The sequence below is a fragment of the Dipteris shenzhenensis genome, chromosome 18, assembly GCF_047967505.1.
Source record: "Dipteris shenzhenensis isolate YYH24624 ecotype China chromosome 18, Dip_SZ_1.0, whole genome shotgun sequence".
NCBI lineage: Eukaryota > Viridiplantae > Streptophyta > Polypodiopsida > Gleicheniales > Dipteridaceae > Dipteris > Dipteris shenzhenensis.
This window is the reverse complement of record NC_141613.1, coordinates 1,622,410-1,766,588: the sequence shown is the minus strand read 5'-3', so window position 1 is coordinate 1,766,588 and position 144,179 is coordinate 1,622,410. Positions and strand designations below refer to the sequence as shown.

Genomic DNA, 144,179 nt, shown 5'->3' with positions numbered 1-144,179 from the left:
GCCTCCTTGCATATGGCAATGGCGCAGGATTCTTCCAGAAGCCTCCTTGTAGATGGCAGTGGTGGCCCTTCCTCTTGAAGCTTCTGACATATATAAGGAGGAAGGGGGGTGATAGAGAAGGAGGGCTGTGAAAGCCTCCCAAGGACAACGAGGAAGAGAAGGGGAGAGATGGAAGGTAGGGGGAAGGAAGAGGAGTGGGAGTAGTGAGACAAGGGAGGGAGAGGAGGGAGAGGGGTAAGGGGAGGAGCCGAGCGAGAGGGAGAGGGGAGGGTGGAGAGGAAGAGTCAAGTGATAGGAAGAGATGAGTGAGAGGGAGAGGGAGGCTGGAGAGGAAGAGCCGAGCGAGAGAAAGAGGGGATGGTAGAGGGAGCAGAGGGAGAGAGCAGGGAGATGCAGCGATGATGAAAGGGGAGTGAGTGACGTAAATTAACGTAGAACATATAACGGTTAATTGCGAAAGGGAGGGGGGGCGAGTCCAATGAATTAATTAATTGAAAACATAGGAGATTCGAATAGGAATAGCTAATATGTGGATTGTGGACTATTGTGAGTAGATGGGAAGCACTTTATACGAGCTATGAAAGTGTAGCATTTTAAATTTACATAATAACATAACGACATGGTTAAATTAAAGTAGAAAATCAATCGATTGTAATCGTCATTTGCATGACTTTGTTGTAATGTTACATGATGTTCCACATATAGGGGACTTTAGCTCACTAGTTACCTGGGGTCACTTGGTCGTTTGATGACATAGGGCATTTGCACTTCATTGTCAATGCATCTAGCCTCGTCCTCATTGCACCCTTTTGGATCTCACTCTATGTCTCCTTCTATATCTTTCGTTTCCCCCATCCTCCCCCCCTTCTCTCTCTCTCTCTCTCTCTCTCTCTCTCTCTCTCTCTCTCTCTCTCTCTCTCTCTCTCTCTCTCTCCCCCTCTCCATGTCCACAACACATTTCTTGTATTATGTATTTCTGCCAAGTTGTAATTCTTGCTTATTATGGAGCTTCTTTTGCAAAATTTATCTATTGGATTTATTATGTTCTACCTAGTTTGTGGCGCATGAGTGGTTCATTTGATTTGTTTAACTTGTGAAGCCATTTAGGCATCAATTTATAGAAGTAAATTTCCCTATTTTCAAATATTGAATACAAGTTGGTAAATATGCAAATACTTTGCTTCTCTAAAGATTTATTAAAATTAAAATTTGATATGATGTTTTATCTATTGAATAAGATTGATATATTCATATATACCCCTAGAGGCGCCTTTGCAAATGAACTATGCTCTTAGCACCCCATGCCCCCTTGTTTTTCATGATTTAAAGATTGTTTAAAATAGAGATGTTATGAAATAAGATATTAAAGACATGATATTTTTTCCCTATAACATAAGACTATGCCTTTAAGATTAGTCTATGCATTTTTTTTGCAAAGATCAAAATAGCAAAAGGTTGAAATATAAAGGATTGAGAACTTGAAAGACTACAATATTGCTTTAAATTGCAAGAGTAATAGTTTTAAAAGGAATTTAATATTACTTCAACATTTTAAAAACCAAAATTTTTTCTAATTCTGAACCTCGTTATGGCATGTACCAAAATAAGACTCTTTCAAAGGCTAGATGACTACTCTCACTCACATTCCTCGAGCAAACACATAGTAAACAATGCAATAGTGAAGGTATAACACCACATTAGATAAAGTGGGGAGAATCTCACATTTTGGAAATTTTGAAATCGGTTGGATTTCATTAAATTTGTGAAAAAATTTGTTGATTATTGGAAATTCTATTAATAATGGGAATCATGCTACTATTGAAAATTTTATTGATTTTGGAAAATTCTAATGATTATGGGAAACTGGAGTGTAGCAAAGTTGAAAATCATGTAGTTGGTGGCGTTAATAAACATCATTTTGGGATGATATGGATAGTTTAGTAGCAGTGTAAATAACACCAGTTGGTGGTATTAATATACACCATGCAAAGTGAACCATGATAAAAAAATTGGTGAAAGAATTCAAAATATATAAATTGTAATATTAATATGCAACCATGCATCATTAAGATCACAACAAAATTGATGAGAAGCATCACATGAGAGAACATATTACATTCAACACCATATTAGGGAATTTGGGAATTTTCACATAGTTTGGGAATTCCCAATATGGTTAAGATTTGGCCACATGGTCAAATCTTAACCCATTACTTGAAAATGGAATCCATCCCATCTAGATTTGCATTTCTAATTGTGCCATCTACAATTTCACATGAGCCACCCATAGTGGAAATCTGCATACCTTTACAATTGTAATGAAAGTCCAATGCCTTTCTTGAGCATAAAGCATTCAGAAGTCGAACATTGCTTCTTGGAATCCCATCAATAGCAAGGTCTCCACGGGCATGTGTATCCATCCTCTCTGGGTTGTGCAAACAAATTGAAAGGGATCTAATTGTCAGCTTGGGATTAGATGGCCACAAACCATTGGGGGTAAAAATGCCTATAATGACCATGTCCATGCCCATGAGTAATCATCCCAATAAGTGAAACTTGTAAGTGCCATGCAGAATCGATATCCTTTGACCTCACCCAAAGTCTTGGAATCATTGCCCAAAGCCTTGGAATCACTGTCTTCTTCTGCTCCATCTTGTGCATGCATATTTTTGTTAATCCATCTCAGAGTACCTACGCCATGCATAGTATAAGTTCCTACAACTTTGTTGTTGTATCATATGCTTCTTTCTCTCCTCCATTAGCAAATTGCACTCCTCTTGATGTTTTATGGTTGCCAATTGAGCCTTGATCCCACTGCATAAGCTACATTTAGAGAATTTACTAGTCTTGGCAAGGGCTACATTTTTGAAGTTTGTATTCCAAATACTAACAAATGTAGATGTGGATAGGCTCTCATAACCACATTATTTCAGTGAAGTGTTGACCTTCCACAAGATGTCTATTTGCTTGTATATCGCACTAATCACCAACTATGTCTCTCTACAACCATCATACATGGTTCTACTCTTGTGAGGCATATGCTCAAAGTTATTATCCACAAAGTGCTAAATCAAAGCCCTACCCTTACCTATGTGATCCTTGCTCCTCCTCACAATCATAGAATGCACATATGGTTGCACACCATTGTCAAATTGCTCCCTGTATCGATAAAATGATGTCCTTGGTATTTCATGAATCTTGTACCATACTTTGCAACACACTTCAAGACAAATCACCCTAAACTTGTAGCATATCTTCCCACCCAAGTCACAATGCCAAGCCATTGACAATACATCATATACAAAGTTTGTACGAACTCCAAGGAGGTGTACCAAAAATTCTTCTATAATCCACCTCAAGGACCAATCAATGATGGTTCCATGCCAACCCCTCAAGCACCCGCACCTGCACCACAAACAGTACTCACTGATGAGGCAATGAGGATCCTATTGCAAGCACTAGGAAGGGGGGTCGCACCGCAAGTGGTCATGGGAAGAGACACTATTGCTTCACGAAGTTGCTGAGTCACAATCTCTAAGCTTATAACCAAGTTCTTTGGGGAAGGAGATCCTGTCTCCCATGTTGAAAGGTTCGAGTAGATCTACGAGACCATTGGAGATATTGGTGATCTAGATAAAGTGAATGCATTATGGCTGAGCCTTGATGGTAAGGCATGCCAATGGTACAGGGCCTCAAGTGCTGAGGAAAAGATCAACTGGGAAACGTTAAGGAAGGCATTTATTGTGGGATTTGCTCCCACTGGGCTGAAATAGAGTCTGATCAACTAGTTGTATGAGTTTAAGCAAAAGGAGCACAAAACATGATGAGAATACATCACTAGGATTAAACATCTAAATTCTCGCTGTGAGCTGCACGAGAGGATGAGCGACGAATGGCTTCTGCCTTGAATCCTCATTAGATTAAGACAACCTATACAAGGATGACCTAGGACAATTGCAACCAATTCAAACACCACCTTATGCTCCATTTCTGGGGTGGACCATCTTTACAAGGATTAACTTGCTAAGTATTGAGAGAGGCTAAGTGTCCTCAGTATCATTGATTGTGATCACAAGGGCCCAAGCTAAGGCCATGAGTAAGGAGCTCTATAATAGGCTAAGAGGGAAAGAGCAACCACCTCTTAGTCTAAGGGTAAAGGCTACGCAAGTACAGTTAAGGTAGTGTGACAACAAAAAATGATATTTTGTTTTGAAACCTGTGGGAAGATTTGTGGGGCTTGCAAGGTGACAAAAGCTAGCCACGAAGACAAAGAACCAAGAAGTGTGATGGAGAAGTTGGTGGTGGGAGACGGCTCTTTGCAACTACTCTCATTGCAGCTTGTCAATCTTTTGATATCGACTACTTTATTTCATGTAATCATTAATGCGGATTGACACTAATTAGAACAATTAGTGAAAATGATTGCAAATGTGATCATGAGTGGAGTGCATCATTGTAAATACCACGGGTATGAATTATAAATACCTTGGTATAGGGATAGAATGGTTTGGGAGATATATTATTTGCTTTGTAATTGGGAAATAGAAATGAGTCATATATTTAGAGTGGGCAGAGAGTATGGTAGGGAGGTATTTATAAGAGTTTCTAAAGTGTTCACTATATGTTTATATATAGATGATGTTCTCTAAAATGAGGGTTATAATGAAAAATAAGTAAGTATATGGTTCCATAAATGAGAAATTAAGAAAGAATTGTATATTCCTTTGAGAAATATACAAGCATGGTTGGTGTCAAAAATTATCACTTGGACTTTTCTGCTCGTAGGTTTTTGCTCGGAAACTGTGCACATCCGGTTTACACATAGCACACTTTGGGAGACTCTGTGTTTCAACATGCACTTATGACTGTCGTATATAGTCCATACTTGATGCAGATTAGTGGTTGGATCCACGATTTTAGATCAGTCCCTATATCAATATTTAACACCTTATATGCCTCAGGGACATCTCATGATTTCACGGTTGTATTTTAGGCTTCTAGGCCTTTATACTATCAGCTCCTTCTTGATGTGCCTATGACAGACACCACATCCCATGCCGATGGATGTTTAGCCATGCACAAATCAGATGAACATCAGCTCATGATAGTTAAACATACAGGTTTGACAGGATGCCATACCTTGTCATTTGTGTGGGCCTCTTCATCAACAGAGCTGCATATCATACCTGCACCTTCGGCCCCAGAATTTTTAGCCCCTGGATCACTCTCTCCACATCAATTGTAGCCCCTGGATCACTCTTCTTTGACTCTGCATTATTTAACAGAGATTATAGCTCTATTGTAGCATACTTCACACATTGCTATCAATTCTTTTGGGTTGGTGACACTCTCGTATGTCACAACCTACCGAATTCTTTCTCTATCCCTACATCAACTAGCCTCACATCCAGATGCCTCAAAGTAGCAGCATAGTCCACGGTGACTCATGACATGTTCAGCTTTGACATGTTCAACATGCAACCATATACACAGTCATCTTTTGATCGACAAGTCTTTGATCCAAGTGGGCTGCATATTTTCTTCCTCTTCCTTTTAGCCTATCTTCTAGGTTTTATTCCCAAAGGTGAAGGATGACCCACAACTTAAGAGGGGGAAATCCACATTATGTACAGGATCGTAAGTTGTACTCATTGTACATGCTTTCGCTTCGTAGTCACTATGCTCACACATGCACATACTACTCTGATTTCTTTTCAATTTTGGATGCTATCATATGCACCAAACAAAATCCACAAATAGGTCTTGTACATGCACCCTCCACTTACCCAGTGCAATTTAAGAGGGGGTGTTAAAGATAGTGTAAATTACACCATCTACATAGGGCATAGGGGCAAACCCTAACACTAACCCTAAGGGATTTACATGTATATCTTCCTGTTCATTGTCAATACACTTAGTGTATAGGTAGCTATATCGTGTGCACTCCTCTCTTACATAGGGCATAGGGGCAAACCCTAACACTAACCCTAAGGGATTTACATGTATATCTTCCTGTTCATTGTCAATACACTTAGTGTATTGACAATGAACAGAAAGCTATACATGTACTCCTCTCTCTCTCTCTCCCTCTCTCACTTGCATTATCAGATTCAACCATCCCCTTCAAACCCCTAGATATATATCAATTCATGTCATATTGAGCAGCAAGATCTTCTTTCAACAATGTATCACTCTTCTCTTTGGCACAGACCGGCTTGGTGAGATTATGGCCTTTGCTGATCCTTTCCTTCCCCCTATGCTAGACTACAAATTACTTGGGATGTTACCATTTTCATTCTCATCTAAGGTTGGTGTGGTGTCTTAGCATGAAACTTTCTATTTTATTTTCCCTTTCCCAGTGATAAAGATCTCTGTCACTAAGTTTGGAAGCAGTAGGAAGCTAAAGCTGCGTGAAGTTTTATAACCCCCAACTTCATGTCACATCTTTTGGTGGAGACGTTGGGTATGTTTGGTATTGGATTCATCCTACCTTACTAAATGGTCTTGGGTGTAGTGGATTGCATGGAAGAGATTGTAGCCCGTTTAAGAGAACTATAATATTTTAAAGGTAATGTGCAAGCAATTTGCATGGTCATCATGATCATACCCTTTTGTTTGCACTCTTGAATAAGTTGGCGAATAGTCAACACCATCAAGCTTAAGGATAGATTGGGTTTTGATTCGTTTGGTGTGAAGAAGAGTTGAGTCTTTGGGTGGTTTTTAACTATAACAGTGGAGTGGTGATTCTTAATGCTTTCAACTTCTTTTGCTATGCAAATGATGAAGAGTACAATATCTTGAAGCTATTATATGCACTCCCAATTGTAAGAAGGGTGATTCTTGAATGTGTGTATACACAATATTTTCACGGTGCTGGTTGGTCTCTTATTTTTGAAGATTTGGTTGAGGATCATGCTATGGGCTTTTGAACAAGTGGTTATGCCCCAGTTATGCATAGTAAGTTGGTCTTATTATACTAAGCCTTGTTTAGATCTTGCTTGGGATATTGTTTGGATCTTGGTCCTTCCTTTTTGTGTTTCATCATGGTGAAGATTTTAGTGTTTTGAGGGACCCAAGGGGAAGATCCAAAGTCTTATCTTCACGACTTTGTTTGAGAATGCCCGATTTCTAGATGGTCCATGAAGGATCGGGCTGAGATTTTGCCTGATTTTCTTGAAGGTGTAGCCTTGAGTTGGCATGAGGCCTTGCCGACTCTACTAAGGAGAACTAGGACCAAGTTGTGGATGCAATGAAGCTTTGATGTTGTAGTTGAACTGGTTCTATCAAGGAGAGGGTGAGATGGTCTCTGCGTTGGCAATCCACTATGAAGCTTTGTATGGACAAAGTATGAAAGGGAAGCTTTGTGAGCTATAGCATCTACATGATCGGCCCCTCAAAGTCTCTCAGGGATGGGAGCACTTCAAGATGAGTAAATTTGTGATGGATTTAGAGCCTCGTCTTTGCTCAAAAGTAATGAGTAAAGATCCAATAACATACGTGGAGGCACTCTGCATTATGATCAAGAAAGAAGCTTCTCTATAGATCGCGAATCCTCTTTTGTGTCTTCATAGCTTAAACTTCTAAGGTGGAGGTAATGGGAACTCCTCAAGTACCAAAGTCCTCTAAGTTAGATCATAATATCTCCCAATTGATGGCAGAGTTTGCTGATTTGAAATTGGATTTGGTTAATGCATGACAACCTAGAGGACTCAAGAGTGAGGATAGGCCTCAAGATAAGAGTGGTGTCACTTGCTAAGAATGTAATGAAAAAGGTCACTATCACCCTAAGTGTCCTAGATTGAGAAAGAAAGAAGAAAAAGAAGTATCCTTGATAGAAGCTTCTTTAGGGGATGAGGAAAGAGAGGTAATGATGGCTAAACAAAGGCATGGTAAAGCAAAACAAGAAGAAGAAAGTAAGGAAGAAGTAGATGAGGGACATCCGGATGAGAAACACCATAGTAAGAAAAAGAAGGCATCTATAAAGAGAATTAGCCAGTCAAGCTTTCCTTTAAGACAAGGAATTGGAAGCTATGACTTGCTGTCCGACCTTAAAGAAAAGGAAGCTCATATCACCTTTGGTCAGTTACTTGCTTTGTCTCCAAAACTATGGAAAGAATGGGGAAAGCTAGCAAGCACAATGATGTCAAAGAAGAAAAAGAAGAACGGTGCCATTCCTATTGTTCAAAAGGTAGATATAGATGTTGGTGATAATGTACCTGTTGAGATATCGAGCTCCACTCGCGATATGCCAGGGTGACCATTGTGCATTTATGTCACCGACTTGTTAGCTACAAATGCGGTTGGTACACCGCCCACGAATAATAGCTGGATGATAGCTATCCTTATCTACACTAGTTCATGGCTCAGTTAGTATGCCACCTTAGTTAGTTGAGTTTGGTTTGAGACCCACATATAGGGTTCTTCTATTTCTTTGTACTAGAGTTCTTCTAGCTTTCACAACTAAGAAGAGGAAAACTATTTTCAGCCTCCACCTTTGTGTGTATTTCCCCATTGTGTATGTGAGAAAGCTGCAAGTGAGACTCCTTCCATCTCTCCCACTATCTTCACATGGTATCAGAGCCTTGTTCATGGTAAGGAGCTCAAGAAAGCAAACCAAGTTCGCGGTGTCGTGGTAAGAGGACCAGTGTTGCTTTCCTTTTTTGAGTTTAGGAGCAAATCTCTGCAGGTAGCACAGCCAGAAGTGCAAGAGTGCACTATCTCAGATTGAGACGCCCTTCGCGGTGTGGCGAGAGGGCAATATATGCTGCGGGACATGGCGAAGCCCTAGGTGACTTTATTTTTCTGATTCGAGGCCATTTTGGGGCCCATTTTGAAGGCGCAAGTTCTTCGCAGGCACTCAAAAAAAGGTCATATTTTTGCTGTGCGACCACTGCTCTACTGGTCGATGAAAAGTTGCCATAGAAATTGATTCGTATGCCTGTGCGCAGAGATATTGAGAGTTACAGAATCATCCTTGTTGCTTGTTGATGCAAAATCGTCACTATGAAGTGACTGTGTAGTCAAATACCACTTTCGTTAGTTTTGCAGATCACCCGTGTGAGGCAAAAGCTGTGTTTTTTTGCAGTGACAGAATATTTTGTAGTGTTCTGTAATGGCGTCTGATTCTCTTTCACAGATTGTCACTGAAAAGCTTGACAAGAACAACTTCTAAGCATGGAAGTTTAGAATGATGAATTTCCTTATGGGAAAAGGCTATTGGGAGTTCATTACAAGGAAATGAAGAAGAACCAGTTCTTCCTAATGTTCCCAATCAACAGGAAATGCAGGCATTTAAAGGATGGCATGAGAGAGCCAGAAAAGTTATGTACTGGCTTTCTATCAGTATTTCGGATTCTATGATTGTGCATATTCAGGATGCAAGTACGCCAAAGGAGGCATGGGATACTTTGGCAAAAATGTACAGCACAAATACGCAAGCCAGGAAAATGCAGCTCAAGCAGGAGTTGCATAATGTGCAGAGAGAAAATATGAGCATCAATGACTACCACATGAAGGTGAAGAAAATTGCTGATGCACTTGCTTCCATTGGGTCACTAGTGGAAGATGATGATCTAGTTTCTGTGACCTTGAATGGTCTAGGAAAGGATTATGCACAGTTCCAGACATCCATTGCAGTCCGTGAAAAATTTCTTGATTTTGAGGAGTTGTTTGCTCTTCTGATTTCTGAAGAGCAGAGAAATGGGGGTGCATCTTCTTCAGGAGGAACTTCAAAAGAAACTATCTTCTACTCAAATGCTGGAAGAGGTAGAGGTAGAGGTAGAGGAGGCCGATCTGGAGGCTGTGGTAGAAATCAGAATATGCAACAAACTCAAGAAAACCAGTCCTATGGAGGAGGACATGGTAGCTCTAGAGGCAGGGGGAGCCAAAGAGGCTGTGGTGGATGGCAGAGAGGCCAAAATGTAAACAGCAATGTTGAATGCTACTACTGTGGTAAAATGGGTCATATGGCTAAAGACTGCTACAAAAAGCAGAATGACATTATGAATGGAAAATTGCAGCAAGGCAATTATGCATCTTCTAGTAGACAGGGTGATGACAGAAATGAGCATCTATTTATGGTGCAGCACATGACCAATTCTGTGACAAGTGTAGAAGAATGAAATGATGTGTGGTATGTCGACTCAGGTGCATCAAACCACATGACAGGTCATGCAGAATGGATGCAGGATGCAAGGAAAATGGAAAAACCAAGATTTGTGGAGACTGGTGATGATACTGCACATCCTATTGTGCAGATTGGTAAAATTCCTTTGTCTATGCAGGATGGGAAAAACAAATACCTGGCTGATGTATTTCATGTCCCGAACATCACCAAGAACCTAGTTTCTGTTGGTCAAATGGTTGAGCAGGGTTTGCAGGTTAGATTTAATCCTCATGGATGCTTTGTTGAGGATATGAAAAATAACGGTCGCTGATTAGCAAAAGGAAAGAAGAAGGGCAAGATGTTTACATTGGATGTGGACATGCCTGAATTGAGTGCAGCAATGTTTGCACATGGGACCGGTGTAGTTGCAGATATTGATATCTGGCATAAACACATTGGTCATGTTAATGTTCAGCGACTTAAATTGATGCAGGCCCAAAATATTGTTGCAGGATTGCCTAAATTCAATGTTGCAGAAATGCATAAGGTATGTGAAGCTTGTCAATTTGGAAAACAGGCAAGGAAACCATTTCCTAGGCATGTTCAAGAGAGCAAGAAACCATTGGAATTAATCCACTCTGATGTGTGGACTACTAAAGCTGCATCTATTGGAGGCTATCATTATTTTGTCACTTTTATTGATGCAGTTTGGGTGCATTTTATGAAAAAGAAAAGTGAAGTGTTTGGGCATTTCAAAGCTTTTAAAGCTATGGCTAAAAAAGAAATGGGCCTGCAAATAAAATGCCTAAGGTCAGATGGAGGGGGAGAGTACCTCTCAAATGAGTTTGCAAGGTTCCTGCAGGAGCATGGCATAAAGCAGCAATATTCATGCAGTCATACCCCACAGCAAAATGGACTTGCACAAAGGAAAAACAGGCATATTGGAGAGGTATCTCGAGCCATGCTAAATGAAAAAGATCTACCAGATTATTATTGTTATTATTGGACTGAAGCAGTTGCTACAGCAGTTTACATAATGAACAGGACTCCCACTGCAGCAATACATGGCATGATGCTAGAGGAGATGTATACTAGTAGGAAACCAGATATTTCTCATTTGAAAATTTTTGGTTGCGTTGCCTATGTTCATGTGCCAGATGAGTTGAGGTCCAAGTTGGATCCAAAAGCTGAGAAGTGTGTCTTTATTGGTTATTCTTTGCAGCAGAAAGGGTATAGATGCTATAACCCTTCTACTCGTAAGTTTACAGTGAGCAGAGATGTTGTTTTTTATGAGATGAGCAGCTGGTATAAACCAGTAAATGTGATGATTGATATAGATGCATAAAATGGTAATGCTGCACAGAATTCACAGCAGCAATCACAAAATATCAGTGGACTTGCAGTGTCCTCTAGTAGTGGTTCACATACTTCACCATGGACAGGCAGATTGAGATCAGGAGAATCTCCTCAAAGCAATGCAGATAGTGGTATGCAGGTATCACGAAAAGGAAAAGAGAACGTAGATCAGCCCATGTTTGATGTGAATGTAGGTCACTCTTATGTGGATGGTGAATCCAGTGGCTCGGAACAGAGCATTGATGATGAGTTGGGTATTCCTTCTATTGTTACACCTGGAGTAAGGAAGACCAGGGATTTTTTGAGAGCACCTAAAAGTGAGCCTATTTTGCGCAGGTCTACCAGAGCTAGGTATCCTGTGGATAGGCTGAAATATGATGGATTTATAACCATTCACTATGCCTATATGGTCAAAGTGATATAGGAACCAGAACCCACTTCTTTTGAGCAAGCCATGGGAAATGAAAAATGGGAGAAAGCCATGGATGAAGAAATGAATGCCTTAGAAGCAAATGCTACATGGGAATTGGTGCCTTTGCCTAAAGACAAGAATGCAATTGGCTGTAAGTGGGTTTATAAGATCAAGCACAATGCAGATGGTTCTGTGAACAGATACAAGGCAAGATTAGTTGTCAAGGGGTATGCACAGACATACGGCATTGATTATGAAGAAACATTCAGTCCGATTGCAAGGATGGCAACTGTAAGAGCAGTCATTGCTATGGCTGCATCAAAGGAATGGTCTTTACATCAGATGGATGTAAAGAATGCCTTCTTGCATGGTGATTTGCAAGAAGAAGTCTTTATGGAGCAGCCACCAGGTTATGTTCATGCTGTTCATCTTGAGTTTGTTTGCAGGTTGAAGAAAGCCTTGTATGGCTTGAAGCAAGCACCTAGAGCATGGTCTGGCAAGATAGGACAGTATCTTGTCACTATTGGCTTTCAGATCTCCAAGGTAGATTTCTCACTCTATGTGAGAAAAACAGAGAAAGGTATTATGGTGCTTGTCATTTATGTTGATGATTTGATCATCACAGGTGATAGTGATGAAGATATCCTTCATGTGAAAATGCTATTGAAGCAGAATTTTGAGATGAAGGATTTGGGAGAGCTACATTATTTCTTGGGCATTGAGGTGATTAGATCACCAAGTGGGATACAGCTCTTGCAGAGACAGTATGGATTGGACATGCTATCCAAATATGGGATGATAGGCTGTAAGCCTATTTCAGTTCCTTTGGAGTAGAATGTGAAGCTAAGCACAGATGTAGGTGAGCTTCTGGAAGACCCTACTATGTACAGACACATAGTAGAAAGTTTGATTTATATGACTATTACCAGGCTAGCTTTAAGCTATGATGTTGGATTGGTAAGTCAGTTTATGCAGGCTCCAAGGAAACTGCATTTGGATGTGGCTAGACGCATACTCAGGTATGTGAAGTCCACATTGCAGTATGGACTATTTTATGAGGCTGTGGTTCAGATACAGTTGCATGGATACACTGATGCTAATTGGGCTGGTAGTATTTCTAATAGACGATCTACCAGTGGATATGTGTTCTCTTTTGGGAGTGCTGCAGTCACTTGGAGCAGCAAGAAACAGCCTACAGTTGCCTTGTCGAGCATAGAGGCTGAGTATAGGGGTGCAGCAATGGCTGCATGTGAGGTAGCTTGGTTGCATAAGCTACTCTATGATATGCATCAGTCTACAGATGGGCCAATTGTCATTTATTGTGACAACATGAGCAGTACAAATAACCCAGTCTATCATGCTAGAACAAAGCACATTGAGGTGCATTATCACTATGTGCGGGAGAAGGTTTTACTAGGTCTTATTGATCTAGTTTATGTCAGCATAGAGGATCAGGTAGCTGACATATTCACGAAGGCATTGGGCACAGAGAAGCTACGCAAGTTCAGAGACCTGCTTGGTGTGCAGGAATTGGGATTGAGCTCAAGGGGAAGTGTTGAGATATCGAGCTCCACTCGTGATATGCTAGGGTGACCATTGTGCATTTATGTCACCAACTTGTTAGCTACAGATGCGGTTGGTACACCGCCCATGAATAATAGCTGGATGACAGCTATCCTTATCTACACTAGTTCGTGGCTCAATTAGTATGCCACCTTAGTTAGTTGAGTTTGGTTTGAGACCCACTTATAGGGTTCTTCTATTTCTTTGTACTAGAGTTCTTCTGGCTTTCACAACTAAGAAGAGGAAAACTATTTTCAGCCTCCACCTTTGTGTGTATTCCCCCATTGTGTATGTGAGAAAGCCGCAAGTGAGACTCCTTCCCTCTCTCCCACTATCTTCACAGTACCTGTGGTTGATGTGATCATTGATGGTCAAGCGATTTATAATGTTTACACTGATAGAGGTGCACCGGTTAATGTACAAGAGCTTCCAGTTATCACAACTAATGATGCAGTTGAATAGAATGCTTTGATTCTTGGTTGGAGGAATGTCTTCAGTTAAAGAATTGGAAGTAAGAGGAGATTCTCAGCTTATTATAAAACAAATGCAAGGGCATTACAAGACAAGAAATCCTCATTTGAAGGAGCTTAATTAGAAGGCTATGGCACTATGTTGTCGGTTTGAATTTTGCAAGTTTGTTCATATAAATAGAAAACCAAATCAAAGGGCAGATGAGTTAGCTACTCAAGCCATTGCGGTACGATGGCCAAGGGGGGTGGTTTCTTTGGTAGACACTGGATGACCAAAATTGCAAGATGTTCAAAAATATGTGGAAGAAGGCATGTTTCATCAAGGGTTAACTCCCCAACAAAAGCAGAGATCGGTAATGATACTCTCTATAAATTGGGAAAAGATAAGGTGCTCTGTTGGGTGGTCCATCCCATGGAAACTAGGAGAATCCTAGAAATGTGTCATGATTTCTTCGGTCATTTTGCTTCAGCAAGCACACCTAGGATAATTCTTAATGTAGGATACTTTTGGCCACACCTCCATAAGGATATACATGAGTGGTGTTGAAGTTGTGTAGTGTGCCAAATTTTTGGAAGGCGATAGTTGATCCTTGGGCTCTTTAACCTATTCCAGCATATGGACCTTTTGAAAGGTGGGAGTTGGACTTTGTGGGACCACTCCCTTGCTCATCTAAAGGCAAGCATTATATATTAGTGGCCATAGATGTATGCGACTCGGTGTGTAGAGGCTAAGGTCACAGTCCACAACAAGGCAAGCACAGTTGCAAAATTTCTCTTTGACTAGATTTGTTCACGATTTGGTTGTCCCTTGGAATTTCTCACTGATGGAGGAACCTCTTTTAGAATTTTACTGATTGAAGACGTGTGCATAAGGTAAAGATCAATCATAGTATGTCCATACTATCTCCAATGTAATGGCTTGGCTAAGAAAACAAATGGATTGTTGTGCAATTCAATGGGAAAGCTTGTAGACACCAAGAAAAGGCATTGGGATAGGCACTTGATCAAAGTTGTATGGGATTATAGAACCACATACAAGCTAGCAATCGGGTTTGCACCATTCCAACTAGTGTATGGGATAGAAGCCATTTTGCCCATTGAATTGGAAATACATAGTCTTCGCACTACTGTTGCAAGAATAGAAGGATAGGAAGATGCCTATGCTCAATGCTTGGTACACTTAGAAGCCTTGGATGTAGATTACATGCTTTACAAAAGTTGGAAGCTTCTCAAAAAAGGTGCACGGCCATCTTGACACCAAATTATGCAAGAAGAAAGATATTGCAAAAGGAGATTTGATAGTCATTTGGACAAGCGGCTAGACAAAAAGTTTATCGGCCGATGGGAGGGACCATATCAAGTCAAGAGGAAGTTCATCGATGGAACCTATAAGCTTGAGGATGTTGACAACATGGTGATACCTAGACACACCAATGAGTATCCCCTTGACTTCTTCTGTGCTCGACCACCTTGATGGCTATAAGACACTCTTTAATACTAAAAGGATCTGTTGGGGAGGGAAATATGTGATGCCAAAAATTGATATCGTTTATTTGGCATTGGTATTGTTTTTCTCTATATTGGATAAGAGTGTGAGTATCAACTAATAGCCTAGTGGCTCTCACTTATTTCCATTTTCTAAGATATTGTATGGGATTAAGAGGATGAGTGGAATGGATCATTAGACTATGAATGATAAATACATTTGTATGGGGCGAGAGTTATTTGTGTTTGGGATATTATGGGGTTTTTAGAAAATAGGAAGAGTGAGTCACATAAGGAGGTGGGTCTCATGTCCATGTGTGCTTAATAATGTAAGAGAGATCACATGCCAAGAGTGTGGGAGAAGTGTGGAAGAGTGTGGAGTTAAGGGAATCCTTCTAGAATTCCTATTTGGAATAAGGAGGATGTGGACATATGGAAAAGAGAGGGTCCCTATGGGCTCCATGTGGTAAGACCCTTGACTCTCTCAATATTTTAAGGATCATGAGCATATTTTGATGGGACACCTGTCAAGAGTAGACAAAAAGGACATGGATAGTGACATACGGGCTTATGTGATTGATGGGGAAAGGAATCTATAGGTAGCAATTATAAATGGGTGAAGGAGGGTGACAAAATCTCTATAAAAGGAGCCCTCCTCTCCCTTGTTCAACATCTCTTCCACCATTGAGCCTCATGCTACTATAGCTCTAGTCTAATCAAGCCTCTTCCATGATCCCTCTCTCTCCCTCTTGTAGATATCCTCTTATGTAGACTCTTGAGTCCATGTCTCTCTAGTTCTTCTCTTTCTATGAGTAGTCTTGGAGCTCCTGCTCCCTCTTGTATGTATAAAACCTCTTCCTCTCCCTTGTGTTTGTAGTATTTTGAGTTGGATTTGAGTAGAGTCTCTCTCTATTGGTAATGAAGGTCACTTTAGGTTCTCTCTCTTGAGTGTCTCTCCCCTTTTTCTATTACTGTGTTATTTCTCTCTCTTCCAAAGTTTTCAAAAGTGCTTTCTATTCAAACGTTCATTGTGCATACATGGTTTATTCGTTTCCTAAGCCATGAAGGAATATCTTTCTTCTCTATTAGGTGACCTGTATGGGACTTGGATCGTTGATAAAGTCTAAGCATGGAGGGAGTGTTCTCCCAAGTCGGCATTAATAGGAGTTGTTTTTCATGACTTTTTGACCCCTTGTCAGTATTTTGCTCAAAACTTTCTACTCAATGTTCGATTTTGATGAAACTTATATCAAAGAAGGCTCTTTTTAAGGCACATAATCCTATATATTTAGTTTCTCAAATCAAAAAATTATGAGTCTTTGTGTGTGACTATTTATTTATTAGACAGTTTTAACCCCCTTCCAGTAAAATGTCCATAACTTTTCAATCGCTTTTCTGTTTCTTATGAAACCTATATCAGCACGAAGCCCATTGCAAGGAGCATCTATACATGTAGATGAATCTTTGATTTCATGTGTTTGCTAGAAGTTATAGGTGTTTGTGTCTAATGACAATTTGTAGATTGTTTTGAACTACTTGTAGAGGTATCGATGAACGAGGTGCAATGTTTCACCGGAACCTACCCATCCAACCCAACCATCCCCTTCAAATATATATTAGTTCATGTCATATTGAGCCTTACAATCTTCTTTCAACAATGTATCACTCTTCTCTTTGGCACACACTGGCTTGGTGAGATTATGGCTTCCACTGATCCTTTCCTTCTCCCTATGCTAGACTATAATATCACTCAAGATGTTACTGTGAAGAGAGTGGGAGAGAGGTAAGGAGTCTCACTTGCAGCTTTCTCACATACACAATGGGGGAATACACACAAAGGTGGAGGCTAAAAACTGTTTTCCTCTTCTTAGTTGTGTAAGCCAAAAGAACTCTCTCTCTTAGTACAAAAGGAATAGATGAACCCTATATGTGGGTCTCAAACCAAACTCAGCTAACCTAGGTGGCATACTAACTGAGCCACTAACTAGAGTACGTAAGGATAGCTGTCATCCAGCTATTATTCATGGGCGATGTACCAACCGCATCTGCACCTAACAAGTCGGCGACATAAATGCACCACGGTCACCTTGGCATATCATGAGTGGAGCTCGATATCTCAACACTCCCCGTCGAGCTCAATCCCAATTCCTACACACCAAGCAGGTCTCTGAACTTGCACAGCTTCTCTACACCCAATGCCTTCGTGAATATGTCAACTACCTGATCCTCTGTGTTGACATAAACTAGATCAATAAAATCTACTAGAACCTTCTCCTGCACATAGTGATAATGCACCTCAATGTGCTTTGTTCTAGCATGATAGACTGGGTTATTTGCCAAGTGTATATTGCTCATGTTGTCACAATAAATGACAACAGGCCCTGTAGATTGATGCATATCATAAAGTAGCTTATGCAACCAAGCTACCTCACATGCAGCCATTGCTGCACCCCTGTATTCAGCCTCTATGCTCGACAAGGCAACTATAGGCTGTTTCTTGCTGCTCCAAGTGATGGCAGCACTCCCAAAAGAGAACAATATCCACTGGTAGATCGTCTATCAGAAATACTACTAGCCCAATCATCATCAGTGTATCCATGCAATTGTATTTGAACCCCAGTCTCATAAATATAGTCCATACTACAATGTGGACTTCACATACCTCAATATGCATCCAAATGCAGTTTCCTTGGAGCCTGCATAAACTTACTTACCAACCCAACAGCATAGCTCAAATTTGGCCTGGTAATAGTCATATAAATCAAACTTCCTACTATGGGTCTGTACATAGTAGGGTCTTCCAGAAGCTCACATGCATCTGCACTCAACTTCACATTCTGCTCCAAAGGAACTGAAATAGGCTTACAACCTATCATCACATATTTGGACAGCATATCCAATCCATACTGCCTATGCAAGAGCCATATCCCACTTGTGGATCTAATCACCTCAATGCCCAAGAAATAACGCAGCTCTCCCAAATCCTTTATCTCAAACTTCTACTTCAATAGCATTTTCACATGAAGAATATCTTCATCACTATCACCTGTGATGATCAAATCATCAACATAAATGACAAGCAGCATAATACCTCTCTCTGTTTTTCTCACATAAAGTGATAAATCTGCCTTGGAAATCTAAAAGCCAATAGTGATAAGATACTATCCTATCTTGTTAGACCATGCTCTAGGTGCTTGCTTCAAGCCATATAAGGCTTTCTTCAACCTGCAAACAAACTCAGGATGAACAACATGCACATAACCTGGTGCTTGCTCCATATAGACCTCTTCTTGCAAATCACCATGCAAGAAGGCATTCTTTACATCCATCTGATGTAAAGACCATCCCTTTGATGCAGCCATAGCGATGACTTCTCTTACCGTTGACATCCTTGCAACCGGACTGAATGTTTCTTCATAATCAATGCCATATGTCTATGCATACCCCTTGATAATTAATCTTGCCTTGTATCTGCTCACAGAACCATCTGCATTGTGCTTCACCTTATAAACCCACTTGCAGCCAATTGCATTCTTGTCTTTAGGCAAAGGCACCAATTCCCATGTAGCATTTGCTTCCAAGGCATCCATTTCTTCATCCATGGCTTTCTCCCATTTTTCTTTTCCCATGGCTAGCTCAAAAGAAGTGGGTTCTGGTTCTTGTATCACTTTGACCATATAGGCATAGTGAATGGTTGTAAATCCATCATATTTCAGACTATCCATAGGATACTTAACTCTAGTAGACCTGTGCAAAATAGGCTCACTACTAGATGCTCTCAAAACATCCCTTGTCTTCCTTACTCTAGGTGTAACAACAGAAGGAATACCCAACTCATCATTAATGCTCTGTTCTGAGCCACTGGATTCACCATCCACATAAGAGTGACCTGCATTCACATCACCCATGGGCTGATCTACTTTCTCTTTTCCCTTTCGTGATACTTGCATACCACTATCTACATTGCTTTGAGGAGATTCTCTTGATCTCAATCTGTCTGTCCATGGCGAAGTATGTCAACCACTGTTAGAGGACAGTACAGGTCCACTAATATTTTGTGATTACTGCTGTGAATTCTGTTCAGCATTACCATTTTGTGCATCTACATTATCAATCACATTTACTGGTTTATACCAGCTACTCATCTCATCAAAAACAACATCTCTGCTCACTATAAACTTATGAGTAGATGGATTATAGCATCTATACCCTTTCTGCTGCAGAGAATAACTAATAAAGATGCACTTCCCAGCTTTTGGATCCAACTTGGATCTCAACTCATCTGGCACATGAACATAGGCAATGCAACCAAAAACTTTCAAATGAGAAATATTTGGTTTCCTACCAATATACCTCTCCTTTGGCATCATGCCAGGTATTTCTATAGTGGGAGTCATGTTCATTATGTAGACTACTGTAGCAACTGCTTCAGCCCAATAATAATCTGGCAGCTCTTTTTCATTGAGCATGGCATGAGCTACCTCTCCAATATGCCTGTTTTTCCTTTTTGCAAGTCCATTTTGGTGTGGGGTATGACTGCATGAATATTGCTGCTTTATGCCATGCTCCTGCAGAAACCTTGCAAACTCATTTGAGAGGTACTCTCCCCCTCCATCTGACCTTAGGCATTTTATTTGCAGGCTTGTTTCTTTTTCAGCCATAGCTTTAAAAGCTTTGAAATTCCCAAACACTTCACTTTTCTGTTTCATAAAATACACCCAAACTTTTTTGCATCAATAAAAGTGACAAAAGAATGACAGCCTCCAATAGATGTAGCTTTATTAGTCCACACATCAGAGTGGATTAATTCCAATAGCCTCTTACTCTCTTGAACATGTCTAGGAAATGGTTTCCTTGCCTGTTTTCCAAATTGATAGGCTTCACATACCTTATGCATTTCTATAACCTTGAACTTAGGCAAGCTTGCAACAATAGTTTGGGCCTGCATCAATTTAAGTCACTGTACATCAACATGACCAATGCGTTTATGCTAGATATCAATATCTACAACTACACTAGTCCCATGTGCAAACATTTCTGCACTCAATTCAGGCATGTCCATATCCAACGTAAACATTCTACCCTTCTTCTTCCCTTTTGCTATCAAGCGACCTTTATTTTTCATATCCTCAACAAAGCATCCATGAGGATTAAATCTGACCTGCAATCCATGCTCAACCATTTGACCAACAAAAACCAGGTTCTTGGTGATATTCGGGACATGAAATACATCAGAAAGGTATTTCTTTTTCCCATCCTACATAGACAAAGGAACTTTACCAATCTGCACAATAGGATGTGCAATATCATCACCAGTCTCCACAAATCCTGGTCTTTCCATTTTCCTTGAATCTTGCATCCATTCTGCATGACCTATCATGTGGTTTGACGCACCTGAGTCAACATACCACACATCATTGCTTTCTTCTGCACTTGTCACAGAATTAGTCATGTGCTGCACCATAAACAAATGCTCATTTCTGTCATCACCCTGTCTACTAGAGGATACATAATTGCCTTGCTGCAATTTTCCATTCATGATGTCATTCTACTTTTTATAGTAGTCTTTAGCCATATGACACCCATTTTACCACAGTAGTAGCATTCAACATTGTTGTTTGCATTTTGGCCTCTCTGCCATCCACCATGACCTCTTTGGCTCCCCCCTGCCTCTAAAGTTACCACGTCCTCCTCCATAGGACTGGTTTTCTTGAATTTGCTGCATATTTTGATTTCTGCCATGGCCTCCAGATCAGCCTACTCTACCTCTACGTCTACCTCTTCCAGCATTTGAGTAGAATACAACTTCTTTTGAAGTTCCTCCTGAAGAAGATGCACCACCATTTCTCTGCTCTTCAGAAATTAGAAGAGCAATCAACTCCTCAAAATCAAGAAATTTTTCACGGATGGCAATGGATGTTCGAAAATGTGCATAATCCTTTCCTAGACCCTTCAAGGTCACAGAAACTAAATCATCATCTTCCACTGGCAACCCAATGGAAGCAAGTGCATCTGCAAACTTCTTCACCTTCATGTGGTAGTCATTGATGCTCATATTTTCTCTCTGCTGCAACTCTTGCTTGAGCTGCATTTTCCTGGCTTGCGTATTTGTGCTATACATTTTTGTCAAAGTATCCCACGCCTCCTTCGACATGCTTGCATCTTGAATATGCACAATTATAAAATCTAAAATACTGATAGACAGCCAGTACATAACTTTTATGGCTCTCTCATGCCATCCTTTAAATGCTTGCAGCTCCTATTGATTGGGAACATTAGGAATAACTGGTTCTTGTTCATCTCCAGTAATGAATTCCCAATAGCCTATTCCCTTAAGGAAATTCATCATTCTAAGCTTCCATGCTGGGAAGTTGTTCTTGTATGGATTTTCAGTGACAATTTGTGAAAGAGCATCAGACGCCATTACAGAACACTGTAAAAATATTCTGTCACTGCAAAAAACACAACTTCTGCCTCACAAGGGCAAATCTGCAAAATTGACGAAAGTGGTATTTGACCATGCAGTCACTTCCTAGTGATGATTTTGCATCAACAAGCAATAAGAATAATCTGTATTGCTGAAGGGAACTAAGCCCAAGGTATGCTCTGTGTTAGAGGTGAAAGCATCAGTGATGGATACTGAAAAATCACTTGAAGAGCCATTAGGGAAAAAGGAAATTCATTTTGGGGCCTTTTAGCCTAGAAGGAAAATAGCCCTCCACCAATGAAAGGAGGGCCAATGTAACGTTGAAAAAATACAAAAAAATAAGAAAAAATAAATATTGTCAAGTTTGCATTCAATGAGGATACTTGAGCGATATTATTATATTTGACACACGGTGTGGAATTTGATATTTGTGGCATCACCAGCACATCTAGAGTGGGCCAAAACCCCCAGAATAACATTTGAAACATTGAAAACGAGCACCCAAAGGCCCAGAAAAGGCCAAAAAGGTGCAATTTGGTAGGCCAACCTGTCAAATCGCCTTCTTTAGTACCATTTTTTGGTGGGGCCTTTTCAGCCTTTTCGGCCTTTTTCGAGCCTCCTAGTGCGCATTTTCTGTGTTTCAAATGTCATTCTGGGGGTTTTGGTCTGCTCCAGATGTGCTAGTGATGTCAAAAGTACTGAACTCTACATCATGTGTTAGTGGAGTTTTGTCGTATTTTAGTGTTTGAGGAAAGAAAAATAAAGAAATTGTGAATTTCTCTCAGGGCCCCAAAATGAGCTCCTTGTTTTCCTAATGTGAATGTGCTATGGCATAAATCTTTGCATGCGGCTGGGGATGTGAGTGCCTTATTCTGAGGGCATACCTACTGCTGAATAATTGCATGGTCATAAGTGAACTCCTACTGAGTATTTGCATCATGGCAAGAGATGGAGTCGGATCCATGCGTGAAGGTGATGGTTGTACATCATTGAAATCAAACAGAGCTGATGTAGATGGGACTGTCTCGTACTGAGGACTTGTCATCAAGTATGCCTCATGCTAAGGGCTTACTGTTGAATGTGCCTCGTGCTGAGGGCTTACCAGATGAGGAATGTGCATGATCAAAAACTGCGGGTTGATCCATGCTAACATCCGAAGCATCTGCATATGATCTGTCAAGGCCAATGAGGCTCGAGTCGGCATCATACACTGGTACATACCCTATGGCAATAAATGGTCGAAGAAGGTTCTCTTTCCACTCACGGATCTCATCCGAAGTCGTGACCGGTGTATCATCAATGGTGCGATCCATGCTAGAGGCGGTCTGGTGCTCTCTGCAAGAGGCTTACGTGTGTACCGAGCGAGAGTGTCTACCCATGAGAACACTGTGTGAGAGATGCCACTGGAGGGCCTATGCTAAACAGTCAAAACCAAGTCATGTGAGAACTGTTGTGTGCCAAGGATCAAGCCTGTAGTAAAATGATGACAACTAATGTCGGGAGTAGCCAAGAAGCTGTACAAGGCTGATGTGTATGTGTATGGAACCAATGCCAAAAATAGTCAATGAAAATGATTGTACATGGGTGGCATATCTGCGTGCAATATGTATGCACAATCCTGAATCCAAGGAGGAAGATCACTCTACCAAGTGTCATAGTGAGTGATGAATTGCCAAATGCCAAGAGAATTGAACCGGTGTCAGTGTGTGAATGTGTATACCGATGATAGATCCAATGGGACTGATGCAGGTCGGAACTAATCAGGTAATGTGGCAATGGCCAACTTGGCTTGGTGGAGTTGGATCTCCTCTAGGGGGCAGTGCTAGTCTACAGCTAGACTAAATGTCGAATCACAAAATGCAACAAAATGAGTTTTAGTTCGTTCATTTTATGTGCTAGATGTGCTGTAATGGATCATGAGGTGGTTCCGATGATGAGGATTTGATGATTCTGACCTATGGAAATCTTGGATGGGAGATCTAAGGTGCTCAACAGGTAGAGCACAAGTTGGTGATCAATTTTTCTTTTTGGATCACCTCGAAATTCCACCTGGATCAAAAGTTATGGCTCTCAGAAGGATGGGCAGTTATTGATCCTAAAGAGGGTGTCCAAATTGAGTGTCATAGTGGTGATGTGGTACTGTGGGTCACATGCTAATGAAGGACTATGCATGTGGAGAGGTAAGGATGCCTAGCTAGCATTGATGAGGTGTTAGGCTGATGTGGCATACTGACTAGGCAATTGATGTTGACATGGCAAAGGTGACATGGCATTGCCATATGGATGCTGAGGTGGCATTTTGCTTAGGTGGCACATGATGATGTGGCATGGGGTTAGTCCTACTGATGTGGCACATGACTCGACCATGCTGATGTGGCCAAGGATGGTGGGATAAGGTGCCACATGTCCTATTATTGTGCTACCATGTGTCCCTTTGTAGTGGTGCCACATGTGCACTAAGTTAACCCTACCCTATCCGGTTAACCTTACCTGATTTATATTAATCTAGACCCCCTTATCTTTTTTAGAGCCGGGTTGTGGCATGGAGTTGTCATTTAGAGAGCTGGGTGTTTCAGTAGTTGATGGCCCTAGAGAGTCTGTTTGTGGATAGGCTTGAAGCTTGGAGACTGAGGTAGGAGTCCGTCATTTTCACAATTGTGAAGAGGAACATGAGCTCCTTGCAGGTGCTAACTTCGTGGCACCCCTTGTAGGTGCTGACTTCGTGGCACTAAGCAGCACTACAGTGGAGTCATTGATGGTGTGTGCAAAGTCGACTAGAGATAGAGAGTTGCTGGTTGTAGGAGTCATGAGCCATCCGTGAGCCTCAGATAAAGGGTCATTAGCGAAGGACGCTCTTTTGGAGGTTGCTAGATGTTTGTAGAGGTGTCACTTCTTTGCCTCCATACAGCGCTGTGGAGGTTGTTTGGAGTAGAGGAGCTCAAAAGCTATTGGAGAAGCCAAAGTCGATGGAGTGCTCTAGAGGCACTAGAGAAGAGCCCTTGTGTACTCATTGAGTTATTGCTGGCTATTGGAGTAGCTTGAGTTGGTTGGTTTCACTTTGGAGCCTTGCATGGGCGAGGTGACTAGTTGTTGAGTCGCCTTTGCTTCTATTGCTGCTTGAAGGAGTTGTCGTTTCCATTGTTGAGGGCCGTGAGTTGGTTGTATAGTTGCTAGGCACTTGTAGAAGCTATCGCATTGTCATAAGAAGTCGTGACTACTACAAGGGTCACATGAGCATGTAGAAGCCACCTGAGTTCTAGGTCTTCGTCACCGTGACTAGTCGCTATAGGCCTGGTTGTGAACTTTGCAAAATCCGATGATAGATGAAGGTTGAAGCTCACTAAGATAGGAGCTCATTTGCAAGAGCCCAAATAGTTGAAAGTCTAGGTTGCGGCCTGGCTAGGTGGAAGCTTAGAGTGCTTGGGGCTTAGGAGCCGATGTAGAATCTTGAAGATGCTTGTCGGTTCAACTGGTTGGAGTATTATCGAGCTACTTGTGAGCTTGCCAAGTGCTATAGAGAACCTATGAACCTGAAAGCTTAAACCTTTCTCTTGCAAGAAACCTTTGAGACTATCTTTCAAACCTCCTCACAAGGAACATAATCACTCAACAACCTATATGTTAAGCTCCATAGCTCCAAATGATGAGCTTTCTGATGCAAACCGAAGAGGGAAATGAGCTCTACAAGATGAGCTTGAGAAGATGATGAAGGGGCCTCACGGAGAGGGCTTGTGCCTTGATGGAGCAAGGGCTTACACCTGATGAAGCAAGGGGTTTCACTCTCTCTGACAAAAGACTCTCTCAATGGAAGATGCCTCACAGAAGGAGGGCTTGACACTCATGAAGGGAGTGGAGCACCATCGGCTCTAATACCATGATAGTAGCGGAAGTGAGAGAGGGAGCGAGAGAGGAGTGCACATGATATAGTTACCTATACACTAAGCGTATTGACAATGAACATGAAGATATACATGTGAATCCCTTAGGGTTAGGGTTTGCCCCTATGCCCTATGTAGATGGTGCAATTTACACTATCTTTCATAGGGTCGGATGGGTAGGTTCCGAGGAAACATTGCATCTCCTTCATAGATACCTCTACAAGTAGCTCAAAACACTATGCAAATTGTTATTAAATAGAAAGGCCTATAAAATCTCACAAAGACTTGATATCAAATATTCACATACATTTGAAGATTCTCTTGCAATGATCTTCGCGCTGATATAAGTTTTGTAAGAAATAGAGAAGCGGTTGAAAAGTTATGGACATTTTACTGGAAGGGGGTTAAAACTGTCTAAAACATAAACAGTCACATACAGAGACTCATAACTTTTTTATTTAACATCTAGCATATAAATTGAATATATAGGACCTTCTCCTATAAACTTGGTGATTAGCTTGGAGATTGTGATAGGCTTGCTCCTTGCGGGGTTGGTATCCCTTCCTGGAAAAGCTAGAGGTGGCATTGCGGCCCCCCTTCCTAGAGTTGGCACTAGGATTCTCATAGCTTTGTACGTAAGGACCGTTTGTGGTATAGGAGGAGGTTGTGGAATAGTGGGCCTTGTCCCATACATTGGTGGTCCTATGGTCCTAATGAAGGGTTCCATGGATTTGATGGCACAAGGTTGGGAGGGGAGGATCCAAGCCCACTAGGCATTTGCATTGTGACTTGGGTTTGGTTAGGCCTAACAGGACGGACTGGAAGTCCTCTAGGGAGTGGTATGTTCCTTACAGGCATAGGCCTATAAGGGACAATTGTTGGATAGGGAATATCTCCCATGTTTTGTTTCCAAGGAGGAATCATAGGGGATTCCGAAGTGGAGGGTCTTAATTGTGGGCCTTTGATGTCGCTCCTCTACCCCCTTTGTTTTAGCATTTGGGACCCTTGTGGGATTCTGGGTCCAAATCCATCCCCATGGGACTGTCTATCATCAAAGAATTTGTATGATGGGGGTTGATTGCCACCAGTAGGTACCCATGGGATTGTCTATCATCAAAGAATTCGTACGATGGGGATTGATTGTCAATAGGTATTGTGGGACTTGCTTCCCTGAGTATTGCTTGTGATATCGGTAGTTGGGATGGCATTTGAGGCTCTATCGTTGCCCTACTCTGCCCAGAAAATGTGTTTAGCAATTCTGCTAGGTATGTCAATCCAAACCTTCCCATGATATTGGAAAAGGTTTCCCTTAATCTAAATATTGTTGTGAGTTTAGAGCCATTGAGGCTCTAACATTAGAGGGTTCACCCATGTCTCTATCTTGACTCATGGACTCTTTCGAGTTGGTGGCAGTGGTCCTTGCAAGGAGTGCAAACTGACTTTTGAGCTTACTGAACTTGAGGATGCCAAGCTAGGTATGGAGGTTGACAAGATATCAGGCTCAGGGTGAGCTTGTAGGACTCTTCCTGATCTCAAATACATGTGTTAATCTATGCAATTGATGCCCCAATTGTAGGTTGAGTCCACCTTGATGCAGGTTCAAGGGGCGGCAGCCCATTGTGGCTTCCCAGCTTTTTTTTTGCAAAATGGGATTTATTTCAATGAAATTTTCATGCAAATTTTATGGATGATGCTCAGGGTCCCAGCTTTCAAGTGCTAGATTACATATATATCCCTGCTTTTTCTTGATTTTTGTGTTCCCAGAGCTATCCCTCCGAATGGTGGGATAGAGCTAAAACTCCAACTTGGCGGGATAGAGCTAAGGCATTGACTCGGCGGGATAGAGCTAAGGCACCAACTCAGCGGGATAGATCTAAGGCACCGACTGGGTGGGATAGATCTAAGGCACCGACTGGGCAGGATAGCAGGTTGGTAGGATGATCAATATGGCACAGGTGGAGGGATACAACTATAGCACTGAACGGAGGGATGGCAAGTTATAGCACCGGGTCAACCCTCTTATCAGACCTGCTAGGTGGGTTAGGTTGCTGACATGTGCAGTCGCCAAAATAGGTCTAAGGTGATAGGTCGGTTAGATACCAAGCTATGGCAACGACGGGTCGACAGGATAGGAACTCATAGTTTTGCTGATTGGTTTTTGATGATTTTGAAGTTTTTGTTCAAGTTTTTTGTGATAGGGGGATGCTAAACTACCTAGTCTACCTTCTCAATGCAAAAAACAACAAAAAAGAACAACATTTGAATGGCAAATGGGGTGTTTTGCAAAATGTGATAGTTTCTCCTTCCAAAACCACTTCAAAAATCACTTCAAGCATCACTTTTGGGTGTTTTTGTTGGAGTTTTCTATCACACATACCTTTCCTATCAATTCAAAACACTAAAAAACATCAACAACTAGCTCTAAATGATCCAAGATGCTTTCCAATAAAAAATGCCAACTTCTTCTTTTCCCTTCCAAAACTCACACTTCTCTACTCGTTCCTCTCCTACAACTCCACTATCAATGCTCCTTGTTAAGCTTGAAGCAATGTGCAATGGGTAGATGACGAGAGAAAGCAAGTGTAATGCAAAAGGATGCCTTGAACTCCCCAACAGTGGTGACAAAGATGTGTTGTCTCGATGGTGACTCACGTGTCTTGGGGATCTTGAAGGAATGTCGATGGAGCCTCCACTCCAAGCTACTCCTTGTGAGAGAAATGCAAAGCACGAGCCATCCTTAAGTGTCACTCAAGCGGCTCCCCGATTGTTGTACTATGTTTCCATGAGAGAAAGGGGGAAAGGGGAGATGGGAGAAGAGAGGGAGAAGGGGAGGAGAAGAGGAGAATGAACGGGGATGGAGTGGCAAACACAAAGGCACTACAAAGAAAACAAGAGAACACCCAAAAACACTCTTAGTAGAGAAGAGGGACCTTGTATTCCAAACTTGTTCATCCAACAATGAAGACCAAAGTCAGCCACTTGGCCTTTTATACATGTCACATTTTGAAGGGAGGGCCAACCCTATTCCCTTTATACCACTCTCTTTCCTCATTCTTTTACAACCATCTAGGGCCTATTTGGATCCGATGCACAATCCTAGCTCTTGGACTTGCCACTATCCATCAAATGACATCACTAACCAGTGGTGGCATATTGTTAGCCAATCAGTTAATAGTTCGTAAGTTTGTAGAGCTTCAAGGACACAAAGGTTGGCAAGTTTGTAAAACTTCAAGGACACAGAGCTGTGGGATAGGCAAGCTTTTGAAGAGATCACGGAACCATAGATCACATCCTCACACTTAGAGGTGTCATTGAGCAGGCTAGGGCATGAAGATAGAGGGTTTAGTATTGCTTTTGGATTTTTGCAAGGCTTTTGGCACAATGCCGAGAGCTCGCCTCATCTGATGCTTGTAGGAATTGGGATATGACCAAGAGATCATTTGGGCTATTTTATGAGAGAGTATTTGGTAGAGTTCAAATAGGTGCAAGGTGGACACAGGAGATTATGAGCGCTATTGGGGTCAAACAAGGTTGTATATTAGTTCCAACCTTGTTTGGCGTCTATACATACTAGCTTGAGACCTTCATCAGACCCTAAGGGGTGTTGGTTGCTATCTAGTGGAATCTTTGCTCTAGATTCTCCTATCTACAGATGATGTGGTCCTACTCTCATCGTCAATAGAGGTTCTCGAGTGACGTGTGGATGCACTTCATAATTTCTATGAGACACATGACTTGAAGGTCAAACCTTGATAAAATCAAGGTCATGATCTTCAATGCATCTCGGGAAGCCGTGCACAAAGAGCACTTCACACTAGATTGGCTGCCAGTGGAGGCTAACAGCCTCTTATGTATACTTGGGGGTTCTTTTCTCTAGATCGATTTTGAGGATGCAACCAGCATTGCAGGCTCGACTAAGCAAGGGGTACACCATGCTTTCTATCGAGCGGCAATGATTCACTCTCGCTTACATGATCCTAGGACCAAGTCTCTTCACTTTGACAATTTGGTCTACCCAGCAGGTATATATGGTAGCCCTTGTTGGGGGCTAGACCAGACAAATCAAGCTCAATTGCAGAGACTTCAAGTTCTTTTGCTTTAACAGATGATATGCAGTAAGCCTTCAATCCCATATTAGATAGTCTTGATTGAGTTTGGAGCATTCCCACTGTAGCTTTATGTAGCATCCCATGTTATTACGTACCTCTACCATGTCAAGGAGTATGGCACTTGCACTAGAGGGTGATGCAGGCTATCATGAGTGGCCCTATATTCATCCATGTCTTTGGCAGTTGAGGGTGACTAGAGGTGTTGGTATGAACGTACATGTAGATGGGAGGTAGATGGTTTGAGAGTTTGGGGCTCCACGTAGATATATTATCCCCCTCTATCCCACTCCATATTAGATGAACTAGGTTATCTGGGAGTGTCTCTTATAGCTACACACATTTAGGACTTGGTTGGCACCTCGTTGACTTGTGAAGCTCAACTTCTATAAAGACCATTGCTTGTGGATCTTAGTAGAGGGATTCATTAACCCATCAAGATACACATGAATCCATTTGCCCCACTCCTTGAGGATATCGATCATGCCATTCCAGACTTTGCATTGAGAATGGATGGGTTGAGGGCATACCTAGAGAAGGTTGTATTTGCACTTTATGTGAATAGCACGGATTGAGTTAAAGGAGCACTTTGCTTTCAGATGGTTTATATACTATGATATCTGAGGTCGTTATCATTGTCTCTTTGGGGATGGTTTTGGACCCTATCTAGTTTCTTATCCTACCCAGGTCATAGATGCCTGCCAACTTTCATCCATGAGGCTTGGCAAATAGCATTGACTAATAGGTCTTAGGGAGAGGGCGAATCCGTGGACTAGAGGAAGAGACATGGCAGACTCCTAGTGCGTTGAGGCATAGATCAGACTAGGGGACTTTCCCTCCAAGCTCACCAAATCGGAAGCACAATTGACGGGAGTGATAGTGGCACTTGTTCAACACGAGGGCTATAGCTAGGAGACCATAGTGGACCACACATATTGATAGATGTTAATGTTGGCTTAATGCAACCATAGCATCATACATTGTCGACCCCCTCTCAGGCTTGACCTCTCTGCCAGCTTCCTGATGATCATTATAGTGCTACCAACTTCCATTTTCTCCATAATCACAAGCATTTCTCTTTGTGCGTTGGTGTCTCTATGCTATGGCTATTTATATTCATCATGTGTGTTGATACCCACTTAGAGGCTCCACCCTTTCAACTCATTGCATCAGGTTATTTTAGTCTCATAGACTCTTCGATCTTTCAAAGACTTTTGATAAAATTTCCTTTCTTTTACATAACTCTTTATGGTAAAACAATCCAACTACTAGTCAAGGCAAGATGCTTACTGAGAAGCCAAGCACCTCTACTAATAAAATGAAGATGTGCACGTATACTCATATAACTCAAAATTTGTGTATGCATTGAACTTCACTGTGTTCGCCTACTCAACATAAAAGCTAAAATCAATTACCATTAGTGGATGTAAAAGGTGAGGAGTGACAAACACTACAAGGGTATAAATAGAAATATTGTGTGTTAAAGGGATAGAGTGGTAGAGTGCTCTTAAATAAGGCTTAATGGATTACATTGAGCCTCTAGATCTTTCCCACACTTCTCCACCTTGTCTCGATTAATTCTCCACTGCCCTATCACAATCCACGCAACATCTCCACCCCATGTAGTCTTAATGAAGGGAAAGAGAATGGGTTGAGGAGCTTTACTCCAAATGTAGTACAAGCATTACTAGGCTCAACCTAGAATACATGTAGATTGGTGTGAGGAAATAACATGCTCTGGCATTGATAGCATGATTCACGTGTGCAAATGACATGCTTGCGAATGTAGTTTAAGAAAAAGGATGACCACAAAACTAAAGAGCACCAGTTGCAAATGTGCAAGCAAGGCATTGCTAATGCATTGACTAATATGCAAGCAAGATCCTAAGAGCAACAACTTTAACTACAACCATTGTGGGGACTAGGGTTGGAATAGCTAAAAGCAAATGGCTATCAGCTTTTATGCAAACACACCATCGCTACGGATGATGCGAGTAGTTGTATTGTATTAATTTAATATTTGCATCCACTATAGATTTGGATTTGAGGATACTTCCAACTATTTGAAAACTTAAAAAAAATAGCTTTCATCTCTGGCCTTTGTCTAGTTGAAAGGGAAGCACAATGTTTCACCTCTACTTGCAAATGGTACATCGTATTGTTGCTAAAGCCCATATATTAGGTCAATTAGACCGCAAGGAATTTTATTGGTTACACCAAAATTAGCCTATTGGGGGAATGGTCATGTACATGTATGCATATTAAGCAAAAGAATTGCATGACTGATCCTAGCTTAGTGTATGAAGGAATTTTGAAAGGAACACAAATTCCTTTGTACAAACTAGAATGGATCTCTATATTAGTGGTGTCTTGAAACTCCCTAAGTATGAAAGCCCTAAGAGTAAGTAGCTTCTCCTTCAAGTAAGTATTTGACAACAGGGGAGGTGCAATTGGATTAAATCAATTTTCATGTAGGAAATTGTCAGCGGATTGTGTAAGCCATATCACCTGAGGTCCCAACCTAGTCTTTATAGAGCCACAAATCGAGAACACACTTTCCTCTATCTTCCTTAAACCTCCACATTGGGAAATAATACCCCATAGTGCTTTATAGCCTAAGGGTTATGGAAGGTGAGTTTCCTCCAAGGAAATGAGGCTAGTTACACATTGGTGCCTGCCCTATGCCCAAGAAGGGGTGTTAGCTTGCGTGGTTACTACTTGTAATAACGCAATCTGTCCTGCAAATAGGGGCCTACCCATGAGCATGGGCAACCACTCCCCCCTACCCAACCCTGACAACAACCGGTTTGCCTCCCAATAGAAGAACTTGCTCACCCCGTGATTTTGTTAGTTCACAAGTTTTTCTCTTTGTAAGTCCACTTGGTGTGTAAACACACACACGGCCCAACCTTTTTCTCTTCATCAGACCAACTGGTGTGTAAACACACATCGCCGATCGTTTTTCCCATGGGCGGGCGGGCGGCCGGAAGTGGGTAACGGCCGTGACCATATCCGGAATGAATGTGTAGGTTCCAAATATTTGCACGTGATAAGCTAGAGTTCCCAATGAAAAGTGGAGGTTCCAAATATATATTTGCACGTGATAATCTAGAGATGTCTACTCTCTACTAAGGAGAGAGAAGGATAATGGAGTGACTTCGAGGCATCAACTTTCAAAATTTAGGAGCAGCTATGGCTTGCTCTTGCTCTTGCTCTTGCTCTTACTCTGACTCGCCATGCACTCATACTCATACTCGTACAAATGTAGTCGCTCATGGGAGGCTCACTCGAACTCTCAACCTCTGCAGCGCCTCATTGTTCCAGTCCCTCAGTGCTCACATGCCCCTTGTTTCCAATCTCCGTCGACTTCCCCTTGTCTCCCTCCAGCACGCTTGGAAACTTCACGCATTCCCTCACAACGAAACTTCATTGGGCGCAAGATGGGTGGTGAGAGCTCAGGACGATGACTTTGAAATCGAAGAAGTCATGGAACTGGATGGCGAAAAAGAGGAGGAGGAAGAGGAGGAACTGCAAGACTACGACACTGATTACGACATTGGAAAATCCAGTGACCGTGATCATTCCGAGAGCGACACATTCATATCCACACGAGGAGAGCCGGCAGAATCGATTGTTGAATACAAAATCAACGAAGAAGAGTTCCATAAGCTGTCCTTGCAGCATTGCGATTTTTTTATTAGACAGATTCCGGATCCAGATGGAGACGTTTATGATTTTCGCGAGGTACGCTGTGCGCCTTGCATCGCATTAAAGCGAGATGATTTCATTGTGTACCAAGGTCTCGACAATGCATGTAAAGGAGTGCATATCATCTCCAAATGTTTTGAGGGGACTTGTATAGAAGCTGAGGTCGAACCTTGTTATAGAGAGAGCTTTACCCACATAGAGTCAATGACAAAGATTTGATGGTTTGTCACTCATCTAGTCTGATGTTTGTCAGAACTCAAGTGAAGACTCATGCGTTATGGATTCGTGTCCATGGTCACTAACAAAGGAATTCTATGGTAGAGGTACCTGAAAGCTGTAAGCACGAAACCAAAGAGAGTTGGAAAGAGAGCACGAGTCGGAAATAGAATAACTCGATTGCATGTTTATGCAAAGCATGCCTCTCAATCCACAGGTATCAAAAGAGAAAACATGCAAGCAAAATATCTCCACATGCTAGGAACTCCTTGCGAGAGAAAAGATAACCAATGGAGGTCGGAAAGACAAGGATCTCGTAGTGCCTCTTTCCTAGCCAGAAAAATATAATTCTAGGGTAACCAAGGGGGTCTCGTATAGTGCTGAAGTCCCATTTCTATGTTCATTGTTGGTTGATTGTTCCCCACTAGTCTTCGGTGGTTCTAAAGTGTTCAACCCTGCAAGGAGGAGACCTCAAAACAGTGTGATCTCAGCACTATCTCCTCCAATAAAGGATAACAAAAACTAGTCGTAGCAAGTGTGGTGGCTATAAGTGGCATCTTTAGAGAGCATATCCATCTCTAGATAGAAGGTGAGATAGAACCAGCAAACAAAGGGGTGACGGAGAGCATGAACTGAATAGCAGCTAGGGAAGGTGGTTTCAACCAGCGTAGGGGAAGGCAAGCTGCCTAGCGGCAGTACATAGATGGAGTCGAGAACATCGCATGACCTCCTAGTCAGCATACAAGCTGTTTGAAGGGAGGGGAGGGGGGCGGGGGCATGCAACCTTATGCAATGGTTGCATGCACTCCAAATCAGTTTGTATTTCACTCCAAAAACCAGTTCCAGCTTTTGAGCAATGTCAGGATTGCAGCTGAGCCAGGACACCTCATGGTACCTCAATTATTTGACTCTCAAAATGTTGAATTTCTCTTAGCTCAATGTGACTACAAGCACATAATCAAAGTGGAAGAATAGAGTGGCTTTGATGCCAAATGAAACACCTCCCAAAGGGTTAGCCTTAGCTCTCAACTAAGCGTCTCTCTATCTTGGAGCTACTTGCAAGATCACCAAAGGTCAATACACAAACACAGGGACATAGCTGGTGTAGGCTAGTACATTTGTTGGAAAGGTCACCTCCCCATTTGTAAGCCCCCATATGAGGAGAGGATGGGGGGGTGGACCTGGGAACTGATGGAAGGCCACATGGGCAGCATTATGGCTGCCATGAGGGCAGAGATCAGAGAGGAAAAGGAAAGTACCTGGACGCATCAAAGTGGCTGCAACACATGGTGTCAAGACCATGGCAGATGGCGATGCATACATGGCATGGATCTGGCCTGGAAGAGGCAGATCTGGAGCAGCACAAGATGGTGGGCTATCCTGGGGTACAGGTGCTTATATGGCGAGCCATGTGGCAGTGGGTGTGGGCAGGAAAACAACCTGGAGCAGGCCCTGTATGTGGCGTAACCTGGCTAGGGTTACCAGCCGCCTGGTCGGCCAGAAAGGAGGGATGGTTGGGCTGGTAAGAGCCAGCCAACCAGGCCCTGGTTGGGGCAGATCTAGGGGCTGGGCCCTTGCATGGAAATGAGGGCTCATGCCCTAGTTTTGTGGGCCAAGAGGGCCCTTGTTTTGAACCCTAGAAAGGGCACATTATATAGGCCAGAGGGGGCAGGATGAGCAACCAGCAGGTTGGCCATTTTGGGCCTGCTGGGTTGGTTGATCGGCCAGCCCTCTGGGCCTATAAAAGGGAGGACCTTGTGCCCTCATAAATCATCACCTGGAGCAGCCAGAAGTCAGCAGATTGGAGCAGCAGGGAGACCTACCTTGGGACTATCTTCTGGAGGTGAAGGAGGTACATCATAGACTGCAGACAAAGCTGAGAAAGGGCTGCCCACCTAGGCTGGCTTCCGGACAGCAAGGTGGAAGGGATCTGGACGGAGAGTCTACATACGCTCGAGGTGGAGCACGCGGGGTCAAGTCTAGATATATCCGGCAGCTAGTAGAAGTACGTGGTAAGATCAAAGGACCATGCTCTGGTGGGACTTTGAATCTCTCTCTCTTTTGTATTGTGTCCATAGCTTTGGAAGGAAATATATATTCTTTTGGTAGCTTCTATATCTGGCTGGTTCATTGTCTATTGATGAGTTAGCACATCTATGTGATGTACATAAGTTTAAGACGTTTGTGATTCCACTCCCACACACACACTGTGTGAGATCCTGGACTATTCTATCAGTCTTCCACTGTGCGTACCCTGTGTTGGTCCATTTTTAACATGGTATCAGAGCCCAAGTTGTTAGAAATTACCCAACAGAGGGTACACACAGTGGAAGACTGATAGAATTGCCCAGGAGCTCACACAATGTGGTGTGGGGTGTGGAATCACAAACTTCTTAACTTAATGTGCATAGATGTGCAAGCCAGTAAATAGACAATGCTCAGAGACAAATATAGAAGCAACTCTTCATATTTCCGTCTGTCCAAAAAGTAGGACAGGATACAATACCAAAAGGTTCTCCTTCTAGATCTCTGAGCCGCCTCGAGCGTATGTAGACTATCTGTCGAGAGTGGTTCTCTCTACCTTACTGCCTGTAGATCAGCCTAGGTAGGCAGCACCTACTTGCTCAATCTGCAGCTCTTTGTAGGTCTCCTTCACCTCCTGGGAGTAGGCCCAAGAAAGCCCTAACTGCTGCTCCTGTCTGCTGTAGGTTTGCTACTCCAGAGGATATGAAATGAGGCCAAGGGGCCTCTCCTTTTATAGGGCACAAGGCCCTTTCAAATGGACCAACCAGCCAGCCCTAACTGGGCCGACTTGGTTGACTGGCCCAACCGACCTGGTTGGCTCAGCCCAACGAGTCCTATTAGGGCCCTTTGCTGGCCCCTTCTCGTGCGGGGTCAAGCCCATAGGTCCCGCCCTCTTCCAGGCCTTTGCAGGTCGCAATCCTGCCCACAAGGCGCGCCTTTGCTCCTGCTATGCTGTGCCATGTGCCAGCTCTGCTTGCAGGTCGTGTCCCTGCCTGTAGACACCCGCCATGCTGCTGTAGAGAGGCTGTACCTGACCATACAGGTCCTTGCCTGTCCCACCATCTTTTGTGCCTCTGCCAGGCTCTTGTGCTGCCCCGCCGCCTGCTATACACTGTCCTGCAGCAGCCCGTACTGATCTGTATAGTGGCGCCATGTCTAGGTATGTCTTGAGCAGTGCTGCCCAGACAGCCTTGCTGCTGTCCATGTGGCAGCCACCTCCTCTTTTGGCTGTGAGGTGCTGCCCATGTGGCAGCCCCCTCCCTCTCTTCTGTGGGCATCTTCTGCCCTAGGTCTCCCTCCCCCACGCTCTCCTCATATGGGGGCTTATAGATGGGGAGGTGACCTTTCCAACACTCCCTCTCACCGACACATCCAAGCCCAATGCCAACACGTCGATGATGGTGCTCAAGTAACTCCGTGGTCGTAGTCCTTTGGAACATTTCAGTGTCGAAATATTTTCTTGGCTTTTCATCTAGTGGCTCCTGCTCCTCCGGGTCTGGTTCCGCTTGTGCACATCATCCGGGTACACAAGTCCATCTTTGGTAGCACCACCTGGCACCACCTCCTTCAGTCACGTTCCTGCCTTCGAACTCGAGCAATCCAGCCGTCATGATCTTCTAGTTGTCCCTCTCATAATGAGTGAACAACCTAGAGTCTTCCAGGCACCATGCTCTGAGGGTCTGTTTCACCCCATCCTTCCTTTGGCAAGGTGTGCAACAAATGAATATTTCCAGATAACCTGGACCATGGACTCTCGCTGAGCTCTCAAGCAGGTACTCTTCTGGCTTCAGTACACTTTGTCCATCACCTTCCAGCAATCTGCGTCCGAGATTTGAAGAAGCACCCACACTTCCCCTTCCGCCTTCGAAGAAGGCCAATGTGAAAATCCACACTTTTCGAGAAATGCAAATGTGTGCAATGCATGCAGAATTCGAATGCCGATTGGCCCTCCAATGGGGAAGAGTGCCCTCGTGAGAGTACTTGTTTCTATTTCGACCTACATGCAAGGTGGGAGAGAGATGACGGATGAATGCAATGTGGTAGAGAGAATGCTATGTGAGATTTACAATGAAAGGGTGATAACCTTTCATTAATGTCCCTTGAGATCACTCAAGTTCCATCTTTCCATTTACACCTACCCTTAGCCTATGACCCATGCATCTACCATTCAATGCACCTTAATGCACCCTTCCCTTCCTATTGCCCCTAGGACCTAGACACGTGTGTGCACATTTTTATTAATAGAATAAGTATCACATGTCCAAATTCGATGCCGTATGAAGCAGTGGCTCCAGCTCAACTAGTCCTATCTACTCAGATGATCCATCGCCATAACAAATCGGTCGGTGTCCATCATAAATACAAATACATATTACACCATTGGCATATAACATAATAATAATGTTTTAATGTCTACTAATCACAAATTAGTGATTTCTCTTGTCATGACAGCCAATTCCTTCCAATCTCGCATTACCTGAGACAAATGAAGAGCAGAGTCTCTCCACAGCATGCTATAAAGGCTCAAATGAAGAACATCAAGTACATACCAGATTGTCGTACTGCTTGTGTGCTTGCTTTGAAAGCAAACCATGCACCTCATCGAGGCACACACTAATAGCTTGTGTAATCCTGTACTGTCCCCTTCTGAAGTACATCACCCATCTGAACATGAGACCCGAGGGCACTATGGAATCCACTCTCGTGTTTGTGTCAACAGCCACGCACTTGGAAGATACAAGCACTTCATGCTGTCCGTCACCTTCACAAAGGCATCTGACTCCTCGTCGACCCACATCTCAATGTCAGACATCCTCACTGTGGTTTCTAGGTCAACATATTTGATCTTAGTAACACAGGGAGATGTCACTAGTAACAACTCTTCGATTACCACATTTGCTTTGGCCTTTGTATGACCCTCTGAATGTGAGTCCCGGACTCCTTCCTTTTTTTTTCAGATCCGCCTTCTTCTTTTTGCAGTCCTTTGCAAAATGTCTTGGCGTGTCATAGTAGAAGCACTTCTTCTTTTGCTTTCTCTTGGAAGTGTCCTTCTCATATCAGAGTCGTCTTTCTTGGACTTGCCAGTGTGCAGGAGAGATGGTAGGGGCATGAAGCCCTGGATCAGACCTGGCAAGATGGAATTGCAGAGCAGGCGTACGGACTGCAGCAGGGCCCTATGAAGGGCACGATGACATCAGCGGGGTGTACGGAACTGTACGGCGCTGCAGAAGGGCCTGGTGCAGAGGCGCAACATGGCGGGGGTTACCCGGACCCTGCATATATAAGAGGGCATCAGCCCTTGAAGTGAGGGCCAAAAGCCCTAGTTTTGTGGGCCAGGGGCCCTGGTTATGAGAGCCCTTTTAGGGTGGTTTTGCAGCAGCCTGGTCGGCCTGTTTGGGTCGGCCAGATTGAGGCTGCCGGTCGGTTTCTACAAGGGGCCCTTAAGGGCCTATAAAAGCAGAGGCCTCAGGCCTCATTTGACATCCAGCCAAGCAGCTTTGGGAGGAGCAGAAAGGAGCAGCACATCCACCATCCTTGGGCCTCTACACAGGAAGTGAAGGAGAGGTGTTGCTGCAGACTTAGCTCCCGGGAGAGGCTGAACTTAGACTGTCTTCTAGGGCAGAAGGTTTCTGAGATCATTATCACTTGGAGAAGCAGTTGGGGAGCAGACAGCAGCAGCAGCAAGCCCATCCTTGGACCTACACACAGGAGGAGGAGGAGGCTGACATGGGGCTGCAGACTGAGCTCAAGGTGCTGCCCACCTAGGCTGGCTTCGGGACAGCAAGGTGGAAGGGATCTAGACAGAGAGTCTACATTTGCTCGAGGTGGAGCACGCGGGCTCAGAGATCTAGGAGTGCTTGACATTTAGTAGGAGAACCTTTTGGTATTGTATCCTGTCCTACTTTGTGGACGGACAGAAATATACAGAGTTGCTTCTATATTTGTTTCTGAGCATTGTCTATTTACTGGCTTGCACATCTATGCACATTAAGTAAAGAAGTTTTTCCACACCCCACACGCACACTGTGTGAGCTCCTGGGCATTACTATCAGTCTTCCGCTGTGCGTACCCTCCGTTGGGTCGTTTCTAACAATTCTCTCTACCTTACTGCCTGTAGATCAGCCTAGGTAGGCAGCACTTACTAGCTCAGTCTGCAGCTCTCTGTAGGTCTCCTTCACCTCTTGGGAGTAGACCCAAGAAAGCCCTAACTGCTGCTCCTGTCTGCTGTAGGTTTGCTGCTCCAGAGGATGTGTCAGAGGATGTGAAATGCGGCCAAGGGGCCTCTCCTTTTATAGGGCACAAGGCCCTTTCAAATGGATCTTCCAGCCAGCCTAACTGGGCCGACCTGGTTGGCTCAGCCCGACCAGCCCCATTAGGGCCCTTTGCTGGCCCCTTCTAGTGCGGGGTCCAGCCCATAGGTCCCGCCCTCTTCCAGGCCTTCTGCAGGTTGCAATCCTGCCCACAAGGCACGCTTCTGCTCCTGCTATGCTGCACCATGTGCCAGCTCTGCTTGCAGGTCGTGTCCCTGCCTGTAGACACCTGCCATGCTGCTGTAGAGAGGCCGTACCTGTCTGTACAGGTCCTTGCCTGTCCCGCCATCTTTTGTGCCTTTGCCAAGCTCTTGTGCTGCCCTGCCACCTGCTGTACACTGCCCTGCAGCAGCCTGTACTGATCCGTACAGTGGTGCCATGTCCAAGTATGTCTTGAGCAGTGCTGCCCATGTGACAGCCTTGCTGCTGTCCATGTGGCAGCCATCTCTTCTCTTTTGGCTGTGAGGTGCTGCCCATGTGGCATCCCCCTCCCTCTCTTTTTGTGGGCATCTTCTGCCTTAGGTCTCCCTCCCCCACGCTCTCCTTATATGGGGGCTTATAGATGGGGAGGTGACCTTTCCAACACAAGTAGGAGACTTACAAGTGTGGGAGCTTGAAGGTAGGGACCTTGCTGAAGGACGACCCTGATTCGAGAGCCCTTGGAAATCGACTTCCATGTTTGGAGGACAGTGCCCTTGCGAGAAGGAGGGTGACTCACGTTCAATTAGGTGGGTAAGGAGTTCTGGTCTACAGAAGGTTGAGTTTGTTCGATTTTGCTGTGTGGTTTAGTAGCAGAGATGTTGATGTCAGAAGCCTCTATAGCCCCTTCTCTCCCTTCCTCCTCCCCCAGATTTCTTTCTTTCACCATCCCTAACTTTGGAGAGTCTGGGAAACTGGATGGGACAAATTACCCTATTTGGAAGGTGAAGATCCGGAGTCATTTAGTGGCTTGGAAACTGACAACGGGAGCAGAGGCAAAGCCGGAGGATATGGTGGAAAACAAGGGGGAGATACTCATATCAGTAGCCGGAGAGGAGCTCGAAGCTTGGGAAGATAGAGATGCCGACGCCTTGGCATTGATCATAGGGACTACGGCGGACTCTGTGCTTCGTCACATCCAAATGACCAACACGTTAGTTTAGGATCTGTACGAGATAGATAACACATCCCGGATCTCGCTTCTTCAACATCAGCTCTACAACTTGGATATGGATGAGGGAGATTGGGTACATGACCACTTGACGAAGGTTAAGGTGGTAAGGGATCAACTAGCATCGATTGGTCAAAAGGTGGACTCGTGCCAGTTGGCCTTGATGATACTCAGGAGGTTACCTCGCAGTTTCAAAAGCTTCGTTACGACTTCTTCAGCTGGGCAGAGGGCCAAACCTTTGACTTTTGAGGAGTTGGGTCCATTATTGCTCCAGGAAGAAGCTAGAGAAGCTTACAACAAACAATGACAACAATGACAAGGCGTTGTTGGCAAAGGATTATACTGGCAAAGGGAAGGGCAAGCCTAACGGTGGCAAGTCCAAGAAGGATGACTCTGATGATGAGGACACTTCCAAGAAGCAGCAGAAGAAGACGTGCTTCTATTGTGACACCCCATGCCATTTTGCAAAGGATTGCAGAATGAAGAAGACGGATTAGAAAAACAAGGAGGAGTCCAACTCAGATTCAGAGGGTGACACAAAAGCCAACGGTAATTAAAGAAATGTTCTTGATGACATCTCCAGGTGTCATTGAGGTCAGATATGCCAACCTAGAAGCCACAATGAAGATGTCTGACATTGAGATGTGGGCCTATGGGGATGTTAGAAATGACCCAATAGAGGGTACGCACAACGGAAGATTGATAGTGTTGCCCAGGAGCTCACAATGTGTGCATGTGGGGTGTGGAATCACAAACTTCTTAACTTAATGTGCAAGATGTGCAGGCCAATAAATACACAATGCTCAAAGACAAACATAGAAGCAACTCTTTATATTTCCGCCCATTCACAGAGTAGGACATGATACAATACCAAAAGGTTCTCCTACTAGATGTCAAGCACTTCTAGATCTCTGAGCCCGCGTGCTCCGCCTCGAGCATATGTAGACTCTGTCCGGAGTGGTTCTCTCTACCTTCCTGCTTGTAGATCAGCCTAGGTAGGCAGCACCTTGAGCTAGGTCTGCAGCTTCCCCAGCCTTCTTGGTCCTCCAGGATAGGCTCCAAGTGCTGGTCTTTTGCTGCTCCTGCTGCTCTTGCTTGCTGCTCCAGAGAATATTGATGATCACAACACCTTGCTGCCTTAGAAGACAGCCAAGGTCCAGGCTCTACGGAACTCAGTCTGAAGCACACTTTCCACTCTCCTTCACCCCCAGTGTGAGGCCCAAGGGAGTGGCTTCTGGCTGCTCCTGTCTACTGCCTTTGGATGAATTATGAGGCCGAGGACCTCTCCTTTTATAGGCCCAAGGCCTGGTCAAATAAGCCGGCTGGTCAGCCCTATATTGGCTGAGTTAGTCTGGCTGAAAACCGACCTGGTTGGCTGCCCCTACCAGCCCAACCAGGGCCCTATATAAGGCCCTTTACAGCCTTTGTTCCGGGCTTTGACCAGCCTAACCAAGGCCTGGTTGGCTGCTCAACCAGCCCCAACCAGCCCTACTGTTGGCCGACCTGTTTGCTGATCTGTCCCGCCGTATTCCTGCACCATCTTTAGGGTATGTTGCAGGCCATGTGCCTACCCACACTCCTCGCCAAATAGCTCGCCATGTAGGCACCTATACCCCGGGATACCCCGCCATCTTGTGCTGCTTCAGATCTGTCTCTTCCAGGCCAGATCTATGCCATGTACGCATTGCCATCTGCCATGGTCTTGACGCCATGTGTTGCAGCCACTTTGATGCATCTAGGTACTTTCCTTTTTCTCTATGATATCTGCCCCCATGGCAGCCATCTTGCTGCCCATGTGCCATCCCTTAGGACCGAGGTCCCCCCCCCATGCTCTTCTTATATGGGGGCTTACAGATGGGGAGGTGACCTTTCCAACACGGGGAGTCAGGAACCTTTGTGAAGGTGAAGGACAGCATGGAGTGCTTGGAATCTTCCAGGTGCGTGGCTGTTGATACTGACACGAGGGTGGACTCCATGGAGAGCCCTAGGGTTTGATGTTCAGATGGATGCTGTAATTCAGAAGGGGGCAGTACATGATTGCATAGGTTATTGGTATGTGCCTCGATGCGGTGCATGGTTTGCTTTCAGAGCAAGCTTACAGGCAGTACAACGATCTGGTATGTACTTGATATTCTTAATTTGAGCCTTTATAGCATGCTGTGGAGAGAATCTGCTCTTCATATGTCTCAGGTGCGAGATTGGAAGGAATGGGTCTTCTTCGAAGGCAGAAGGGGAATTGTCCAAGATTGTTGGAAGGATTGGGCCTTCTTCTAGCAATCTCGAACACAGATTGCTGGAAGGTGATGGACAAGGTGTACTAAAGCAAGAAGACTACCTGCTTGAGAGCTGAGTGAGAGTTCGTGTGGTCCAGGTTATCTGGAGATATTCTTGGGATTTCATTTCTCGATATGGTTCTTTTGTTGCGGCCCTAGCCAAAGGAAGAACGGGTTGAGATAGACCCTCAAAGCATGGTGCCTGGAAGACTCTAGGTTGTTCACTCATTATGAGGGGACAACTAGAAGATTGTGGCGTTTGGATTGCTCGAGTTCGAAGGTGGGAATGTGATTGAAGGTGGTGGTGCTAGGAGGTGCTACTAGAGATGGACCTGTGTACCGGGATGGTGTGTGGAAGCGGAAGCGGATCTGGTGGAGTAGGAGCGAATGGATGAAAAGCCAGGAAAAGTTCGACATCGAAATGTTCCAGAGGACTACGACCAGGGAGTTACTAGAGCATCATCATCGACATGTTGGCATTGGGCCGAGATGTATCGGTGAGAGGGGGTGTTGGAAAAGTCACCTCCCCATCTGTAAGCCCCCATATGAGGAGAGCATGGGGGGGGTTGACCTGGGAACTGATGGAAGGCCACATGGGCAGCACTATGGCTGCCATGAGGGCAGAGATTAGAGAGGGAAAGGAAAGTACGTGGACGCATCAAAGTGGCTGCAACACATTTCGTCAAGACCATGGCAGATGGCGATGCATACATGGCATGGATCTGGCCTGGAAGATGGCAGATCTGGAGTAGCAAAAGATGGCAGGGTATCCCAGGGTATAGGTGCTTATATGGTGAGCCACGTGGTAGTGGGTGTGGGCAAGAAAATGACCTGGAGTAGGCCCTGTATGTGGCACAACCTGGCTAGGATTACCAGCAGCCTGGTTGGCCAGAAAGGAGGGCTGGTAAGAGCTAGCCAACCAGGCCCTGGTTGGGGCAGATCTAGAGGCTGGGCCCCTGCATGGAAATGAGGGCTCATGCCATAGATTTGTGGGCCAAGAGAGCCCTTGTTCTGAGTCCCAAAAGGGGCACATTATATAGGCCAGGAAGAAATAAAGAAAGAAAGTCTGTTAATGTCCATTGGAGACCAAAAGGTCTATGGGACAGCAAGAAACCCTCTAGTACATCTGCTTTAGGGAGGGCGCATGGCAGCTCCCAAGGAGTGCAAAAGCAACCCCAATTTATTTAGAGTACCTACATAATAGTCTGAAAGAGTAATCAGCCATACATCAGTTTAAGACTGAGAGTCTTTGGGTTTTGATTTAAACTCACTGATTAGGGCTACACCTTCACAGTAAACTGCCCATTTTCCATCCTTCTGGCAGCTCTGACTTTAGCTAATTCAGTTGCCTTATTCTTGAGTTGAGCTCCTCAGCTATCCATACTTTGGTACCCTTCAGCTTGTAAGATTGTCGAAGAAGCTTGATCTGCATATCTTTTGACTTCACAATAAGGATTGCATGACCTTTATAGTGTGTATTAGAAGCTGGCCTGGAGTCAACATGAAACCAGCCTCAACAACGTAAAGGGTGGTAGGATCCACTTAATTACAACATACAAAGTAAATTGACAAGTAAATATGCACCACAGAACAAATCATAGGGGAGCTAGAGCGCTCCTACTCAGAAACAAGGACACCGATTGCCCCAAACGTTGGCGCCCCTTGCGGTATTTATTTAACATTCATTTGAAGCCAAGCGGCTGATTACAAAGGTCTCTGGGAAGCTGCATGGTAGGCAAACCAACGCCCGTAGACTCCCCGTCCAGCCCACCCTGTAATTCTCTGCTCAACTTCAAACCGTGAACGGCATCCAATCACTAGACAATCCTGTATCCTCAGCCAACCAAAGCATGCAACAGAGACCCCAATAGCATCCATTGTCTGAGCCACACTTGCAATCGCACAACCAAGTGCCCAACTAGCCAAACACGGCTGAACAACTGCAAGACAAAGCCCTCAACAGCTAAACTCTGGTGCAATCTCCCTTTTGATTTTGGACTACCTTTTGATTAGCCTTCTCCTTTAGTGCTAGCCTTCATCATGGCTGAGTCTGCCCTTCACCTCCGGAGTGCCGACAGAAACTCAGTACGAAGACTTTGTATAAATGGATGCTCAAGTATGTGTGGGTGTATGGATTTGTATGTGTGAGAGCATATTTTTATACTATGGTCTACACCCACTGTTGGGCGCTGATGACGTCAGTGGGGATGTCATAGTAGCTAGTCCTTGCTATGCATGATGGAGTTTATGGTTTTCAACCTTGTGAGTGACTATCATGAGATTGAAACTGCACTATGTTGTGTTTTTAGAGGATGAGTTTGGGAATGTTCCTGGATTCATCTAGGTATAAACTCTGGTGCAATCAATTGACAAAGCACTTCCCAAGCGGTTTGCCTCAATCTATAGCCGCCCTGGCCACCGCCCAACAACATAAATCAAACTTTCTTTGCGAGGAAAGAAACCCAAAAGCAATAACTAGCTAGTAACCAATAAGGGAATGGCAAAAGCAGGCAAAAGCAAGCCTTCTTCTACCCAGTATCCATCGAAGAGAGGTCACTGGGGCTGGAAAACCCTAGATCTTGTAGAGAAAAGCTGATTTTGCTTTGGCACAGCCCCAAAAGCAGCTTAGAAGCGAACACCCACGCTTGGAGAGTTACCAAAATCAGCAGCAACATGCGGAAGTCTCTAGAAAACAGATCGCAGTCTTCCCTGCACAGCCTGGACAGCCTGGTAGTAAATCACAATTTTCTTGGGACAGCTTGGACAGCGTGGAAACACTTGGAAATAGATCGCAGTTTCCTGTAGCAGCTTGGAAACAGTCTTGGAATAGGACGCAGTCACCTGGCACAACCCGGAGAACTTGGAGGTAAAATCGCAATCTGCAAAGGACACCTTGGCTGAAATTGCAATCTGCAAAGGACACCTTAGCTGAAATCACAATCTGCAACAGGCTCTTGGATCAGGTGCGATTTCCTTTGGTAGGCCCTGGATGCATTGGAACTGGCCCTGGCTGATGATGATTTTCCCTGGTAGGCTTTGGAAGCTTCTAGTAGATGATGATTTGGCTCTAGCAGCACCTGGCAGGCTCTGGTAGCTCACAATTGATGATCTGGCTCCTTTTGAAACTGATTTGGTCTTCTGAATCCAAAAGAAGGGCTCTAGGCTCTTTTTAGAACCCTGGGCTAAAAATAGCAATTTTTAATTGCACCACTCTTTTGGCCCCCTGTTGCACACTTTGGCCCTAGGAATTAATTGCCTAGTAATTGGGCGCACATTCACTATTTCCAAGAGTCCACTAGGGAAATTTAATTCCCCAAGTCCCGTCCCATGGTCGGACCCTCGCGCCCCAAAGGCTCAAGGCAGTCATGTGCAAATTACGGGAGTCGCAAATCAAAAGTCCCATAATTTCACGTCCTCGTGACATGTCATCATCTTGCTCATCATCATCTGTCCATTGAATGTTGGGCAAGCCTGCTTTGATCTTTGTCAATATTTCACTATAAGTGCCCTCCTCTTTGCCCCAATCTTCTGGGAGTCCCCCTATTCTAATCTTCAGCGCATTATCACATCTAGCCTCGTGTGCTTTAATCTCTGCTTGAATATCAGACTTACTTGCTTTGGTGTCCACTTCCACAATCACTTCCTTCTTAGCAGTTTGTACTTCAATGTGAACAAGATCTTTGACTGTAGAGGCTAGCTGCGGGGTAGCAGGGGAATCCTTACAAGATTTTACAGCCTCATCAATTGCTGCTTGCTTACGAGGCCCTTCCAAAATGTGAAGTCGAGCCTTTACTTCGGCCAGTTCCAATCGTAGCTCTCTCATTGCTTGCTGTAGTAGATAAAAAATCTGATCCTGTTGCCCAAGGATGGATTGTTTTGAGCCTTCTTGTTGGTAATTGCGTGCATACGGAGAGGGTGTCATGGCTGCAACTGTAGAGTATCGAGTCTTGATGGAGGTTGAAGAAGTTGAGGGGACTTGGAGGAGAGGATAGGCCAGTCCAGAATTGGCTGTCTGTAGAACCCCCTAGATGAATCCACCCCCCGGGTTGGGTTGGGGGCTTGGCTCAACTTGAGGTTAGGGTTAGGTTAGTTTGTTGTTTGAAGAAAACTAGGGGGGGTTTTGTTATTGATGACGTGATTGGGGGGGCTGGCGGCTGGTGGTTGTTGGGGGCTGTTGGCTGTTGACGGCAGCCCTGCTAGCTAGTTAGCTAGGTGCAGCTAAAGCTGCTGAAGGGCAGGCAACAGGAGCGACAGGGGGCTGAGGCGATGGAGGGGATGGCGACGGGCTGAGCGACGGGACGGGCGATGGGCTGGGGGACGACGGGCTGAGGCTGAGCGATGATAGGCCTGTGAGGCCTCCTGAGAGGGTGCAGGATGTCCGACCAGCAGGTTGGCCATTTTGGGCCTGCTGGGTTGGTTGATTGGCCAGCCTTGTGGGCCTATAAAAGGGAGGGCCTTGTGCCCTCATAAATCATCACCTAGAGCAGCCAGAAGTCAGCAGATTGGAGCAACAGGAAGACCTACCTTGGGCCTATCTTCTGTAGGTGAAGGAGGTACATCATAGACTGCAGATAAAGCTGAGAAAGGGCTGCCCACCTAGGCTGGCTTCCGGACAGCAAGGTGGAAGGGATCTGGATGAAGAGTCTACATACGCTCGAGGTGGAGCACGCGGGCTCAAGTCTAGAGATATCCGGTAGATAGTAGAAGTACGTGGTAAGATCAAAGGACCACGCTTTGGTGGGACTTTGGATCTATCTGTCTTTTGTATTGTGTCCATAGCTTTGGAAGGAAATATATATTCTTTTGGTAGCTTCTATATTTGGTTGGTTCATTGTCTATTGATGAGTATGCACATCTATGTGATGCACATAAGTTTAAGAAGTTTGTGATTTCACTCCCACACACACACTGTGTGAGCTCCTAGGCTATTCTATCAGTCTTCCGCTGTGCGTACCCTCTATTGGTCCATTTCTAATAACATTGCCACCCAATCTTAGATTCTTGCAAGGATCACACCCGAGCTTAAGGCTAGGCAACTTTTGACCATGTAGCTCCGTGAGATCATGCATCTGATCTGGATAGGCTCCATCCTAGCTAGGTATGTCTTTAGACACCCCACTCCCAAGAATGCAAATGAGCCACGCTCACAGCATAGAATGTCCTAGGTGCCTCACACTTTTATAGGCATAGAACCTCCTAGGTGTCTCAATCCTAAGATTACCCTAACTATACCGATGGTACGTCATGTGCTAATTATTCTATGGTTAGTTCACATGACCCTAGGTTGACATGAACTCCATATCATTAGCGCCAAGGCATTCGTTTGAGAAAGCAATGAAGAGATTTTGGACTACTTTTTGATTATCCTTCTCCTTTAGTGCTAGCCTTCATCATGGCTGAGTCTGCCTTTCACCTCTAGAGTGCTGCTAGCCTTCATCATGGGTGAGTCTGCCCTTCACCGGACAGAGTTTGGAGCAGAATGGAGAGTTCTCCATTCAGCAACAAAGGTAGCAAGGTGTTGGGACTTTGTGGGAGCACAATGTAAGGTTTTTACCTGTTTTAGTGGAACATACTTTAAGTATTTTGACTGTTGTTTGTACTTCAGATTGGAGTGCTCTTGAGTTAGTCCTGTATCTAGATGGAGCCAACACAACCCCAGCCCCACAGATCTAGACCAAGATGAAGCAGTTCAGCCTCTTCAATGAGGACCAACACTTGTCTGCCATGGGTATTTGGGGATTGCCAGGCCCAAACCTAAGGATAAAAGAGTAGTTAGCATAACTAATAGTGCAACAAATGATGCGTTGTCTTCTGTGCATGTCCACAATCTCTCTCTCTCTCTCTCTCTTTATGTTTTTATGTTTATGTTGCATTTGTCTTGGGTGTAGATACTCTCTTAGAGGCTCCACCTATTCAGCTCATTGTATGTGGTTTTTTTGTCTCATAGACCCTCCGGTCTTTCAAAGGCCTTCAATAAACTTTCTTTATTTCTCTGTGCATGTCCACAATCTCTCTCTCTCTCTCTCTCTCTCCCCCCACCCTGCCCCCCCCCCCCGGCCCCCTCCCTCCTTCCTACCGGCGCCTAGCTCCTTCCCTCCCTCTCTCACCTGCACCTAGCTCCCTCCCTCCCTCCCTTTCTCCCTCCCTCCCCCCTCCCTCTCTCACCCGCACCTAGCTCCTTCCCACGCAGGTTGCTCCAGCCTCAGCAAGTCACGCGCTGTGCTCATTTTCTATTCCTAGCAAGCCTCTGCAGACCGTGCTGCGCCAGCAGCTTTAACCTCAGCAAGTCATGTTGCCAAGTCTTGGCTTCAGGTCGGGTCTGGTGGCAGCTCCAAGTTCTCCTTTTTTCAGACTTGCTGTGTGCTGCTCAAGTCCAACTCAAGGTCGTTTCTCCGTCACTCTGAGTTGGGATGAACCCCAGGCCCAACTTTGGGGTTAGCATTGACGAAGGGATAAATCAAGAATTGCAGGAGCTATCCATGAGGCATTGACCAAAAGGGAAATGTTGACTGCTATGCAGCTTGCTTTTCAGGATCCCAACTCATTGCCTAGGTCTTTGGGGATACACGTACCAACAGCTAGAATGGAGGGCTATACCACCAATGGACTTCTTGATCCATAAAAGTGTAGAAGATGCATGTAGGCCATGCCTTGTAGAGACGCTCTTTCCTTTCAGCAATCTTCCTAGACCCCTCCGCGCCTTGCTTTCAAGTAGATCGTAGGGTTTATATGATATCATGGCAAATATTGACAGGGGTAGTTGCAGACCATACTTGCTGCCACCCATCACTAAACTGCATCGTGCCACGCAAATATTCTAGGTAATGATGCTAGCGACCGTCTACTAGATGCTGTCCTCTGGCAAATGCTTGGGTCTTAGATGGGAGGTAGAGACCGAGTCTTGAATGTCTTGGCGAGACTTTTGCCAATGTCGTCCTGTGGGAGGAGTAGTCCTTAGAAGCCCTTACCGGAGTTTGGGCAAGACTTTGTTCAATGAGCTTGTCCAAAAGGGCTCTCCTCTACATCTCTTGATTAATATTTACTAGACTCCCCTCTACTTGGGGCAAAATCACCGTCTTCCAAGCAACCTTGGCCTTTGTGTTCGCGTGCTATTCGAACGTGTCCACGAGAAGTTGCATTGCAAGCACGTCAGCTGCCCCATGCAACTCCAATGAAAGCACCATTAGGGGCGATGTACCGGCCCCGTGAGGAGTGGGTTCACCTTCAGAGCTTTCTTTGCCTAGACCCACCTGACATCTCTAGTAGCTTGCCGTCTGTCTCTTGGGAATCCAAGGGAAATCTAAGGCCAGGTCCCAACTTTGGATCTCCTTAGTTCGCGTGAGAAAGCCCATTGATTTATTTTTAGTCTGTCTTGGATTTTAAGGCTAGACAATACATCTTTTGTGAAAGTTGTGACCTCTCAGGCTCTTAGTTGAATCCTCTACAAGCAATGCCGTGTCATTTGCAAACTCTGAATCCAACAACTCACATCAAATTGGGGGACGCATCCCTACTAGGTCAGCCACTTGCAAACGAAGGAAGTATCCTAGTGACTCAACCATAGAGAGAGGGAGGGGTGAGTGTCTAGCCTTGTGACAATGAGCGAGAGAGTGAGAAGGCCTTCCCCACATGTAAGAATTTGTTTTGTAGTCCTTCTCGAAATCCAAATGGAAGATTTCGTGAGGCTGAGATTCCTCGTTGTCGAGTCAATGGCCTTCCGAACAATGAAGATGTTGTCTAGGCTGTTCCTCTTCCACTGTGAGTGTCATGGTTAATATTTAGCAGCTGAGGGTATGGTGGTAGGCCCAAGACATTAGCCAATATTTTATAGGCAGTGTCCAACGAGGTGATCGGCATTGCTAGTGAATATTTGTGCGGTTCTCCCCTTTGGAGATCAGGCGTATCCACCCTCTTGTGAACAATTGAGGGAGCAAGTCTTGAGTCAAAGATCTTCTAGAATGCCATCACAAAGGAGTGCAAATATGCTCAAAGGGGTCATTTGGGCATAATTGCACCGGAAGGGCTATGAGGCCCTCAAGCATCTCCTCATTTGTGATAGGGACCTCCAACCACGTCGTCATACTTGGAGTGGACACGGTGCTGAAGTGGGCCCATCATACCTCCTCTCTTGCTGACACCACTTATTGGATCTCTTGCTTAGAAGAGCTGGCAGTAGAAGCATGTATTCGTATCCAAGATCCCTTGCAGTTCTTAGTGCCTATCAACCACAGGCATATGGTGTGAAAAATCATCCGTGTCATCCTTTCACCTCCTAACATGCTCGAGAGGAGTGATATGGGTAATTCACTTGTTGAATCTTTGTTCCCTATAGTCAAGTTTGGCATTGCAATCTACCGAGTCCATCCCTTGTTCCTTGAGCCACTCAATGGTGGCAAGATCCTGCCTCAATGTGCACATTTTTCCTAGACGGTTCGGTTGCGTTGCAATGCATTAGAAGCTGAAGCTCTGCACTACTCCTTTGAATTGCATCTGTTGTCCATTGCTGATTGGGCCTAGCTATCCACTAGGAGGGTGTCCTCCAACGTCCATATCTGTGCCATGGCATGTTGAACCTCCTCATACAATGCATATAAAATTCTGACCGTTTTTTGGTGAGTCCTTGTTGTGGCTGCTCCAGATTTTACACAATAGGATAATGGTCCAATATTCTTGTGCTTGCTAGCATACCAATGGATCCACCACTATGCATGGCCTCTTCAAAATTTCATCAAGTCGGTGCTGGCCAAAACAGTATTGGAGGCTCCCATACCTCCTGGCAAACTCTGCCTCATGCTAAAGCTCTGGACCACTGATGGAGAAGATAAAATGTTCTTTGTGCCCCACTTATAAGGAGGCATGGTGGAGAAGGAAGTCCCCCAAGCTTGTCCTCTGCAAACTCTAGATTGTTGAAATCTCTAACTATCCAAGAATCTATTTGTGGAAGAATAAGGTGTTGCCAAAAGGGTGCTCTTTGATGACGGCATGCAAGTGCCTAGCCTAAGCTGTAGCTAGCTCAAGCTCCTTGAGAGCTCTCTTTTCAGCTTCCACCTATTGCAGTTTCTTAAAGGAATTGGTTTCTTTTGCATAGTGTTTTTACTAAGTAGAAATTTTGACATTGCTCTCATCACATGCACTCTTGCACTTGGGTGCAAAGTGACACATTGGCTACATTAACAAGTGCATTATAGTTCCCTAATAGGAAATTTTGTTATATGCTGTGACCCCTTTGTGAGCCCTTGTCCAAGGACAATCAGGCACAAGCTACGTAAGTCAGTCTCTCAGCCTTAGGTCAAGTCGGAAGATCAGTTCTTGTTCACTAGTACCCACTGGAGAACCGTAGGGTAGTGTTTCCGTCTTAGGTTTAGGGATAGGTTTAGGTCCAGCCTAGGATAGGAGCCCTTCTGGGGCCCCTCAGGGCTGGAACAAGTGAAGAGAATGGTAGGGGAAAGGCTGCTTTTAGAGGCTACCCTGCACCCCTCCCAAGGCTGCCATTTATGGGGCCTAGGGCTGCCTTTATGGGGCCAAGGGACCAGCCAACCAGCCCCAAAAGCCCTATAAATAGGGGGCCTCCAAGCTCTCTTTCCTCATTCATTTCTGCCCCTCCTTCAGCCTCCTACAGCCCCTCCTCAGCCCCCTCTGAACAGCCTGACACTCATCCCTAGTGGCCCTCTGACCAGCCTCAGCCTTTGGCATCAGTTCAGCCCTCTGGGAAGGTGCTTCCGCAACGCATTAGACCGAGAGTCGGGACAGTGAACGGAGTAAGGTTTGGGGTCTCACTCCTAGCTTTCACTCTCTCACTCACGCATGGTTTCTCGACCCCTCTTACAGATTTACTCAAGGGGGTAAAGACACGCAAACAAAAAGTTCAAGTCACAGGCAAAGCTTTGCAGGCCTTCCATGACTTGCAACAGCTGGCCATGACAGCACCAGTTATGAAGATTGCCTCTTGGGATGATCCATTTCTAGTAATTACAAATGCTAGCAATGTCGCCATCGGGGCAGTTTTACAGTAAGAAGATAGGCCCGTGGCATATTACAGCAGAAAGCTTAATGATGCCGAAAAGAACTATTCAGTTTATGATAGAGAGCTCCTAGGTGTCATCCAGGCATTAAAACATTGGAAGCCTTTCCTATAAGGACGGGCTTCCATGGTTAAGACATATCACCAAGCCCTTAAGTGGCTTTAGACAATGCCTAGTGCGGAATGGAGCGATCGGCAACAACGGTGGAGCCAGATATTTCAGCAGTTTGGGGGAATGATCGAGTACGTTCCCGACAAAAACAACCCCGTTGCCGATGCTCCTAGTTGGAAAGGTTCCATCCAGACCATTGAGTAGGCCACTGTGCTCGAAATCAAAGGAAAGGATCTTGATGGCATGAAGGCACAGTACGCGGAGTCAGCAGAGTTGACACACAGTTCTAGTTAGCCACGATGCTTGCTCCAGGCCATTACTCATTAGAGGACGGTTGGCTTTTCTATAAGAAAAGATTATGTGTACTCAAAGACAAACGGCAGTTGCTTCTTCATGATGCCCATGACGCCCTTACTGGTGGTCATAGAGGTATCAACAGGACTTTGGAGAAGTTAGAGCGCTATTTCTATTGGCCAAAGATGTGGAAGGACATATACGGTTGCTAATTGTCTGCTACAGATTAAAACTTAAGGCAATTCAAGAATTATTTCTATGTTCTCTCAAAATTTAGAGTTTTCTATTGATTAAAAACGAGGTTTTTATGACACAAGTCCAAGAAGTTACATGGAAGATCATACAAGCTTATACCTAACACCCACTCGTATCATACTTGCTATTGTTAGCACTTAGCCCTGGTATGGCCTTGTAGGCTAGTCTTAGGACTCAATCAACCCTTAGGTTGACTTCATTGGTCAACCATATGGTTGACTTCGGGGCCCATATAGGTGACCCCTTTGTACTTTCTCATTATCATTTGCAAGTACTCTTGTTTGCTTTAGCTTGTTGTTTGCTCCCTTGCATTCCACTCTGTTTCCCTTGCTTCCCGCACCCAACAATGGTATCAGAGCAGGTTCTCTTGCTCCTACCTGCCTCTCCTCATGCTCTCCCATTGCTCCTACCTGCCATTTGGCTCCAGCTCAGTCCAGTGCCTCATTTCATTGCAAAAACCTGTTTTTTGAGTAAAAATCAGTCCAACGGCTGTTATTTGACTTTTGAGGTCCGATTTCGACGTTTTTTGACATTTTTGAGTTGCCCTCATGCAAACGGCCCTGACCCGCACCATTTCAGCTGAATTTTTTTGGTCCATATAGCCGTACGGACACATGCGCGGCGGTGCCAGGAATCTGTACGACCTGTCAAAAGTTGATTTTGAGCATTTTTGGTTTGTTTTTTACTCAGTTGTGGACTCTTTTCAGTCATTCGGGCCTTCCTCCAGCTGCTTCAACCTGCTCTAGCAGAATTTGTGTGGGATTTTCTCCCTCTTGACTCAAATCTTCTTGGTACAATTGGATTTGAAGCTTTTCACCCTCTTTTATGTCACATTTGCACACATTGCAGTGACATTGAGGTGATTTTGCTCTAGAAATTAGGGCTTTTGTGTCACATTTGCAGATTTTGCAGCGACATTTGCTCCTTTTGGTGACATTTTGGGGCTTTTGCAGTATTTGCCCTATTTTGACTCCATTTGAACTTTGACGTTGGGGATTTTGGATCTATGGCTGGCAGATTGCAGGATATTTTCAGATTTGCAAGTTATTTTGTCACATTTCCTAAATAACAGTGACATTTGGCTGCTTTGATTGGGGTTTTTCAGCGACATTGGCAAGAAATTGCAGCAGATTTGGTCACATTTGCAAAATTACAGCTTATTTTGGGGCATTTACCAATTTGCCCTCTTTTTGGCATAATTTCCCTCTCCAAATTTAGGGCTTTTCCAGATTTGCTCATATTTGCAGCATTCTTTGCTTGACACATCCAAATTTGGGTTCTATTTGCATTTGCTCTTTGATTTGGGCTATTTGTCCTTTGACATTTGTGGCATTCAGCCATTATTTGGGACAGATTCAGCTCAAATTTGCATTGGACAGATTTGGACACATTTGCCCTTTGATTGGGCTGGTCATTTGTAAGACAGCTATTTGCAGGAGGGTCCTTTGATTGGACAGACCTTTTCTTGCATTTTACTTAGTGTTTGAGCAGCCATCTTGGCATTGACAATTGCAGACATTTGTTGTCATTTTTGGCTTGACATTTGCAGCCAGCAGTTAGATACTTGGGGAGCCAGCTCTTTGCATTGTAGCCTTGAGGCCGTGACATTTGTAGGGCACTTTTATTTTTATTTTTTGGGGATTTTCATTTGCAATGGCAAACCATGAATCTTTTGGGATGCTTGCTGCTGAGGACACGCTTGATGGCACTAATTATCCCATGTGGTCGTACTTGGTGCGCCACCTGTTGGTGTCCATGAACTTTTGGGGAATTGTATCTGGATCAGAGAGGAGACTTTTCTCTTTATCATAGGCACCTGTTGCTATTGTAGCCACTACCTACCACTTCTGGTTCATCTACCACTACTCCCTCCGTGCCTGCCGTCGACCCTCAAACGCAAGAATAGATTCGTTGGGATCAACGAAATGCATAGGCACGTGCAGTGATTACCATGAATTGCAAGATAGTTGTTATACCTCACATTCGGTCTTGCAAAACAACGAAGACTGTATGGGACAATTTTGGCGAATCTTTATCAGATATGCAATGAGGCCAGAGTTTCTTATTTGTGCAGGTAGCTTAACAACGTTAAGACGAATGAAGGGGGCAACATGGATGCCTATTTGACAATTAAAGAATTTGGAGAGCAGCTCATCAATGTTGATGAGATTTTACCAGACTCACCAGTTGTGTCTACCACACTTGATGGGCTTCGTGACTCGTATCAAGGATTTGCTACAACACTTCGACTAGTGGCCATGGGTAAACCCAACCACTATTTCTTTTGATCAGCTTGTTTCCCTACTTCTGTACGAGGAGTAGAGTCGCCAAAACAGGACTGCTTCCACTCATGTAGATCAACCCTTTGCGACTGATCACAAGAGCAAAGGAAAAGGGGGTAAAAATCACAGCAAGCCCAAACCTACATCTGGTACCTCATCCTCTTCCTCTCCTACCGATGGGAAGAAGAAACCAGGTCATGACATCTCTGAGTGCCTGAAGCGTATTGCTTCCTAGAAGAAGAACGAGGGACAGCTAGGACAGCAAGGTCTATCACAAATACTTCAGCTGCTAATGTAACAAATACATAGGCAGCCTAATCTTGTTCATGATGAGTGGGCATTTATTGTGGAGTGTCATTATAATCTTACTCTGCATGATTCAGCTTTTGCAGCCTCAGATTCTACCTCATATTGGTACTTTGATAGTGGTGCTTCTAAGCACATCACTTCTTGCAAAAATCTCTTTTACACATTGAGTGGTGTTCCAAAGGGGAGCACTGTCACTCGTGCAAATAATGCAACAAATCCCATGAAAGGACTTGGTCAAGTGCTTGTCACTACAGTGTCAGTGATACCAGTCCAATTGTGGAAGTTTAATATGTTCTAGGTATAAAAAGGAATCTGATTTCTATCTCAGTCATCTCCACACATGGCTTCAGAGTTCTTTTTTATGGTTATCGCTGTGCCGTTTATGATAATCGGCATGCCAACTATATTGTACTTACTGGAACACTTGATAGAGGACTATATCATCTTGACAAATATGCACAATAGGATGCTCTAGAAGCGAATGCTAGGGCTGAATTTGTAATTTCTGATACACATCTTGGCATGAGAGATTGGGACATCTCAACTTCAATAGTTTGGTGAAGATGCATTCACAAGACATGGTCGTAGGTCTTCCACCCATGCATGCACTTAAAAAACATGTGGAAGCCTCTTATGTGTTTGATTCTATTCTGAAACAGATAGTGCAGAGCACCATGTCACATGCTTCTAGCAGCTCTAATCCTCCTCTTGTTGCTCCTATTCAGCCTGATTTTCCACCGTCAGATGGCCATGCTATTGAGCAAGCAGTTCAAGAGGAGAGGTCTGCCATGAGACAACAAAAATCAGTCCCTCGTTGGCTTTTAAATACCCTCAGGGACAGCAAGCAGGTTGAGACTTTACTTGCCCGTACTAGAGGTGCGCACAAACAGATGCAAGACAATTTTTTGGCTGTAGCTTTGATTGCCACTCTTGTAATGAGGAGCCTTTATGTCACAAAGATGCATTTGAAAGTCATGCATGGATGCAGGCCATAAGAGCTGAACTCGATTCCATTCAAGCAGATGGCATATGGGACTACTTGTGTGAGTTGCTTGTAGGCAAGTGTGCCATCGGCAAAAAGTAATTTACAAATTGAAGCGCAAAGCTGATGGTAGTGTTGATTGCTACAAATCTCACCTTGTTGCGAAAGGTTATGCCCAACAGCATGGTATTGACTTTGAAGAGACATTTGCTCCCACTTCACACATCACGACCATTCGTTGTGTCATTGCTCTTGCATCTCACAGGCATTGGGAGGTCCATGAGTTGGACATCAAGACCGCCTTCCTTCACGGGGATTTAGTGGAAGAGGTCTATGTCACTCAGCTTCCAGGGTCTGAAACTAAGGTATGCCGGCTTAAAAAGACTCTTTATGGTTTGAAGCAAGCAGTACGGGCATGGTATGCTAAGATACATTCTTTTTGCTGTGCCTTGGGTTTCAGAACAGCCCTACGGAGGCTACTCTTTATGTTCGGAAGAAAGAAATAAAGAAAGAAAGTTTAGTAAAGTCTTCGGAAGACCGATGGGTCTATGAGATTGTGAAAATCGTGATACAACAAGCTGTGGTAGTGGAGCTACTAAACGAGCGTCCATACCAATGCAAAATGCAAAAATGCAAAATGGCAGTACTAAGTCCTAAGTACAACATAGTCATGTCGATGGTCGACTATATATCAATCTCAGCATCGTCATCAATATCATCATCATCATCGGCAGCAGCAAGATATCAGGATGGATGAGGCAGTGGAGGCATGAAGTCGGCAATAGAGTGCTGTCGGCCACTCAGAGGTGCGGTCCTGGCATGTCTCCTGGTTGTAGCTCTGCGTCTGACCAAGGCTACTGTGACCCCTGTCGGTCGGGCTCCGACTCTAAACAAGGAGGGGATGTCCCCAAGTGTGATCTATGTGTCGACCCTCTGTCTAAGCTGTCGGGTAACAGGGCTCTGGGTCACGGTCATGTCGAGGCCTTGTCTCGTGGGGGTCCATGTGATCTAGCTGAAAGAACTCCGTGATAGAGCTCTGAGAGGGATCAGCCGAGGAAGAAGTCTCCTCCTGTCTCTGTGCTCGGAGAGTGAATCAGAATTTCTGATTTTAATTCTATATGTGGATGACATGCTTATCACTAGGCCAGACTTGCAGAAAATTGCAGGTTTCAAGGAAGCTTTGCAAAAATCTTTTGCCATGACAGATTTGGGCCGGTTGCACTATTACTTGGGCATTCAGTTTGCATATGTTGAAGGGGGTATAATGATGAGTCAGTCCAAGTACATTGGACAGCTCTTAGACCGCTTCCAGCTTGAAGATTGCAAGCCAATTTCTACACCATTGGAGCTTGGCTTTCGTTTCTCCTCTGAGGATGGGAGTGCAGCATTTGATGCCACCTACCTTATTTATTTATGTCATACCCGGTCTGATCTTCAGTATGCTGTCTCTCAGTTGAGTAGGTACATGCACATGCCTAGTACACAGCATTGGCAAGCAGTGAAGCGGGTCTTCCGTTACTTGAAGGCCACACAAATATGGGACTGTTCTATGGTGATGAGTCTCCACTGGTCTTGCATGCTTTCACGGACAGTGATTGGGCAGGTTGTTATGACACGAGAGCATCCCACAGTGGCAATAGTTTCATGCTTAGATCCTCATGCATTTCATGCTTCAGCAAGAAGCAACCTACAGTTACTACTTCCAGTTGTGAAGCTGAATACTGGGCAGCCTTCGCAACTACAGTATAGTGTGTCTGGCTCCATAACTTGCAGATCTTGACATTAGTCAGGACTCCGCCAGCTTCTACTACCATCCACACCGACAACCATAGTGGTTTGGCTATTGCGAGAAACCCAGTGTTTCATGCGCGTGCACAAAGCACCTTGAGTTCATTATTATTATATTTGAGAGCAGACTGTCAATTGGAGAAATACAGTTGTCCTATGTTTCCACAGAGGACAACGCAGCAAATCTTTTCAAGAAGGCTCTACCATGGCCCAAGTTTGAGGCTTTTCGGCATGCCTTACACTTGCATCATTTATTACGTGATGTTGATCTCCCTGTACTATCATAGGTTGCTATATCCATTTTGGACGAATATGTGCAACCATGATATAGTTTTCAGGTATACCTGAGATGTATCCAAGATACTTTAGACATACCATGGAGGGCGGTTTGTTAGCACTTAGCCCTGGTATGGCCTTGTAGGCTAGTCTTAGGACTCAGTCAACCCTTAGGTTGACTTCATTAGTCAATCATATGGTTGACTTCGGGGCCATACAGGCCACCCCTTTGTACTTTCTCATTATCCATTTGCAAGTACTCTTGTGTGCTTTGATTCAGCTTGTTGTTTGCTCCCTTGCATTCCACTCCGTTTCCATTGCTTCCCACACCCAACAGCTGCAATTTGGACCCCTTCTACTCTTGCATTGGTCAAAACAGAGCGGAAAAAGATGCAGACACATATGCTTATGCAATTTTTATTCAAACTACAAAGAGCAAGGTCATATCATTGGCTCAGTTAGCCTCAAGCGTTCATGGTATCTTGGATCATTTTGAAGGATTGGTACGAGGTCGAGAAATGTACAGGGATGTTAAATCTCTAGGATCGTATGTTTTTCCTCAAGATGACTAAGAAGATAAGGTAGAGGTGTTTCATGCAAGATCAAAGTAATTCGAGATCAACTGGCTTCCATGGTGAGGATTTAAGACACTAGGGCTTGGAAACACTTGTTCTCAGAAAACTTCCTTGGAGCTTTTAGGGATTATGATGCTGACTACTTCTAGAGGAGCAACTCAATCACATTTGAGAAGCTTGGATCTCTTGAAGAGTTGCAGATGAAGATGCTCAATCAAAAGGCAAGTGTAAAACAAAGTTTGATGTTACTCAAAATAAGGATGGTCAAAATTGTTGGATCTTTAAAGGCTTTCCAGAAGGGGAGGATTAAGCGTTCCTATCACAACAAGATGAGGCACTCTGCAAAGTACTGTAGAAAGAAGGCAGCTGACAAGAAGGATGGCAAGAACAAATTTGAAGTAGAGAGCAAGTCTAGTAAAAATGTTGTTGTCAGTGAGTTATCATCACCAATGAGGAGACACACTCAAGCACATGTGGGGTCCAATCCTTATGAATCATGATGCGTGGTAAGTGCATAGGGAGTTTGAGTTGACAGATTTATGACTTCTTCACTGTTTCCTTGGCATTAAGATTTGGTAGAAGTCAAACATGATTGTCTTTTTTAAGTACAAATATATATATATGTAAGAAATCCTAGATTTACTATATTTAGAACTGTGCTAAGGAACAGAAAAGAGACTGAGATAGCAGAGAACAAGGAATAACTGTATTGCTTGAATGTCTGTAGGGTGGATGTGATTCATCCATACAATCTGGCCTCTCTTATATAGAGAGTGAAGAGTCACACATGAAAAGGTGTGTACTCCAAAGGGTATGTGCATGAAGAGGTGTGTACCCCTTGTGAAGGGTGTGACTCTTGATGAGAGGATACATTACAATAGGAATGCCTCTTCATTAGAATGTCTCTTGTGAAGGGTTGTGCCTCTTTAGGAAGTGTCCCGTCGAATGGGCAAGTGTCCCGTTGAAAGGTCATACCCTTCCACAAGTATCCATTCATTAAACCATCCATAAGTCTAGAAAGAGAAAGGAATACGTCACAAATCGTGACATCCCCTCCCACTCAAAAGAAGACCCTGGTGGAGATAATGAACTGATGTAGAAAATATCATGGTAGTTTCTGAAAATACTGCTGCAAAAGATCAGGGTACTGCTGTAAGTCTTCATCAGACTGCCAAGTAGCGTCGGAGTCGTCCAGATCTCGCCAAAGAACAAGGAATTCCGTGATAAGTCGATGTTGTGTCTCTCGCTGTCGATGGTCCAGAATACGCTCAGGAATAAGGAGAACATAATCGTCTTCGATTTTTGGGACATAATCACTTGCAGGAGGAACTGCTTCATTGCCTGGAATGTACGTCTTTAGCCAAGAAATATGAAATGTTGGATGGATTTTACCCCATGATGGTGGTAATTCCAATTTATAACTTAAAGGTGAATTTTTCTTGACGATCCGGAAAGGTCCATAGTATCTGGGTCGCAACTTAGGAAACACAAACTTAAGCGTCTTATAGCGATGTGGGGCTACAAATAATAGCACCATGTCACCAGTGTTAAATTCCAGGTGACGTCTATGTTTGTTGGCAGACCGTTGATACCGCTCTTGCGCTTTTCGCATATGATCCCTGACTTGCAGTAGAATGTCTTGCATTTCTTGAACCAGTTGATCAGCTAGGGCCACTCGATGTTGAAGTACAAAATTTGTTGGTACAATCGGAGTGTGTCCATAAGCTGCTTGGAATGGAGTCATGCTGATGGCACTATGGAAAGAGTTATTATAAGCAAACTCGAGGAGTGGTAATAACTCTTCCCAGGCTGCGAGGCGTGACTGAACATAATGTCGAAGCATTTCTTCCAGAACTTGGTTGACTCTTTCAGTCTGTCCATCTGATTCTGGGTGGTAGGCTGAACTGAACAGTAGAGTTGTACCCAAAGATTCGAACAGTGAAATCCAGAAGTGACTGGTAAACTTAGGATCTCTGTCGGATATGATATTCTTGGGTAATCCATGGTGTCGGAAGATGTGTTGTATAAAGAGTTTGGCTATGTCCGGGGCCTGTGCACTGCTTTTGCAAGCAACAAAGTGTGCCATTTTGGACAAGTGATCAACAATTACCATAATCTGAGTATTACCTCTGGAGGATCGTGGTAGTGTTGTAATGAAATCCATGGAAATACTTTCCCACCTTTCAGTTGGAACTGGAAGAGGCTGAAGAAGTCCTGTTGGAAGTCGTCGACTTGCTTTCATTTGTTGACAGGATAAGCAAGATGTACCCATTTTGATGACATCGCTTTTCATCTGAGGCCAGTAGTATGTTGCACTGAGTAACCGATAAGTCTTATTGATGCCTGGATGGGCAGCATAAGGAACTACATGATGCTCTTTTAACAAAAGACGTCGAACATCCTTGTCATGTGGTACACAGACGCGATCTTGATAATACAGAAGGTCGTCCGTATAAGAATAGGATGAGAAAATCTTTTGTTCGGAAGTCGAAGGTTGATCTTTGGAAAGAACCTGTACTGCGGTGCCGAAGTCTTTATCATTGAAATACTTTCCTTTGAATGAATTCGGAACATCCACAGATAATGTAGAGATTACCATGGCTGATGCTAGAGGTAACCTGCTGAGAGCATCTGCAACTACATTGCGTAGTCCTGGTATGTACTCAATGGTCATGTGAAAGTTGGCCAAAAACTCAACCCAGCGTGCTTGTCGAGCGTTCATGACTGGCTGAGTAAAGATGTACTTTAAAGAGTGATGGTCTGTTTTGACCACAGAGTCGGCACCCATGAGATAATGTTTCCAAGAGCGATAAGCATGTACAACAGCAAGAAACTCCTTATCATAGACCGGATATCGGGTTTGGATATCAGAATGTTTATGGCTGTCAAAAGCAATAACTCTGCCTTCTTGCATCAAGACTGCTCCTGTAGCGATGTCAGAAGCGTTGGTCATGACCTCAAACGGAAGGTTTGGGTCAGCAATAGCCATAACTGGTGTGGTAGTGAGTGCTTGCTTGAGTTGTTGGAAACTATACTCTGTTTCGGGAAGCCACTGAAAAATTAATGTGCTTTTTAATAATTCGGACATAGGAGCTGCGATTTCGGAGAACTGATAGACCTTTGTATGGTAAAAGTTTGCCAATCCGAGAAAAGAGCGGACATCATGAACATTCTTAGGAGTAGGCCAGTTTCGGATTACCTCGACCTTCTTGGGATCCACAGAGATACCTTGAGCTGAAATAACATGTCCCAAATATTCAAGTTGGGTCTTGAAGAACTCACTCTTCTCAATGTTGATGTAGAGAGAATTTGCGCGGAGAACTTCAAAAACTTGGTGAAGATGTTGTTTGTGCTCATGTAGGGATCTGCTGAAAACGAGGATGTCATCGAGGTAAACAATGACAAACTTATCGAGGAAAGGCTTGAAGATGTCGTTCATTAATGTCATGAATGTGGCCGGGGCATTGTTTAACCCAAAAGGCATGACCAAACATTCATAGTGTCCATACTTTGTTCGAAAAGCTGTCTTGTACTCATCGCCTTCTCGTATACGAATTTGATGATAACCTGAACGAAGATCAATCTTGGAGAAGTGTGTTGCATATAGAAGTTGATCGAAGAGGTCATCAATGCGAGGCAATGGATACTTGTTTTTGATAGTGAGCTTGTTGAGGGCTCGGTAGTCGATGCAGAGGCGCATAGACTTGTTCTTTTTTTCCACAAGTAGTACAGGAGATCCGAAAGGGCTGCGACTGGGCCGAATGTGACCTTTGTCGAGTAGCTCGGTGACCTGTCTTTGGATTTCTTCATTTTGAGTGTGAGAAACCCGATAAGGAGGTTTCGACGGTGGATTACTGTCGGGAATAAGTTCGATTGGGTGATCCACTGGTCGTCGAGGTGGTAACTGCTTTGGCAATTCCTGTGGAAAAAGGTCCAGGTAAGGGTGGAAAAAAGGTTGGTTGAGGTATTCAGGAGGATCCTTTGTTGGTGTCTCCTCTACTGCCGTAACCAACAGACGTGAAGTCTTTGCTTGGCGTTTACGAACCCACTTCTTTACTTGTAGGGCAGAGGCAACTGGGGTTGAAGGAGAATCCCTAGAACCAGTTAGCTCAATAAGTTTTCCCTGGTGGACAAACTGGATAGTATGGCTGCGAAAGCTGATTGATGGATCATAGTCATAGAGCCACTGTTGTCCGAGTATGACATCGTACCGAGAAAGAGGCATAATGTCGAAGTTCAACTTGTCCGTATAATGTTGGATGCGAAAAGACAAGTTTTTGATCCTGGTGTTGCACAAGAAAGTTGTTCCATTTGCGAGTTCAATCTGATAGTCCACGAGACTAGGACTAGTGGTCAACCGAAGTTTATCGACCACAGAACTGGCTAGGAAATTATGAGAACAGCCACTGTCGATGAGGATGGTGACTGTTGTTCCTCGAATCGATCCTTGAACACAAAGTACTTGAGTAGCCAGGGAAGGTTCGGGGTTGCTGGCAAGGCTCAGGTGGATGGTATTCGCCATTCGAACAGCTTTGCCTTTCTTGTCTTGTGCTGAGGTAGCATCTTCTTTTTGGGAAGTGCTAGGTTCCATATTAGAATTTTGCTTTGGTCGCTTGGGACAATCGAACCATCTATGGTCGCCGGTACAGATGGTACAAAGTCCTTTTGAGCTGGAGTTGTTCTTCTTGTCAGTGGCCGCACCTTTATGTTGGGGCTGTCGGTAATGACTTTGTGAAGAAGAAGAAACACGATCCTTGGGGGAGTGCTTCTGTTGGAATCCAGCAAATGATTTCTGAGGCTTCTGGGGATCTTGAGACTGTCGCTGACCTTGATTACCAAAGTTTTTTCGAAACTTGGTGTTTTCTTGAGGGCGAGCACCTTTGGCCATAGGAGAGTTCTGTGTGCGATTAGCACTCTGCTTCCCTGTGTTTAGGAAATCTATAATGCGCTCTGCGTAAGCAATAGCGCCATCTGTGGTGGTGATATTTGCTTTAAGAACATCAATGCGTAACGAGGGATTTAGGCCTGAGATGAAAGCATGAAGGCGATCATCCTTAGTTAAACCATCAATCTCCAGCACCAATGTGGTGAACTGAGAGATATAGGAAGACAGGGAACCCGTTTGCTCCAACTGTCGGAGTTTTGAACGTGCTTGGAAGTCCGCATTGGCAGGTACAAACTGCTTACGGAGCACGTGTTCAAAACGTTCCCATGTTAACACACTTTTTCCGTCCTTTAAGCGTCTTTGCCACCATAGAAATGTTGTATCCTTCAGGAGGGAGGCTGCCAAGGCGATCTTTTTGCCTTCCGTGAGGTCAACAGTGTCAAAATACATGCGCATTTTAGCGAGCCATTGGTCAACTGTTCGGCGATTGCGTTGACCAGTGTAGGCTTCCGGAAGTTTGACGTCAAGTCTTTTAGTTTTGGAAGCTTGAAGTAATCGGTAGAGGGCACGCAGTTCAGTGTTTTCTACCTCTGGTGGGAAAGAGTCCGCATCGTCGTCGGGTTGCGTCATGTCATCCTCTGTATGTGCTGGACTTCGAGAATCTTGGAGTTGTTGAACTTTTTGAACCAAGTCGGAGATGCTGTCCTGAAGCTGAGATATTTGAAGTTGCAATAGAGATTCACTTTGGACGTTGCCTTCAGGGGTCTTTTTGGGACTTGATTCTTTAATCTCTGGAGAGGCTTCACGCGAGCGGTGCGACATGTCGGAAATCCCTGTGAGAAAAGCGCGAACTTGCGCTCTAGTTTGTACCATCCCTGAAAGAGGATTCGGGCTGCTCCCTGAGGTTGCTCATATTGGAGGGGGCAGGCGAGGCAGGATGGAACCACCCGTGGAAATCTGGTAAGGGAGGTCCTGTCGGAGGTAACACTGGAGATTTTGAAAAAGGTGTTACTGCTCGTGATAAGACAGGGGTAGGTAGCAGAGTCCACGGATCTGAAAAAGGGTAAGGAGCTGCTGTCGGAAGAGGAGGATATCCAGGAGAGGGAGTGCCTTTAGAATGTAAATACTGACGTGGAGAAGGTACAACCTGTAGAGGAGGATATCTGGGAGCTGAAGGAGGTGGAGAGTACCCTGGGGATGCCGAAGGTGAAGGGTAAAACTCTCTCCAAAAATGAACAGCAAACTCCTGAGGAATATCGTGTTTCGGATATCTTCGTGTCTCGTGGAACACAACCTGTACTGTGCTGAGGAAATAATGTAACTGAGGTGCCTCACGCAGAAGGTAGAGGATGTGATCCAAGTCACTCGGAGGGCGCGTGACACAGAAGACCCAAGATGCAAAGGCTCCAAAATGGGCTGGCTGTGCAATTTGAACACGATATTGTGTAGTAGCAGGTGCCTGAGGTGTCCTTGAATGGCCGGGTGAATTACCAGGGGTTTCCATGCTTTAATGTGGATTCTTTCATTTGCTGTAATTTGTTAAAGAGAATCCGTAAAAAGCAGATTGGAAAGACTCCACCTGGCAATACTTTAATCTGCCAAGTGATTGCGTAGAAGAAGGCTGCAAATCGTTGTCCGGAGGTCCATGTTGCAGTGTTTTGCGAGGAGTGCTCGAGGCTTGTCTGGTCCGGGCTGTCAACGGGCTGTCTTCATCGCGAGAATAGTTGCAACTGGTGCTGAAATGACATGGTAAAAATGGCGAAACAAGGAGAGGGCAACAGGCTGTCAGGAAAAGGCAGGTATCCAGGGCTGCAATGGCAAGGCCAGGGCTGCAAATAGCGAGGGGGGGCTGTCAGCGAAAATGGTGAGGTAAGGGCTGGGAGTAACCAGGGCTGGCAGCATGCATGGCGAAACAGGGTCTTGGCAGCGCAGGGCTGTAGCGGGATCGCGAATGCAGGGCTGGCTATGAGCAGGGGGTACGGCTGGCTGTACGGCTGGCTGTACGGCTAGTTGTACGGTTGGCTTGTACGGCTGGCTGCGCAGGAAGGTACGGAAGGATGGCGCAGGGCTGTACGGCTGGCGCAGAAGGGTACGGAAGTCCGTACAGTTTTTTTTGTTGAAGGAGAGGCTGCGACTTTTCGCTTGGGGCTGCCTAAAGGGTTAGTTGCCCCAAAAATTAAATGGGGGGTTTAGTTAACCCTAGGTAGCTAGGGTAAACCTAGGGGTAGGGGATGGGTTTATTTTTTTCCCTTTTTTACCCCTCTAGGTATCCTTTTGTAGGTACTTGGGGCCTAGGAGGTGTGCCTATTCGAAGGGGTGTGACCCTTGGAATAGGTGCACCTGTTCATGAAGGGATATGTCCTTTTTGTTAAAAGGGGTGTGACCCTGCATGAATAGGTATGTCCCTTTGCCCACGATGGGGTATGTCCCATGAGTGAGGAGTCGAGACTCGTCACCAAAAGGTGTGTCCCATGGTGGAAAAGGTGTGTCCCTTGGTTTTGGGACAGCCCAAGCACCTGAAAGGACACGATTTTGGTCGTGTCCATTCACATCAACTTGTGATGTGAGGGAGATGGAGAGGCCAGGATGACTTTAGGCCGGGTAGGCGTTTAAAAATTTTACGCTCATCCTCTCCATCTCTTCCATGCACAATGTGCACGGATGTCCTTCTAGCGGCAAAAAAGTATCAGATCAGCGCTAGAAGGTGGGGGGCATTTCCTACAGGCAGGAGTGAATTTTGCTCTGATACCACTGTAAGAAATCCTAGATTTACTATATTTAGAACTGTGGTAAGGAACAGAAAAGAGACTGAGATAGCAGAGAACAAGGAATAACTGTATTGCTTGAATGTCTGTAGGGTGGATGTGATTCATCCATACAATCTAGCCTCTCTTATATAGAGAGTGAAGAGTCACACATGAAAAGGTGTGTACTCCAAAGGGTATGTGCATGAAGAGGTGTGTACCCCTTGTGAAGGGTGTGACCCTTGATGAGCCCGTCGAAAGGTCATACCCTTCCACAAGTATCCATTCATTAAACCATCCATAAGTCTAGAAAGAGAAAGGAATACGTCACAGATCGTGACAATATATATATATTTTTTTTCAAGAAAGAGACTTCTATTAAGTAAGAGAAAAAACCCGCGAGAGCAAGCTCAAAGTGGAATACATCATGAAATCATGAGGATAAATAAAACCCCCTCAGAGTGAGGGCCTCTCGTAAAAGTACTTGCCCAAGCGGAACAACCTCTTGTAAAAGTACAAATATTGTCTCGTGGTTTTGAAAATGTTAAAGATGGAGAACTGCAAGGAAGTGGTAACCCTAGTGGCAGTTGGAGCCAAGGTGAGCAAGCATGAACATGTTGGTTGGCTGATACAGGAAGTATCCAGCTGGTGGGTAGTTTGCTTTACTTAAGTAATACCCCACTAGATATCGATTTTCAAGTGGCGATACTATGCCAATAGGGTGACTCATTTGAAGGACCACATGAGGGTACTCAGATGTCTGAGGTACGTATTGCTACGGGAGGCTATTGCGATTCAGATGGGCTGGTGATTGAGATACTAGACAGTCTACGAGACAGGATATTGTTTTTATCTTGTTGGGGTCAGGGGCCATCTTTGGCTCAATAAGAAGCAACCAACAGTTTCTCTTTCTTTGACAAATGCAGATTACAGAGTGGCTTGCAGTGCAGCGCACGAGTTCGCTTGGCTCAGATGAATATGTAAGAACATGACCTTTAAGAGGATGTGACGTGATCGTTTGCAACAACCAGATTTGCATTGTGATTGCCAACAACTGGGTGTAGGCACTGGTCCATCTCCCATTGAAGCCTCTCCACAGTAGGGCAGGAGCAGGAGAAGCCCCAGCCTCAGTCTCTCAGTTTTTTGTTACCTAGCAGCCTCCACTCGGTTGTAGATTCTACATTTTTACCCACACTTTGTGGAGCTACTACATGAGATATTTTGGCTGTTTTTCTTGATGCCCCTTTTGCTGATTTGAGGTTCTCTTTCAGCACTTGTGTGAGAGGTTGGAGAGAGTTGTCAAGCGCCTTCGCAACATGCTGCCCTTATTTTTGTCAAGAAAGATATGGGTCTCCTGCCTCACAAAGAAATCAGAAACGTTCTACAAATTCAAGCAATGGCAGCCCATGGTGGAAAACGAGACTAGAACACATCTCGCGACTTTGAAGATTATGTACTACAAATCATGTTGAAACTTTCGGAAGCCTACAGTGGTGAAAGGGATTCTGAAGCTTTGACCAATGGCTACTGAACATGGGGTTGCACTTTTAGATTGTGGACCTTTCAGGCTAGCTAACATTTTGAAAGATTTTGCTTTGCCCTGATGACAAAGGCATAAGTACTTAAGATCGTTTCAAGCACGTCTTTTGTTAATAGTTCAGTATGAATTTCCAGCTCGCACTTGATTGGGACAGTTGGAGCAAAACACGCTCCTGTCTGTCAACTTCTCTTAGTTCACGACTTTGGTGCTAGAAATCAATGTCTTATCTCTATCTCGACTATTTTGCCAGGCCTCTCCCCTTCAGGATTTATCTTAGGTACATATCTATAATTTGTTTGTTGTTGTCTTCCATACATTTGCTTGCACATATGCCTTTCTCACACTTTTCTTGCCTCCATTCTTAGTTTTGTAGAAGGGAATGCCCTTTCAAATTGTTATAAAACAGGGTTTAAGCTCTTTATTGATCTTTAATTTTGTTATGAAAGAGGGCTTGAGCTCTTTATCGATCATTAAGTTTGTTCAATGTTGTGTGGAGATAGCAATGCCTTGATCTCCACTATGGTGCCAGTGTTCTCTGCGTCATAATTTGTCTTTGGTACATATCTTTAGTTTAATCTTTATCTCTGTTTCATAATTTGTCTTTGGTACGTATCTTTAGTTTAATCTTTTGTGCATCTGTAAAGTTGCCTTCACTTAGGTCTTCCTCCTAGTATCTTGCTTGCGTTTTCCGTTGTATACAAGGCCAGTTCTTTAAAAGTTGTTTTGAATGAGGATAGAACCTAATGTATTTAGCTTGACAATATATAATAGATCTTTGACATGATCTGACATCTTTTAATCTTTTGCAGATGTATGTAACTGCCCCTGATACAGATGTATATGCAATTCCAAAAGTGGATGGAAGGATGCCGCAAAAAGTGCATACTCTCACCCTTCCCTGCACGAGAACTTTGGGTTACATTTGTAAGATAGTTGACATCATGCTTTCAGATGCAATTTCGGAGAAATACTACTCTTCCTGTTTTTCTTATTGCAAAAATGCCTTCACTTGGAAGTGGCTTAGATTAAGCAATTTGTAGTAAACTTTGTTTTTTATTTCGGTTTGTTTATTCATCTCCATGCCTTGAGGCTTATTCATTTCTGTGCCTTGAGGTTTATTCATTTCCATGACCTGAGGTATGTCTTTGTGGCTTTCCCTGTGGGTTTATTCAATTCTGTGCCTTGAGGTACATCTTTATGGTGGCCAATGTGATTCTGTTCTGTATGTGCAGCCAGTGCGTTTGTCAAAAAGCAATTTTGAGCATATTGTAACCACAGAGCTGCCAGTTGATTCACTTCGACAGCCAATGTTTAAGCAAGAAAGACAAGTGATGAAGGTAAATCTATAAATATGAAGGTAAATCTATAAATAGTGAAAGAAACAGTGAAGGTGGATGTGCATTGATTTATAGGCCATTCAAGTTTATACTCTTTAACTGGTTTTTAAAAGGGAATAAGGTTTCATGACTTTGAGGTACCTCTATTGGTAGCTCATGATAAATGGCTAAGCTTTCCCTTGTTGGTCCTTGCAACCTAAAATGAACACGTTTTATGAGCATCCAGTCTCTTCTCACAATTAGGGAAGAAAAATCCAGGACTGGCTCTATCTTTGAATGGCTTTGATGTTAATTGTGTGCACATTTGTAGATTGATAAATAATAGATAAAACAATTAGCCTGTGTCATTGCGTCTCCCTCCCTCTCTCCTCAGCAACCCCCCCTGCCCCCCCTGCCCCCCCCTCAGCCCCCTCCCCCGCCCCCCCCCTCCCTCAGCCCCCTCAGTCCAACTCTCAACCCAAACCCCCTCTAGCAGAGTTCGGCAAACCATCGGTACCACACCATATCATTCTAGCAGAGTTCGGCGCCTCACCCCTACAGCTTGATGCGGCTTTTCAGGCTATCACCTACCTCCACAGAGTCAGGGATTTTGGCTCCTCCGCTGACGGTTGCCTCCGCCTACCTTGGTTAGCCCTATCCTCCTCTATGGCCTTATCCGTTGATAGGGACCAGCGATGCTGGTATAGTCGTCTTTCCAGTTGATTCACCCGACTGGGCCTCGACTTAGACCGGTTGCCTCCTTTTTAGTACAGCCTCGACGCTCCACCATCTCCTCTCTCCCCCACTGACCAGGAGGTCAACCGGCTCATTCGGGTGGATCTGCTCCAGCTCCACACCTGGCGGACATGGTTTCTTCACTCCGAGCTTCCTGTGAAGCTCGACTTCTACCGCCGACACTGCCTCCAGATCTCACAGGAGGGCTTCATCACACCTCCGGGTTACACACAACTTCATCTACCACATGCGCTCCGGATCTCCCTCGGTCAGTTTAGGGTCTCGTCACACCGATTACGGATCGAGAGTGGATGCGCAGAGGGTATCCCACGAGAGGACCGCCTTTGCCCACTTTGCGACTTACAGGAGATTGAGTCGGAGGAGCATTTTGCTTTCAGATGTCCTATCTATTATGCCATTCGAGGCCGATATCACTGCCTCTTCCGCAACAGATTCGGCTCCCTCCCACACATGCTACAATTCCCGGATCAGCGGTGCCTTGTCGCTTTCTTACATGAGATGACCCGCCACCGAGATACTTCTCTCCGAGCACGGCGACACGAGCAGCACACACAGCGTGAGGACACCCAGCGGCCTATCACTGACTTCTTTCAGCCACAGGATACCTCTTCTCAGTCTAGCCGACGACGCGGACGTGAGCGAGAGCCAGAGTCACGACAGCTGCGTCAGCGGACAGACTCACGCATCCAGGTCCATGACATCTCGTCTCTGCTCTCGGCCCGCCCCACTGGGGTTACCGTTGCCCTCATCCACAGGGCCACCCGCCGCCCCCGACGATCGAGCTCGACTAGGCCGCGTGACGTCAGAGGCCAATCATCCATCGCAGGGTTTTTTCCGACTTCCCATTTGACGGCCCCTCTATGATTGGTCTCTGACGATCACCACCTGCACATGTATACTGTATCTCCTCCCTCTGCCCCACTTTTTTGTGCCCCCCCCTTCTTCTTCTTTGTATCATCTGGAGGTAGACACATATTTTTTTGTATTAGGACTAGACACATAGTCCTTCATAACCTCTTTTTTGTAGAAACGGTTGGTTGGCCCGTTTTGAGACCACCACCGTTATGCTCATTGTATTAGTTATCTTTAGTCTCATAGACCTTCACGGTCTCCCGAAGACTTTAATAAACTTTCTTTCTTTCTTCTTTCTTTCTACCCCGCCACGGCACCTGTCTTGTGCGGGACCCTGTTGAGACCCCCCAGGGCCCTCCTTGGGGTGCTGCTTGCACCGCCACCCCCAATGGGGGGCTCTGTGCGCCGTGCCTGTACCAGGCCCCCCATAGGGGCTGCTGCTGTTTCCGACTGTCCGAGGCCCCCCTTTAGGGGCGGCTGCTGCTGCGTGGCAGGCCTCCACAGCAAGCCTTCCACCCGACCCCCCCATTGGGGTGCGAAGTACGTCTTCAGGGTACCCGGGCCTATCCTAGGCCCTAGAGCTGCTGCATCAACCTCACAAATCAAAGAAGGACCTGCTGAATCCACAAGGACATGCAAAAACGTCATTGGAACTGTGAAGGACTTGCCAAAGGCCAAATCTGAAGAAGTAACAGGGGGGCATATGTGAGAAATTTCAAGTGCCTCAAGGTGGTGAAATGGACAACTCATCTAAGAAAAAAACCAGAGGAGAGAAGGAGAGAAAGTACAGCTTGGTATGGATGGGTATTCAGAAGAGTAATGATCAGAATGGCAGTGGCCAGCACATCAGATCATGCCTCACCACCTTGAAAGACGTTTAAAAAATGCAGGATGCAGAGATTGAGAACTTGCAGAAAAAAATGAGGGAAAGCAATGAAGAGACCATGCGTAGATTGCGTGCCTCCATGGAAGAGGAGATGAGCAAATGGGAAATTGAAATGCAAATGCAGCTGGGGATTCAAATAGGCAAAATGCAGGAAGAAATTAGTATTAATAGCCTTTGAAAGGACCAACTTTAGAGTCTTGTTGGGGGAGACTCGGCTTGTCCATTACACCTGGGGTAGTAAGTAGTAGCCACTAGATGAATAATCATGAATTCCTCTGTCAAAATTTCAAAGACATCATTCATATAATGAGTCCCTGATGACTTACAAACTATTAGGACAACCATATATGCATATAGTATTTTCAAAGAGGAATTTTGCTATAGTGTGGGCCGTGTTATCTCTAACAGCTTTTGCTTCATCCCATTTAGTAGCATAATTAGTAGCTACAATTACATACTTATTCTGGTTTTTAGTTGTTTTGAAAGGACCAATGAAATTGAGGCCCCATTGCTGAAAAGATTCCCAAGGCTTACTCAGTTGCAAAGACATGTGATCAAGGGGAAGCATTCTCCCTGTACATTGACCAACATCACACTGAATAATAAAGGCATGTGCATCCTGAAATAGAGCGCTCCATCACAATTCTGGTAGCAACACTTCCCAAGTTGTAAGATCACCTACAAAATAACCTCTAGCAAGACCTTTATGAGCCTTGGCAGGCACCATGTTGTGCTGGTGCGGCAAGACCTATTGTTGTAACACACCATCAGCACATTGGTGATATAACTGACTACCAATCAAGCTATATTTCCAAGCCTTGATAGTAAGTTGTCAGTGCTTATCTTTGGGCATGTGTACAAGAAAGGTATCCAGAGAGAGATATTGTAACAAATCATCATATTTAGGCTCACTAAAATCAACAATAAAACAATTAGCATCAAAGCTCGGTAGTAACTCCTGACCCGGTGATAAGAAAAAAAAAGAAAGACAACTAGGAATTATGTACTTCACCACGTTAGATAGCTGAGACTTCATAGGGATCAGCTGCAATGTGGGCTCTGTTAGAATTATAGATATAATTCAGCAGTGACCAATGTAATTTAATAAGCTAGCTAGGGGCACTTTTCCCTCTTTAAGAGGTTTTCCCCCCTAACCGCAGTTAGTTCACTAACTATGGTTAGTGACTACTAAGGTTTTGTCACTAGGACAAAACCTTATCTCTCACTCTTTGAGTTGTACTCTTTACACTCTTCTATTGCAACTCAGCTCTCAAGCTTTCAGCTCTCAAGCTCTCACTCTCTCCGCAATCTCTCACATTTGGTATCAGAGCAATTGATCTTGCTCCTTGCTTCTTCCCCGTTCAGCTCCAGCCTACAGCCCACGCTCCTGCTGCTACCTTCCGTACCTTCATCAGTACCCTGCCATACCGTACTTGCCGTACTGCTCCTGTTGCGTCCGTACCTTCAGTACCTGCGTAATCGTCGTACAGCTCGTCATCCGTACAAGTGCCGTACAGTCCGTCGCCAGAATGTACGGTTCATCGTACAGTTCCGTACCTGCACGTACGGTTCGCTACCACCAGTCGTACGGTTCGCTGTCATCGTCCGTACTTGTGCGTACAAGCCGTATAGCAGGTCGTCGTCCTTGCTTTTGTACCAGCTTCCGTACAGGTCCTCATACGTTTTTGCACCGTAAAACTGTACCCGTTGATCCGTACTCTGTTGTACATCTGTACATTCTAATCAGTACTCTGTCGTACAGTCACCGTACCAATAGATCTGGTGGTATTTGTGCAGACATTTGCAGATCTTTGCAGTCATTTGGGTATTTTTGGGTTCATTGTTGCTTGTGAAGCAGACATTACAGGCAGATTCAGAGGTTTAGCCAAAAATTTGGGGCTTTCTGCTGAAATTGCAAAATTTGGGGCTTTCTATACTGCTGCCCCTTTCTGGTTGCAATTTCAAGCTCGAAATTTGGGGCTTTCAGTTTTGCAGTACAATTTCTTGAAGAAATTTGGGGATTTTGTAATTACACTGCAATTTCGCAATGAAATTTGGGGCTTTTGCAGACAGAGCGCAATTCTTGCAACATTTGGGGCTTTTGATCAATTTGCCCCTTTTCGGTTGCAATTTCAGGCCTATTTTGGGGCTTTTGTGTTGGGAGAGCAATTTCTGGATTTTTCAGTTCATACTACCTTTCTTGAAGTGTTTTGCAGCACTTTTGGCAGATTCTGGAGAGTTTTTGATGCTTGGACAGATTTCTGACAGTGCAAGTACAGAAATCTGAGTTGCATTTACAGCCAGTGCTTGGCTGTGTTTTTTGGGAGTTGTGCATTTCATTCCCAGTAAGGGAATTCAGTTTTGTATTTGCTTAAATCTCTTTCTCAGATATGGCCCAACAAAATCAGAATGACTTCCAGTTCGGTGGTCTTTCACAAGAAGACAAGTTGGATGGTACCAACTACTCCCTCTGGAGTTTTATGGTACACAATATTCTGATTTATGGGATTATGTGAATGGGGGTTAGATCCGACCAGCAGGTATGGCACCTAATACCCCTCCTTAGCAAGGAGGTGGAAGAGGTCGTGCATAGGGTGCAGCTGCAGAACAAGTTGTTGGTGCAACTATAGCCACTACTCTAGAGCAGAAGAGATGGGATTCACGGGATGCCTTAGCTTTGTCATGCATCTCTCTTTCAGTGAAAAGATTTATCATTCCGCATATCCGGTCGTGTAAGACCTTGAAGGCAGCGTGGGATATTTTAGAAAGCATGTATGCAGCCCGGAATGATGCAAGGGTATCTTTCTTGAAAAGAGAGTTAAGTAATACACATATGGAAGAGGGTGATTCCATGTCAGTCCACCTCACAAAGCTACAGGATCTCAGAGAGCAATTATTAAACATAGATGAGATTATTCTTGATTCAGAGATGATTACAACCACTCTGAATTCTCTTCCTGAGTCTTATCTCAGCTTTCATACCTCGCTGAACTTATCATTGAGGGGGGGTGCAAATCCTCTCAGTCTTCATGAGTTGATAGGACTTCTGCTTCAAGAAGAGCAGACCAGGAAAAACTTGGCTTCACGTGCAGGTGAACAAGCTATGCTCTCAAAGTTTAAATAAAAAACAAAGGGATAGGCAAAGACATCAGTAAATCAGCCTTCTAGTGGGTCAGGACAGCCTTCACAAAAGGCTAAAAATGATGCAAGTAAGTCCAAGAAGAAGGGTTTTTGTCACTACTGCAAAAAGCCAGGTCATCACATTGCAGAATGCAGGAAAAGGCTTGCAAAAGAGAAGAAAAACAGCTCCGGTATGGCTGTTTCATATTCAGCTCCTCATGCATCTGACAGTGGGGATGCTGCAGCCAACTTTGTTGGACAGGATTATGCCTTTTTATCTTGCATTTCAGATTCTAGGCTGGCTGCTCCAGATGCTCGGGATAGTACAGCCACTTGTAATGATGATACATATGCATTTTTGACTTGCAGTTATGACTCTTCTACGGATGCATCTGCTTTCAGTGTCAATGAAACACTGAACACTTGGTATTTTGACAGTGGTGCATCCAAGCACATCACTTCTAGGAAGTGTCTTTTTACTTCCTTGCATCCACCTCCTGTTGGTAAGAAAGTCACTTGTGCCAATAACTCATCATATTCAGTACGTGGCATGGGAGATGTTGAGGCTCAATTTTCAGACTTTCAGATGTCTTATATGTGCCTGGTATCACCAAAAATCTTCTTTTAGTGTCCACTCTTAACAGAGCTGGATTTCAGGTCATCTTTGAGGATGACAAATGTGCTGTCGGAGACAGGGAAGATGATTATGCCCTAAGATCATCTGGTACTCTGCTGCGTGGGCTTTTTCAGCTTGATCTTTTTGAGAAAAGAGCAGCCCATGCTCTTGCAGTTTCTACCCCTACTGCTGCCATGCAGAATGCAGAATTATGGCATGCCCGATATGGCCACATGCATTACAACAGCTTGATGACACTTCAGAAGCATTCTATGGTTGATGCATTGCCACCTCTTGAGATACCTCCTCCACATGCTTGTGAAGGGTGCATTTTAGGCAAGATGCATAGATTCCCCTTCAAAAAGGATGGTTCAGTTAAAGCTGTCCGCAAATTACAGCTTATACACAGTGATGTCTGTGGTCCCATGAGGACTCCATCATTGGGTGGTCATCTCTACTTCGTTACCTTTATTGATGATTACTCCAATTTCACTTGGGTCTTTGCGCTGAAGCGCAAATCAGAAGTATTCATGGTGTTTAAACACTTTTTAGCCATGGTTGAAAATGAAACCGGACTCAAGATATAGACATTGCGCACAGATAGAGGTGGGGAATACTTGTCTGCAGATTTTGATGCTTTTCTGAAAGGCAAGGGTATTGTGCATCAGCTCACAGTGAGGCTGACCCCTTAGCAAAATGGCAAAGCTGAGAGGAAAAATAGAACTCTCATGGAGATGGACAAATGTATGCTGAAAAGCAAACACATGCCTCATAAATTCTGGCTTGAGGGTCTGATGTGTGCCAATTACATTTTGAATTGGGCTTCCACTAAGGCTTTAAAAACAAAAACTCCCTATGAGGTTTGGAATGGGAGAAAGCCTTCAGTGGATGATTTCTGAGTCTTTGGATGCCTTGCTTATGCTCATGTGCCAGTTGAATTTAGGCACAAGTTGTCAGATAAAGCCATTAAGTGCATATTTGTTGGGTACAGTGCAGAAAGCAAGGGGTACCGTCTCTACAATCCTGTTACACGCAAGATCATTGTCAGTAGAGATGTGATATTTGCTGAAAATTCAGCTCACACTCAGGCTGAATTTCAAATGCCTTCTTCTTCAGAGGATGTCTTTGAGGGGTTGCTACCCATTGCCTTGGGTTCCCCTGCTGATATTTCTGATGCAAATCAGAATTTACAGCCACCTCCCGATGCTTTAGTTCCGCCACAGGATGTCTTGCCACCTCCACAGGCAGTGGAATAGGTGGTGCAGCAAGAAATTGCAGACATACATGCAGCAAAAACAGTCCCAAACTGGCTGTTACAGACTCTCAGTAAAATTGATGCTCCGTTACTTGGCAGGACTCGCAGTGCAGCAAGGCACATGGAAGGTGCTAATTCAGTGGAATCAGCATATGCAGGTACTCTTCTTGATGAGGAGGAGCCTGCCACATTCGAAGAGGCAAAGGAAAATGTGCATTGGATGAATGCCATGCACGATGAGTTGCAGTCCATTGAAAAAAATCAGACTTGGGATGTTGTAGACTTGCCACCAAGTAAACATGCCATTGGCACACGATGGGTTTTCAAGGTCAAACAGAAGCCAGATGGCTCCATTGACAGATATAAGGCAAGGCTGGTTGCTAAAGGCTATGCTCAGAAAAAGGGCATAGATTATGAGGAGACATTCGCTCCTACATCCCAGGTGACTACCATCCGATCAGTTATTGCAATGGCTGCACATTTTGAGTGGAATGTTCATCAGTTGGGCATAAAAACAGCCTTCTTAAATGGAGACTTGCTGGAAGAGGTGTATGTCAAACAACCTCCAGGCTTTGAAATTACAGCAAATGCACTTCAGGTATGCAAGCTACACAAAGCTTTGTATGGGCTCAAACAGGCCCCTCGTGCATGGTATGCCAAGATTCATGCCTTTTTGACCAGCAAGGGGCTGCACAATAGTCCTACTGAGAGCACCCTCTACATCAAGATGGATGGGGGGGAAATTTTAGTCATCCTTCTTTATGTCGATGACTTACTGCTCACTGGGTCCAATGAAGACAAAATTGCAGATTTCAAAGCTGATTTGCAGACCAACTTTGACATGTCGGATTTGGGGCTGCTTCACTTTTATTTGGGGATCCAGTTCTCTCATGAGAGACGTGGCACTGTTATGTCTCAGTCCAAGTATGTGCAGAAACTCTTGGACAGATTTAACATGCATGATTGTAAGCCCATAGCCACTCCCATGGAGCCGGGGCTGAAACTCACAATGCATGATGCAGGAGAATTAGTTGATGCTACACTTTACAGTCAGGCTGTTGGATGCCTCATATATCTCTGCAACACTAGACCTGATATTCAGTTTGCAGTCTCTCAGGTGAGCATGCATTGGCAGGCAGTTAAGCGCATCTTCCGTTATTTGCAGGGCACGAAGTCTTTTGGCTTGCTATTTCCCAGGGGGGGTGACTTGCAGATGCATGCCTACAGTGATTCAGATTGGGCTGGTGATTATGACACTAGGCAGTCCACTAGTGGCAATTGTTTCTTTTTGGGTAAATCTTGCATTTCCTGGCTAAGCAAGAAACAATCTACAGTGGCTACCTCATCATGTGAAGCTGAGTACAGGGCAGCTTTCACAGCAACAGTTGAATGTGTCTGGCTGCGACGTCTATTTGCTGATCTTCATCTGTCTTTGGAGGGTCCTTCTCCAATTCTCACTGATAGTGAGAGTGCCATTGCAGTGGCCAAGAATCCAGTGTTTCATGCTCGCACGAAGCACATTGAGGTTCACTATCACTACGTCAGAGAGAAGTTGCATGCAGGAGAGATCAGTATGATCTTTGTGTCCACACATGACAACGTTGCAGATATTTTCACCAAAGCACTACCACGTGAAAAGTTTGAGGCATTTCGCAGTGCCCTGAACTTATATCCGTTTGGTGATTGATGAGCCTTGTACATGACATTGGCACTGCAGGGGGGTGTTAGAATTATAGATATAATTCAGCAGTGACCAATGTAATTTAATAAGCTAGTTAGGGGCACCTTTCCCTCTTCAAGAGGTTTTTCTCCTTAACCGTAGTTAGTTCATTGACTATGGTTAGTGACTACTAGGGTTTTGTCACTAGGACAAAACCTCTCTCTCACTCTTTGAGTTGTACTCTTTACACTCTTCTATTGCAACTCAGCTCTCAAGCTTTCAGCTCTCAAGCTCTCACTCTCTTGCTCTCTCTCTCTCCGCAATCTCTCACAGGCTCGTAGATGATGAGCTTATGAACCAGATTCCAGAGTATGTGTCTTTGTAATAGGCACCGAGACAAACCCCCACAAAAAAAACTGACTGAACATGGATCACACAGACTCAAAGAGAGACAAAAGACTACACAGCCCGAAACAGACTGAAGCTCCCCCCAAAACTCAGAAAACAGTCAGCCTCAGAATACTATGAACCCACAGCCCACATGAAGGCTATCTTCGTGACTCTTCAAGATATCAACCCACAAGCTAACCTTATCATATCTTTCCCAAGATCATCATCGAGCACTAGCAATGATGCAGCCCGCCATCTCTGGAGATTCTATCGGTTGAGGTCTTTGCAGCAACACCCGGCACCCGCCTGTGGCCAAAGGCCTCACTATTTCCAGCTTTGAAGCAACTGAGTGCTCACACCACAACTAGCCAACCCGTGTGCGCATTGCAGCACCCTCTTACACACAACCTCCGTCCAAGGAACTCCAGCCAGTAGAAATGACACCACAGCAATATAGCTCCTTCCAAAGCAAACTGCCCGCATAGTCATCCTCCTCAAATCCAGCAGCTCCCAATAAGAGCAATAGCGAGTGCTTTCCACGCTAGTCTGCTACAGCTCGTCGCTTATCTCCATATTCACGACTTCTCTCATGCTCATACAGCTCATGGAGCTCACGCCTCTTCAAGATCCTTCAGCCTGTGTAGTAGCGCGCCTTCCCCATTAAACCAAGAAGCGCATGGTGCATACTCTTTGTCGCTCATAGGCCTTTGCGACGCTCTAAACCTCCAGTCAGCAGAAGCACCTCAAGCAACTACCATAGAGTTTGCTACAAGACTCCAGCCAGAGCCAATTGTGTCATAAAGTTTGTCAACATGAAGCACCTGGAGCCCATCTACTCCAAGCTCCTCCAGTCGAAATCCCAGACTTGTCACATACACAGTCACCACCACAACTTCCCTAGCTCACAAAGCTCTCTTTGTCAACACACACGATGTCTTCATGCACAGGTTTCAGCTTCCTGCTCACGCACGACCTCCCATCAACAACTGTGAGCCTCTCCAACCTCTCTGATTGTTCCACCTTTATTTCTCAGAGCCCCTACCTACGTAGATTCTTCCAGCGTAAAACCGAATCTGCTCCCAGCCGCCATTTCCACGTAGCTCCAGCTCACAGCCTAGAAGCTCCCCTTCATCCATCACGTAGCCACCTTGCATGTGCAAGATGCCTTTTCAATCAGTCCAGGCACCTCAGCCTAATTTGCCACCTCATCAGTGACATTTTACCACTCTTAAGACATTTCCCCCAAATCACATTAAATGCACATTTTGGACCTTTAGTCACACAATTCCCACACACATTAGCATGCACATTCAAGCTTGCATGCACCCCTGTACACACACATGAAAAGCCCTTTGACATGGACACCATAACATATCAAATTCCTGTAACATGCAAGTGCACATTGACTCAGGAAAGTATAAAAAAACCCTTCATGACTTGACTTTACATGACCCCAAAAACATTTCACTTGATCACACACTAGACACCCTTGCTCTGGAAGTCTGGTACAACCACATTGCATTTCATCATTTCCCATGAAGTCCCTGCAAAACATACTTTATTGTCTCAAAAAACTATACATCAGTCCATCATGCTTGTGAAAGAAAAATCCACAAATGCCAAAAGCCCACACCTACCCTAGATGTATACAACTATGTGCCTACTCACAGCTATTTACAGTGCTAAAAAACTTGATACAGATTTTGTCCTATCATTTTGCCCATCCCCAAGTCTGCAGACATTCATGTCTTGCAAATAGGGGTATATAAGATTTGCATTTCTTCAGAGATATCCTCATCCATGAGGTCTTTCGGCTTGTCTGGTTTCATCACAGTAGGTCCACAGCGGCCCACACTCATGATCCTATGAAAGTATTTCTTTAGTGTGAAGCCATTGACTCTATTCTTATGCTGCTGGCAATCCAAATCCTCAAGTTGATATGATCCATTTTTGAATTTCTTCGTCACATGAAAAGGTCCATCCCATTTGGTCATGGTTGATACAAATCTGGAACGATTAAGATTGGCTCTGTAGTTAGCCTCTCCTTGAGTGTGGTGAAGGCTGTCTTTTGAGGAATTCCCCATCTGAAAGCTGCATTTTTCTTAGTAAGATCGTGGAGTGGAGCGGCTATATCCGCAAAATGCCTGATAAACCTTCTGTAGTAAGAACACAGGCCTAGGAAACTTCGAACTTCATGCATAGTTCTGTGGCCATCGTGAATGGCACGGATCTTTGCTGGATCCATTTGTATCCCATTCTTGGATATTATATGCCCCAGATAATGGATTTGTTCCAAGAAAAATCCACTTTTCTTGCTGTTTGCATAGAATTGATGATTTCTTAGCTCTTGAAACACTATAGCAAGATGTTCCTTGTGCTCTTCTTCGGACTTAGAAAAGACAATTATGTCATCGAAGAAGGTACTGGTGAACTGTCTGTAGGGTCGGAAGATACGATCCATCATCCTATTGAAGGTAGTTGGGGCATTGGTCAATCCAAAAGGCATCACCAGATATTCATACAACCCAAAAGTAGTGCAGAACGCTGTCTTGTGCACATCTTGAGGCTGTATCCTCACTTGGTGATAGCCACTCTTTAAGTCTATCCTGCTGAAAACTGAAGCTCCATTTAACTGATCGAGCACATCATCAATGCGCGGAATAGGGAATCTATTCTTGATGGTCATTTTGTTCAGTGCGCGGTAATCGACGCACATACGGAATGAGCCATCTTTCTTCTGTACTGGCAATACAGAGGAACGAAAAGGAGAAGAATTGGGCTGAATCAACCCCTTGGACAACAAGTCCTACACCTGAGTCATAATCTCTTCTCGCTAAGTTGCACTAACTCTGTATGGGGGCCTATTGGGTGGCTCGCTTCCAGGAATGAGTTCTATGCCATGATCCTCAGGTCTCTCAGGGGGTAGCTCCCCTGGCAAAGCGTCAGAAAAACAATCTTTAAAATTTTCAATAAACTCAAATTTATTCTGATCTGCCTCATTTGTTTCAGCATACATTTCCACATCTCTCTCTTTTACAAAAATCATGTAAGCTGAAACTGCAGACTTTATTTCTTTTCCAACAGAACTATTTGATACAATGGGAATAGTTTCCCCTCTATTCCTAGCAACCACACGATATTCTTTGCCCCTATGTACAAACTCCAGCACTCTTTCAGGAAGAGTCAACTTCATTGCCTTGCGATGAAACCAAGGCATACCCATGACTACATCACGATGTTTCAGTGGAGAAATGAAGAAGTCTTCCTGATCCACATAACTCTGTATATGAAGACGGAGCTTCCCTATCAAGGGAGTGATTGGCACAGGGTTTCCACAGAACATCTGATAGGCATCTAAAGCCCTGCCCAACTCCTCCGTCTTTATTTCCAGCCTTAGGGCTAGGTCCTTTGATATGAAGTTATCAGTAGCCCCTGGATCAAATAAAATTAGCGCTTGCTGGGTTCCCATGATAGCAGCAATTCTCATTCTTCTGGCATGACCCAGTATGTCAGGAAATCCTTCTGCCATTGGCTTTTGTGGTCCCCGTGGCTTCTCTGCCTCTTTTCCCTTCGAAGTTGAAGGCTTTTCTGGGCACTGGGCAGCAACATGCCCCTCTTTCCCACACTTAAAGCATTTCCCATCTCTGCGAAACTCAGCTATCTGTTCAGGAGTGAATGGGATTTGTCTTTATTAGTCTTTGAAAATTGAGTATCCCTCGGCTTCTGAGGCTGAAACCCTTTCTTTTCAACCTTGGGGTACTCTTTCTGACTACGGTCAGAGAGTGTTGACTTCGGTCAACGAGACTTGGCATGCGCCAAGAGGGCTAACTACGGTTAACCAAGATGTGCCAACTTCGGTTGGAGAGACTTGGCTACTTGTACAGCTCTACGCTGAACTATGTACTTCATCTTCTCTCAAGTAATAAAATCCTTCGGGGGGGTCCAGCCCGACTGTTGTCCTGGGCCCTAGTGTCTCTGTTGAGAGAGGGAGAGAGGGAAAGAAATGAGAGAGTCTCTGCTGTATTTTACGACTGAGGTTTCATTGGTATCAGAGCAAGACATGTTTCTGCCAGCAGTTTTCACCTATCTGAGAGAGTATTTACTGTCAGAAAAAGCAGAAATCAGAGAAAATCAGAGATTTGCACAAGTAAAGGAATGCATGCCTTTGTGCTCAGGAAAAGGGAGTCAGATGCATTCTGAGTGCTTTTTGCAGCAGCCAGAAAAAGGGCAATATAGTTGTTGAACATTCAAGACCTTATGCATTCAGCTTCAGTAGCTAGTCTTGTGCCGTTACAAGATCCATCTACAGTACTATCCTTGCATGCAGGACGTGCTGAAAGAAAGAAAATCTGATTTTTCGTTTAAGGGTGTTCATCCCATTATGTTTATTAGTCAGCTTGTGACTCCGTTATAGGTTAAATATTTTATGCATGAAAATGAGCTTTTTGCTGTAGTTCATGCACTGAAGAAATGGAGGCATTATTTATATGGCTCTGAATTTGTGGTGAGTATGGACAACACATCACTGACATACTTCTCTACTGCTTTGGATTTTGCGTGGTCGTAAGGCTAGTGAGTGTTTGCTCATGCATGATTTCGATTTTGAAATCCAATACAAAAGGTGCCACTAATGTGGTGGCTGATGCGTCAACTTGCATTGGTTTTGTGAACTTTAGAGTTTCACTGATATCCAAACTGATCTCTTTCTATCCCTTAAAGGCATGTATGAGCATGATCATTATTTCAGACGTAAATGGCAACAGGTCCAGGTGGAGGCATGCCTAGATAAACCAGATGGTTCAAATTTAAGGGGGAAAGATATCGAAGATGAGCATTCCATTTGGAATGGTCTCTTGTTTTGAAAGGGAAAAGTCTGCATACTAGACGTGCAAGACATAAGGAATATAACTGCTCTTCAAGTGTCATGACATCCCTTTTGCCGGACACCTTGATCTCCAACGAACATTGGCTTTGGTCAAGTACAATTTTTATTGGCCGAAGATGTGGACTGATATCAAATGATATGTTCGAGAATGTCAACAATGCCAAGTCAATAAAGCGAAACGCTTACCTTGTTGCATTTGTTGGAAGTTCCAGATAAAAAATGGGAATGTATTTCCATGGATTTTATTGTTGGACTAATGCAGACTAGATATGGACATGATTCCATATGGGTAGTTGTGGATAGATTGACTAAGATGGCCAGGTTTGTTCCAACCTAGACTAATTTAGGCTCCACAATTGGCATGGGTATTTGGTGGAGACATTGTTTAGTCTTTATCAACCATGATCGTGATCCTATGCTGACAAGTGAAAGGTTGGACATTAAACTCAGCATGAATTCATATGAACAACCGGAGTCAAATGGACAGAGGGAATGAGTTAATCACTTTTGGAATCTGATTGGGTTCCCATGGCTGAGTTTGCATATAATAGTGCAAAGCATTAAGCCACGAACCTGAGTCCACTTGTGTTTATGTATGTATTTCAGCCTAAGGCTCGGTGGACCGTTGGTATGCAAAACATAAAGGTACGAGCAACTACTTATTTTTTGCAATTGCAACATGATATTTTGTAGTCTGCGAAGGAGAACCTTTGCCCAGCTCAAGATAGAGCTCATAGAGCTCAGTTCAAATCAAAAGCACTCGCCTCGAGTTTTTGTTGTAGAAGGCCAGTTTGTTTGTCTCAAGATCCCAAAGGATTTGGAGCACTACAAACTGCTGAAGTCTATAGGCTTTTAACAGCCTAGACAGTAGCAGTTGATCTTCAGAAGGAGATGGATGACCCTTGACGCCGTACAAAGGGAGCCCCAGGGAGTAGTCCTACAGTTTGGAGGAGAGGATTGCCATGATGGAGACGGTCATTGAGGTGACCTCTAAGTGGTGGATGTTGTGAAACGGAGACCTATGAAGGCAACAATTTTTGCCACTTTACTTGAGCAACAACATAGAGCCGCTTTCAATGTTAGGGTCCGCGGGATCACACGCACTAGTTCAATTATTTCAAACGTTACCACCTTTGCTACCTCCACCCTAGGCGTACTGGAGCATTGTATTGAGAGTGCATGGATGGTCATACGAGATTTACTAGAGATCAACCTCTTGTGATACGCTTCAAAGACACTCAAGCCCGACTAGCGGCACTGTGCAAACGTGTTTCCTTGCAAGACCACCCAAATATTTGCATGGACAAGGACCTCACTTCTCTATAAGTAGAGGGGATGGGAGAGCTCTTATTGCAATGGAATGCTGCACTTACAGAGGGGAAATAGGCTGTAGTATGTGAGGGTTGGACCTAGGTAAGGGCCCGTTGCCACACCCCCATAGGAATGCAGGGTCTATGAGACCCATAGGACTGGCTTATGCCGTTTGATGGTACCTTATGGTCAGAGCCAGGGAATTTCTCGGAATCATACACAAGACGAGAAATTGTTTCCTACATAGAGATTTATTAGAGCCTAGAGCGCCTGCTATCGCCAGTTTGTGGATACACATGGGAGTTTGCCTGTCGGGACGAGGTCAGGGAGGGCAGAAGAGTATGTGGATCTTGTGGAGTAGCAATTCTGTACAGATCATCTCTCACAAGGATGATCACGGTAGAGACGTGACCCACACGCCAGGTTCATTTGGATCTGAATCAAGAGCGCATCGGCCTCTAGATATTTTTATTGCAGTCTACTACTTTCCTCTCAAGTCATTGCATTTTTCCAGGGAGCTTTGGGAGGATGGAGAAACATCCGCCAGGTACCGATCTTTGATTTTCAGCATGACTAGATTATGTTACTTGACATCGATATACATGAGGCAGGTTTCTCATGAGTATTTCACAAATCGTTGATCCCTCGTCACCTCATATGGGCAGAATGCCTGATCTAATCATTCAATGGTCTAGAGAGATGGCCATCCTTTGGTGGGTCACTTGTTTCCCTCATGGAGGAGGGACCAGTTGACTATATCATGAGATCTCCTGCCTCAAACTCGTACATCAGAGACTTCTCCATTCCCAAGCCACCCCTGGAGCCAATCATACCTACCTGTTCTTTAGCTAATCCATTCCCTCGCCACCAAAAGAGCACATCACGTCCCATTTCACTACTTTCCAAGATTTATTATGATCATACTCTGTCCCTTACCTAGCCGCTCGCCCCTTTTTAAGGCTTGAGGACCTTGATGATATCCCACTTCTAGAGTTCAGAGCTGCACTTATCACCCGTTCCTTACATGATGTCGCCATCAAGTCTTTCCCACATACCACTAGATCCACCCGCCTATTGGTCCTATGCATTAGTTGGTATGATGATGAGTGTAAGTCCTTGCACTGTTAGCTTAGATTCGAGACCAAGCATCATCTTCCTAGTGCGACACAGAGACTACACAAGAATATCGTAGCCTATTACATTGGAAGAAGAGAGACTTTATCCGTCAGAATGAGGGAGAACTACTGAACATTTTGTTTAGTAACAACTCCTAGGATTTTATTGAAGTTTCTCGAGCGGAGGTCCACATCCCTATCAGTGGCCCAATGTATAGAAACCGCTGCTTATGGATCTCAAAGGAGGGGTTCTTCTAACCACCAGGCTACACCTAGATCCATCTCCCACATGTCTGTGGATTGAGAGAGGATGAGTAGAAGCCATCTCACACGAGAGATGGATTTGTAATTTATATGATATGCAGGAGACTGACACAAAGGATCACTATGCTTTGAGATGCTCTGTATACTATGACATTCATGGATGACACCATTGTCTTTTCGAGTATTGGTTTCGGCCGGCAATGGGTGGCTATTTTTTCTTCTTGAGGCCCAGAGACACAGAGATCAGCTCATATGAGCACACAAGAGAGCACATGAGGGACCGGCCGAGTTCAGTTAGAGCAGATCATGGATTTTTCTCCGATAACCCGAGCCAGGGACAGCAAGGGATCAGATGTAGGAGAGAGCCAGAGGACACAACTCGACAGATCCGACCGTGAGTGGACACTCACATGAGGGCTGTAGACATATCATCTCTCTTCGATGTGGATAGACAGACCACTAGAGTGACGATAGTGCTTGTCAAATAGCGGGCCACATCATGAAGACTACGGAGGAGGAGGGATGGATCCAAACATGCCGAGCGACATCATCATTCTATCATTCACTTTCTCTCTCGACGCCAGCCTGACACGACCCCAACACTCTTGAGACCTCTGATCTGCAAGCAAACACAAGAACACACCAACGTGAGAAAACTGAGTAGGCTGCTCACCACCCAACCATGACATCTACGAGATGTGATCCCGAATCAGGAGATGTCCCCTCCGAGCCACGAGCTGAGCTACTGGCACGAACTCCCAACCAGATCCTAACCAGCCTGGTGTCCCATACCACTTGGTGGCGTTGTGAAGCCTGGGATCTGCGGCTGGGCCTTGGGCTATACTATGATGCAGGCGCGCGTCCATGACTCAATCCAGGATCAGACCTAGCACTTGGGAACGAAACTTGCTCCCATCGGCTCCCTGAGAACTGAACCTTTGGGCTCCTTATATAGACTCGGGCCCCAAGCGCCAAAAATGGCGAAGACCTCTAACTGGTTTGTACCCTTGCTACTCAACCCGAGAATCAAGCCTGCCTAGCTCTAAGCCTCCCCAGGCTACTTGAGCTAGTCTTGTGTACCCAGCACACGTCGGTTACCAATCCGTGCACATGACATACTTCCCCTCCTCTAAGAACTCACTCCTGAGTTCGCTAAAAAACCCGGGAATGTCCTTTGGAGGTTCTGTAATGTCTCCCATGTTGCATCCTCCTCAACACGATCCTTCCACTTGATCTTGTATTCTGTGATAGTTCTAGTACGAATCTGTCTTTCGCGAAATTCAAGAATACACTCAGGTTCATGTGGAATAAAAGTCAAATTTGTAACTTCTATTATTTCTTGAGGAGAAACAAGTTGATCATCTGCACCCAATACTTCTTTCAGTCTACTAACATGAAATACTGGATGTACTTTAACATTAGGAGGCAATTCTAGTCTATATGCAAGTGGTCCAATTCTTTTAATAACCTTGAACGGACCACAGTATCTGGGGGATAACTTCGGAACCAAACCAGTACTTAGGCTCTTGGATTCCTTGGGAATTCGCAAATGTATCATCGTTCGTTCAGAGAACTCTCTAGGTGAACGATGTCTATTAGCATAAAATCTGTCCCGATCTTGGGCACTTCTAATAGACTCCTTGGCAAAGTGCAACATTTTCTACATGTCTAGTAAGAAGGTCTTTGCAGCATCATTTTGGATTCCCTTTAACCCAACCATAACTGGTGACTTAGGTTGAAACCCGTACATAAGCATAAAAGGACTGTAACCAGTACTCGAATGCTTTGCATTGTTATAAGCAAATTCTATCATAGATAGATAATCTTCCCATGAAGACTGTCTCTTAGAAACATATGCCCGAAGCATATCTTCAACCAATTGGTTGACCTTCTCTGTACTGCCATCTGATTGTGCATCTGATTGTGCATGATTTGAGGAACTTAGAGTAGTTTCTAACTTCTCAAAAACAAGTGTCCAAAAGTTACTTGTAAACTTTGAGTCCCTGTCACTGACTATGTTAGAGGGCAAACCATACAGCTTAAACAAGTGGTCCACAAACTCATGAGCCAGCTGAACAGCTGAAATAGTTGTTCTAGTAGGTAAGAATCGAGCCATTTTTGTCAAACGGTCGACTATGATCCGAATGGAGTCATGACCCTTGCGCATTCGAGGCAAATCAGTAATAAAATCCATGGAAATACTTTTCCATTTATTTCTTGGAATTTGCAATGGCTGTAATAAACCCGCACTTCTAAGGCGTTCTGCCTTAGTAACCTGACAAACCGGGCAACCTACCACATAGTTTTCAATAAATGCACACATCTTAGGCCAATAAAAGGTATGCTTCACAAGAGACAGAGTCCGATGTATACCCGGATGTCCAGCACTAGGAGCATCATGACACTCCCAGAGAATCTTGGATCGAAGTTCGAGAACATCTGGCACACAAATCTTTCCATTTCGGAACAGCAAGCCGTTCCTAATCATCCACTGACCTCTCGCCGCCTGTACCGTAGGGGGCACAATCCCTGAGTCTTGGTCAACCATGGAGCTCCCATCCTGGACTTTCTGCTAATAAGAACTGAAATGACTATCAGTTGCGCAAAGCCCTCTCAAGGATTGAAATAGGTCTGAGGATATTTCCGTAAATGACATAGCATTTACAAACTTGACTCGACTTAAGGCATCCACCACACTATTCAACGAACCCTTCTGATAACGTATTTCAAAATCAAAATCTTGCATTAATTTTGCCCATCTAGCTTTCCGTCCCCTCAATTCAAACCTATCACACACATACTTGATTGACTGATGATCAGTCAATACAAGAAACTTTGAACCATACAAGTAGTGTCTCCAAACCTTCAGTGCATACACGATTGCATAGAGGTCTTTTTCTAGTGTGGGCCAACGATATTGGGTGTCGTTTAGCTTCTTACTCTCAAAAGCTACCGGTCTGCCCTCTTGGAATAAAGCTGCCCCAATCGCAAAATCACTCGTATCGGCCTCTAAAACATAAGGCCGGGTAGGATCGGGTAATGCAAGAACGGGTGCTTCCTTGATAGTTAACTTTAAGGTTTTAAAAGCCTTGTTCAATGCATCATTCCAAGAGATCGGTTGGGTAGACCTATGTCCACGACCTTTCAATATGTTTGTCAGGGGTGCCGTGATGTGTGAATAATCACGCACAGACTTCTGTAGAAATATCGTAAATCCTAGGAAAGAACGAAGTTGTTTCACAGTCTGAGGGATAGGCCATTCTAAAACCTTTTGGATACGATCCAGATCAATTTATCTCTAGAACGGGCAGTAGACCATCACATAGATTTAGTACCTGGGGCTCAACCTATTAGTGTTCCACCTTATAGGATGAGCCAACTTGAGGAGGATAAGTTAGTTTCACAGCTACAAGATTATTTGAATATGGGCTATATTCGCCCAAGTAAATCACCTTGGGGAGCACCTGTCCTCTTAAGAAAGAAGAAAGATACTTCATGGAGAATGTGTATTGACTATAAACGATTGAATAAAGTGACAATTAAGAATCGATACCCTCTACCGCGTTCCGATGATCTGATAGACCGATTGGCCAGAGCAAAGTATTTCACTAAGATTGATTTGCGTACGGGTTATCACCAAATCCGTATCTATGCTAAACACGTAGATAGAACCGCATTCCGAACTAGGTATGGCCACTACGAGTTTCTTGTATTACCTTTTGGTTTGACCAATGCTCCTGCCACCTTCCAGCAAATGATGAACGATTTGTTCCGAGATTTTCTGGGCAAATTCGTTGTAGTGTTCTTAGATGACATCTTGGTATATAGCCAAATGCTAGAGGATCACATAGGACACCTCCGGATTGTCTTAGTTATTCTAAGACAGCATAAGCTCTATGCCAAGATGAGTAAATGTGACTTCTTTATGAAGGAGATCATTTACTTAGGACACAAGATTTCTTCTGAAGGTATTAGCAGTTAAGCAGGGAATATATTGGTGAAATCATCTAACAACGTTCTCAATTCACGGTGTTCAAACACACTTAAATCGTTCTTGTTATTAACAGAGACAACAAATGAAGAAAGCAAAATCAAAACACACTGATAGACATCATAATGAGAAGTGTTTAATATATTCCGAAGGTGCATCGCAGATACAATAGGTCCCTGAGAAGAGGGAATATTATCACACTGAATACAAAATTGGGTGTCCTTATCCAAAAAAGAAAGAGTATGTTCCCTCCATCCAATCCGAATATCGTGGGTTTTAAACCACTCGATTCCGATTAACAAGTCCAGATGCTCCAAGTGCATGACATAGCACGTAAGAGCCGTTGTGTATTCTTGAATCCGGATAGAAAGCACTTCAATCTTGCAATCCCAAAACTGCTTCCCAGCTGGAAGCTGCACCTCATAGGTGTGATCGCTAGGTATCATGGACAGCCCCATCTTCTGCACAAGTTTGTAAATAACAAAGTTGTGAGAGCTGCCCGGGTCAAAGAGAATGTGAACTCTTTGGTCCCTAACTTCTCCATAAACTTGGAAAAGATCATGGGAACCAAATAACGAAGTATTAAAAGTGCAATTACAAGAAAGTGGGCAGGTAATGACATTTACAGAAATACCTGTCATCGAAACTTGATTAGCTCCCTTAGCTTTGGTACTCGGACCTGCCTGGAGCTTCGGTCCCGGCGCTTGCTTATGGTTCTTGCGCCTAGGACAATCATTCCTAGTGTGGCCCCGCTCCTCGCAAATGAAGCAACATCCCTCTTTCTTTAGCTTCAAGGTACGAAGGAAACGGGCACGACCATTCTGAGTTGGGTCCTCTTGAAACATCCGTTGCATCAAATCCAAAACCTCTGAGTTATCATAGTGGGTGGTTCCTCTTCTTCCACTCTCTTTGGCACCCTAAGTGCCTTTGCTCCCCTATGAGTAGTAAAATGGTCAGGGTGGATGGTATCCGACCCTATGTTGACCTTGAGTCTATGCTCAAATTTATCTTACCATTCTCATACCAGGTTTTGAGCATCTATTAAGCATTGTTTCTCTAAGACTGGGTTTAGATAAGCTCCCTTATGAGAAGCTCGAGATGTGAGGCCTTGGGCCCCCGCACTGGCTTGTTTACATCCGGATATGGGGGCATACTACAATCATCTAGGGAAGGGGCTCATTCGAATGTAGAGGAGGTGGCAAGGGTGGCTGTCTCTGTGTGTATTGTGATGCTAGACCTCTTTTGGGAAACAAGTTATTGTGTCAGGATATGTGCGACCCATAGGGTGAGAGACAATTGGTCATGGCAGTCCTGGTCAGAGGAGAGAGCTTGTGTATGCTTTCTTTTTCTGCTTTGACCTGGACTAGGGATGGAGACCTACTGCCAGGAGTGGTGAGAGCAGCGAATAGTAAAGGCTTTGTGGGGTATGTGGACGCCCACTGGGATGTGGAATACCCTAGTTGTAAGAAGGGATGTATCCTTTATGTAGCCTGGAATTCTGGGTCTCTCACTTAATTAAAGAAATACCGGAAGGGGCGCCAAGGTTTGGGGCCAATGTATGTCTTTGTTTTTTAGCAGGGGCACTGTAGCTCCCAATGTGCCAGTAATACTTTTGCTGAATTGTTATTGTAACAGTGTTGACTGGTTACCTCATGGTTTTACTGCCCTTTGAAATAATTGAAGGCTGGTTTCATCTTCTGGCTTCTTGTCAAACAATAAATTCATTTCTTCATTAGTGTACCTTGCTATTAACAAACCCTTGTGAGTTTCTTCCCCTAATAGACTACCTACTTCAGCACTTAGTTCTGTTGTTACTGCTAATGGCTTAGCAGGTGCATTCATAACTTCAACCACAGAAAACAGAGCTGCTAAAAATGGTCTCAACTTAGAGTGTTGGATGCTTCTCCTCTTGTCCTTCCCTCATATCTCACCCAAAATCCGTGAGTGCACAAATTTTGTCCAATTCACTTTTTTCCCTTGCTCTGTTGTATAAAGCAATGAATAATTATCTATAGAGAAATAAGTTTATTTGGTGAGAAGTAAATCTCTCTCCAAGTACCACAACAGCTTTTTTTTTTTATTGGCACTTCTACAGTTCCTGATAACATAATAATGCCGTGCAGTGATTGCTCTGCCAGACTTCCTAATCATTAGTTCTTCTGTACACTTAATGGGTGCTTTACTATGAGCATCAGGGAGTAATGGTAATTTGTACAATTCTGCAATAAGCTCCTCAGTAATCTAAACTTCTGAAGTTAAAACACGCTCCGAAATTTTGCAAAATACGAAACTGTTCTGCAGCCTGTAGATTGACTGTTCACTTCCACCAAGGCAAAGAACTATATTCATGCAATTCAATCTCCTCATTCAGATGATATTCTAAGAAAACCTTGCACTTCCCGTGTTTGAAAGCGTTTGGAATCAGAAGCTACTTGCATGCTAGACGAGATACTCCTTGCCTCACCTTGATTTGCGATTCTTCGGGTACATCAGCATCTTGATCTCTCCTCTCATGTTGGACAGCGCTGGCAGCGATTCGACAGAGGACATGCACAAATCAAAACTGACACTGATCTTCAGAGAAATTGAAACTCAAAGGTCTAGTTTGGCTACTCAACACGCGCCACTAGTCATTCAATAAAATACTGCAATATGGACTATGTCTTATCACTTCCACACACTGACCACATGCCTTGACTGATTGATAGCTCCACGAATCCCGACATACGATTTCAAGTGAAGTCTGTCCACTACTTTTTCCAAGACATTACCATGAAGATCCGCAATCCCGAATGTTCCTTGTCCCAACTCCTAAATATTATGGAACGGTCCGTTGCATCGGAGTTTTAGTTTGCCAAAAAATCTTTGCGATTTGGAATTATACTTGAAAGACCAAATACCCTTTTTTAAAGATTTTAAACTTAATGTTCCAGTTTACCGAGGCCTTTCTCCTCTTCTGGATAACCTAAGTTGTATATGAACTAAGCAGTAGATCTTCGTCAACTGTAGCAATTGGTGTCGTCGGAACTCCGCTGACTCTTCCAAACTTCGCTTTTTTGCTACAATTCGTAAAGTGGATGATATAAATTCCATTGGCACCAGTGCTTCTACTCCATAAACTAATATCAGTGGGGTCATTCCTGTAATGACCTTGAAAGATGTGCGTGTAACGTCTACAACGCAGAATCCAATTTTATATCCTAATCTTTCTTGTTTTCAAAAACCGTCAATTTGAGAATCCTTTTCATCAGCTTGTTGTTACTTTTTGCTTGACCATTCACGTGCGTGTGATAAGTCATAAATTACCTATGCGAGATCATATGCACATGCATCTTTTTGATCACGTTATTTTTGTTGTTTTCCCACTCCGTATCAAGCAACAAAGTCTCTTTTAGGAAATGTCCACCTTGATGTGAAACTAATTCGATGGGGCATCTAAACCGATATAGGAACTTTGCCATGTTGTCCGCATGATTATCTGTAAGAGTTCGCGTCTCAACCCACTTGGTACAATAATCTGTTGGGACTAACCTTTATTTGCTGCCAGTAAATTGTGCCATTGGTTTGAAAGGTCCTATAAAATCCAACCCCCATTTTTGGAAAGGTTCCAGAGGTAACACTGGATTTTATGGCATCTGATTTGCATTCATAGGATGTCCTTCTCTGTGATAATACTAGCATTCAAGTTCATGGGCATCTTTGATGATTACTGTAGGCCACCACAAACTTGCTTGAAAGATCTTTCTGGCCGTTCTCTCACTTGAAAAGTGCTTCTAGAAACACCTTGATGTGCATCCTGTAGTACGGCTTTCTATTTGTGTTTCGAAACATTGCATCGGAGTACTTGATCAATACCACGTTTGCATAGTGCTCTTGCTAGCACTATGAATGACTTTCTCTTCAAAGCGAGTCTCCTTCGTTGAACGTTTGACATGATTTTTGAGAGAGCACCATTTGGAAGGAACTGCAACAGCTGATCATGCAGTGCGTCTTGCGGATGCTTTCACGTGAAACAATTCTGTATCCGGTAAATTGACTGTTATGCCTTCTGTCGGTATCTGTTCGAACTTAAACTTGCCTAGGCATTCCATTATTAGATACTGGTTTCTTGGTGTGTGAATGACCATATAATCAAATTCTTGTAGTAATAAGATCTAGAGTGCAAGTCTCCGTATGGATTACGGCTTATTCACCATGTACAAGGCTTGATGATCCACATGAAGCACAATCCTATTTCCAAGCAAATAGGGATAGAACATGCTTCGCACTACACCATGCCTAAACATTCTTGTTTTGTAGAAGAGTATTTTCTTTTTACTAGTGTCAAGGTTCGGCTTGCGTAATAGGGTGGCTGATACCATCCTTTTGGTCTTGGCTGTATCAGCACTACTTCGATTGCAATATTCGATGTGTTGACAAACAGATGGAAGTAAAAAATCCAATCCGGCGGTTGCAATATTGGGGCCATGACCGTCAGAATGCCTTTTTCTACTCTTCCGCCCGAGCACAAGGAATATCCTTTTTATGTAAGTTTTGTGAGTGGATGGCAAACAGATGACAAGTACTTGAAAAGCCTATTATGCCACTTCACCTGCCTGATAAATCACATCATTCTTTAATTCCAAGGTTGCATCATAAATGGCCTCCACTTCCGGAGGATCAATCGCCATTCCATCTGCAGAAGTGATGTGGGCTAACAGGACACCTCTGCACACCACAAATACTCATTTTATTGGATTCAGGCTTAATCTGGAAGATCTCACTTATCAAAACAAAGTCTGAGTTGAGAAATGTGCTAGTCCCTTTTCCCAAACACGCTGAAGTCATCCATAAAGACTTGCATGTGTTGTCAAGAATGGGATGAATACCTTCTATATCCAGATTTGGAATGTTAGAGGTGCGTTCATCAAACCGAAACCCATCACATGACTAGCAAACACTCCCCATTCTATCATAAAAACGGTTTAGTCTTATCTTCTTCCGCCATTTGGATCAGATTGTGCCACTGAATCCATATGTACACTTCGTGTTTGGTAGTGTATTGCAAAACATAGATTTGTAATAGTAGCCATGTTAAGTTTTTTGTAATCCACACAAATCTGCAACTTCTCGTTCTTCTTTGGACTACTATGAGTATTGAAAGCCATGTCACTTTCTCAAGAGGATAAATGAAGACAACCTTCAATAGTTTGTCAATTTCTTGCTTGACTTGTTTGGCAAAATTTGGATTCATTTTATAACGTTGCTGGACTACGAGAACATCATTTTTCTTTAAATTGATTTGGTGCACACACACATTGGATCATTACCCTTCATATCTATGTATTCCCATGCAAAAATGTCGTTGATCTCCGTAAACAATGTTATCAGGCATTCTGGAACTATCCTCCCACATGAAGACTGATTTTTATGGTTTTTTGGATTTTCCTCCATACCAAATTGAGCTTTGGGAGATCATTCCTCTTTGACATGTGATATTCTCTGTATTTGTTCTTCGTAGTTGCTTTGTCTTTTTTGATGACATCCTCATTCCATGTCTTATGATGAGAAACTCGGTATCGGAGTCTGGTTCCAAATCCGTCACTTGTTCTTTTGTTTTCTTCCGTTTCTGTTTGGAATTGATTACAGCGGAAATAACAAACACCTGAATTGGCTTTGTTTCCCTTGTACGTATTATTGAACGATTTGGCTCACATCAACTTTCAAAATTTGAACAATGCATGGATTGGCATTTAAGAATTGCCTTTTGACATCATTTTCTTACTTTGACACCACATTCACACCTTGAGCCATCAACAAAGATACTTCCTTCTTCAACACTACCTTTGGTATCATCTCCAATTTGAACTTCTTCTTCCCGCTCTGAACACTTATCTTGGATGCACCTCAATCCTGTTTGACAAGGGCGGTTTTGAACATGGTCTTCCTAGAAGCTTTCATATGGTATGTTTCCTCCCTCCATTTTTCAGTACGACAATATTAACACGAAAATCTAGGCCTTGGATTGTGATCTAGCATCCACCTTGGGTAGGGGTGCCAATTTTAGTGGCCCCACCCTTAGGTTTATTGTATCTGGTTTCTTTTTTGTCTCATAGACCATTTGGTCTTTTGTAGACATTAATAAGCTTTCTTTCTTTCTTTCTCTGTGGTATCTTTTATCTTTGTTTTGTTCTTCTCAGCCTACTTGCTTTAGACTCATTATCCTGATGTCCTATATCAACATTCTTGTTCAGTCACAAACATTACAGCTGTGTACTGATTGTCGGCGGTTTTGTGTCTTTGCTTATTGGACACTGTACTCCACTCTTTATCTTTTGTTGGATGTTGTACATTTTATAGCCTTTTTTAGCACGGATTCAATTTTGTCTTACTGATTTTTTTTCCCTATTTTGTATTATCTTCAAACTTTCTTGCATTCTTTTTCTTAATTACTGAATATCTAGCATTTAGATTTCCTTGATTTACATTTACCGGTTTCACATATCTGGAACCCACTACTCTCTTTATAGAAAGAGGCATAGGAAGGGCTCTTACATCAAATAAAGCCTACCTTCAAGCCATGGCTGCAACCTTCTCTTTCACTTTCTCTCTTCCCTTTTTATACACTTGAGTTCCCTTCCATTTTGTGAATCTTTTCTCTTGTTCTTGCATTCCTTTTGAGTTCTCACAGTCCTTTCCTTCTTTCCTCTCCTCTTACCTCTTCAACATTTCCTGTTGTGAAGTGATTAAATCCGTACTGGTTAAACCGTTCTGATGCTTTTCCTTCAAAAGGTTTCGGTACAACTTGAACTTGTGTGCATGTGGAGAATGCTGGTGTTCTGATAATAATGCAAACATTTATTTGTATCCGTAATGATGATGCTTTGTTTGGTGAGTGTGCTACTTCCTACTAGTATGGAACTTTTTTCTTGAAGGAACTTATTCTGTGTGTGTTAAATATGCAGATATTCCTTATAAAGCATTTCAAGAATAGAAGATCAGATGCTTGGAATTTTGTATGCGATTTTGAACAAATTTATGTCATTGACTCAAAAGCCAAGTCTATTTCAAGAGCAAAGGTTACGGTTAGTAAGACATACATCTGCACTTGCTCAAGTCTTGTAACAGTAGCTTTGTATACTCAATGTGAGCCAAAGTATGTGTTTGTAACCTTAAAAGAAAAAATAACTCACAGTTGACTGCATCAGTTTGGATGTATAGAATAAAGTGCTGAACATTATGGTGTTTCAGTTGAATGTGCCAGGTGGTGTCAATCGTGACAGGAGTGACGAGGTTTTGATTGTTAGGGACGAAGGGACTTCCTTCCGTGTTATTCCATCTGTAACAGTCCATTTCTTTCTTCTTCTACAAATTTGAACAATTTGAACTAATCAAAGGTTTTTTAAAATCTGTTAGACAGTGAAATCTTTCCAGCTGTTAGACAATTGAGTGTGCTTGTAAGTCTTTCCACTTCTTTTTTTTGAGCAATTTAGATGGTAAAATTGTAATTAATTTTGATTATATCTAACACGCTTTGTAGTTTTAGGTACTCAGTAGTTAGGAGCTAACTGTAGAACATGAGTATATGCAAAGACCGGTATCACTAGAAACATTTTTGCAAAATGCGTTTCACGAACTTTGTTGAGTAACAATGCGTGATTTTTTTGGAGGTTTTGTCTGTTAATATAAAGTACATACAAAGTTTGAAATATTTTGGTAACAACTTACATTATATAAATTCATCGGTATATGAATATTCAAGTATGTATATTGTATTACATATAAAATTTGAAATAAAATAGTAAAGGCTTACTTAAAGGTATGTGTATTGTGTTTGAATGTAGTATTGGCTACAGTCCATATTATACATATAAGATATTTGAGATTCCATGTGTGTCTTGTATGATGGCCCACACCATGCTAAGTGCATACTCGACACCTTTATTATCTTCTCCTTGTTTCATACTCCTTATCTTTGAGCCCGAAGATTCATTAAGAAGAGAGCAAGAGATCAAGAATACTATTGAACCCCAGAGTCGCGATGTTTCTCGCAATACAAGGATGTTTTTGTGTAGGAAACAGATATAAAGGGCGTACACACCACTTTGATTGAGCAACTAATCCCAAGATGCAAAGCGGATTAGATAGCAAAGATACTAAATCCCAACTTTGTAAGTTGGTCAAGGACAAAACTGATCAATTACTAAGAGCAGGGTTCATTTAAGCTATGGACCGAAGCGAATGGTTTTTCCCCACTGTCATAAGGCCTAAGAAGAATGGAAAGCTCAGGGGTCTAGGGATTATAGGAAGTTGAATAAACAAACTATCAAATACTTTTTTCCAGTCCCCTTCATTGATAGTATTCTAGATAATGTTGCGGACATGAGATGTATTTGTTCATGGATGGGTACATTGAGTACAACCAGATTACCCTGGCTGATGAAGACAGGAAGAAGACCACTTTCACCAACAAATGGGAGGCATCCTTGAGTAAAGGGATGCTATTTGGGTTATAATTTGTGTTATCAAAATTTTAGAGCTTCATGGTGGAGATATTCCAAGAGTACATCAATGAATTTCTAGCAATCTTTCTAGATGGCTTTTAAATGTACAGCATGAAGCCGACACTTGGAGTGTTTGGAAAAGGTGGTCCAACATTGCAAGGACTCCCACATCTCCCTTAATCCCTTTAAATGTGTGTTTTGTGTCTTTTTAGAAGTATTGTTGGGGCATACCATTTTGAATGAAGGGATCGTGATTGAGGAACTAAGATTGATGCTATTCATAAGATGAAGGAGCCGACCAAAGTCAAGCAAGTTTGCTTGTTTGTAGGATTCTTGAATTTTTATCGGAGGTTCATCAAGAAGTTGTTGGAGTGGCCAAACCACTACGTCAGCTTAGAAAGCAGGAAATGAAGCTCGAATGGAATGACAAGCAAGCTGAAGCATTCCAAATTCTCCAAGAGATGGCAATGAAGGCATCGATATTTAGAAAGCCCGATCAGAACAAGATTTTCCATGTGGCATTGGGTCGGTTTTAACTTAATCTGAAGGGAACATAGATTTTTCAATCTTCTATGTGAGCTGATGGCAAAGAAGAACTACTCCACCCTAAAGCATTGTAAAAGATGTGATATATGCCAGTGAGTGGGCAAATTGAAGTTTGAAAAGCGGATGCCACGGAATCACTCATAACTATGGAACCCTTTCAAAAGTGGGGACTAGATTCTTAGGACCATTCAAAGTCACCAACATCGAACGAGTGGTCGAAATTGACTATGTCAACAAATGGGCCAAAGCAAAGGCTTTAAGGGATAACATGTTTTTATAGGAAAATGTCCTGATAACGGATTGTAGTCATCTCCATCAAATTTGGTGATACAAATCAAGGTGTTGGAGTTCTTAATTCAGCGTAGGAAGTCTTATGAGAGGGAAGGAAGAGTCAGAAGCACAAGGGGGAGAGAGTCAGAGAGAGAGTGTAGACACCAAAGATGCGGGTGTGAAGTGATGAGCCACACCACAAACTCATAGGTTTTATTAGGATTAGGTTTTTCACCCTATGACTGTCTTAAGACAGTCATAGGTGTCATATCTTTAATAAAGGGGTGGCAATGTGCCTTTACCCCAACAACCTCCCACCTAAAGGCCAATGTGCCTAAAGGGGAGAAAAGAATAAAAATTACAGCAATATACAGTTACTGTATACAAGACCATAAAATAAGAATGGTCTCATCCTAATCCCATGATGTGGCGGCAATGTGCAAACCGCTCTGCAGGCAAACTCTTAGTGAGCAAATCTGCAGGATTATCATCAGTATGCACCTTCACAAGCTCAAGTCGCTTGTCTTCCAGTACCTCCCTGATGAAATGATATTTCACATCTATGTGCTTGGTCTTCTGATGAAAGACCGGATTCTTTGCCAACATGATAGCACTCTGACTATCACAATGCAAAACTGGCATATCTCCTGTAATGCCCAAATCTCCCACCAGCCGAGTAAGCCATATTGCTTCCTTGCAAGCCTCAGTGGCTGCAACATATTCAGCTTCAGTAGTTGACAGTGCAACGCATTTCTGCAACCGAGACACCCATGATATAGCACCTCCTGCAAATGTGAAAATATAACCGGTAGTAGACTTCCGGTTATCTGCATTCCCTGCATAGTCTGAATCTGTAAAACCATGCACCAATGCATCTTGCCTACCATAGCATATGCACAAGTCTTTGGTACCCTTGAGATACCTCAAGACACCTTTCACTGCTTCCCAGTGCCTCTTGCCTGGATTTGCCATATACCTGCTGATGACTCCCACCGCAAAGGCAATATCCGGACGAGTGGCAACCATGGCATACATCAAAGAACCAACTGCAGATGCATACGGAACCTTGGCCATTTCAGCCTTATCATCATCTGATCTGGGGCTATCCTTACTGCTGAGTTTTAAATGTGGAGGCAACGGGGTACTAATAGACTTCCCCCCCTCCATTTTAAACCGCTGCAGTACTTTGTCAATGTACTCCTTCTGTGACAGAAACAAAAGTCCCTTGGACCTGTCACGAGTAATCCGCATGCCAAGAATATGATTTGCATCACCCAAGTCTTTCATGTCAAAAGACTTATGCAGTTGTTTCTTCAAAGCACTAATCTCATGCTGAGATTTACTGGCAATAAGCATGTCATCCACATATAGAATGAGTAGCATCAAACTGCCATCCTTTGCCCGTTTGGTGTACAAGCAATGATCGGTCTCACACCTATGATACCCTTGGGACTGCATGAAGGCATCAAACTTCTTGTACCATTCTCTTGGCGCCTGTTTGAGTCCATACAAGCTCCTCTTGAGCTTACACACAAGCTGCTCTTTCCCTTTAACAGCATATCCCTCTGGCTGACTCATATAGATCTCATCATGTAGATCTCCGTGAAGAAAAGCAGTCTTCACATCCATCTGACATAAATCCATGTCCTCATGAGCAACAAGAGCTAACACTGCTCTCAAAGTAGTCATCTTGACTACAGGGGAAAAAATCTCATCAAAGTCAATACCTTTCTCCTGCTTGAATCCCTTGGCAACCAATCTGGCCTTATACCTCGGTAAAGCATTTGAATCCACTTTGACTTTGTAAACCCACTTGCATGGCAAAACCTTTCTGCCTGCAGGTAGCTGCACCAAGTCCCATGTATCATTTTGAAGTAGAGAGTCCATTTCAGACTGCATGGCTTTCTCCCACTTCCTTTTCTCTGTTCTTCCCATAGCTTCCTTGAAGCTGGAAGGCTCACCACAATCTATCAGCATGATAAAATCAGCCACATTATTGGCTCCTGGAACAAACCTGGCAGGAGGCCGTTGTACACGGGTGCTCCTCCTAACAAAATGTTCCGGATTAGGCTGCTGTCCAGCTTGTTCGTCATGCATGACGGGTGGCTGTACCACCATATCTGGCTGTTCTACAGCCCCATCTGCTGGCATATCCAGTGGTGCATCATTGGCAAAATTATCTGGCTGATTTTCAGCCTGTATACCCTCTTGAACAGGGTTATCTGCAGCAGCCTGCTACTGCATATAAATGGGCATTCTTTGCTGTCCAACATCATCATAAATAACCCTCCTGTATTCCACAGGTTGCACGGGTTCCTTGTGTACACTATCCTCTTTAAAGATGACATCATTGCTGCGTATAATCTTCCATTTAGCGGGATCCCATAACCTGTACCCCATTTCACCTTCGTCACCATAACCCATAAAGATGCATCTGATAGACTTTGGATCCAGTTTGGTGCGCAGTTCTTTGCGTACATGAGCAAAGCACTCGCAGCCAAATACACGTAAGTGCTTATATGAAGGTGGCTTGCCAGACCACACCTCCTCTGGCACTTTCAACTCCAAAGCCTTGTTTGGCGACCTGTTAATAATGTGAACTGCTGTTTGCACGGCTTCTGCCCAAAAGCCATGGGGTAATGCAGCATAAGACAACATACATCGAACCTTCTCCTGAATAGTTCGATTCATCCGCTCACTTGCACCATTTTGAGATGCATTATGAGGGGCTGTGAGTTCCTGTTTGATGCCCTTAGCTTCGCAAAACTGCACAAAAGCATGTGACACATACTCACCCCCATTATCGGATCTGAGGCATTTCAGCCTACGACCTGTCCGATTCTCAACTTGAGCGACAAACTTCTTGAAAGCATCTAAGGCATCGCCCTTATGCTTCAAGAAATAGACCCACACTTTGCGTGTGGCATCATCAATGAAAGTAATAAAATATTTTGCACCCCCTAGTGATAACTGTGGCATCTCACACAAATCAGTGTGCACTAGATCAAGCGGTGCTCTATTCTGGGGAGTTCTCCTCTTATGAGGAGTCACAGAATGCTTTCCAAATATGCAATGATCACAAGTAGGCAAATCTGAAAAAGAAAGAGACGGCAGATAACCCAAACGTGACAGTTCTTGCATTCCTTTAACAGACATGTGTCCCAACCGGCTATGCCACAATGAAACCTTTGGCAGCTCGGTTATGGCAACAACATGATTACCCATACTGGAAACATAAAGAGGGTACAAGGTATCACTCTTATAACCCTCAGCCACTACGACCTGGCCATCAGTAATCACCCATTTGGAATCCCCAAATGTGGTGTGGTAACCACTGTCATCCAACAAGCCAGTGCTAATCAGATTTTTCTTAATTTGTGGCACATGGCGGACACCATCAAGCATAAATATGCGTCCATCAGGGAATACTATCTGTATACTGCCAATCCCTGCAATCTGACATGCATAGTTGTTCCCAAGATGAACAACTCCATAAGTACCTGTGTAGGAAGTAAACCACTCCCTATGAGGAGTAACATGAAAAGAAGCACCTGAGTCCAAGAGCCAGGTGTGCATGTCATGGCCATCAATAACCAAAGTATGTGCTATTACAGCAGAAGAGCATAAAACATCATGTATGTCACTGTCACTGTCCTCTGCTGCAACATTCACTGCATCCAAGTCATCTGCCTTGGCCTTGCCTTTGCCTTTGCTTCCATTGCCTGCATCCTTTGTTTCAGCCTTCTTGGCTTTCTGATCCCGTATGAACTTGAAGCACTTAGACTTCACATGTCCCTTCTTGCCACAGTAAAAGCATTCAATATCCTTTTTACCACGGGACTGACTGCGGGATTTGGACTTACCAGCAGATCTGCCCTTCTGCTGAGTCTTGCCTCTATCCTGTACCTGCAAGGCATTTGAAGACTTGCTGCTCGCATTATTCTTCCTGCTCATCTCCTCCATAAGGAGAGAGCTCTCTACATCAGCATACATAAGAGTGACATTCGAATTTGACAGGGTGGTCTTGAAAGTGTCCCAACTCTCAGGGAGGGTACACAACAAGAAAGTAGCCTTGAACTCCTCATCAAGGTTCAATCCCTGTGCAATAAGCTGTGTAAAGATGGCATTGAACTCACTCAAGTGTGAGGTCATAGCTGTACCTTCCTTCATGCGAAGATCAACCAGCTTCTTCAACCAATAAACCTTACTGGCTGAGCTCTTTTGGGCATACAACTCTTCTAGCCTCTGCCATAGGCCATAAGAGGTCTTTTCAGCCTGAACATTGAACACAAGAGTAGCAGAAATAGTGAGCATGATAGCTGCCCTTGCGGACAAATCAAGCTCTTCCCAGTCATCATTTGTCATGTCAGATGGCTTGACACCCTTCACCCTTATGGGCTTAGAAATCTTGTTTAACAGAAGTACATTCAAACACTGTTCTGCCCATAATGCATAATTGTGTGCCCCTTCCAACTTCTTTATGTTCAGAATTGATGATTCACTTCCCCCTGATGCCATATCAGATAAGGAAAGTGCCTGATTCCCTGGAAGTAAAAAAAAACTGAATAAAATTCTGATTTCTCAGAAAAAACCTGCTCTATCAAGAGCCAGGAGCACTCACAATAGTGCTGTTTTTTACTGTCAGAAAATCTGCAGCAAAACAGAAAATTCCCTCCAGTTACTGTACCTTCTGACACACTGTACCGTGCTCAAATAGGCATAAAAACAGTAATTTCAGAATGCTGCAGCTGCTCCACAAGTGCTTTAACAGTGCATCATCAGCTGACAAAGCACAAAACACTGCTGTCCTGATCACTTCTCCCACCTCAGATGAGGTATTGCACTGATTTAATATGCATAAACCACTTGGCATACACTGTTTTTTTCATTGAAAAAGAGGCTCCAGACACTTCAGCCTGTCACAAACCTGCAACAGAAAATGGGATAAATCCCAAGCAATCACCCTTCTGCCAAGGGGATAAAAGGCATTTGAAGATCTCTGACAGTAACCCAGTGCTCTCAAGCAAAATCTGGGCAAAAGCCCCTTGATTTAACACCTGTACCAAGTGAAAAACACCTCAACACTGAGGGATAAGGCATACAATGTGCAAATCTCTCTGACAAAATCAACTAACAGTGTAATGCAAATACTGCCCTGTGTAGAAAAGGCATACACAGATCCCAACGTACAAACACTCAATGAGGAACCTTTTGAGCACTGTCAACGATGGACAGTTAGGGACCGAGTAAACTCGATGCGCCCTGGCCAAGCGTGGCTCAACTGAGGTTCTCTGAGTGTTGCACAAGAAAGGTGACCTGCATGAAAATGTCACCTCCACACTGCGGAAATCGAGACAAATGTGTGCTCTCTGGCACCACACTACCTCAAGGCATACAAAGCATCAACTGACAGGCAAAAGCCCTATGATCTGCTCACCCGTAAACTGAGATTCAAACCCAGTAAAAGCATAAAAGTCCTCTGCAAAATCAAGGCATTTCCTTCACGAAAACAGATAACTGTGCAATCAACCACACACTGTGGTTCTGTTCACCTCAAGCACGAGGGAGATGAAGGTACTTGCTGTACTTTCAAGAAAACATAGTTTTGAGAACTGAAAGATGATCCTGAATGAAGAGCAGAGTGCTCTGTCTCCTTCTCTTTCTTCCCCAAAAAAAAAGATGTACCTGCTGTACTTTTGTACCTGTGTACCTGTGCAGGGTACAAATGTACCTGCTGTGCTTTTGAAGAAAATCGGAATTTTCTTCTTCTTCCTCGAATGCCACCTAGGCCTGCGTGCCTAGATGCCTAACGCTGCTTCCTGCAGACAAAAGGGAACACCTCCCTGTCGCAGTTACCAAGGGACAGTACGGCGACGTCCATACTGTATGGACGCCTGTACGGAGTCCGTACAACGGTACGGACGGCCGTACGACCGTACACCTGCGCGCACCTGCGCGCCGCCTGGACGAAGCTCGAAGGCTGTAGCAGCTAGCAGCTGTTGTGCAGCTGCTGGCGCGGCTCGGCGCCGCCCTGCTGCAGCTTGCCCTGCGTTCCTGCCCGCGCCCTACGGTCCTGACCGCGCTGTCCCGCTGGCCCACGATGCGCCGCCCTTGCTGCTGCTGCCGCTGCTTTGCTCGCTGCTGAGGGTGCTGAGGGCACAAGGATTGAGGGGCTAGGGAGTGGAGAAGGAGGATAGGAGAGGCTGGCTCTGATACCAGTTGAGAGGGAAGGAAGAGTCAGAAGCACAAGGGGGAGAGAGTCAGAGAGAGAGTGTAGACACCAAAGATGCGGGTGTGAAGTGATGAGCCACACCACAAACTCATAGGTTTTATTAGGATTAGGTTTTTCACCCTATGACTGTCTTAAGACAGTCATAGGTGTCATATCTTTAATAAAGGGGTGGCAATGTGCCTTTACCCCAATAGTCTTATACTACTATCCAGTGGCGAATGTTCAAGCGGAGGCCACGGAGAAGGTGTTCAAGGACATCATTCACAAGATTGTGATCGAAATTCACAATGACTGGGATCATAAGGCCAATATTCATCAAAGCTAGGAGCATTTAGTGGCCATGATGGAATAGTAGGAGAAGATTCCATGACAAAGATGCCATAACGATTCTAATTAGGAGTGTGCTGTCAATCGACGTATAGTCGTGGGGAGGTAACCAAAATCCACCTCTAATTGAATTCACTCCAAGTGCATGCATCCTTTTGCAAGATCAAAGTGAAGAGTACCTAGTCTACACATTTTTGGAGCATCACCCAACTCGTGGTCGAAGGACACGTGTTTGGAAAGACAAGTCCCCGATAGAGCCACTAAAAATTGTGACATAAACTTTCCCAATGATGAGCTGTGGAAGGTCTCCCACCATTGGCAGTGATCTGAAACTTCTGGCATTTCTTGTTGTAAAGTCAAAAAAGGGAAGTTCCTTTATGTGGTTGTCCGCTACAATCCGCTCCTATTCCCCGAGATCTCTAAATTTTATGGGGACATCCCCGAAAAGCTAAAGCCCCTGCTCTAACGGTTTTCTTTAATACTTAATAGAAGTCTCTTTTTGCTTAAACAAAAAAAAAAAAGAAAAAGAAAAAAAGCTAAAGTCCCTCAAGTACCAAGATGGATATCCTTCTAATGAGATTCTACAAACCAAATAAAAGCAAAATAACATTGTTCAACACAGCCCACAACTTGTTTGGCTCCAAGTGCGCATCAAAAACCACATCAAAGTCCAGGGATTCGATTGACCTACCTCTAGACTGCACAATGAAGACCAAGGTATCCTTTCCATTGCCCCACAAGAGACCTATGATATGAAGAGTGACACGTGTGCGTGAAAAATGTCACATGCACCGTTGCACTTGGGTGCAAGATGACAATTGGCTTCATCGACAAAGTGCAAATAGTTCCTATGATAGGATATTTTGTCGTATGCCTATGAGCCCTTGTCCAGGGACAGTCCCTGTCGTATGCCATGACCCCATTATGAGCCCTTGTCCAAGGACAGTCAGGCACGAGCTACGGAGGTCAGTCTCTCAGCCAAATCAGTCCTTGTTCACAGTACCCACTGGAGAATAGTAGGTTAGTGTTTCCGTCTTAGGGTTCTAGGTAGGTCTATGTCTCATCAGCCTAGGATAGGAGCCCAGAAGGGCCCCCTCAGGGCTGAGCCAATGAGCTCCCATCAAGGGAGAATGGGCCTGGGGAAGGGATGCCTTTATAGGCTGCCCTGTGCCCCTCCCTAGGCAGCCTAGGGCTAGGGAAGTGAGCCCAACCAGCTGACTGGCTGGTCGGCCTGTTTCAGGCTGGTTGGCTCACTCCCTACCAGCCCTACAGCCCCCTATATAAAGGGGGGGATGCTGCCTTCATTTCTCATCCAGCTCCCGGCAAAAGCATCCAGTTTCTCCAGCCTAGTGCAGTCCTCAGCCCTTCCAGAAGTCCCTTGCAAGACAGCAAACAGTTCAGCAGTCCCTAAGGGTGATCCAGGAAGGTGTCCACGCAGCATCATAGCTTGGCTCGGAGTTTTGAGGTTTGGGGTTCGTGTTTCAGCAGTTCTTTTACAGTTTTCTCATCCCACTCACAGCTCTTATCACTCAGCTCTCAGTTCACATCTCAGCTCTGTCTTAGCTTCCATTATGTCTTCCCTTCATCTCTCACACTCACGCAGCTCTGCTGCATGCCTGGGGACATCACAAGTCTCTTCAATAGCCTTGCACAATGGTCCACATCTTCCGTGTGGGCGGCATGGTCTTGGTCGAGATTTGGGTTGCTTCTCGTCAGCTCTCTGTATTGAAGGGTCATCCTCAGAGTTGCCTCGCGAGCTCTCTGAAGGAGTGTCAGTTGTATTCTTTTACAACTCTCCAAGATATAAAGCAAATTCTTTCCCATTTGGGGAGGGGGGCCCTCGGTGGGTACAGGGACCCAATCTGGTGTCGTCTACATTCTCTCTCTAATCCTACTCTCTCTCTCTCTTTTCTCTCTCTCTCTCTCTCTCTCTCTCTCGCTCTTGTGGTGCACATGCATACACTTCGCACAAAGGTTTAAAGAAAGTCTTACTGTGCATTATACGATCATTCACCATTGCATCTTACATTGGTATCAAAGCTTCGGTATGTGATCCAGCTTGACTACCGCGAGTGCATGGTCTTGTTGAGATTCGGAAAGGACACACATGTCATCATCATGGAGCAGCAGAGAGGAGAAGAGAAAAGCTTTGACTACTAGGAAGATAAAGAAAGTACACTTCCGCCAAGCATTGAAACAATGTTAGAGAAGCTCATGGAACAGAACAGACTCCTCTTGGCCCAGCTTGAAGACACTTCATGGCAGTTGGGCGAAAAAGATAAGCAGCTGGAGGAAACGCAGAAACGACTCGAAGTAAAAAAAAGTATAGAGGAGAACAAACCTGAAGAAGGCAAGGGACTCTCAGAATTGGAAAAACTACTCTTGCTGATGCACGAAGAGCATGAAGAAGAGGCAGCACTTCGGTGTGATGAGATGGCCCAAGCGAGAAGCAGCACCCAACTCGATCGGGAAGCTCGATCGGGAAGCTATGTTGCTCCAATACAAACAGATGTTGGCCACTATGCAGGCTAGCATGAGCACTATCTCCTCGGGTTTGATGGCACCAAAAGTTACTCCACTCACCCGGTCCACTCCGAATTTCACGAAATATGATGGTAAGTGCGACCACTCAGACATTTTGTATTTTAATCATCAATTTGTAGCTAATTTTCCGTTCGCTCATATTTAGGATGAACAAGACAAAGTCCACCTAGCCGCCTCTCATCTGATTAGTGGCGCAGTTACCTGGAGGCAGCATTGCTCTAAGTATTACACGAATCCAACTGCTCAAGTTACTAGCTTTAAGTGGGATATGTCAGTGACCAACCTCAAAGCTCAGTTTTTGCCACCTCAGTACTTGATGAACTTGGAAGACGAGTTCCCTCATCTAGCCCAAGTTGGTCTGTTGGTATTAACTTATAGTAATAAGGTGATTACCCTGGCCCAGTAGTTAGGTGTGTCCGAGACCAACAAGATCAAGCAGTTTATTAGGGAGCTGGACTTCGATGCCCTCTCCGTAATTTTGACCCGTTTACTTACAAGCGTGCGCTTACCGATCTTAGAATAAAGAAATGATGCTGAACGAGGGAAAGCCTAAGCAAGTCCAACTTGTAGTCAAATCCCCGCAACAGTCCACCAACCTAGCGGGTAAAGGGCCTCAGTCAAAGGACAATAGCTTTCAAAAGGACAACCAGCAATCAACTGGTTAGAGCCCAAGATGACTGCAGATGAAAAAGCTAAGGCGGACATTACGGGAGGATACTTACAGCCCACGAACAGAAGCGGTACCACGCGGAGCACCGTTGTTTCCATTGTCACCACATCGTTGGGCATGGAAAGAAGGATTGTCCCAAATGGTTGGTCGAGAAGGTTGTGAAAGTGCCAACTTCTATCATTGCCACTGCTTTGGCACCCCCAACTCCACCTACCACAACTATGAACGCAGTCCTATCTGCTTTGAACGCCATACCCTCGGTGGCCTTTCAAGGTAAGAAGGAGGGCATGCTCGACGAGCAAAATAAAGCCCTCATCAGGGCCTATGGCACGGCTAAGGGACAACAATTTGTTGTCTTATTTGACATGGGGTGTTCAGAAGCCACCATCTCCTCTTAGCTCGCAAAAAAGATGGGGTTCACCTTAGTGTCTCATGAGCTTGCGGTGGACGGGTTCACACTAGGGCTACACACTCAGATCACACACAAGGCGGAAAGATTTCTTTCTCAGTTCATAAGGCCTCTTTTTAGTGTGACTTCATTCTCACACCTCTTTTAGGTTGCGACATGATACTGGGTATCTAGTGATTTCGAGAATATTCACCTGTGCCCAATTGGCGGCAGGATTCCTTCAACATTCTTGAAGAACTACCTGACCTAGCCATTATCCACGGGACAGAAGCATTCCTGGAATCCCTTTGATCTCCCACGTCCAAGTAGATCGTGTTGTTCGCAAAGGTGTCGTATGTGCATTTGTGTATGTCCGCTGTCAGCTCAATTCAGTGCAGCGAGCTCCTTCTTTGGGGCAGGCCATGGCCGATCTAATCCAAGAGTTTCAAGATATTATGCTCTGGGATGATCTTCCACCACAGCTTCCGCCCCATAGACCCGAGGACCATTGGATTGAATTAGTCCCAGATTTAATGCCTCCCAGCAAGTTTCCTTACAGAATAAAGCTAGAGCGATATTTTTACTGGCCTAAAATGCGGAAGGATGTATACAACTATGTGTAGAGACCCCAAATCTGCCAAAAGGTAAACTTGTCCCATCAGAAGACGGTAGGATTGCTTGAGCCCTTACCACCTGAAGGTCCTTTCTAGGGCATCACGATGGAATTTGTGGGACCCCTTTCCGCATCTACAAGTATGCGAAATACTCAATGTCTAACCATTGCTGATCAGTTCAGTAAATTTTGTATGCTTATTCCGTGCAAGCAGACAGCCAGTGCAAAAGACATAGCCTGCTTATTTATCAAGTATTGGTAACCGAGTGAAGGGATTGCAACGGACCATTACCGCAGACAGAGATTCCAAATTCACCTCACACTTATGGAGGGCTGTGTTTGAAAACTTTGGCACCAAGCTTTTGATGTCCAACGCATTTCATCCGCAAACGGACAGGCAATCAGTGTTAGAAATCGACTAACAGAGGGTACACATAGCAGAAGACTGATAGAATAGCCCACGAGCTCACACAATGTGTGGGGAGTGGAATCACAAACTTCTTAAACTTATATGCATCACATAGAACAGGAAATAGACAGTAGACATAGCCAGATATAGAATCCACCAAAACAATATATTTCTGTCCAAAACTATGGACACAACAAAAGAGGTAGATTCAAAGTCCCACCAATGATGTGGGCCTTTGATCTTATTAAATGTCCTTCTCTATCTTCTAGTCTCTTCTAGAACCCTGAGTCCACGTGCTCCACCTGGAGCATAGTAGACTCTCTGTCCGGAATGTTCTTCTCCACCTTACTGCCTGGGTACAGCCTAGATGGGCAGAATTCTGTGAGCTAGGTATGCAGCTTCAAGGTCTCTTTCTCCTCCTGAACATAGGCCCAAAGATAGCCCTGCTACTGCTCCTTTCTTCTGGTGGATTGGCTGCTCCAGAAGATGGTTTGTGAGGGCTGAATGGCCCTCTTTTATAGGCCCAGCGCCTGCTTGCAAAAACTGACCAGTCAGCGTAATGGCCGACAGGCATGCTGGCCGACTTGGTTGGCTGGTCCAACCAGCCCTATATAAGGGCCTATGACAGGACCTTTCGGGCTGTTGTCTTTGACACTGTAGGAGCCTCTTGCAGGCCCTTTGCCTGCCCAATTCCCCCCCTTTTTACAGCCCTTGTGCTTCCCTCTGCAGTCACTCTTTGGCCCGCCATGCTGCACCATGTGCGAGCTTTGTTCCGCCTCCTGCGTGCCTCTGTCTGCCCACATGTCAGCCTGTGTGCTGCCAATCTGGCAGCCTCTGCCCTTTGCTGTGTTGCCCACATGACAGCCATCATGCTGTCCATGTGGCAGCCCCTTTTCTTCACTCTTTTCTCTGGGCCAATGTCCTAGGTCTCCCTCCCCCATGCTCTCCTCATATGGGGGCTTACAGATGGGGAGGTGACTATTCCAACACCCCCTCTTATCGACACTTCTCGGCCCAATGCCAACACGTCAATGACGATGCTCCAGTAACTCCTTGGTGTTAGTCCTCTGGAACATTTCTATGTCGAAATCTTTTTCTGGCTTTCATCCAGGGGCTCTTGCTCCACCAGGTCTGGTTCCGCTTCTGCACACCATCCCAGTACACAGGTCCATCTCTGGTAGCACCTCCTGGCACCGCCACCTTCAGTCATGTTCCCGCCTTCGAACTCGAGCAATCCAGATGCCATGATCTTCCAGTTGTTCCCCTAATAATGAGTGAACAACCTGGAGTCTTCCAGGCTCCATGCTTTGAGGGTCTGTTTCATCCTGACCTTCCTTGGGCAAGGTCCACAACAAAAGAATATCTTCAGATAAATTAGACCACGAACTCTCACTGAGCTCTCAAGCAAGTACTCTTCTGGCTTCAATACACCTTGTCCATCACTTCCAACAATATGTGTCCAAGATTTGAAGAAGCACCCACACTTCCCATTTTGCCTTTGAACAAGGCCCATTCCTTCCAATCTTGCATGACTTGAGACAGATGAAGAGTAGATTCTCTTCGACATGTGGACTTACAATCCTTCCACAAGATCTATTGCACACCGCTCTGATACCACTGTTAGGTTGAGGATTCTATATTGCATGCAAAGATTGCTTCTCAATCACAAGCTAGCTCAGACGAAGTGTCGTATGCATGTATTATCAAAACAACTATCTCAAATAATCTACGACTAAGGCTTTATCAATATTGAAAAGCGAAAGACAGTGAAAGCTTCTCGACACTTATAATAATCACTAATGAATTGACATCAACTCAAGAGCTTTTGACGACAGACTTCTTGCTCACACCGACCGGTTTTGTTGCAGGTTACAAGACACATATGTTTGTACGACTCAACGAAGGACCCTAGCAGCTGCAAGACTCTAATAAACACTGTAGGCTCAAAGCTTGGACAAAGAGAGGAAGAACTTTCAGTTGCTTATAACGTTGCTTTGATCACCCGCCGTGCACACGGTTGGAGCTGAGAGAACTGCCACAGGTCGCGTGTCCCTTGAAGAAGTGTCTAGTCGAGTCCATGTGGAGACAACCACCCATGCCTAGCACCACGTGCCCTCCTTGTAATTGATCCACCACCAAAACACGCTCACGAGCCAATCAACAACATTTTCCTTGCATGGACCAATCACCATCTAGTATCCTTATGTCCCAACAAGAGACCAAACCACATGAGGATGTAACCTAGGGTTCAACTCCAACAATTGTCTCTTATCTTGCAGACCCCTCTGTTATGAATTCTTGAAACTCTGCCAAGCTTTTTACAATATTAACTATAAGGATCCTTGCATGGGCCAATCACCATCTAACAAGAGACCAAACCACATGAGGATGTAACCTAGGCTTCAACTCCAACAATTGTCTCTTATCTTGCAGACCCCTCTGTTATGAATTCTTGAAACTCCGCCAAGCTTTTGACAATATTAACTATATGAGGTGAAAGTGGCATCTTGATGTCCATTGTCTGCAGAAGGAAAAATCCTTGCATGGGCCAATCACCATCTAACAAGAGACCAAACCACATGAGGATGTAACCTAGGCTTCAACTCCAACAATTGTCTCTTATCTTGCAGACCCCTCTGTTATGAATTCTTGAAACTCCGCCAAGCTTTTGACAATATTAACTATACGAGGTGAAAGTGGCATCTTGATGTTTGCAGAAGGAAAAATCCACTAAATGCTATACATCCAATAATCGCCGGAAGGAGTGCAAGACCTAGTGCAACGAAGAAAGAAATCTTTCCAAGGCTTTTGCCCCGAAATAAGCCTGGTCACAAGCTTGCAAAGCACGCTCTGCACTGAAAATTAGGGTCAATAATGTTCACCCCTTCCTCTTGCGCCGAAAGAACCAAGGTCTCCCAAACCACTATGGCTCTCTATCCGAGGACCAATCAAGTCCACTCCATAGAAAATTCCCGATGTCACTTAACTGAGAAATGCATCCCCTAGAGTTTTTTTTGCGCAAAAAGTAGTGCTAGTTATATTACTTGAAAGCGAGAGTACAAGAGGGCCTAAAGGCCAGCGGGCTGCAATCACAAAATGGATACAGCTCGAGGAGCCAAAATGCTAATTACACGCCTCTCAGGACATAATCATCGGAGAGTGGACAAACAGCCACGGTGGGGGGGCGTAATGCCACTGAAGACTGTGAGTAGAGTGCTGGAAGAACAACTCCTGGTGGTCCCGCGAAGGAAGCGCCGTCTCTTTTCCTTCCTTGCCTGGGACTCCCCCTGAATCTGATCCCACTGACCCTTGAGCGTGTGAATGATCGTGCTCCAAATGTCTGCTAGGGTTTGGGTAGCAGAAGAAGCCTGATCTCCTACGGTCTGCACGCACCTGGAAGTCCAGATATGCCAGCCTGTAATGCTCCCTATGATCTCCCAAACTGGGTGCTGAGTCATCGCTCCTGCATCTGTCTCTGTCAGATGCCAAGGGAAGCTGTCCATGTATGCCCAGGTGGCCTGCGTGATGAAGAAGACGGGATCCTGCCTAGAGAACTCATAAGCCAAGTGATGTCCCATCTCAGTGCTGCACCAGCAAACGGCTCCCCAAGTGATCGGTCCTAGCTCGGGTGCAGCCCTCGCTAAGATCCCCATGACTCCCTTCCAAACTATCTGCGCATGCGAGCAGCTCCAAAGGCAGTGCTTCAGGGACTCCTCCTGAAAACACATCTGGTAGTGCCCCTCCTGCCCCATCTGCCTCAGCCAGCTGCCAACTAGTAGCCCCTTGTGTGCCACCATCCAAAGAAAGTAAGAGATCTTCCTCGGCCGCCAGCTTGCCCAAAGAGTCTTCCAGAAAGTGCGAAGAAAGACCAGAGATATCCCCTGGGCATACCAACTATGTGCCTATGTGGGTAGGCCGTGCTAGAGAGCCCCAAGAGCACGCCTACCAGTATGCGCACTGTAAGAGAAGAAGGGGGTAGGGTTCTCTGAGGTCTCCAATGGTGGCCAGCGCCACTCCCTTGGGTCCCACTCCACCTCTGTCAAGGAACGGCCCTCCCATATCCAGAGTCTCCAGTCCTGGTCCTGCATAATCAGGGGGTCTATACGCCACGTTTTCCCTTGCAGCCCTACGATGCGAAGGCACTGCCAGGGAAGCTGGGGGTCGATCACGTCCTCTCTGCTTTGTAGGCGGCTATCATCGGCGACGGAGAAGAAGTGGATCGAGGAGTCCGAGAAAAGGCATGCAACCACCAAAGGAATGCCCCGTGGACTGAACTGTCCTAGCCACCTCTGATCTCCCGGGAAGAGCTGTCCGGTGACCATGGGAATCCTCCAACCTGCAAGAATGGCATCATCGATCTCCGCTCGCCGAGCCTGGATCCCACGTGCCGTACCTACTGCTGCTGCCAACTCGCCTGGGCTCAGTTGGTTGTAGACGTCCCTCCAAACCCGGAGCGAGCGCGCGGGCCCAGGCACCCAGAGCGCCCAAGGGATATGGGATCTCTCTCCAAGCTGGCGACCTGTATCATCTGTCACTTGGCTGTTCCAGATCAGGGGCTGTCTGTCTATCTCCTCTCGGCAGCTAGGGGGAACCTGGGAGAGGGTGTGTCGCAACTTCCTCCAGACCGAGACGAGGCTACAGAGGAAGGGGGAACGGGGTGAGTCAATGGGGCAGAAGTGAAGATCCACCGGATAGATGGCTGCCAATCACCCCCTCTCTGGGGGGTACACGCGCTGAGACCATGCTAAAGCAAGAGCTTCCACGTCTGCCCTCCTGGGGTCAGACCGCGGATGACTAACTTGCCAAGTAGTGCCTAACTTTGCAGTTCTGGATCTATGATGCCAAGGCCGCCCTCTGTCTGGGGGAGAATGACCGTCTGCCAGGCGACCCGGGCTCTGGTGGTGCCGGAACCATCTGATCCAGACCAAAGGAATGCATCCCCTAGAGTAGCACCAAATCATTCTAGCATATTGATAAGCAGGGCACAGTGGGATGGTGGCCTATTGAGGTGCTTGGAGGATATGCAACCGGCTCTCCTAGTAGGCCGAGAAGAGGCCTAGTGCTCTTGACCAGATTGAGAGGGTCGAGCACTAGGATGCATGAGATTTGATGCAAGAGATTCCGGGGGCATGGTGGGATGGACTCGATCGGACCATCGATGCCACGGACCATCCATGTTGGTTTGGGTGGTTCTTCAGGACTAATGTTCTTAGAGTCTTCTACCTACAAGAGGATTGTGTTGAAAAGTACCCAATTTCTTTTGTATGGGCGTGAGTGAATACTCCAGGTGAAGTCAGAATGAGGGGACAGTGACATGGGGACGATGGGGTCCTAGACTTTGTAGAGTGGTAGAGGATAATAGTATTGGCCGTTTTGGGGCGGACTTGGACCGTCGATCCCCAACCTTATCTGTATTGATTGAAATTTAGGTGGCATCTCCGCTTATGTGAGGGTAGTCCCTTACTTGAGGTTCATGGTATATGGTTTTAGCTAGATGCGACTGCATGGATTCCCTCACAAAAGTAGCATTGGCTAGAGTGGCAAGTGCCACATAAGACCTTTACTAGGTTTTGGGCCCAAGACTAGCCTCTGCCCCGAGGAAAGATCTCCTATTTCTTATGGAGGACTTGAACAAACGCAGCAACCGGAGCGGTTTGACAGTGGACAGCACCGCGGCCCAGAAGAAAGGGGCCCACCCAAAGCCCATGCCGCTCACCACATCCTCGACCTCTATGGTTACCACTACTATTTCACCACCATCTTCCGCCTCATCATCTACGCCACCTCTCTCCTCCCCCTCTCTTGCATCATCATCACAGGTCTCCTCTCCAGTAGCCTCACCACTGGCCCCATTAGCCACGGCTCCACAGTACTTTCCCCTCGTATCACCTCTACCTCTCAGTCAGCCACCCTTCATCACCTCGTCTGACCTCGCTACTCCTACATATCACTCCCCCGCCCAAATCATACTGTCCCCACCCTCAATACAACCTCAGCAGCCCACCTTAATTCCAACCCCTCTCGAGATCCAGTTCCCACCTGGATCAGGACATCTTAGGCCCCCGCTAGATGCTTGGGACTCCCTATTGGCTGAGATACACAGCATCCGGGCCCGTCAGGCAGAGCTGACACATTACACCTAGGAGTAGGCCTGATACACCCAGGAGGAGGCCCGCATTATACACGAGCAGGGCACCCTTATCCAGGAACTCAGACACGACATCACACAGCTTCCAGAGGAGCTCGGGACCCTCAGAGCAGCGCTTGGAGGGACCCCAATCACAGAGATGGAGGCACAGATAGCCACGATACAATCGGCTATAGTAGAGACGACTGGATGGGTGGACGTGGCAAAACGGGAGCCCGCAAAGGCAACCGTTTCAGCCGCCATACAGGAGCAGCAGCAAAGGGCTTTGAAGGCCCTCAACATCCGGATACGAGGGATCACGCGAGACAGCACTAGCACCACTACGACGCCCATGGAGGAGGCGATTACCTTTGTGACCACCACCATGGGGGTCCCCGACCATGGCATAGAGGGAGCATGGCGTGTTGGGAGAGATCCCAACCGAGAGCAGCCCCTAGTCATTCGCTTCATAGATTCACATGCTCGTCTAGCGACACTCCGACGCTGAGCCTCTCTACGAGAGCATCCCACCCTGTCCATGGACGAGGACTTGACACCACTACAGATTGAGGAGCGACGAGTTCTTCTGCAGCAGCGGGATGTTGCCCGCAAGGAGGGGAAATGGGCCGTGGTCCGAGATGGTAGGTTGTTGATCGGCACCCGTTGGGCTCCCACCCGTACTCCCTTGGGGGACGGGGCCTATGAGACTCAGGTTTTCGAGACCCTAGACTGCACCATTTGGAACTGTAATGGCACCTTATGGTCAGACCTAGGAAAGTTCTCTGAGTCTTATACAGGACGAGACATAGTCTTTTACACAGAGACACACCAGAGCCCAGAGCGTCCACTACCGATAGTCAGTGGCTACACATGGGAGTTAGCCTTCAGGGATGAGACGAGGGATACAGGAGGAGTCCGAGGATCAGGCGGGGTTGCAGTATTGTACAGGTCTTCCCTCGCTGGAGCCATCTCCATTGAGAGGAAGGACGACACTCCCGATTCATGTGGATCCGGATCCGACGCACAGACACCCGTGACCTTTTCATAGCAATATGCTACTTCCTCCCAGACACATCCCACTTCGCCAGAGTGGCACGAGAAGAGGGTGAGACATCTCCATATGCACCCTTACATCAGGATATTCCAAACCTTTCAGCCCACGGGAAAGTTCTCCTTGTTGGGGACTTCAACGCCAGGACGAGTACACGGCAGGCGCCACTCTTGGACTTCTGAGACGACTCTATCATGCTTCCAGACATGGACCTAGATGGAGCAGGTATGACTAGGACCTCATCGGACTGACACGGGCTTGTTACACCATATGGACACACGCTCCTTTATTTAGGCAGGATGCATGATCTCATCATCTACAACGGGCTGGACCTATGGCCCTCCTCAAGTGGTTTTACTTGCTTCCCACATGGGGGGGGGCACTAGTGTAGTAGATTACATCATGGGATCCCCTACCTTCACTTCATATATCACCCATTTCACCGTAGCACCACTCCCTCTAAGAGCTGATCACACATACCTATTCTTCACTATCGCCACCCCATGCTTAGCCACACCACACACGCCACATAGGAAGCACGACACCTACCACGACATACACTTTGATCACAGCCTCTCACCAGCCTACTCTGGATGCCTAAACAGACTCCTAACCTACATCGATCACATACCACTCATAGAGGACCGTGCTGCCCTGATTAGTCGCACACTCCACGAGGCTGCCCTCCAAATCTTTCCCCACACCACATGGTCCACTAGACCACCACCTCTTGGTTCTGTACCCTGCAACAATTGGTACGATGCGGAGTGCAAGGCTTATCGCCGACAGCTCCGACTTGAAACCAGACGTCACCTCCCGAACACACCAAACACGGTACGCAAGTACCGACGTCTTGTACGTCGGAAGAAGCAGGCTTTTCTTCGTCAAAATGAGGAGGAGCTGTTGCACATCTTGTTCAGCGGCAACTCCAAGGATTTTTGGCAGAGATTCCTTGAGCGTAGGTCCCCATCAGCCCTCATCGACACGAGAGTCTGGGACACGTATGCACACCATCTATATGATGTCCCACACCAGCCCACTCCAGACCTCGTACACACACCTCGTCCCGCCACTTGCACGTTGTTGACCAGAGGGGGAGTCAAGGACGCGACATTGAAACTGCACAATGGCCGAGCTAAGGATCACGAGGGGCTATGCACTGAGTTTATCGCATATGGGACCGACACGTTAGCCCCGATCCTAGCAAAGCTATTCAATGACGTTGTTTGCCTTGGCTTCCCCCGCACTTGGACACTCAACACCATCACCCCCATCCACAAGGTAGGGGATCCCATGGACCCGAGTACACTACAGGACTATCATGATTGGACATGTGATGTCCAAGATCTTTGCAGCTGTATTGGATGCATCGGTCAGCCTGTTCGCAGAGATGAGAGGGCTCAGAGTAGAGGGTCAGGTTGGTTTCAGGCGAGACCATGGGACTATGGGTCACATACTCACACTCATGAGTGTCATTGAGGAGGCCAGATCACGGAAGGTGAGGGTATACTGTTGCTTTGTGGATTTCCACAGAGCCTTTGACAAAGTACCTCGAGCTCGTCTTATCACACGTCTACAGACACTGGGATTTGATCAGGAGATCATCTGGGCAGTCATGGCACTGTATGAGAGTCTCAGGCCGAGTTCGTACAGGCGCAGGTTGGACAGATGAGATCCTGAGTACCATAGGGGTCAAACAGGGTTGTCCCTTATCACCGACCCTGTTTGGCCTCTACATCGATGAGCTTGAGACTTTCATGGGGACGTTCGGAGGGACCGGTTGCTCACTTGCTGGGATCATCATCAGGATTCTTCATTATGCAGATGATGTGGCACTCTTGTCGTCCACACCCGAGAGGCTCCAGTGACATGTGGATGAACTGCAGGTTTTTTGTTTATCCCATGATTTGGAGGTTAACCTTGGCAAGACCAAGGTCATGATCTTTAACACCTCTCGAGCAAACATGCAACAGAAACAGTTTGCTTTTACTTTGGGTGGGTCACCAGTTGAGATCGTATCTTCATACACTTACTTGGGGGTCATCTTCTCTGGCCCGATCTTCATGATGAGACCAGCGATGCAGGCCAGACTGAGCAAGGGATACGCCTCACTAGCTCGGCTAGAGAGACAGTGCTTTCACTCCCACTTCCAGGACCCTCGGACCAAGGCTCTTCTCTTTGACTCCTTGGTCCGACCAGCCAATATGTATGGTAGCCCTTGTTGGGGGCTTGACATGTCAGAGATGGAGTGGACACGGGTGGAGTGCTTGCAGATTCTCATGCTCTCACGGATGATCCGGGGAAAACCGTCTGTACCACATCACATCATTCAGGACAAGTTTGGTGCTTCTCCACTCTAGCTAGATGCAGCCTTTCAGACCAAAACATATCTACACCGGGTTAGATCATATGGGGACTGCACATCAGGGAGATAGAGGTTGCCATGGTTGGCTCTCGATTACTCCGTGAGGTTGGCAGTAGAGGGAGACGAGCGATGCTGGTATGCACGGACTCACAGATGGTTTGTGAGACTAGGGTTCCACATCGATAGGATACCTTCTTTTCAGTACAGTTTAGATGCCCCTCCGGTACTCCCACCCACCATCCCGATTGGGCCACATACCAACCAAGTGATTCGAGAGGATCTCCTGCAGCTAACATCTTTAGGACTTGGTTGGAGCCGAGGGAGCTTCCAACGAAGCTGAGTTTCTACTGAGATTACTGTCTTCGCATTTCGGAGGAGGGATTCATCACACCACCGGGGTACACTGAGCTTCATATGCCTCACTCACTACGGATCTCCATCGGACAGTTTCAGGTATCATCACACCGCCTCCGCATAGAGAGCGGCAGAGCAAAGGGGATTCCTAGGGAGCATCGCTTATGCATATTGTGCGACTGTTAGGAGATTGAGTCGGAGGAGTACTTTATTTTCAGGCGCCTAGTGTACTACGAGATCCGAGGTCGCTACCACTGCCTCTTCAGAGACGGCTCCGGGCTCGTTTCCAGATTCCTCGGCTACTCAGATCAGAGATGCCTCGCGGCCTTCATTCACGAGGGAATCCGAGATAGAGAGTAGTGACTCAGGCGACGGGGCTTGGCCACATCATCAGACACCTCTCAGAGCAGGATCACAGAGTTCTTCCATCGAGTGACATTGATCGTCCAGTCTCTAGCCGTCGACGTGACAGAGACCCCGACCCGACGATTGCAACACGACACACGAGACATCGAGGGGACACATAGATCACTCTGGCGGACCTCCCGTCATTGTTTAGACCTGGGATACGTCCCACAGGAGTCACGGTGGCTCTGGTCTTGCGTCGAGGCTCGTCCAGGAGACCGAGACGCACGGCACCCCTTGACGGGCACCAACATCCCATCACCGGCTATGCACTAGCCAGGGGGACATGACATACGGAGGATTCCGCTCCGCTCCAGTCCTTTTCTTTTCATTGGTACATCCAGATGTATTTGATTATGTATGATCAGACTTAGGATTCAGCACGGGTGATGATGCTCGTTTCAGTAGCTCCACCCTTACTGTGATTTGTATCAGGTTTTCTTTCAGTCTCATAGACCCATCGGTCTTCCGAAGACTCTAATAAAATTTCTTTCTTTCATGGAGGGCTCCCAGTAGAATCATGATTGGAGCAGATGAGAGTAGATGGGGCATCACTGCTGTGATGCTTGGGACCTTGAGACGATAGCTCACTACTTGTGGAGTTGTCTAGAGGCTTAGAGGATCTGACAACGTTCCCTCAAGACCGCTGGTTGATCGAGGGACGACACAATTTCCACATTGAGATGTTCTCTCCAGTCTACAAGATAGATGGTTTGAGCATCACTTGCTTGGATATCTAGGACTCAATTCTTGCCTCTTGCCAGAGCATAGCAATGCAGACTGAGAAAACATACCTTGGCCATATGTTCTCCTTGTGTTTGGAGAAGTCAGGCACCTCCTCGAAGTACCTGTTAGAATAGCCTCCTTTTGAATCTGTGGGCACTGGGCATTCACTAGTGTGTTCTCTACATTTCGTTAGAATTTGGTCCACTACAGCCTTGTTCTTAGCATGATGGAGCAACATGTGCTGCCCATCAGCTTCACATAAGTCTCTAGCTCCTCTGACTATTGTTCTATGTTGGACATGCATACGCTCCTACCTGATCAATGACACCGATCTTGTGGCTTCTGAGTAAGAACAATTCTTGTTGTATCAGATTGGCTAAATCTGGCTCAAGACTCTTCGTTTTGGGCTCGTTGTCCTTTTTTTGATTCGCTTTCTTCTTTTGCAATCTCGCACAAGATGTCTGCACTGATCAATGTAGCAATGCATCTTTTTCTTACCGTCATTATTAGAATAGTTGCCGTTTGTGAAGAATCCTTCTTGTTTTGCTTACCCTTTCTGAGTTTTCCTTTACCCTTCCCTGCAAAAGCACCTTCTCGTCACCATGATTATCCTACAACTTTAATCTAGCCTCTACTTGGAACAATAAAGAACAGACCTCCTCGAACATGAGAGGCCTTGACCTTTCTACAGTCGTTAGGGCAGTCACTAGTTCATTGAAACTGCGTGGAAGCTTACTGAAGAAAAGCATGGCATGCTGATTGCTGTAAACCTTTGGGCCCCACTGCCACAAGTTGGGGCTTGAGAACCTCCACCTTGACCATAGGTCATTGAGAGGTTCCCCTTCTTTGAGTGCAATTGTGATGATAACTGATTTTGGAGAGTAACTATTTGTGTGGCATTGGTTTGGTACATATCTTTCAAGATTTTCCAAGCCTCACTTATGGTGTCCGCCATTTGGGTGTGCAGATGAACTTTAACCGAGCTTCTCATCACCATCATTGTTCTACAAACTTTAACCTAGCCTCTGCTTTGAGCAAGAACTCAGTTTTAGTTATCTTAATCACAAAGGCTTTTAAGGAGAGGGCCCAAATCTTCATGGCCAGTGAGCACCAGGAGCTGCCATCAATTAGCCGATTCTGCCACCTTCCCACTCGGCTCTCAGTCAGTTTTAGCAATATCACAAAGGTTTTTAAGGAGAGAAGGACTCGAATCTTCATGAGCGGTGATCACAAGGAGCTGCCATCAATGCGCCTTATACTTCGCAACCTTACACATCGACTCACACAGCATTGAATGCTTGACTACAAAGTTAATTTTCACTAAGGTTTGATCACCACGATTTCTAGTAGGCTCCTCCAATGATGCATGTAGATTTGCCAACAAACACCTTAACCCAACACATTCCACTGTGGTTATGAAAGCTGCACTCAACCCAACTTCACAAGATGAGGTAGCAACTGTCGATTGTTTCATAATAAGCCAAGAAATGCATGAATTTCCGAGGTAGAAACAATTACCGCTGGCTGAATGCCTAGTGTCGAAGTCTCCACCCCAGTCCGAGTCGTTGCAAGCATGTAAATCAAGCCCCCCCCTTCCCCGTCCTCTCTCTCGAAATAGCAAACCAAGAAACCTAGTCTCCTGTAGGTATCTGAACACACCTTTCACAGCCTGCCCTACAATCATGTAACCAAGAAGGTCTTATACCGGTTCAGATTTTAAAGCTCCAAGCCCATTTCACATCCTATGGAGCCAGAGCTTAAGCTGTCCCTGCATGATACCAGTGAAACATTTGATGCCACCATTTACAGCCAGGCTGTGGGATGCCTGATTTACTTGTGTAATATGCAGCTAGACACTCAGTATGCAGTGTCCCACGTAAGCAAATCTATGCACAGCCCAAAGGCTTCACATTCTCATAGGAAAACCTTTGCTCACCCTATGTGGATGATTAGAACTACGAACACGCAATGGATCTCCCTTTTTCAAGGACACTGGAGGCTAAACATGTAGAACCCCATAAGGGTTGCGTGAGATCAATTGACTACACGATTATCAATCCACCCACAAAGCATATCGTGGAGTACCTCAGAATTGATGACGAGACATTGGAGTCCCACCACAGTGCCATATCTCTCAGTATAGAAGGAACACGATTGGGGGATTGCTTCGTCCAGAAGCGCATTATGCTGCTAAAGGCTTTTTTGGGATGGAAGCCAATATGTCCTCTAATCATACTTTGAGTAGGTTTCCCGCCAAAGTGCTTAAGATTCTGACACCGTATCAAGTCTCTCTATGACAGAAAACCCAATGTGGGTTAATTCGCGCGTTTAAATAAGACTGCCTTCTCCTGCACTTCTGGCCTCTGTGTTCAGCCCCTACTTTCTTAACTATCCTGTTCCATTTCTTCTATCAACAATGGGTTCTTTCCCTGCTACTGTTATGATGGCCTCCTTAGATGCCGTTCATGCATTAAAATCCTCTGCTAGGATGATTGCGTGATCCTTTGAGTACCCGTATATATTCTCTCCCAAACGCATGAAGGCGTTATCTTGTGATCTGTTTGTTTGTGGAGATTGGGGGCGTAAAATAGCAAACTGCCATGCCTATCTCGGCTTGCATGAAGCCATCCTTCCTCAAGTGAAGGAAATGTTACAACAGAAGGCCATTTTGGTTGCATGATATGGGGGTACAGATGATTGACATTCTTCGTGATTGGAAACATTTGGTGGCCATGCTTACCAGCATTGCTCATTCCCCTTAGACGCAGACTGCATGGATGCTGATGAGAGCTCTGCAAGGTAGTTTATGTCTACCCATGTCTGTTTTTGACTTGGTCTAGGTATGTGATGATCTGGATTGAGGCATCCATGTGGAGGGGTCTCACTGCAAACTTGGCCAAGATAATGTCGTGTGGAGTATATCTCTCCCCCCGAATCATGTGAGAGAGTATCATGACCTGTAATCTCAGAGAGAGAGAGAGAGAGAGAGAGAGAGAGAGAGGTTTGTTAATGTCTGCATGTATGTGTATATGTATGAGAGAGAGAGAGAGAGAGAGAGAGATAGAGAGCTAGCTAATGAAAAACATGGTGCCTATCTTATACCAGTCTAAAAGGAAAAATCCAGATCAAGTCATACAAGAGTTGCACTGGAATAAGACAAAAGAAGCAATGGATAATTACCTGAAGGGCTTTCGGGACTACAACATCTCAAATTGGTTCTAATTTTTTACATATTCCATGCCTCTGTGACCCTTTGAGCTGTATGTGATGTGTTACTAGTGGATGCACAAGCCATGGCAGTCCTTTGTCAAAGCTACGTCTGGGCAGGTAACTCTCTGATTTTTTTAGATTGCATCTTTGAGTATATTGTTACAGGAGACGAGTAACATTGTCCCTGGATGCTTACGTCACCTGTTTGAAAATCTTAGATTGTATTTTGAAGTATTGGGCTGATGTCACTAGTAGATTCAAAAGAAAAAGGCATTTGATACTCTGCTACAGTAAATGCTTTGCATCATCCTTGTAAAACAATTTTGATCTTACAGACTACTGTAATGTTTAGCGTTGCATGAAGCTGGCATCCCCAGATGGAACTTAAGAAGCTAGCCATATTGGCTCTAGAAATGCCTATCAAGCTCCTTTGGATCCTTTATCATGTTGAGATGCATATATACGTTGATCGACTTTCCATATTTGAAATGCTGGAAATAGAAAAGCAGCACGCAGGGATAAAAGGAAAGTATGAAACAATGTTCCTGGTGGTGGAGTTAACGATGATGCTATGGCAAAGGTTGTGGCCCATTCTATTTGAAGATGGCTTTTTGGGGACCACGTGCTCCATTCTCATAGCGTTCTATATTCGGCTACCATTTCCTGGTGGTCATCCTTTATTTGAGCTGCTCTTGGCTTGCATGAGAAAATATCTATTTTGTTGAGAAGTCGTCATATTCTGTGTGCATGATCACCTTGCCTTCAAAGAGCATCAGTCTTGGAGTACCAGGCATCAAGACATGGCAGGAAAAGACATCTGCCACAGTGCTGTCTTGCATTTTAATTGACAATCTATGAATTACACATGACTCTTTTTCTCTTTATGTTGGCTAGGTTTGAGTGATTAATGAATATATGGTATGCATGTTGCTAATTAATCTTGCCTGTTCAAACATTGAAAAAGGTGTTTAAAATCATATACTTTAGAATGGATCTTGTTGCAGCACAAAAAGAGAAGTGCAGTTTAAGCCTCATAATAGCTTGATGATAATCATCCATAAGGCTTCAACTCCTGTAAATATGCACAGCAGGGACTAGTTGCTAAGACTGCTGCAAGATGGTGGGTTAAGCAATAAAAGGTGTTTTTCCGCAGCACATGTACATATGTATGAGCATACAGATGTCAAGGCCATATGTGGAATCACTGGTAAATCCAAATATTGTGTGTAATAGTGATAGATTTGCTGCAATGTAGATAAATTTCATAATTGAGCACACAGAAACATAGAATCTTATCACCTGACGGTTGCATTGCTCTAGAGGTTGGGTTGTTTGCAATTTAAGGGTGTAAATGACGTGGTATTTCTTAATTGAATATTTGCTGGGACATAAAGCTCTGATAGCAAGAGCATTCATAACATAGTAGAGCATGTGTTGGATGTAAAAGTCTTGATAAGCTTCATGAGGTATGGTTTGGGGGAAGTGTGCTGCTTTGGAATATTTGGATCAATACAAGTCTCTTTCTACTCAAGGTTGAGCATTCAATGTTTCGTCCTCAACTGCTCGATACGCGTGTGTTTGGATTAAAAGATCACATAGTAGGAGGTAGATATTTCCTGCCTGGTCAAGCACATGTAGAAATAAGTTTGAAGTTACATCTCAATGTTAGACTACTCTACCCCATGCCTACTCCTATTCCATGGTCCATCCCCCCTGATGCAGTCATATGGGGCCTCATAGGTGGGGAGGTGATCAAATCCTATTCCAACACCCCCTCTCATTGCCCACATTGGCTTGTTCCAAATCTGTTGATGAAGATGCTCCAGTAACTCCCATATCGTAGCCCTTGAACACTCTGGTGTCCTCGTAATCTTTTTGGCTTTTCAACCAGTAGCTCTTGCTCCGTCAGGTCCGGTTCCGCTTTTGCACATTGGTCTGATACACATGTCCATCCTTGGCTGCACCTCATGGCACCACCACCTTCAGTCACAAACTTGCCTTCAAACTCCAGCATTCCAGGTACCAAAATCCTCCCTAAACCCTAAACCCCTAATGATGGGTGAACAGCTTGAAGTCGTCGAAGCACCAAGCTCTCAAGGTCTGTTTCAACTCGTCCTCCATCTGGCTAGGTTTGGAACCAAACGACATACTTGAGACATCAACTTCCAAGCAAAAACCCAGATTACCCGGATCGTGAAGCTCCAATTGTGGTTTTGTGTCGTCCCCCCTCTTAGTCACAACCTCAGTCTCCTGTCTTGTTGAGGAATCCCCCTCTGTTTCAACACACTAGCCAAGCACCTAAATGACTGCAAGCACTCATCGTTGCCCATCACCTTCACAAAGGTCTTTGACTCCTCTCCTGACCAATTCTCCATGTTTGACATCCAAACAGTAACACCAGAATCCATACACCTAATCTTAGTAGCACTCATAGTTGCCACCAAGAAAAGTTCATTTGTCACCACCAAGAGTTGAATCCTCTGACTCTGAGCTGGTACCCTTCTTCTAATTAGCCTTCTTCTTTTTGCAATTTTCACAAAATGTCTTGGCTCATCGCAATAGAAATACTTCTTCTCTTTCTCTCTTCTTCTTCTTGTCTTCTTTTGAAGAGTCTACTCCTCCGTCGGATTTGGGTTGCCTTTGCTAGGCTTACCCTTGTGCTTGCCTTTGCTCTTGCCCTAAGCTACTAGGGCCTTGTCATCCTTATCAGTATCGTTGTATTTCTTTTTCCGAGCTTCTTATTGCAGCAATAATGGAACTAGCTCCTTGAAAGTCACTTGTGTCGCTCTCTTTCTTGCATCATTGTAGTCGCAAAACTATTATAGTTATGGGGGGGCATTCCTAATAAAACAACCGTGCCATCTTGGACAAGCTTGTTCTTTGACCAACTGTTTCTAGTTGATTCCACACCACCTTCATCTTGCTGATATGTTGTACCGAATTCGCTTCATCCATCTATAGCTCCGTCTTGAGGTTCAAGATTGTTGAGCTCATACATATCTCTCAATGTCGTCCAGGCCTTGAAAGAAGAGTTTGCCATCTGTATGTGCAGAAGCATCATATCCTCTTTGGTATCCACAATGATAGCCATGGCTTTCGCATCTCGGATCTGCCATGCTCTTATGCCAGATCTTACTAATATAGGGTCCATTGGTTTTCTTATTGTCGTCGAGGTTGTTGTGGTTGGGATAGTCACGGTGGATAAGGCAACAACTTTGTCCCCCTCGCAATCCCCCACGGCTCCCTCAACACTAAGTGGCTCCGAACCCTCATTTTCCAAAATGGGTAATTGGTCCCGTCGAGCTTGCCTGGCTTACCATAGTTTGGTATGATATCTATGGGTCATGATGATGAACTGAAAGAGGTGAAGAGTTAAGAGTGTACACCTGTTTGAATTTGAGCTAATCCTTCAGATGCGTGTTGAACTTGAGCCTTTCGCTTGGGTATAATCCTTTAGAAGCCGAAGCTAATGCCTCTGAGCAATGAATCAAGGTTGTCCTTTAGCATGTCCTTGCCTTCAAGCTCCACTTCTCGAGAACTTTCATCAGGGCTCTGATACCATGTTAGAAAATGAAATCCCACCAAAGCGTATCCCGTTGGAGAAGACTAATAGATGCGAGCTTAGGAAATTCACACAGAAGTGTTTCACTATGGAATCAAGCTTCATAAACATGTGTGTACTTCACAACCATTGATATGTGTGCAAGCCAGCAAATAGACTATGCATCAAGACAAATATAGAAGCAACACTTATATATTGTCGTTCGTTCGCAAAGTGGACACAATATGATAAAAGGTTCTCCTAATATGTGCCAGGCACCTCTAGATCTTTGAGCTCGTGTGCTCCAATGAGCTCATGTAGACTCCCTATCCAAAGATCCCTTCCACCTTGTTGTCTCTCCTTCATGTTGGAGTGTAAGGGCTCCTTATTTAAGGCAAAGCCCTTGACAAAAACCACATGCTTGTTGAGATTTGATTTGACCTGAAGTGAAATCAACTTATCAATGTTATAAATGACATGAAAAGAGAGATACTTCATGATTTCTTCATGCTTATCTTTGTACATTGATACCTTACATCAATATCTCATCATCTTCTTTGGATATAAAAGCTCTATCCCAAATAAGATGAACCATGCTTATGAATTATGTTAAAATTTAATTCTTGCAATAAAATTGAGTTCTTGTAATAGCAAAAATACACCTTATCATTCTGCATTGCATGAGATCAACTATAGTAATTCTTAATGATTTAGAAAGAACATGAAAGGATTGTCTAGAAGATAGTGTTGAAATTTTTGGGCATTGTTGTTGTCACTGATTCTTCGAAGTGCAGGTTCCAAGGGTGTTGGTTACTTACAGTCGTGTCGTCGCTCGTTGTAGCATTAGTGTTCACAAATGTAGCATAGGTCCTCGGGTCGTATTCTAGTGAGAGGTGTAGGCTAAAGCATGGAAAGAAGATCTCATAAGTGCATGGGTGAGAAAGAGAGCTTGATCATAACGATTGATGGAGGCTCTTGCCTCCATGGGAGTTCAAGGGTTTAGAAGGGGATTTCAGGGTTTGAAAGGGGGATAGGGTTGAGAGAGCTAACTAGGAGTTCCAAGGTTCAGAGGTGCGTGCGAAAGGAAGATGGAGCTTGTAAGTATTCAAGGTTTTCATTGAGTAGATTTAGTCTACGCCAAGTAGGCTATGGCTTCAATTTGTTGCTGATGTTTGGAGTGATTTGCGCTCGGCGGATACTCATTGAAATTCCAGAGAGGTTCCATCCTCCTCTTGACTGCATGTCTAGTATTGTCTCCAAAAATCACCAATGGGATTACTAGGCATGGGTATCCTATTTGTATCTAGTTGCAACTCCTGTGTGGGTGTCCGATTTGAATTATCCAATTCTTGAAGCTCATTGATGGAATCATTAATGGTGTCTTCCATTCAAAACTCAAGGGAGATCTGAGGAATATGTGGTCTTGGGGGAGAGAAAGAGGTTATAAAGGAAAAGCTTGAGGTCGAAGAAAGTAGTGAATTTGAGAAGGTAGAAGTAGGAATGTTGGTGGAAAGTGGAGGGAGAGCAGGGAAAATGGATTTAGCAACTTGATAGTCCTCGAGGTATGGATTGTCAAGTGTTGGGAAAAAGTTAGGTGTAACTAGATGATAGGAGTTAGATTCTTGGATTAGGCGGTAGTGTTGAGAGGCATGGGCAAAGAGGCAAGGCAAGGAATATGGGTTAGCATGGATTTCTGGAAAGGTATGGAGAATAGTATTGGAGTTAGGGAGGGATGTGAGAAGATCAGAATAGAGAGGGGCAAGATAGGGGAGATTAGATTGAAGGTAGATCACATATTTCTCTGGAAGATCTTTGTCGCTTCAGGTAGGCATTGCTAGCTTTAATGTAGGATTTTTCTAGGAGTTATATCCCATGGAAGTTGCTGGTGATTGTTGTAGTAAGGGTAGGAGGCCGGCTACTACTCGAAGAGCAAAGAGGGGGGCTTCGCATCAAGCATTCATATAGTAGTATTGCATCAACCTTTAATTGTATGAGATTTGCATGCACTGAGAGACATAACACATTCTTCTCGTCTTCATCCATCTTTTAGCATAGATCTCGGAGAGTCTTTATGCTTACTGGACTGGTCCAATCAAGACCAGATACTGCATGTAACATCTTGATTTGCAAGTGTTTCCATAGTATGCATATTCTTCCTTCAAAGTGATCCTCTTACTGGATGATTGCAACAAGCTCTTGGTATAATGTAGTGATGTCGTGTAGCAAAAGATCTTGTGTTGACCCCTTTGCATCGTCATTGGCTTGACCTAGTAGTTGAATTTCCAACTTAGAAATTATTGCCTTTTGATTTTTTCAGTCTATGCACTTGTCTTTATACTTACCTATGTGGAGGTGTATGCAAGCTTTAGACTATTGAATTGTTGAGCCGCTTTTGGATGCCCTGGCAATTTATCATTAAGCACGCGGAGTTGGAGTATCTCTTGCTCTTGAGCGTCCAGTTTTGCTTTGGTATTCACAAGTATCTCCCTTGATGCCATGCATTCCTTCTCTAGTGCTTGAATTTGATGTTTACCTTCTTTGAGGCTATTCTGCAACTCCTTGTTTTTGTCTATTGTGGCATGGATTTGATCCTCTTTAAGTAGTAATCTTTCATTTAAATGCACCATTTCCTTCTTGATATCATCACAAGTGACTTACATTTGGGAGAGGGATAACTCGACCTCTTCCTTTATGTTCAAGGCATCGGATATCTGTAGGTGTTTTTCTTGGAGAGAAATCGTGGCTTGTAGGGCATCCTTTCTACTTTCTGTTAGAGCATTTTGTGCAAGGAGTTGCTGCTACATTTGTTCTGCCATGCTTTCCTTGAGCTTAATAATTTCAGACTCCGCACTTTGCAACTTGGTTTGGAGTGATGGGAGCATCTGCCTTTCCATTTCTCTTGCTTGCTCATTTGATGCCATGGTAGCAAATAATTGTGACCATTGTTGTAACTGTTGACTATGATGCTGAATGATTTGAATGTGCTATGGCCTTGCTTATATTGAACATACAATTGAATCCCATGTGCCCATGTGGAATTTTGATCTATTCCTTAGACAACAGTCGGTTATATGGTGCCACTAGAGACATTTGGGGGTTGTGACTCTAGAGTGGTGGAGTCGTCAACGTTGGTGACTTGTGATTCTTGAAGAGGCATGCTATTTGTCTCAATTGCAAAGTCATTATGTGGCATGGCCTCCTCTTGGATTTCGATGCTCGAGTCCTTATGTTGCGGTTACTGAAGTGAGTTGTAGGATTCTTTGGTAGAGTTCCACATTGTCGTTCTTTGGAATTTGTTCGGATTGCCACCCATTCATGTTATTCACATTGAGAGTAGGTGGAGGCTCTAATTCCAATTCGCAGATAATATAAAAGTTTCAAAGTCCTCTATATCTTGTGTTGAAAGACTCTATGGAGTCTTCCTCTTGCTCTATTGCAAACCCAATTATAATGGCCAATAGATGGGCAATGCAGCTTTTGCCATTATGTGTAGTGGATACAGAATTGATTAACAACAAGGATATGTGTTAAGCCCAATCTTGTAGTTTTGCTTTACAAAGGAGTGTAAGAGTTTTGACTGACATATAATTTTTTCTCACTCCTGTATGATTAAATATTTTAGACAAAAACTTAGCTGCCTCTTTGCATATGGGATTTAGAATCATATCATGGCGTATTCCCTCGCTTTGTGACTTTATATTAGTAAATCCCGAATCTCAGAGAATCTTGCATCTAAATGTTTCTTTGGATACTCTTCTTGTGCCTCAGGAAATGAGAAAGCCTCTTGCATAGTGAATCTACTAAGGTATATCTGTAAGGGCTTTTCATGTTACTGTGCTCATGTTACTGTGCTGTACTTATCCTTCTCCAACTATCTGCCTTTATATGACGTTATGAATTGACAAATGCATTCTATCATAGCAAGTGTTGGTAAGAAGGATTGTAGCTTCTCAAAAAAACTTCCTAGACCTTTTTACTGCAAGAAGTTATATGCATCAGGTGACATGGCGAACGTTGAGACTTGTGGCCATACAAGCTATTTTGTTTCATCTATTGCGCTAGCTCTTTGTTGGTTTGGTCATTAAGGTATTTTGCACCTGCATCTTTCATAGTCAAGTGCTCTGCCTCAATTTCTCTTGACTCTAGGGTCCTTAGGTTCTATGGCATATCTTCTTGGCATGTTGCATTTATTTGCTCATCTAGTATCACTGCCAAGAACCACTATCCATGATATTTTTAGTGCTGAAGTTTGGATTGTTGTTCTGAAGCTTGTCCTTCTTCAGGTTAGGGATTTGAGGAGGGCTGTTGAGGTTGAGGTTTGGGCCGTTTGGTATGGTGTCGTTCTGTTAATGGCATTTTTTTATGAGTGGCTAATGCATTTTACTCTTTTTGTGATGACAGTGCCGTGTGTGTGGATCAAAGCAAGTAATCCTTAGGGCTTTTATTTATGCAATTTATTCATGGTGCTCGAAACGTTGTGTGAGTACGCTATGCATGACTAGTGAGGCGGGCATTCCTCATATATGCTAATTTGCTAAGAGAATCATAGGGCAACTAGGACTCAGTCATCACCTCTGAGCCCTAGGTTGAAATCGATTGAAACTACCTATATGTGTGGAGTCGTACATATGCTTGGCGAGTACACGTGATACAATCTAGTCCTAACTATGAAAGACTTGGGGATCCCAAATCTTCATTATTGTCGGGGATGGCTTGCATGTTGATGTAGTAGTGCTTCAATCGGCTCCCGTTTATTGTTGTTGTGAATTGGACTCCATCTAATGTTTCTAGCAACATAATGCTCCGATGGGGTTCATTTTTTTGACTCTATAAGGTCCTTGACCTAGAATTTTTAGCTTGCCCTTATGGACTTTGGTATTGTAAGGCAAAATCAGGTCACCATCCTTGATGTCTTTGTCTTTGAGGTTTCTATCAAACCATGCCTTCCTTATTCGTTTTTCTATTGTCATGGCATGGTAGGCAACTAATCTGGTCTCTATATGCTTCTCTAATTTGGTAGACTCTTTCTTTCAATGATGCATGATCTCCCATACATTCTTGTAATACTTTGCATAGGCTGGGTATTACAATTTCCAGTGGAAACATAGCTTCAGGGTCGTACAGCAATTGAAACAGTGTATTTCTTGTATTGACCTTGAGTGTGGTTCGATATGCCCATAAGGCTACATTTAGTTTGTCTGCCCAATCAAAACGCTTTTGTTCTACTACCTTGGTGAGGACAATTCATAATATTTTGTTGGTGGATTCAGCTTATCCATTCCCTTGGGGGTAGTAAGGTGTGCTCTTTCTATGGATCACCATAAAGCAAGACAAGAGTTCTTAGATGACCTCATTGACAAAATGTGTGCCTTTATCTGACACAATTTCAATGGGACATCCAAATTGGATAATCACATTCTCATAAAAGAACCTTGCTATGCTTTTGGCATCTGTAATCAGTGGTGGCCACAATGATGTAGCATGCCTGTGTTTCCTTTGTTGATGGATGGATGGGACCCACAAAATCAATCCCCCATTTTTCAAATGGTTTTTGTGCAACAACCGATGTTAGGGGATTGAAGTCCTTGTGTTGTGGTTTAGTAGTCATATGCATTTGCCCAAAGTATTGGCCACCAGTGTCCTGCGATAAGGACTTTTCTTGTTGTTACTTCCCCTTGGAAATGTCCACTTGCAATGCCTTCATGGGCTTCACTGAGGATCGGCCTGATCTCATGTGGCATTACACATCTCCTCAGATCCTGCTACCCTTTCTAAAATTGTTTTAGTCAATGGTAGGGGATGGTGATCTCTGATTATTGCTGCATTGACATTCTTGAGACTCACACATATTCTGAGCTCCTTGTTTTTCTCAGGAACAATCACAATTCGTGACACCCAATCGGTATGCTCGATCTCATAAATGAAACCAACATCCAATAATTTTTTCAGTTCTTCATAGACATGGGTGCCATACTTGGGATTTGTCCTGTAAGGTCTGCATACCTTTGGTTTGGATACTTCCCTTATTGGTGTGGTATGTGCTGCAACTTCAAGGGAAATCCCTTTCATTTCTTTTAGTAGGACCAAGCCATGCAATCTCTATATTCCATCAGCAATGCTTTTAATTCTTTTTCTTCTTCTAGAGTGAGCTGTTTGTTGATGTATACAGGCTTTTCTTCTTCTCTGTCCAAGGCACGATCTGTTTCCTTGTCCTGGCTTGTCCTTCATAAACATAGTTATCCTCAATATTCAATGTTTCTGTGAGCTCTGATTCCCTGACTGGCCTAGGCATTGCTATTGTTGCTTCTCCCCTGTTGTAGTTTTTGAAGTAATCAGGAACTTCCCTTAGGCATTCATGGCACTTTGAGGTGCTTGCTTGGCTGCTAGCTCCACTGGAAGATATTTGGTCCAATTTAGGTTTGTTCCCTTGTTCTTCTTTTTTGTTACTATTCACCGTTTCACTCTTCATTCTCACATTGGGTTTCAACTTTCTAAGCTTTTTGCTTTGTGAGACTAGTGATGGATTTTCAATAGGACTCGCACTCCTAAGGAGTGGTTCTTCGGCCATATAGGCACCTTCAAGCCCTTTAGCATCCCATTCAAAATTTGGGCACTAAGGTGATTTTGTGGGCTTAGTCAAGTACAATTCCACCACTATGGTTTGCATTCTTTCAAATTGGTTGAAGTGATCTATCTTGGCTTTTTGGCGTTGCACACCCTCCTTTTTTCCAGACCGATTGCTATTGGGCTAGTGCTGGAGGGTCTATCTTGGGGTATTCTATGGCCATGAGTGCCTGCAGTATTGCCAAGTCATTGTCAAATACTTGGCCTTCCAAGGTGGCATTATCAGCTTGAGTTTCTAGATCCCAATCAAAGTCTACACCGTAACCTTCTATTATGGCCTCTTCAACGTCACTGTCCCACTCGACACTTGCCATGAAGACTGGCATTTCTACTACTTCTGATTCATCATTCTAGATTGGTGCTTCTAGTTGTATCATTTGGGCATCCACATTTGGCAACATTGTTTTACAGTTATCTATTATAGCCAACGCCTATATCCAATTATTGATGTCAGTTTGTATATCCCCTTCAATGGGTTTTAGTACATTGGTAGGTACAGGGGATGCATGACTAGTGGTTGTAGTGGAGGAAGTGTCTTCAACATTTTTAGGAATAGTGGGTTTGATTTCCCCTGTTCCCAAATTTATCTTGATAGCACTTTCTCTATTTTAGATCGTGATTCTATCACTGCCCCAATCATGGAGTACCAAAGCTTCCCGAAGCCATGGTCTTCCTAACAATATCTGGTATGCTGTGGCTCCCTTGGGAAGATCCAAGATAGTAAACTAGAGAGTGAACCTGACTCCAACAATTTTTGTCGACACATTGTTAAAAATACCCAACGGCTTCATTTTAGTGTGGTCAGCTAGGCAGATGTTAATGTGTCCTTTTGTATCGGAGCTCTCTTCCTAGAATGTTTGCTTTGGCTCTGCCATCCACTATTGCTGGATATTGGCCAAAGGCTTTATGCTCCAGCAGGATGGTTACATTTTTTGCTCCTCGGGATTGGGCATTCATTGGTTGTATGGTTTGCCATTAGGATTGGGCACCAAACATTTTCTCTCCATGGGTACTGTGGTGGTGGCTGAGAGATGCACATCTTTTGCTCAATGGCCTGCATCATTTCATCTTTTACTCTTAGGATCATGACTTCCACTTTGTCCTCGGTGGTGCAATCCTTGTTGGAAGTGCTTCCCTTCTTTGAAGATTTCTTATCGTGATGGCTTGATTTATGCCATAACTGCTGAATTTTTTCATGGAGATATACCATGTTATGAGGTACTTGTCATCCAGACACGATAAACACACTTTGCTTCTATTAATCTTTTCATTCTTCCTAAGTATGTTATGACCTTTCGTTTCTTGTGCATTGCTATATTGCCTAGTTGTAATGCAGGGTCATCTTGCAGCCTTTCTGTTTGGAACCTTCTTTTGAACTACTCAGATAGCAGTGCCCATGTGGCAAACTGGCTCTTTCCACTACAAGAAGGTTGAGGTACCATTCCGAGGCCTCATCGATTAGTGCCATCGAAAACCAAGCGGCTTTGGTTTCATTTGACTGATTGCCTTTAGCACAACATGCTGCGTCAAAGAGTTGAAGGAACCTAACGGGATCCCCTCGTCCATTGTACTTTGGCATTTCCAATTTACCAAAGTGTTAAGGGCCCCCGAAGAAGGGGTAAAAAGGTTAGGGGGGGTAGAAATGTGCTAGTGTAGTAGGGACCATAGTCTTAAAAATGTGTCTAGGATTGTCCCACATGATTGGGGAAATGTGCCAGTGTAGATGGATTGTCAATCGAAGGTCAAGGTGGAAACTTATGAGTGCATTAGTACAAAAAGGGGCTCACACAAGGGTGCAAAATGACGAGTGTTAAGGATGCCAAAATGTTGTGGAATGGACTAGTAAAGTTTCCCATAGCGTGTTCTTTTGGTGTGTGAAACAATGGTTCAAACTGGGTTCAATTCGGCAGCCAAATGAGCGAGTTATGGAGGGTCAAATGTAGTGGGGTGTCTTGAGTCCTAACTGGGTGAGACTAACTGACCCAGTTGGCTTAACTAAATGAATCCAATTAGATACTAACCTAACTAGTTAATTTTAGTTAATCCAACTTAGATTTGGTTACTCTAATCTAACCATGGGCTTAACTAACTATAGTTAGTCTACTAATAATTGAACTAGAGTTAATTATAACCTAACCTAACTAGTTTAACTAAGATTAGCGTAGGTTAGGGATAACGTTAGGTTAGGGTTTTTTTTTTGGGAAAGATGGAGGGGGAGGTGGCCGCCCCACGAGGGACAAGGTCAGTGGAGGAGAGGGCAAAGGGTGCCACCTAATAGGCGGCTGTTGCCACCATCGTCATCGTTGCAGCCTGGTGCCATCGTGGGATGGCGGGTGCCGCGTGCTACATGAGCTCCACCACTGAGCAAGCATCACCTGATTGGCAGGCACTATCATGTGGTGGAGGGATGGGGTTGTGGAGAAGAGGGCACGAGCGAGCATCGCCTAATAGGCGGGCATCGCCACCATCGCCGTTGTTGTGAACTGGCAGGTACTGCATGGCACATGGGTAGGCGCCGCCTAGCTGGCAGGCACTATCGGCGGATGGTGTGTGGGCTCCGTCGTTGGGCGAGAATTGTTGCCACCCGAGGGTAGCCTTCGAGGGCCAATGGACCTTAGGAGAAGGGTTTGGGTGGGAGGGGAGGGGGGGGGGGTAGTGGAGGTGGAAGAAGGGGGGGGTGGAGGTGGGGAGGGAGGGGGGGGTTGGAGGTGGAAGAGGGTGGGTGGGGGGGAAGGGGGAAGAGGGAGGAGGGAGGAGGGGGGTGGAGGTGGAGGTGGAGGTGGAAGAGGGGGGGGGGTTGGAAGTTGGGAGGGAGGAGGGGGGGCGGGGGGTGGGGAGGTTGAAGAGGGGCGTTGTTTGTGGAGGTGGGGGGGGTTTAGAGGTGGAAGAGGGGGGGGTGGAGGAGGTAGAGGGGTTGGTGGAGGTGGAGGTGGAGGAGGGGAAGGGGAGGGGGAAAGGGGGAGTGTAAGGAGATAGGGGTTTAGAGAGCTGTAGAGAGATGATGGAGTGGAGGGTGATGGGGGTGTAGAGAGAGGTAGAGAGATGGTGGAGTGGAAGTGGAAGGGGAAAGGATGATTACCTTAAGTGGGGGATATGGGGGATGGACGAAAAAAGTGAAGGTGGTGGGGAGGAAGATGATGGGAGGGGGAGATGGAGATGGAAGGGGGGCTGACGGAAAAGGTGGTGATGGAGGGGTGGTTGACGAAAAAAGTGGTGGTGGTGGTGGTGGAAATGGACAAAAGTTGGAGGACGGAAAATAGAGATAGACAAAAAATATGGAGGCTCAACGGAATTTGGCAAGGGAAGTAGCTTGGAAAAGTGTGGGGAAAGAAGTGAGAGGGGGTTGGTGTTGCTTTATAGGATGTGGGGGATTAAGGGTTAATTTTGGGAGGATTAAGGGTTAATTTTGGGTGTTTAGTGTATTAATGTGATTATGTAATTAAACATTATCCTTTTGCACCATTTGGAAGCATTTTTTCACTCCTTTGCCTTGAGGGATATATCTTGAATGGTTTTTCAAAGGGGATTCTTTTTCACACATGCAAACACGTGCTCTGATTTCGCTTCGGGCGCTAACCTCCATGCTGCAGCGGCACCAAAATGTTATCACTGATTCTCCCAAGTGCAGGTTCCAAGGGTATTGGTCACCTATCGTCGTGTCGTCACTCGTTGTAGCATAGGTGCTCACAAATGTAGCATAGGTTCAACATGGAAAGTAGTTCTCATACGCGCATGGGTGAGAAAGAGGGCTTGATCATAATGATTGATGGAGGATCTCACCTCCACGGGAGTTAAAAAAGTAGTGCTTGGACATATGTTCGGTTGTGCTGACTTTCCCTGAACCGCAAATCGTCATAGACGCCAATTAGGGCTTTTGCGGGTCCAGTACTGGTCGATGGTGCACAAATGTCTATGATCTTTAAGATGTGATGAGACAGCATACACATCTTGTGTAGCATCAAAGGTGGGAGATTGGTGCATAGGCACTCTGGAGCAACATCGCAAAATCTTGCAATGGAGCTCTGCACAGTGTTGGGACTGTCACTAGGTAATGTTGGATGGTGGTTGCTAGTGCTTGTCGGTGTCATCATTCCCTAATCACAAATGCCCAAATACACTTCCTCGGATGACTCGGAGAAATGTAGCGTAATGTTTTGTGCATGCAAATCATTATGCAAAACATTGTGTTGGTGCATGTAATGAATAGTGCGAATAAGTACACTTAAAATATCAAATACATGCTGACAGACCCATGGAGCTCTAGTAGGCATTTCCGCATCATCTCCGTGAAACACTGGAGATGGTCATTTCCCGTCATGTTTGAGGTAGGTTAGCCATCTTTCCAAATGATTTCCATTCCAGAATAGAAATAGTATCCTTGAATTATCATCATGGACTAGACCTATAGCTCAGATGATGCTCGGATGTACGACATCGCCCAAGCACGTGGCTTCTTCCAAGGCTCTAGCCTTCAATGCATTGGTGGGCACAAAAAGCTTTAGCATCTTACATGCATAAATTGTGTGCGGATCAAATGGAGCAACAAGAAGATTGCACATGCTGATACTTTTGCGTGTGCCTGTGCCCACAATTGCACTAGGTGTGAATCAAACGTCGTGTTGCTGAAGTAGTATGGACCGCATGGGTCTTGCCACTAGTGCATGTTCATGTGTGCCATGTGATGCGGGTGGTGCTTATGCAGGTGAGAATAAAGGAGATGGAAATCTATCTGCTTGTGCAGATAGATTGTGCATTCTTGATGCAGGTGAGTTTGAAGGAGATGGAAATTGGTTAGTGTGTGTAGTAGGAGGCACAAACAGAGATGCAAAAGAAGTTGCAAAATGTGGTCATGATGGGAGACGTGGACCAGGTGGAGGAAGTGATTGTTGGTATGGAAGAACTTGGGGAAAAGGGATACGAGGGAAGACAAGCTATGGTGGATGCATTGGTGCATATGCGTGGCATGGTTGTAATGGTGCTTGTGGATTGGGGTGGGTGCAATGCGGCCTATGACTAGGGGCGTGGGTGCATTGATGCTTGTGGATGCGGGGGGAAGACAGGCTATGATGGATGCATTGGTGCATATGCGTGGCGTGGTTGCAGTGGTGCTTGTGGCTGTAGTGGGTGCAATGCAGCTTGTGATTGGGGGCATGGGTGCATTGATGCTTGTGGGGCTACAGTTGTGCTTGGGGGCATGGGTGCATTGATGGAAGGGAGGACGAGGCAGCTCCTTTGCCTTTGAAACCCCGCCACGCATTCTTGATGTATGTGACCCTGGCTTCTACAGCGAGACCCTCCCACTTCGTGTCATGGGAGGTGATATCTCGATCTATTTGACCAAGGCATCATCGACTCTCCAACGTGAAGTGGTGCATGAACTAGTCTATATACTCTTTTGTAAATACATATGGATATCATTCATGCAAGGTCCTCACTCCACACTCTGACATTGTTTTAACGAAATTTTATACACCGCTTTCACCATTGTTGAAAGATGTCCTAATCGACATTCATTAAGAAGTGTATATTCTCGTTCTTCAGCACCTTCCTCTGAGTCTTACTGAGATTAGGTTGCTGAAACTTCCTCTTCTCACCTGCGTGAGCCATCTAATATGTAGTAAGCTACAACACAAAATTCAAAAAAGAATTCGGTGGTAGGTGCGATAAGAAACTGATTAAGCCATAACAATTAACAATGCAAGCAGTTTCAAAAATGACCTAGGTATAACCTATCAACTCAAGCTCATATCATGTAATAGACAACAAAAAATCAAAACACAAAAAATTATTGTGTAACCTTGACTAACCGTGGACTTCACCATCTAACACTAGGCTTCAACTGCAACACACAACTATCAAGGGACAGTTGAGTGCCAAACTAAGTGTCTAAGATCACATCGCATGATATCTAACTTAGACTACATCGCACAACTCTCAAGAGAGAGATGAGTGCCAGAATAAGTGTGCTTGAAAACATCTCTAAACTTAGATTGCAACACACAACTCTCAAGGGAGAGATGAGTGCCAGAATAAGCATCTATGAAAACATCACTAAGCTTAGACTGCAACACACAACTCTCAAGGGAGAGATGAGTGCCAGAATAAGCATCTATGAAAACATCACTGAGCTTAGAGTGCAACACACAACTCTCTTAAGAGAGATGAGTGCCAGCCCAAGAGTTCCTACAAACAGACATGTCTATACAAACTGATACTGCAACACATAACTCTCTTAAGAGAGATGAGTGCCAGCCTCAGGTAAAAACCAATTATTTAGATTAAAATTAGAACTGCAACACACAACTCTCATAGGAGAGATGAGTGCAAGTCTCATAACTCTCATAGGAGAGATGAGTGCAAGTCTCAAAAATAAATCAAAACGAACATTAAAAGACTACATTACAAAAAAAACATTAATTAACAAAAACAGACTGTAGCACACAACTCTTGCAAGAGAGATGAGTGCCAGTCTACACACTAAAATACAATACAAAACAAACATTAAATAATTTAAAAAGACTGCAACACACAACTCTCGTAAGAGAGATGAGTACCAGTCTAAAGCAAAACAAACATTAATTAATAAATGAAAGACTGCAACACACAGCTCTCGCAAGCGAGATGAGTGTCAGTCATCGCAAACAAGGGCGAAGAAGGCAACTATGAAAGGTGGGTGAGTTGGTAGATACCATAAGCAAGCAGGAGGTAGTAGGGCTAGCAAGTAAGTGGCTGAGGTGGCAAGGAAGGAAGGTGGTTGTATTCGTACGAATACCAAAAATGGCAGTGGCTATTTTTTTATACTAGTTTTATTCGAACAAATCAACTGTGTTATTCGTACGAATATTTGTACGAATAAAGTTATAACAAATCTTTGAATATTTTCATGTTGGTTAGACAACGTTGGCCTATTCCTTTTCCTTTCCCCTAATCAGTGGATCCAATAAGGTTAATGGATCCATTGGTAGGGTTTTAATTGGTGAAGGCATGAGCAAATCTTTGAAGATTTTCATGTTGGTTAGACAATGTTGGCCTCTCTTTCGCTATCTAGGAGCCAAGGCACTTTGGTGTTTCCTCGCCCCTTAGTTGAATGAGGATCTCAAGTAAGATGATGAAAAGTGGTGATTATCTCTCCCTTGATGATGTCAAGGTTATGATTGATCTTACATGCACATCATACAATAGTCACCTAGTCAACTAGCAAAAGAGTATGTGTTGCTATACCCACAAAGAGCAGACATCAACTTTTAAACCAGGTCTTGGTTTAAGATGGTACTCATTGTTACCTTAATTTAATGAGAACCTTACATATTTGACTCTCACATCAATTTGT

At 44.6% G+C, this 144,179-nt stretch overlaps 1 protein-coding gene across 3 annotated transcripts; it reads left to right on the top strand.

The window, feature by feature from the left end:
• Nucleotides 1-32,946: 32,946 nt before the first annotated feature.
• On the top strand, nucleotides 32,947-127,569 carry PTAC6 (plastid transcriptionally active 6). Of its 3 annotated transcripts, none has more exons than XR_015542599.1 (7): nucleotides 32,947-33,546; nucleotides 70,357-70,425; nucleotides 70,780-70,884; nucleotides 98,909-99,028; nucleotides 99,195-99,284; nucleotides 126,580-126,801; nucleotides 127,037-127,569. XR_015542599.1 is itself a non-coding variant. In XM_087389531.1 (6 exons), the coding sequence occupies exons 1-6, from the start codon at nucleotides 32,995-32,997 to the stop codon at nucleotides 126,694-126,696; spliced, it is 1,053 nt and encodes a 350-aa protein (XP_087245657.1). In that variant the 5' UTR covers nucleotides 32,947-32,994; the 3' UTR covers nucleotides 126,697-127,569. The 3 variants fall into 3 exon arrangements, 1 of the variants encoding a protein (XP_087245657.1); XR_015542598.1 differs by having other exon boundaries at nucleotides 127,020-127,569; XM_087389531.1 differs by having other exon boundaries at nucleotides 126,580-127,569.
• Nucleotides 127,570-144,179: the final 16,610 nt, after the last annotated feature.

Excerpts from the sequence above, each read along its gene's own strand:
- PTAC6 (XM_087389531.1), top strand. The coding sequence starts at position 32,995 with ATGGCTTGCTCTTGCTCTTGCTCTTGCTCTTACTCTGACTCGCCATGC. Across the intron at positions 33,547-70,356 it reads ACGTTTATGATTTTCGCGAG|ATGTATGTAACTGCCCCTGA; the intron begins GTACGCTGTGCG and ends AATCTTTTGCAG. Across the intron at positions 70,885-98,908 it reads AAGAAAGACAAGTGATGAAG|ATATTCCTTATAAAGCATTT; the intron begins GTAAATCTATAA and ends TTAAATATGCAG.